This window comes from Heterodontus francisci, chromosome 5, assembly GCF_036365525.1.
Source record: "Heterodontus francisci isolate sHetFra1 chromosome 5, sHetFra1.hap1, whole genome shotgun sequence".
In the NCBI taxonomy this organism is placed as follows: domain Eukaryota; kingdom Metazoa; phylum Chordata; class Chondrichthyes; order Heterodontiformes; family Heterodontidae; genus Heterodontus; species Heterodontus francisci.
The window spans coordinates 125,059,722-125,181,617 of record NC_090375.1 but is presented as its reverse complement, the minus strand read 5'-3'; the positions used below and the strand labels follow the sequence as shown (position 1 = coordinate 125,181,617).

The 121,896-nt window shown below is 45.0% G+C and overlaps 1 protein-coding gene across 1 annotated transcript; it reads right to left on the bottom strand.

The window, feature by feature from the left end:
* Window positions 1–24,662: 24,662 nt before the first annotated feature.
* Window positions 24,663–89,105, bottom strand: LOC137369611 (peptidase inhibitor 15-like). Its single transcript, XM_068030932.1, has 5 exons — window positions 88,836–89,105; window positions 39,343–39,461; window positions 26,224–26,356; window positions 26,007–26,122; window positions 24,663–24,798 (listed from the first exon to the last, which is right to left on the bottom strand). Exons 1-5 carry the CDS (start codon window positions 89,103–89,105, stop codon window positions 24,663–24,665), a joined length of 774 nt encoding a protein of 257 aa, XP_067887033.1.
* Between the last annotated feature and the right edge of the window lie 32,791 nt (window positions 89,106–121,896).

Genomic DNA, 121,896 nt, shown 5'->3' with positions numbered 1-121,896 from the left:
TCACTTTCCGTATTCCATTTGTATCAATTTAATTGGCCCTTTCATTCTGCTTGTCAGTTGTGACAAAATGGTTTTAATTCCAGACAGTCCAGTAGAGGTGGCAGCCAATGGTTTTGTGTCCAGAAACAGCCATTCTCCATTGAGCATACTTTCACATTTACTTGAAGCAGCTGGTGAACTCTGTCATTTATTGTTACAGTCCAGAGCTCTTGCTGGAATTTTGAAAATGTGCTCTCAAAACTTTAAAAATCTAAACAACTTCTTTAGGATTTAATGCAGTTAATACTGTCAGCAGTACCCATCATTTATGTTGAGATTTTAATGTTTTGGAAAGAAATTTAAGAAGGTAGCAAAACCAGAAACTGAAGTTGTATCATCATCAGGATTATATCATGGTGTTTATAAAAATGGGCAAGTGCCAAGAAGACTGCATTGTCATGTATATTAAAATAAATGTCAGTACATTATTTGTTTAAAAGTGTTAGCCATGCTTTAACATGGCTAATATTTAACAGTATGATAAAAATTGACCTGATTTGTACTATTTAATAACAGTTCCAGTTCTTGCTTGTTCATGGGGAGGCGGTGGCATAGTGGTAATGACACTGGACTAGTAGTCTGGTGGCCTAGCCTAATGCCCTGGGGACAGGGGTTCAAATCCCACCATGGCAGGTGGGGGAGTTTAAGTTCACTTAATTAAAATCTGGAATTGTTAAAGCTAGTCTCAGTAATGGGGCCATGAAACTATCATTGGTTGTTGTAAAAACCCATTTGGTTAACTCATGCCCTATAGGGAAGGAAATCAGCCTCCCTTACCTGGTCTGGCCGACATGTGACTCCAGATCCACAGCAATGTGGTTGACTCTTAACTGCCCTCTGAAATCGTCCAGCAAGCCACTCAGTTATCATGGGCAACAAATGCTGGCCTTGCCAGTGATGCCCACATCCCATGAAAGAATAAAAGAAATGCAAATCTTTGAAGATTACATTATGAACTTAGGAATGCTAAACCTTTTTTACACATTATTATACAAATATACTATTGACCTAAGTATTATACAAGGTTCAGCCTTCTTGCTGCCTTTGTTCTGTATTGAAATTCTCCTAGGAAATTTCAATTCATTGCATCATAGCTTCCTCAATTTCTGAACTTGTTGCATTAACTACAGTGAAGTAGCATGCCAAGAGATAAAGGAGGTCATTGTGTGATTATACCATGTTACCTTTGATAAGCTCAGTCTTCATTCAGTTGGTTGTAGATCTCATTGTCAGTACAAGTACTTCCTACGTGACCAACATTTCTCACCACGCATTAAGATCTCTCCCTTAAAAGGCCTGGATTTTGCTGTACTAATAACGGTGAAGCTATCAGTGCTTGGCTTTATTATAGGGTAAATCTAATAGCAAATTCTAGCATCTAAACATGCACAGTTAAATGTGGAAATCCAGAAGTTGCTGTCAGAGATACCCTGCTCCTCCACAGGGTACGTGGTTCCAGTTCTTGCTGATAAACTCGGCACTGAAATCACTGTAATGGTGTAAACTAGCCTCACAGTAAAGATCGAGGAAGAGGTTAGAACTGCTACATGGAGTAAGTGAGTTTTTAATGGTATAAAAAGTGATCATTACTGCCAAACAATTTCTATAGTCCTACAAAATTAATTTTATAAGTGTGGAGTCTCATTAATGTTGCAGATTAATTTTTTATAGTTTTTCTCTTTTACTTTTCTCCCTTAATCTCATCTATCTGTACAATAATTTTAATGTAATTTATGTTTCCCATCTTAACTTCTTGGTTTGTAGTCTGCATGCCGCAGTGAGGATACTACAATATGATTGGTTGAAGAGCCTTGCTGTTACTTGCTGTGCTCACAGGCAACACGGGTCCCCTGTAGAAGGCCCCTCCCTGGATCAGACACCCAATTAGCGGAAATTCCCACATGAAGTAAATGGTGAAAGATCTTGAAAGGTCTGTTACAGGCTACCTGTTATTCAGTAATCTCTATGTTGCAAGTACAGTGTTACGAATGACCTTCCATTTTCAGGGTTTCTATAGGCCTGAAGTTCTACTCAAAGAATCATAGAATCACAGAATGATACCACATTCGTGCCTGTCCTGGTTCTTCGAAAGAACTATCTGATTAGTCCCACTTCCCTGCTCTTTACCTGCAGGCATGCAGATTTTTCTCCTTCAAGTATTTATCAAACACCCTTTTGAAAGTTATCACTATCCTTTCAGGCAGTGCATTCAAGACAAGAGCAACTTGCTGTAAATATTTTTTTCTCATATCACATCTGGTTCTTTTGCCAATTATCATAAATGTCATGAAACATTTTTTTTTCTATTCTTTCCTGGGATGTGAGCATCACTGGCAAGGCCAGCATTTATTGCCCATCCCTAATTGCCCTTGAGAAGGTGGTGGTGAGCTGCCTTCTTGAACCACTGCAGTCCATTTGGGGTAAGTACACCCACAGTGCTGTTAGGAAGGGAGTTCCAGGATTTTGACCCAGCGACAGTGAAGGAACAGCAATATAGTTCCAAGTCAGGATGGTGTGCGGCTTGGAGGGGAACTTGCAGGTGGTGGTGTTCCCATGCAACTGCTGCCCTTCTCCTTCTTGTTGGTAGAGGTCGCGGGTTTGGAAGGTGCTGTCGAAGGAGCCTTGGTGCGTTGCTGCAGTGCATTTTGTATCTGGTACACACTGCTGCCACTGTGCATCGGTGGTGGAGGGAGTGAATGTGTGTCGGTGGGGTGCCAATAAAGCGGGCTGCTTTGTCCTGGATGGTGTCGAACTTCTTGAGTGTTGTTGGAGCTGCATCCATCCAGGCAAGTGGAGAGTATTCCATCACATTCCTGACTTGGGCCTTGTAGATGGTGGACAGGCTTTGGGGAGTCAGGAGGTGAGTTACTCGCCGCAGGATTCCGAGCCTCTGACCTGTTCTTGTAGCCACAGTATTTATACGGCTACTCCGGTTCAGTTTCTGGTCAGTGGTAGCCCCCAGGATGTTGATAGTGGGGTATTCAGTGATCATAATGTCATTGAATGTCAAGGGGAGATGGTTAGATTCTCTCTTATTGGACATGGTCATTGCCTGGCACTTGTGTGGCGCGAATGTTACTTGTCACTTATCAGCCCAAGCCTGGATATTGTCCAGGTCTTGCTGCATTTCTACATGGACTGCTTTAGTATCTGAGGAGTCACGAATGGTGCTGAATATTGTGCAATCATCAGTGAACATCCCTACTTCTGACCTTATGATTGAAGGAAGGTCATTGATGAAGCAGCTGAAGATGGTTGGGCCTAGGACACTGAGGAACTACTGCAGTGATGTTCTAGAGCTGAGATAATTGACCTCCAACAATCACAACCATCTTCCTTTGTGCTAGGTCCGACTCCAACCAGCGGAGAATTTTCCCCCGATTCGCATTGTCTCCAGTTTTGCTTGGGCTCCTTGATGCCATACTCGGTCAAATGCTGCCTTGATGTCAAGGGCAGTCACTCTCACCTCACCTCTTGAGTTCAGCTCTTTTGTCCATGTTTGAACCAAAGGTGTAATGAGGGCAGGAGCTGAGTGGATCTGGCAGAACCCAAACAGAGCATGACTGAGCAGGTTATTGCTAAGTAAGCGCCGCTTGATAGCACTGTTGATGACACCTTCCATCACTTTACTGATGATTGAGAGTAGACTGAGCTTGAAGAATGGCTGCCGTCACTGCAGGGCATACAGCAGCATGAGTATTTCCTGAAGCGCATGTTCCAGGAGATGGTCATCTCGTAGGCATATAGAGTTAAGGAGAATTGTAAGTGTGTGGCTGGTCAGCAGGATAGGCAGAGGCAAGTAGTGCAGGAATCCTCCTGGAGTGTAACACTCTCAAACCGATTTTCAGTGCTGAATATTGGTGAGGGTGATGAAGCTCAGGGAAACTACAGTTTAGAACATCCACTGCACTGTGGGACAAATAACTATGTAAGTGTGCATAGCAAAGTGTAGAAATGCAGTACTTATAGTGGATTACATAGTCAGGTGTTTTTGAAACCACTGACATCAGTATTGAATAATATGTTGCCTCCCTGGTACCAGGGTAACAAACATCACTGGATGGGTTTTGTGGAGGAAAAGGGAACATCTAGAAGTCATGGTCCATGTTAGAACTAATGGCATTGGGAGGAAAAGGTTTGTCTTCCAACAGAGTTTCAGGAGCTAGGGAGGAAGTTAAAGAAAAGATCTCAAAGGTAATAATCTCAGGATTATTCCCAATGTCACATGCTACTGAGTATAGGAGCAGTAAAATATGACAGGTTAATGCATGGCTGGAGAAATGATGTAGGAGGGAGGGCTTCAGATTCCTGGGGCATTGGGACCAGTTCTGGGTCAGGAGGGAACTGTACAAGATAGACACGTAGCAGCTCAATAGGGTAGGAATAGGAGGGATCAGATGGGGGAAATGTGAGGCAGACTAAGGTGGGTTTGGAGTGCATGTGTGTAAATGCATGGAGCATGGTAAATAAGGTTGGTGAGCTGCAGGCACAAGTAGCCACATGGGATGATGACATAGAGGCATTAACAGAGGCCTGGCTCAAACAAGGAGAGGAATGGGCAATTAATATTCCTGACCGCAATATATTCAGGAAAGAAAGTGATGGATAAAAGGAGAAGAGTTGGCAGTATTGATCCAACATACTGTTCAGCAGTAGAAAGGGATAATGTACTTGAGGATTCAAAGACAGAATCTATTTCGGTTAGAATTAAGGAACGATAGAGGAACTATTATGATGCTGGGTGTACACCATAGGCTACCAAATTGTGAGAAGGAGATAGAGGAACAAAGTTGAAGGCAAATTGCTGAAATTTAGGAAGGGCAACAAATGCTGGCCTTTCCAGCAACGCTCACATTCCATGAAAGAATAAAAATTGCCCTCCCACCTTGTGAACGGATGAAGTCCACTCTCCATTTCAGCCGCCAATAGTAAAATCCGCAAGGGACATCACAACATCAGATTTCCTGTCTGACGTCTTCCATCCCTATTCCATGCCCCCTACCACCCCCTCTCCCCCTGCCCCCACATCTGTTCCTGTCTCAGACAGCCCCTCAAAATTCACGGAATTATACCTTACAGACAATGTCCCAGACACTGCCATCACCAACCCCGGGTATGTTTTGTCCCACCGGCAGGACAGACCCACCAGAGATGGTGGCACAGTGGTATACGATAGGGAGGGAGTTGTCCTGGGAGTCTTCAACATCTCTTTTCTCAGCAACAGTCTCCGACCCTGACTTATTCTACATGGATTCCAAGTGAAATTCCACCTTTCATGTTTCAGACCCACCCATAATTATAGATATCTCCAAGATATTCAGCATTCTTCAAACCACTTCTCCTGCCACAGCCTAAGGTCCATGCTATGTGCCACCACATGCACGCTCGAGACCTCTCACTGCAGCAGCACTGATTCACTCTATCTCAAAGCTGTCCTGGTCCACATTTCCATTTTATCCTTTGCCTCATCCAGCAGTCAACAGGAGTCAAGGATCGCAAGCTTCAACAACTCTTGGATATCATTGCCCATCCATATCCTTCTTCCTCTTCACTTTCCTCTGACCACATCCTTTCTTCCAATTTCACTTCCTGCCATGTTTTCACTATCTCCTCTGGCCTTCCCCATTCTGACCCTGAGTGATTAGTCCTGAGAAAAGGTCTCAGCTTCATCCCCACATAGCAGACCCTTTCTCCTATCTTCAGAATTCTTGTTCCACCTGGCCTTCTAGTGTTTGATAAGGTATCTAGCAAAATTCGCTTTCACAGCCACATCTCTTTCCTCAGCAATTGTCTCCAACTCCAACTTATTCCATCATCACTTTGGTCATTTAATCTCTCCTGCCTTCCATTCTATCACAGACATTCTCTTTTGTCTTTCTCACACACCCCCCAAACCTTTTCTCTGCTTCTGTACTTGCTTAAAATCTCTTACATTGGTAACATTTTCTGATGAAAGGTCATCGACCTGAAACGCGAACTCTGTTTTTCTTTCTCCACAGCTGCTGCCAGACCTACTGAGTATTTCCAGCATTGTCTATTTTTAAGTTCAGAGGGAGATGGATTGGAGTGAGTCAGGGGAGCAGAGAAATTGAGATGGCTGATGTCACACTGTTAGTTCTCGATGAAAAGAACTAGGACTGAATTTTCAGCTCGAGGCACAGGCAAGTCTGGAATCAGGCATGTTGGAAAATGATGTCGCTGAGGCGGCATGCTGGTTTTCAGATGCGTTCTCGTCTCCCTGCAATTTTGGTGGAGGCATCTTTTCGGCAGTCGTAACAACCCGCCTGAAAGTGACAGGCCATCAGTTGAGGCAGTTAACGAGCCACTTGAGAGCTCAGTGCCGGATTGTATGAGATTTTAAAGGCATTGCACGTGAAACTCGTTGGGTCAGCAGCACGTCCAAGAAGACGAGGCAGCTGCACAGTGGCATCCATCAGAGAAGTGGGAGCCATTCCTGACGCTGCATAAATGACATTTTTTGGGCATTTATCCCCCCACCCACACCCAAACCTGCCCCACCTTAGCAGTTAAAATTCTGACCTTACTCAGGAATAAACGCACCTAGATACACTAGATTCATAAGAATGTATAAATCCTTCAATCTTTGCTATTTCCACTCCTCAAATAGGTAACGTTTATTTATTTCAAATGTTATGCTAACTAAATTCCTGGTTGTAGCTATATCACCATCTGTGGTCCCTTGAAACGAGCAATAAAGTGCAGAGCCCACTATGCGTTTTGTGATGTTAATATGATTCTGTTCTTAGACTCTTGTAAGAATACTTCTATTAAGGCTGAGCCAGTTTCTGTAAATGTATATTTTTATGATTTAAACTCAGCCAATAATGGCAAAGAAAAATATACTACAGCTTCAGTGTTTCCCTATTTTATTTCAATGACCTATTGATTTGTTAGTACAAAAGTAAAATGCTACAGATGCTGGGAATCTGAAATAAAAATTAGAATGCTGGAAATACTGTGGAGAGAGAAACTAGTTCTGACAATAGATCAGCAACATGAAACAGAATCTTACCACCTTAGGTCCTGCCACATTGATGGGACCATTTCCGGGTCGGGAACCCAACTCCGATTTTCATGCCTTGTGGTTCCTCTTTCCTAGAGCAAACCAATTAGCAGCCCACCTCCGGGTTCCTCAACCAATCAGGGAGGGTGGATGGGATGGTGCGGCTATTGCAGGATCTCTATTCAAAGGGATCCTAGCAGAAATTAAAATGGCAGCAGTGTTTGGAGGAAAACATCCAGTGTGAGGGAGGAAAGAGTACGTGCATGGATGCAAGACATGGAAAGGATGCTTTCCGGCTCACGCAGTTGTCGCTGGAGGTGATGATTCAGGCAGTAAGGGCACAGAGAGAAATCCTCTTCCCTGAGGAAGGCAGGAGGAGGACAGCCAACCTCACCAAGCAGATGTGGTTTGACATTGCTGAGGCTGTCAGCAGCTGGCATATGGGCCAGACTTTAATGACCCCTCACAGGAATGGGCTCGTGGCGGGTGGGGAGGGCCTTAAAATTGAGTGGGAGGCGGGGGGGTGGGGGGTTGCTGTTCCCGACTCCTTCCTCCCGCCACTGCAATTTTACGAGGGGCGGCGGTGGCGAGAAATGGCCCACCCTCCCCAGGCCAATCAAGGCACTTAAGTGGCCAATTAACTGCCACTTAAGGGCCTTCTCCCGCCACTGCTGGTATTTTACCAACGGGGGGCAGGCGGTTCAGGCCCCCTGAACACCGTCATGTAAAATCTGGAGGCCTCCTTGCAGGCTGGGGGGGGCCCTCATGATCGGGCACCTTGTGTCCCACGGAGGGCTGCCCTCAAAGCCCCAATCACCCCCACTTAAAGAAAGTTCCCGATCCCCCGAACTGACACCCCCTTGCTGGGGCCCGACCAATTGTTCCCGGCAACGTCCCAAAAACTTACCTGTCTTCCAGGGCTGTCGTCCCTCTTTCAGCTGTGGCTGGGTTGCAGTCCCAGCAGTGCCACTGCTCCCAGTGGAGCTGCTGGGACTGAGAGCTGCCGGCCCACTGATTGTCCAGCAGCTCCATTAGGCGGGTCACCCTGCCTCAGAGAGATGGAAGTCCCACCCAAAGCCAATTAAGGGCTGGGGGAGCAAAAAATCCCAGTCTGGCTCCCCAGGCCCGGCAGAGGCAGGCTCGCCCCCGACTTTTTGGCCGGTGGGTGGGGCCTCCCGCCTAATGTAAAATTCGGGCCATGGTGCCGAGGGTCTGGATTCAGTGCCAGAAAGGGTTTAATCACCTCATGGGGTCCAGCAAGGTGAGTGTACCAGAACTCTCATCTGGCAGCCATCACTCTCTCATTTCCCTAGCAATCTCCTTCACACCTTGCTGACACATATATTCCTTTCTCTCCAGCTTCCTCCTCAAATCTCCATCTCAACAGCTCACACACACCCAGTCGCAACCTATTGCCCTCTCGGTACCATTCCTTGCAATCACCCTCCTCAAATGTCTCCCTTCCATCCTCAGCAATCACTTAACCCCTCACACTCCTATCAGGCTTTTTTCATTGCAGGATAACAGAGCTCAAAACTCCAGGGAGAGGCAGAGAACTGGGGGTGGATCTGCAACCATGGCCGCCCTGACCACGATGGAGGAAGAGGTCCAGGAGATTGGCAGGTTGGCACCAGTACAGGCTGTTGGAGATGGAAAGATGGAGGTGGCCCAGAGATCTGGTGACATCATTACCTATCACACTGTCATTTGGCACTTAACTGTCACTCATTGAATCGAAATCACCAATGCATTAATTGTCAATACTAACTTGGAACCCTATTTCACCTATGTTCAACACTAACTCATATCTTTCATCTCCCTCAGGTCCATTGCAGGAGCTGGCGCAGGAAATGAGGGAGGAGCCCATGGAGGCCTCAGAGGAGGACCAGCATGCTGAGGATGCACTGTCATGACTCCTGCACACCCTCCACCAGTGCAGATACCCTCAGTGGGTCCAGCCTCACAGATAGATAGGGTAGCACATGGTGAGCAGTACTTGATATGTGAGCAGGAGCAGGTGCTGGAGACAGGGATGGGAGTGGAGAGTCCCAATCGAAGAGCGCAGGAAACATCAAGTTCTGCTCAGTTGGACACAGATGTTGAGCCTTGGGGGTCATCCACTAAATGGGTGCTTGTGGAGCAGCAAAGAGAAAATAGAGGAGTCCATCTCTACCATGAGTGACATGATGTCTCAGCCTTTTGCTCTGATGATCATCTCCATAGAAAGAGTGGCCAACCTTATAGAGAGTCATACACGGCAGGTTACCAAGTGAATGCTGGCCCGCCCATGGCCTGCACATTATGACGGCGACTTTGCAAAACATCGATCAAAGAATCGCCTTGGTGGCTCAACGCCGCGCTCAACTGCGGCCAAGTTCTCTCGTGCTCTTGGGTAGCAGGGAATTGCAGGTGGGCCCCGAGAAGGAAGTTGGAGAAAGGACTGATGGAAGTGGGGACTCTTCTCAAGGCACTCCCACTTCTCATCCCTTGCCGTCAGCTCCCTGACAGAGCTGCACATGCTGCCTCCTTTCCCAGAGACTGAGTCTGCCCATGCACAGGTGCTGATGTGCCAGTTTCTGGTGGGACCCTCACGGGCTTCAAAACCCAGAGACTGTCCACCATGAGCATCCGATGTGTCAGAGCAAGGAATCAAGCAGCCTGCCTCTAGCTCTGCTGAAGCTACAGGGTAGAACCATGTAAAATTAAGACAAAACATATAAGGGAAAGGTCTTAGTTGCACTTGGATGCTCACTACATTGCCGGTGTGACATTGATGCTCTTTATTTGAATGAAGGAATGAGTTTTATGACCTACTTATTGTCCTGGCGACTACGTTGTTGGATCCCCCAATGACCCTGGTCAGTTAAATGCCGGTGATTGACATGAGTCACCTTGATGAGGAGATAAGACTGTGAATTTGATGGGTGGATGTGTGTCTTTAGGGAGGAGGTTTGCTGGTGGTCATGGGGAGGGAGGGGGTGAGGTTTGCACAGGAGTCAAGATGGGAAGCTTTAAATGCTGCAAGCAGACTTCTTAAGTGAAATGTGCCTGGATGAGGGTGTTGCAGGCTTCTCGGGCAGGTGGTCTGCAGCTGCAGGCACCAATGGCACTTCAGGATGCTCCGCTTCCTCATCCTCCTCCTCCTCCAAGGATGCCGGGTGCTCTCCAATTTCCTCTGGCACCAGCCTCAGTCCTCTCTGCAGTGCCATGTTGTGCAGGGCACAGCAGACCACTACTATCCTGGAGTCCTTTGCTGGGATGTGTTGAAGGGCACCTCCTGATCGGTCAAGGCAGCAGAACCTGCTGGTCAATGGCAACCCCCAGGATGTTGATAGTGGGGAATTCAGAAATCATAATGCTGTTGAATGTCAAGGGGAGATGGATAGATTTTCTCTTGTTTGAGATGGTCATTGCCTTAAATGTTGCAAACACAAGGGCAGGGCTGGATTTTATGCAGCCGATGGGGGTCTCGAAGCTGGGACAGAAAGGCGAGGGAAACCCCACCTTGGATGTTTGAGGGGCCTGTGGCTGCATTTTATGATGCTCAGGCAGGTTATTGCCCAGTACTGGGGTCCCTGTCCCTTTAAGGTTGGGGATCCCACCACCAAGAGATGCCAAACAGAGGACTGGTAGCTCAACAGTCCCAGCAGTGTCACTGGGAGCGGTGTCCATTGCTGGAGCTGCACTAGGCCTGGTACCAGGAGCAGTGCTGGAGCCCCAGAGAGCAGGTAAGTGGGGATGGGCTTGCTGGGGCCAGTCAAGCTGCCTCAGCAAGGGGTTGGATGGGGGTGGTGCAGGGTGAGTTGCTGAGAGCAGGCTGTGGGTGTTGGCTCAGGGGCAGCCTTTGCTGCCATGGTCCCTCCGTGGGCCACAAATTGCCCAAGCAGGACGGGACCCCCCCCCCACCCCCCACCCATCCAACAGGGAGGCTACCTGGTAAAACCAAGCCTGCACCCAAGAGGGGAATTAAATTCCGATAACTGTGTGTGACTCGTCGCTGTTGGCAAATAGGTATTCCATGCTTTATAAGGCTCTTAATTTTAATCTACCACAATTGGCTTCCTGCCAGACCCACAGGTCCTTCCGCTGGACTCACAATTTGCTACAGGAAAAGTTGGCAGGATCATTTTGTGATCCCTAGTCGAAGTCCTTTTCCTGGACATCTTCAGTTCGTTCACCCTGAACAAGCCTCCAATGGGCTGGGAAAATTCTGCCCATTAACACAGTTTCTCTCTCCACAGATGCTGCCTGAGAATTTCCAGAATTCTCTAGTTTTATTATTGATTTGCTGGGTTGACTATTCGAAGTGCTCAAAATGTCCACCAGATGGCCATAAAGGCAAAGCAATTCAGACTCCAGAACCTTGACTGCCATGGAAGCATAGATTCGAAAATAACTCCATTAAGCAAAGGTTATTTAACTCTCTTAGTCATTGGTCATTATAAATAAAAAATAGACACAATTATATTTGTGATGATGCATTTATATAATCTATTATTAGTAACAGAATTTGAGTTTCACAAACAGGAATATTTGTAAGTGAAGGGTTTGAGTGTTGCTATCTTATACATTCTACTTTGTACATGAAAGGAGGTTCTCTATTCTATAAGCAACAATGATTGATTTTTAAAATATTTGCATATTTCTGTCATATATTTGAGCCTCAGTTGGATTGTGCTTCCTACATTTTTAATTTGTAACAACTAAAACTGGTTTCTCATACATTGTACAGAGATTGATGTATATTTTTTAAATAAATACAATATAAAGCGTTGTTTTGTAAACATAGTATCCAAACTGATTCAATATAGTGACTCAGAAGCTGCCTTTGAAGTTTGCTGCAGGAGAAGACACACTTCTGGTTGCTTTCTTCCACTGTGGTTCTGGCACAGCGTAACATAATCAGCAGTTAAGATCGCATTGAGTTCCAAATTACATCATCAGATCCCAATATTTAAATGTTAATGAGACCCCCACATTCTGATGAACCTTGCAGTGAAAATGGCAGAAACAAAAATTCATCAGGAACACAGCAGGAAGCACTTGATCGCCATTTCACTGCCACACAGAAACTCAGCCAAAGACACAATAATACAGAGAATGCAGGCAGTGCAAGCACGACTGTCTCCAAGCGCCATATATGGTTGTTAGTTGCATGACTTAGTTCACTGGAATCTTTGGAATCTGTCACAGGTCTACCCCTAAGAATGTATGTAGTTCCTTTCCTTTGCTTTCCTCTTGCAATTGACAGCAGCCAGCCTGCTTCATTCCCATAAATGGCTGACTTACACACTCAAAGTTTATTTTTATTTCTTTTTCAAAAATTATTTTGTAAATTTTTGGATTCACCAAGATGAGTGAAGTCCCTCCTGGGGAATGGTACACACAGTTTTGGGAACCCATTGTCAGCGGGTGAGAGGCCAAGTCAGGAATAGCATGATTAGATATGAAGTGAGGATGTCTTTTTATAGTAATTTGAACCCGGTTGCACAGCAAGTTCACTTTGCAGTGATAACAACAATAACAACTACTTATATTTATATAGCACCTTCAATGTAATAAAATGTCCCAAGGTGCTTCACAGGAGCATCATAGAGCCACAGAAGGAGATATGAGGTCAGATGACAATAAGCTTAGTTAAAGCGGTAGATTTTAAGGAGTGTCTTAAAGGAGGAAAAGGAGGTAGAGAACAGGAGAAGTTTAGGGAGAAAATTCCAGAGCTTGGGGCCTAAGCAGCTGAAGGCATGGTGGAGAGATTAAAATCGGGGATGCTCAAGAGGCATTAATTAGATGAGCATAGATATTTCTGAGGGTTATTGGACTGGAGGAGATTACAGAGATAGGGAGGAGTGAAATCATGGAGGGATTTGAAAACAAGGATAAGAATTTTAAAATCAAAACGTCGCTTGACCAGGAGCCAATGTAGGTCAGTGAGCACAGGGTGAGTAAGGACACAGGCAGCAGAGTTTTGGATGACCTGAAGTTTACAGAGAGTAGAATGTGGGAGACCAGCCAGGAGTGTATTGGAATAGTCAAGTCTAGAGGTAACAAAGGTACGAATGAGGGTTTCAGTAGCAGGTGAGCTGAGGCAGAGACGAAGTTACAGAGGTGAAAATAGGTGATCTTAGTGATATCAAGAATATGTGGTCAGAAGCTCATCTCGGGGTCAAATATGGCACCAAGATTGTGAACAATCTGGTTTAATCTCAGACAGTTGCCAGGAAGAGGAATGGAGTCAGTAGCTAGGGACCAAAGACAATAGCTTCATTTAGGGGGATAGTGTCATTACCCCTCAGCCAGGTCTCCATTAAGGTCATGATGTCAATGCAATCAACAACAATAAGCTCATACAAGTAAAAGGACAATCCAGAAGGAGATGCATAGAGGGGTGGTGAGAGCTGATCTGCTGGCAGTGTCCATGGAGGCGTGAGTTGGACACTTCGCAAGATCTAGGCTGACACTTCAGTGCATCACATGCACAGTCAGAGGTGCGGTTTTGTGGATGAAATGTTAAGCTGTCTGTTTTCTCAAGTTGACATAAAAAATCCAATGGCACTATTTTGAAGAAGAGCAGGTGATTTTTCCCTGGTGTCCTGACCAACATTTATCCCTCAATCGATATCATATGAACAGATTATCTGGTTATTATCATATTGCGGTTTGCCAGATATCACTGTGCAAATATTAGCTGCTGCATTTCCTACTTTGCAACAGTGACTACACTTCAAAAATACTTCATTGGCTGCAAGGTAGTTCTGCGATCATGAAAAGTGCTATATTATTGCAAGTGTTTCTTCTCTCTTTCTAGATGAGCAGTGTAAAAATTCAGAAGAAATTTTGACTTTGGGTGATAATGTAAAATGGTGGTATCAATTCAGCCTCCTGTTCTACATCACTCCGGATTCAGAAGAAAATCGGGAGAGATGTAAAACAGGTAGATGAATCAATATCACCCTGTTTACATGATAGCCCAAAGTGAAAATTACCCCCTGCCAACTTCTCTCCCACCCCATGCTCACACCCTGAAGGAGGTCCTAACACACAGCTTGGACTTGACACTGCATGGAGTATTGTACACCTGGTTAAAGAAGTGCTCTCTTACACCTCCTGGAGAGTTGTTAAACCTACCTGAAGGTAGTTAAAAAGTTTAAACCATAAAGGTACTCCTGCCCACTATCTAAACTTTTCAATCTTAACCATTGGAAGAACAACTCAGCAAATGCATGTAACCACACATACATAGAGCTATATGCTGAGCAGCATTGCTGATCCAGCCTGGCAGTATACACATGGAACCTATACTGAGGCTGGCAGTTGCAGTATAAAAGCCCCATCAATCTTCCTTTTTATGCCCGAGGAGAATAGCTCAGCCTTAACTGCAGAATACTTCCTCTGTGAATTTTTTTCCATTTTCCACACTAGTCATCACATGGCTCTCTTTGTAATTGAAAAACAACTAGTGGCAAATTAAAGGTAGTTTGGAGCCATGGGCCTATGCCCACTAGGAACTGGATTAATGCTGTCAAAAAACATTTCACAAACGACATTTACCCCTAACAGAGGAGACATTGAGCCTATTAATCTAGCCTGGGTTGGAACCAAGGTTTTGAATTTGAGCCTTGCTGGATGTGACATGTTAATTGTAATTTGTGCAGGATGTCTTTTGAGTGAATTGGCTTCATCTGTTTGTTCCAGCAGACCATGTTGAGAGTGACACTGTCCAGATGTCTGTTGCATTTAATTTCCATTTACTGGGTACTAATTGTTTGAATGTCATGAAGCAATTTGAGCCTGGAATTTCCTGCTTTTAAGTTTATTGTATGGTTTTTGCCTAAGTTTACAGGCATGTGACAATAGTGTTGATGGGCCAGCTTAGCAATGTTGCTGAGCCGGCCCAATGCTGGTAGACTACAGTGTTTAGGCCATCAGTTAGAAAAGGACAAGAGTGGAAGAACATATTGCCAGGGAGAAGGTCAGAGGTGAATGAGGGTTAAAGTTAAGAGAGAAAAGACAGAAGTGCTTGCTCAAGTTCTAGCTATATTAAGAATTCAGCATTCTTGAAAAATGGCAAATAACATTCAACTTGTACCAGAAGTCCACCTATTCTTCTTTATATAACGGGTCCAAAAATCCATAGCCCTTCCAGTGCACTTCTGCCATAAGTTGAGCAGGAGTGCAGCAGTGGCCTGCAAATTAGGTTGGAACCTGTTTGCTGCGTATCTCTGCAGGGTTTTGTTCCAGGTGGAAACACCATCCATTCGAAATATAGTCCATTGACAAAGAGGATTCCCAAGTATCCTCGGTGCCACCTTTGGATCCACTGGAAGCTGCTGCTGAGCGAAATGATGAATACCCAACCCCAGTCAACAAGTTGGTCTTATACTGCGTTCCTGGCCTAAACCCCTGAAAAAAACTAGCACATGAGTGAGCAATCCCCACCCCCTTTGCAAAGGGGGTTGAAGTACCCCAAAATAAATGTCTTTGTGCTCATGGCACCAGCATATCAACATGCAACTACAAACACATCCCTGTACTGATGGATGTGCAAGATATACCCGCAGTGGCTTGGGTACACACTGGTTTCATGCAAAAGAGGGAACTTCCTCCTTTTGCGGGGATAGTGAGGGAGGTTCTCGGCAAGAGGTTACTAATTAAACTCCCGTGACACTGCACATGGGGAGTCAAGACCAGCTGTAGGAGGGTTCGATTGCAGAGTTTATATGGAGCAGGGTGTACAATATAATTCAGCCCACATTTTAAAGCCATATATTCTATCTTTATTTTTATATCTAATATTTTGCTTTTATCTTGCTATTTATATTTAAAAATCAAAACTTTGGACAATTTGGGAAGTAGGGTTGGCTGGAACATATGGGTTTCTTGCAGTACAGGATAAGGAGCTAGGAAATTCAAAACAGAGGTACTACAACACAACTCTGGAAGGAAACTGTGATTACAGCAGGGCAGGTTTCCATTATAAATGTGGATGTAGGCATTGAGATAGGAAGTGCTCACAAACATATTTGTATCAGTTGATCTCCCATGGCATTTCAAATAATTTCAGCAAATTTATGTTAAAAGCTACTAGTAGAAAGTTAGAAGCTAAAGTAAAATAGTCCTCAGTGCAACATGATGCATCCTGGGAAATTAGGCAAAATGCAAATGTTGTGACTACACCATTCAAATGTAACTCATAGAGTCACAAATTTGGGCACAAATATTGGGTGGAATTTTACCAGCCCTGTGGAGGCAGCTTCGGAAGTGGAGGTGTTGTGAAATTCAGAAAGTTGTGTGTGGGTCGGCTTTCCAACGTTGTCCTGCCTCCAGATGAGTTCCCCAGGGACAGGCTGCCATGGGAATGGGCAGTCCACTCCATGGAGCTGGGCAGCCAATTAGGCCAATTAAGGCCCCTCTGAGGAGCTGTTTTCAGAAGCCGCTGGAATTTTCCGGCGTTGAGACGGGCCTCCCACTGAAGTTGGAGCCTGGCAGCTATTAAAAGGTGGCATCCAGGCAGCAGGTCGGGGGCGGGTGGATGGAGAAGGGGGGTAGGGTTGCCTTTTGAGCGTCCTCTGAATCCCCCAGTCACTGAGATGCAAAAATGAAATGACCACAGCCACAGCTACGATCAATCCTGTGGAGGGGTTTCCCCCTCCACACAGCTGTGGGCCTTCTTTATTTTTAATTTTTTTACAGGCTTCCAAGAGCACCTCCATGTTGAAGTGCCCTCACGCTCGCCTTTCTGCCTCAGTAGTGCCCAACTCTCCCTGTGGGGTTGCCAACCGTCCAGAGCTACGGGTCCTCTCAGTGCACCTCCCGCCTCAGGAACCCACCCGCTGTCCTGAATTGGACAGCGAACAACCATGATGGCAGGCTCTTAATTGTCTCTCCCGTAAGATTGCGCTGGAGGGTGCACTGTAGAAACAATTGGTCCCGACGTCTGAAAATCTTTAAAGCTGAGAAGATTGAGAGATGCTGATCCCTTCAGGCAAAATCCTTAATGAAAGCATTACAAGGCACAGCATTCAATCAGTGGACAAATTAAATTATTAAAATATATAATTTCCTGAAATCTCAAATTAGAAATCTCAATTACTGAAAATTGCCTTACTGTACAGTCACAGGGTAAATTGGACAGCAAGTACTCGCATCCGCACATGTACGTTTAAAGGTGGAAATCAGGAAGTCGCTGTCAGAGATATTCTGCTACTCCAAAGGGTGTGCTCACTGACAGACTCAGCATTGAAATGACTGCAACAGTGTGAATTTGGGCATTTGTCCACTAGTTCCATACTGAAGATGGCAGAAAATGTTTGGGCTGGTGCATTCAAGAGTAACTGAGTTTTTCATAGAATCATAAAATGATGTAGTGGAGGAGGCCATTTGACCCTCATGCCTGTGCTGATTCTTTGAAGGAGCTATCCAATTAGTCTCACTCCCCTGTCCTTTCCCCATAGCCCTGCAAATGTTTTCCATTCAAGTATTTATTCAATTACATTTTGAAAGTTATTATTGAATCTTCTCCCACTACCCTTTCAGGCAGTGCATTCCAGATTGTAACAACTTGCTGTGTAATTTTTTTTCCCTCATGTCGCCTCTGGTTCCTCTGCCAATTAATCTTAGATCTGTGTCCTCTGGTTACCAATCCTTCTGTCACAGGAAGCAGTTTCTAATTTTTTCTATCAAAGACATTCACAATTTTGAACACCTCAATCAAACCTCCTCTTAACCTTCTCTGCTCTAAGGAGAACAATCCCAGCTTCGCCACTTTCCATGTAACTGGTCTTTTGTCACGGGTATCATTGTAATAAATCTCTTCTGCACGCTCTCCGGAGCCTTGATATCCACCTTAATGGTAGTATAAGTGATAATTACTGCAAAAAAACATATCCAGCCCTGAAAAATGAATTGTGTAAGTGTGGGGTCTCATTCCCGCAGAAGATAATTAGTGTTGGAGATTTAAAAAATATTTATACTGTTTTAACTTTTTCTGCCTCTTTTACCTCTCCCTTAATCCTATCTGTATTTCCCAATCTTTATTTCGCTTTCTGTACATGATTAATCTAATTGATATGTCCTGCTTAATAGTTCCTGGTTTAGACTCTGCGGATGGAATTTTCCAGTAATAGACCTGTTCGTAGTGGGGAGGCCGGCAGTGGGTCAGGAACCCATTTGTTTTATCAGCAGGCTTTGCTCAGCCACATCATTCGCATCCCGCTTCTGGGTTTCCTGACCAATCGTACAGTGTGGATCATGATGGTGTCAAAGGAGGGATCCCTATTTAAAGGAACCCCAGAGGTGTCAGAATGACTGCAGCCAACATTGCTTCTGAAGGAGAAGAAAGCACAAGGAAAACGTGGGAAGGCTGCCTCCCATTCTCTGACTATTCCTTAGAGGTCATGCTTGAGGCGGTGAGGAACAGAAGGGAAGTGTTGTTTCCCGCAGACAGGAGGAAAAGGCCACGCCCAAACCAAGCAGGTGCGGCTGGAGGTTGCTAAGGCGATGAGCAACAGGAGCGTGGGCCCTCACAGCCGGATGCAATACCGCAAGAGGTTTAATGACCTTATTAGGGCAGGAAAGCTGAGTGGCAAAACACTTTCAGTTGCCAAACTTCACACTCTAAGCTGAGTTTTATAATCCTGCTGCCGAAATCGGTGGTGGCCGAAAACAATGGCAGCCCGCTCATGCGGGCCGCAAGTCGCGGAGCCGCCACGATCCTAAGCAGGGCAGCTCATTTAAATAACTGGGGAGGGATGCCCCCCACTCCGCCCCCGATCACATAGAGGGTGCGCGCTATCCATCCCCGGCAATGGCATCAGCTGCCTGTGCGCAGGCACTGACGCAATTTTTAAAGGGCTTTGAGCCCTACCATTCAATTTAAATATTTAAAGATACAGTGAATGAAAAAAATTAAACACATTCATTTTGCCTCTTTCCCATCCCCCCTATAACCATAAAATTAATAACTTGTCCTCTCCCTCCCAAAACACTTACCTTGTCCACCTGACCTTACCCCGCCCCCACCAAAGTGCATACACTTTACACTATAACCCTTCCCACCATCCCCTAAACCAATGATGACACTTTGACCCTATTCCTGCACCCTCCACTCCCCCTGCACTGAGAAACTTACCTCCTCCCCCTCTCCCCACAAGTGCTCTGCCTAGTTTCCCCAGAGGGGGATCTGAAGGCACGAGAGTGCCGGCCAGTGGCAGGAAGATCACACCGAGACAGAAGGCGGCAGCGTAAGTCTGATTAATGCATTTATTTTAATTTATTTAAATATGCAAATGGCGGTAATGTTGCTAAGTGGCAGGGAGGCTGCCACGAGGCCTCGCCGCTGCCGGCAATATTCGGCCGGGCCCTCCCAGCATCGGGGTGCATGACGGCCCTCTCCCAGAGGCATTTTGTGGCCCCCCCCCCCCACCGCCACAAAACCCAACGCTGGTGGGGGGCGGTACGATCCAAAACGGGATCAAGACAGGGTCAGCCCTTGCCTTCCGGCCCGTTGTCGGGACCACCACCATCGGGGTAAAATCCAACCCAACGTCTCAGGTATTTGCGCTAATGGTCACCTCCATGGAAAGAGTGGTCACCTGCATAGAGACTCAGATGCAGCAGGCAACCGAGTGCATGCTTGCCCAAACCAAAGACCTGCATACACTGCCTATCACTTTAAATAGAATGGAGGAAAGCCTTGCCTTGGTTGCTCAACACCTCATTGAAATGCAGCCTAGAATGAATGGGACATGAAAGGAGAAAAGCAGAAGAGAAAAAAAAATCAGAAAAGAAAAAAAGAGAAAGAAGCAGAATAGTAGGGAGAGAAAGAGAGTGGCAAGGAGGTGACAGACCCAGGTAACAGAGAGGTGTAGGTTTTAACTTCCTTTGGCAGGCAGTAAACCGCTGGTAGCAGCTTAGGCACCTGCTCAACATTTTGCTCAATTTTCCTTTCCATTGGAGGCAATAGTGAGGATAATTCAGTGGCATATATAACAGTGGTCGATGTGCTACTTTACTGCTTACCAAGAAAGGTTATAATGTCCCCCAGATGTTCCAACTTACTGTTAGTAATGTCATGGGAGATCCACTAGTAATTTACAATAACTCTGATGGATCAGGTATGCTTTCAAAAATAATTGATAACTTTTGAGCTATGTAAGACACAGAATCGATCATTAAGGAGGTTACAGCTGGGCATTTAGAAAAACTCAAGGTAATTGGGAATAGTCAGCATGGATTTGTGAAAGGGAAATCAAGTTTAATCAATTTATTGGAGTTCTTTGAAGGAGTAACATACGCTGTAGATAAAGGGGAGCCCATTGACGTACTGTACTTGGATTTCCAGAAGGTATCTGACAAGGTGCCACATGAAAGGTTAATGCACAAAGTAGGAGCTCATGGTGTAGGGCGTAACATATTAGCATGGATAGAAGATTGGCTGGCTAGCAGAAAACAGAGACTATGCATAAATGGGTCCTTTTCTGATTGGCAGGATGTCACGAATGGAATCCCACAGGGGTCTGTGTTGGATCTTCAACTTTTCACAATTTATATCAATGACTAAGATGAGGGAGCGATGGCATGGTAGCTAAATTTGTAGATGACATAAAGATAAGTAATAAAATATGTTGTGAAGAGGACATAAGTAGGTTGCAGACCGAGATTAGTAGGTTGAGTGATTGGGCAAAAATCTGGCAGATGGAATATAATGTGGGAAAATGTGTAGTTGTTCACTTTGACTGAAAGAATAAAAAAGCAGAGTATTTCTTCAATGGAGTACGACTGCAGAATTCCGAGGTACAGAGGGATCTAGGTGTTCTAGTACATGAGTCACAAAAGGTTAGTTTGCAGGTGCAGAAGGTAATAAAGTAAGCTAATGGAATGCTATCCTTTATTATGAGAGAAATTGAAAATAAATGGAAGGATGTTATGCTTCAGTTATATTGGGCATTGGCTTGGCCATGTGAGCCGCATGGAAGATAGTAGGATCCCCAAGGACACATTGTACAGCGAGCTCGCCACTGGTATCAGACCCACTGGCCGTCCATGTCTCCGCTTTAAAGACGTCTGCAAATGCGACATGAAGTCCTGTGACATTGATCACAAGACGTGGGAGTCAGTTGCCAGCGATCGCCAGAGCTGGTGGGCAGCCATAAAGGCGGGGCTAAAGTGTGGCGAATCGAAGAGACTTAGCAGTTGGCAGGAAAAAAGACAGAAGCGCAAGGGGAGAGCCAACTGCGTAACAGCCCTGACAACCAATTTTATCTGCAGCACCTGTGGAAGAGTCTGTCACTCTAGTATTGGCCTTTATAGCCACTCCAGGCGCTGCTTCACAAACCACCTCCAGGCGCTTACCCATTGTCTTTCGAGACAAGGAGGCCAAAGAAGAAGAAGAAGAAGAAGATATTGGGCATTGGTGAGACCACATCCTGAACACTGTGTGCAGTTTTGGTCTCCTTATTCAAGGAAGGATGTGAATGCATTGGAGGTAGTTCAGAGGAGGTTTACTAGATTGATACCTGCAATGAGCAGGTTGTCTTATGAGGAAAGATTGGACAGACTGGGCTTATTTTCACTAGAGTTTAGAAGAGTGAGGGGAGACTTGATTGAAGTATATAAGATCCTGAAAGGTCTTGACAGGGTGAATGTGGAAAGGATGTTTACTGTTGTGGGTGAGTCCAGAACTAGGGGGCACTGTTTTAATATTAGGGGTTGCCCTTTTAGGACTGAGACGAGGATAAATTTTTTCTCTCATCAGAAGGTGGTGGAGGCGGGATCATTAAATATTTTTAAGGTGGAGGTAGATAGATTCTTGTTAGGGAAGGGAATCAAAGATTATCGGGGGTAGATGGGAATGTGGAATTCAAGACAGAAACAGATCAGCCATGATCTTATTAAATGGTGGAGCAAGCTTGATGGGCTGAATGGCCTACTTCTGCTCCTAATTCCTCTGGTCATAAATCTATAAACAGTTTTTCATAAACTTTTATTTCCCACTTATGGAAAACAGTTGACATACAAGATCATTGTTTGGATATTAAAATAATCAGCTTTTCCTTCGATATTAGTATATGGATTTCAAGATGGATGATGTGTATAGAGTGTTGCAGTTTAAGTATCAATCTTTCAAGAATATTTTAAATATAACACAATCAATATGTTTGGTACAGTACAATGTAATGTAAAGGAAACAGAATATATGCTTTTATTGCTTAGGAGAGAGTACCAGTTTTCCAGGTAGTTTACTTTGTTTTGGAATGAACTCAGCTCTGCCATTTCTGTTTACCTGTTTTCTTCATTAGAACTGGAATTACCCATCCAGCATCAAGAAACACTGGGATTGAGTTTCACCTTGCACCCAAATTGCACTAGTTTTGAAATGCTTTCTTTTTTCTCACATTTCTGCTCAAATTCATTTGCATATCAACAAACACAAAATCTGCCTTCAACCAGCACAATCAGACAGCGTTTTAAAACATGTTTTCTTTTAATTTTGCTTTTAAAAAAAGTCCTTAATATATTTAAGAATGGTAACTTGGTGCAGTTTCATTAATACAGCTGAAAATGGGCTTATCACAAAAAATAGGATTTTAATCAGTGACTAGTTCACAACCTGTACGCAACCTGCTTTTAAATAACTGAAAATGAGTTTAAAAAAATATACAGAACCATTTGCTGTCATGTTGGTTTACAGTAGTTAGTTTCTTAGTAAATTAGAAAAAAAAATCAAAAGCTTTTAAAATGTGCCTATTAGTCGCCTTGCGCCTAAAATAGCTTAATTTCTACAGCCCCCTTGAAGGTCCGCAAATGGGAGCAATTAGTGGAAACTCGCAATGGGGATTAATTCAGTCTGGAGGTTTGGTCTGTTTTGTGGGCGGGGCCAAATTCTAACGGAAAGTTAAAACCAGCGCAAAAGATCGGAGAAATTCAGGTTGCGCTGAACAAAATTTGCACTTAAAATTCTGCAATCGTTTGCACTGGATTCGCCGATTTCAGGCAAATTGCACTGAGAAAACCAACGGAACTGAGCGATATCTCCAGGTCACTATGTATATGTTGCATAAATGCAACCTGCATCAAACTTAGAACATGCATGCATGATCAGCCTTTGCCTGCTCAAGCGGTCATCATTTGTGATTTATTTCTCTGCATGTGTAATGCTCCTGCTACTGGGACAGTTAATAATCTTACACATGTTGCAAACCCGCTTTTTATTCTCCTCTGTTTTGTATTAATTATGATTAGGATTTCTAAAGTCCAAATTAAGCAGCCAAGAATGATAAGCACAAAGCAAGAATAACAAGTTATCATTCCAATGTGACTGACTTTTCCTCAGAGAAATGTCCCACAACATTTGCTGTAAAAAAGCGTCACCTTCCTCAAATACCATCACTGGGGTTTCATAGAAATTTTGATGATCATCTCTGTTTAGAGTGAACTGAGTGCATTTGTGCACTAGTGTGGCATTAAAGTTGTTACTATGTGAAAGTGCACATTGGCCTGTAAAGTGCCTTGGGATATTTTACTATATTAAAGATGCTATATAAATGCTTCAGTTGTTGCCATTTAGCAGGAAAATGGCATTAAGTCAAAATTGGCAAAACATTATAAATGGAATAAGCAATGAGGATCTCGTAAAAATAAAGATTTGGGACCTCAGAAGGAAAAGGGGCAACCATGCAGCCAGAGACAATGTTAAATGACAGTGAATGTAATCCTCTGTAAATGTTGTAGAAATGTAAATAAATGATTTTTGGCACAAGAGCCTGCTCATGTGCTACCTGAACTTACAGATGTGTTTGTATGTTTGAGCTGCCTGAACGTACAGATGTATTTGTATGTTTGAGCTGCCTAGAGCTACAGTTTATAAATTCCTATTGTTACAGGAAAATGTGTAACTGATCAAAATATTGATCATAGCGATCTCTAGCACCCTTATCGATTGTTCTTTTTTTCCCATATTTTAATACCTTAGATAAGTACCTTAAAAGTTATGCCTGACACAGAACAGTGTGTCTTATGGAATAGCAGGTTGTTTAAAATAAACTTTTTAGCACCATGAGAAGCTTTAATAACTAGACTGCCTCAGTTTTTCAGAGCAGAGATGATTAAATTATCATTTGCTATAATTACTGCTTTCTACAAGCACGCCCTTTAGCTTATCTAACTGACCCTCAATTTTTAACAGTAACCAAGGCACAAACCTATACATACCCATTATGGATAAATCAATGAATGGCTTATCAACTCGGTAATACTATATCATATCCATGCACAAAACTTGTGGTAAACTGCTTTCTATTCTCACCTGTAAATGAAAAGGTAGTGGCATGTGTATCGTGCTGTTTTTCTTTATAAATACAGTGCCTTGTGTTGATATAATACATTTTGCATTTCTATAAGAGCTAACTTGGTGAAAGTTAAAAGCAGTACAATGATAATATTAAATGTTTTGGAAGATGATATCTTTAAAACAAAACTTTGAGTGATAATAATGGGTATATTAATGAAAATATGCTCTGCAAAGTTTCTTCAGCTGACTAGTAACTCTGTAGAAGAATCCTAATGTGGCTCTGCTAGCATATTCCATAAACCTAACCAATCATTTGAACCAGTATAGGTAGTTTGAGGTTACTCGAGGGAAGCACTGATTGTTGCTGCAGGCTCCTCCGTAACTGGGTGGGCACGCTGAGCATGGCACTCCGACTTTATACGGCGCTTCCCCAATCCAGTTTCCCCTAAAGAAAACATGAAAATAAGCTATGAGGTTGTGGTAGTACTTTGACAATGAGGTTAAATAGAATACTTTAACAATATAATGCTGATTAAATTAAATACTTGTTTCTGGGATGGGGCTTTGCCTGTTCGAGGTGCACTTCAGTAAACAATAGTAGGGGCACCTATTGGGAATCCCACCCATGTTTTCTGATATTTACTTCAATTTCAAGGGGATATAGCAGAAACTCCACCCTGCAGCATGCCCTCCATTTCTCAATGGGAGCTCCTGGAGAGCAAATCTCTGTGCTTGGAGCATGCCTTTGTAAAGATAGCCCTTTAAGTGTTTTCATATATACACAGCAATGTATGTAATTCCACTGGTTGGTTAATAAAAATGTCAAGTTATAGCTAATTGTCAAATACATTTTGATATTGTTTATGTTGTTTTATTGACTTAAGTACATGATATGTAGGAGAGGATTTTAACTTTTGATGCACCGGGAGCAGTGGGAATCCGGGACCATGCGGGAAACCCAGAAGTCGGGGTTTCCCTGCTCATTGTGAAGTTTTAACACGTAGCGTCATTATAATATTTAAGTGCCAACCCGCTTCCTCGGGTTGGATGCCCGCCCCACCGTTCCGCCTTTATTAAAACTGGGCAGGTTGGAGGTGTGTTGGGGTCAGGATTCAGACCTTTAACCTCCCCCCACACGACCCAAACCCACTCATTATTTGGGGTAAAAATTCCCCCTGTAGAGTTTGTGTGTATGCGCTTTATTTAGAAAGCTCGGCTCGACAAACCATTCTCTCCAAATGAGAGGAGTGGCAGCTACTTGCATCAAAGTCTCTGCAACTGGTGATTGAGAGCTAAGGGACTGAACGCTAACATTTTGTACCTTAACCTTCACACCAATTATGCTGTAGCAGCAACATCTAACTGAGCTGAGATCATTCAAACAAACAAATAGGATAAGAAGTGAAAATACAGAGGGGTAATTTTTTTGCCTTCACCACCATGTAGTAGTCTGGCAGTACGAGCTTCCTGCCAGTTATAGAAAATTCCATTAATTTCTCCACCCACTCCATTGGGTGAAGGTGAAAACTTACCCCAGAATGCAGTTTGCTAGCTAATATCATATAAAAAATAAAATCGTGACTATCTACAGCTTTTATTTCCAGGCCAGATTAAGAAATAATGCAACTAATAGTAACAAATCTGTGCACCTACTTTGGAGCATAGTTGCATACGAGGTAAATAGCACGTCGCCATGTTGACCCCCAGACATGCATATTGTGGCAGGTATGGACTGCACAGCCTATTCGGTTGGATGTTGCCCAAACCATCTAAAGAATAACAAGCATTGTTTTCAGTTATTGTACAATATTGCTTAATAGAACCTTGTATTTAAAAAGTAAGTCAGAAGAAATATTATAAGGGTTTGTACCTGGGTGTAGTGTGTGCACACTGGTCCATAGCATTTCAGGGGACACCTGGGGTTACAGTCATGAGGATATGGAAAACTATAGCCCTTCACTTCATCATACCAAGGTTTTACCAGTTGTAGTATATTTCGATAACTACACAGAATGATAAACATTATCAAACTGTTAGAATCTGCTTCTAATGCAACAAAGTAGTAATTAAAGACCCATTTCCATTTATATAGCATCTTATTACATCCACTTATGCAGATCATACGGAATAAATCCCCTTGAAATCCTGTGCACGTTGCTATGTACAACAAAATTCCACAATCAGCAATGAGATGAATGAGTAGTTATATTTGTTTTGGTGGTATTGGTTGAAAGGGATTATTATGGTCAAGTGAGGAGGGGTCAAAGCGTGATGAAACATAGATGTAATAAATGGTCAGTCTTCAAGACTCACTAAAATTCCCTTTCAAGGGCAGAGTTAAAAATCCATAAATAATCCCTGTTACAATCGAATGTGAACCAGAAACACCAGGCTGGATTTTACATTAAATTAGAGATACAGCACTGAAACAGGCCCTTCGGCCCACCGAGTCTGTGCCGACCATCAACCACCCATTTATACTAATCCTACACTAATCCCATATTCCTACCAAACATCCCCACCTGTCCCTCTATTCCCCTACCACCTACCTATACTAGTGACAATTTATAATGGCCAATTTACCTATCAACCTGCAAGTCTTTTGGCTTGTGGGAGGAAACCGGAGCACCCGGAGAAAACCCACGCAGACACAGGGAGAACTTGCAAACTCCACACAGGCAGTACCCGGAATCGAACCCGGGTCCCTGGAGCTGTGAGGCTGCAGTGCTAAGCACTGCGCCACTGTGCCACCCACATTGGGCGGACAGGAGCCTGGGGATCCATTCCGCATCTTATGGGTCCCCGGGCTTTAATTGTTCCGAGGTGGGACTTCCACCCGCTTGATGGAGGAAGTCCCGCCTCATTGAGCTGCCGGCCAATCATCGGGGGAGCAGCTCTTAGTCCCAGCAATGCCATCGGGAGCTGTGGCCACTGCTGGGACTGCAGCCCAGTTGAGGACATGGAACCTACAGTGTAGGTAAGTTTGGTTTGCCTCGCCGGGGGTAATCGGTCATGCCCTGGCGAGGCAAGGGTGGTCGTTTGGGGGGAAGGGGGGGGGACATCTTGGGTCCTGGGGGTGGTTGGGGAAGTGAGGGCAGCTCTCAATCGAGGCACCCTGTGCCCGTTTTTCAGGGCCCACCCCTGGGGCACTGCGAGACTGCCAGCTTTCACTGGGTGGCCTATCCCGGCTCCAGGATGCCCACTTGCAACTAGTAAAATCCTCGTTGAGGCAGGTGAAGGCCTTTAAGTGGCTGTTTATTGGCAACTTAAGGGCCTTAATTGGCGCGGGGCGGGCAGCCCGTTTTTCACCGCTCCCCACCCTACGTAAAGTGGGGTGGAGGTGGGAGCAGATTGGGAAGGCTTCCCGGAACCTCTCGCGTCATTTTACGCCACCCCCACCCACCCCCACTGCCGCCACCATCTGGCTTGCTGGGGTGGCGTAAAATTCTGGCCACCTTTTATGTTACAAAAATCCTTTCCAAGGTCTTCCAAGGTCACTGCTACAATGGAATTAGAAGATGAAACACACTGAAACATCCTATGAGAGGTCAGTAGTGATAACTTTAAATTTAATTAGTTGATTGTGTTATGATATAGACTGACTAACTCAAAAGGATGATACAAGGTACCATAAAAAGAAAAGTACAAATGATAAATTACAAAATGAAACGGTAGTAAACCCAATTGCAAGCATTTTGTCCAGATAAAAGCTCACAACGTCAGGAGAAGGGATTTCCAGCAAATAAATTGTGGGGATGGTAGCTCATGATATTATCATACATGAATATCAAAAGCAGGAAAAACACACACAGAAAGGTAACACCTACATTCTAAAAGATGAGATGATAGATTAGAAACAGTATAAACATGAGAGTTTTGATTCAAAAAAACAGAAGCATTGAATTCCTCATCAATGCTTCTCAATCTATTGCTGACTGCATGACAAGAGAGTTCTGCTCTTAACCGAGAATGTTTTGTCTTGTTAAGCAGGAAGGCTTACTTGGGGAATTTAAGGTAAAAGTTTACTTTAAATTTTAATGGATATTCTAAGATATTTTGCTGTAACATTATCAAGGTTGAACTTTTGGATTCTATTTTGGAAATAAGATTATGTTTTACATCTCTTAGTAACCTTTGATATTGTAGTATACTTAGCCACTTAAAGTGTATTGCATGTTCTGTGTCTCCTTAAGTGGATAGATACTTATTGAAGAGAGTTTCCCAGACCCTTATAATATCTGGGATATTTATGATGTAGCTATAATTATTTTAAAAATAGGCTACCCAAAAGATAGTAATATTCTGTTAGTTTTTTTCTTTGAGGGATGACTAGTTCAGTTCTTCAGACCCAAATAAGTGTCTGTAAGAATCTGTATGGTTTGAACTTAATTAAAGGAGACTTATAGGGATGTATGCTTGATTTGTTTTAGTCCCTATAAGGGGTTAAAGTCATAAATCACTTCAGAAGGGCTTTCCTCTTTTTCCTCTCCATGTTTGATCACAGCAGGTTTAATTCTTTCTTAAAGTGGATGTACTGGCCAATTCAGTAGGTGTTTGATTACTTACTTGCTATAATCACAACAAGAAGCAATTGGACAGGTTTTCTTGAGTTAACAAAGAAAGAGGTTAGCTTTATTGTACCTAAACCGAACTAAGAAAATAATAAACACGCTCCCACTTTCACTCTCACACACACACTAGAGGTTTACATACACACAAATAGGTCACAGAGTGGGGAAAGGTAGATTGGTTGAGTTAGAGTCCATAAAACAAAAGGTATACAGTCTGTGAAGTTTGGTAATTCAGCTGGCTTCAATCAGAATTCAGTGGTCCTGAGGCTTTTAGTTTGAAGAGGTAGATGTTAGTTTGAAGAGGTTCTGTGAGTCTCTTGGAGATAGTGATGCAGATGATTTCCTCCAATGGGATTTCTGATTGTAGCCAGAGTATGCAAAGGTGGTCAGTCAACAAGCAGGATTTGAAAGCTTTCAAGCCAGAATGGAAAGAGAGAGAGAGAGAGAGGGAGACACCCACTTAGGGTCTGCTTATCTCAGTGTCCAGTTGCTGTTCCTATGCTGCAAAGAAAAACACCAGATTAAAAACCACAGATGGGGAGGGGCTTGTCACATAATTCTCAGTGATTCAAACATAGCAGTTAGCAGTATGTCTCTGCTTGCTGAGAGACCTTTAAACTTTCTGGGTCTTGGTTCTTGCTAGGGACTGAGCAGACATTTCATCTCTCTCCTCAGTCCTTTGCAATGTAGGATACAGCGTGGAAAACTAGATGATCATCTTAAGCTGAAAGGATGACTTTGCTGACAGCTTGTCTTTTAAAAAAAGTATGAATTCAGATCTCCAGCCAGTGGACCAAAGAAAATTATCATTCAAAAGAACATATTGGCATAACAGGCATGCTGATCAGGAATCCAAGATAACACTCTCTTCTTCTTCAAATCATTTCCTGAGATAATTAACATCCTATTGAGCTACCAGAACAGGCAGGCAGAGCTCTATTTAACATTTCACTATAAGTGCTGTACCTCTGATCATACAGTACTTACTATAAACACTGCAATGGAATGTCAGCTCAGATCCTTAAGTCAGACTTCAACCAACAATCTTCTGACTCAGGCACGAGGACAATCAATTGAACCAAGATGACAATTAGGAAATTATACTGCGGGTCCTTCATTATAAATATTCATTTCACCTAAGCCAGCCAACCCCAAGCCCTGCTTATTAATCATTCTGCCTGTGCCCATGCACATCAATTTGAAAGTAATTCCGAATGATTTTGCTTTTTTCCCCACTGAAAATCGAAGACATATTAAATGCGAATTATTAGTAATAAAAACAAAAAATGCTGGAAATACTCTGCTGGTCTGGCAGCAACTGTGGAGAGAAAATAAAGTTAATGTTTCAGGTCGCTGACCTTTCATCAGAATGAATTATTAATATACTGACAACCTTATGTTTTCTTTTGGACATATTTGCATGGTGCAGGCACAACGGTATATACAAATCTAAAGCAATAACAGATCCCATAGCTGCTTCATATTTTCCCTTCCTTTGTGAAAGAAAATCACCTGTCACATCAGAGTGAACTGGTTACAGAGATGAAGACTGTATTGGTAATACAGAGGAAAAGAACTAGGCGCCATGGTGACACACTACATAGCATGCGAACATTTTTGGAGGGAAGTAATTTGCCACAATCTGCTTGTCCTGATACAGGACAAGACATGGGATTTAAATGTAACTTTTTTTCTACTCTAATGGCACTGTTTCCTACTGGCATACAGCTCCATGTGTGCCAGCCACCTGCTAGTACCTCACCCAGTCCAGTCGGATCCTGTTATAACATGGCATTCACATACACAGCAGCTATCACTGCACAGAGATCAGGGCCTGGATTTTCAATCGGTTTCAGGAACCCGATGCCCGGAACATTTCCAGGACCCAACCCTGACACTATTGTCATATGCAAAGGGCCTAATAGACCCGGGGGCAAGCTTGGCACCCAATTAGCAGCACTGGGAGCTGCCTGGAGGTGGGAGCTAAAAATGGAGGGTCCTTTGAAAAGGCAAGTGGCTGCCATGACAGAGCTTGCGTTCACTGAGATGGCACAGGAGGGTTTGCAGAGGGCCAGCTTTGGCAAGGGGAGGCGCCCACAGGCGGCCTCAATGCTCTCAGATGCCTCTCTTGAGGTGCTAACTGAGGCAGTTGCTGAGAGGCCAGAGATATTGGAGGGAATTTTGTGCTCTCCCCGCGGCGGGTTTGCAGGCAAAGAGAGCATAAAAATCGGGTGTTATGGTGGTTCCGCCACCATCCTGCCTCTGCCAAAATTTAGTCCAGAACGGGATGTCCTGTGAACAGCCTTCCCACCCCGCTGCCAATTGAGGCCCTTAACTGGGCAATTAACCCCCAATTAAGGGCCTCTTCCCTCCCCAGCCAGAATTAGCCATGCGGTGGGTGGTCCTGTCACCGCACGGGAAGCGAAGCACGGAAAATCGTGAGGGCTATTTCCTGGCTCCGGGTGGGGTCACTCATTAAAAGGGACTTAGTCCCTGAATGAGAGTCCCGGCATTGGGAAGGAAGGGGCCTGCTGAGAGTCACCCCCCTACCCTTGCTGCCGACCACTCCTCTCCCCCGTGACCCCCACCCCACAAGACGCCTCCCGCCCTGACCTACCTGTGGCCTGGGTCCAGCAATGCTCCTTGGCCTCCGGTAGGTGCACCCCCAGCAGCAGCCACTGTCTCCGCGGTGGCGCTGCAGCTGCCTGGCTTCTGATTGGCCAGCAGTTCTCCAAGGGCGGGACATCCGGCAACAGGGTCCCTGAACCTGTGGAAGGCCCGCCTCTGTGCATTTAAGTGCCTGATTGGCACTAGATATGGCAGGCCTTCTGGAGAAGGGGTGACGCGGGGATCATGGTGCCGCATTTTCTGCACGTCGAGATCCGGACACCAGAATAAATCCATCCAGAGAATCCAAAAGGGCCTGGATGGAGGTGACAAGAGATGCCAGCAGCCGGGTAGCAACCAGAAGGACATGGGTCCAGTGTAGAAAAAGATTCAATGATCTGATAAGTTCTGGAAAAGTGAGTGGCAAGTGATACCCAGGTGACAGAGCTCTAAGTCTGTATTGTTATGACTGAGGTGGGAGGAGTGCACTGTTTATTCTAGTCCCACTTCTCCACAGGTCACAACATATATTTATATTTTCCCGCTTACTGATACGATCAATCACACACTCTATCTTTTGCAGAATAAAACACACCAACCAGGTTTCTTTAATAAACAACAAAATTATCAGTTTATTATAAAACAAGCCTTAACCAGTAATGAAGCAAAGCATAAACACACAGATTGAAGTATAACAGTTCCCTTTTCAACTTAGCAAATGGAGAAGTCCTGGGGAAAATTGATGTACAGAGAGATTTGGGTGTTCAGGTCCATTGTTCCTTGAAGGTGGCAACGCAGGTCAATAGAGTGGTCAAGAAGGCATACGGCAGGCTTTCCTTCATCGGACGAGGTATTGAGTATAAGAGTTGGCAGGTCATGTTACAGTTGTATAAGACTTTGGTTCAGCCACATTTGGAATACTGCGTGCAGTTCTGGTCGCCACATTACCAAAAGGATGTAGATGCTTTGGAGAGGGTGCAGAGGAGGTTCACCAGGATGTTGCCTGGTATGGAGGGCGCTAGCTATGAAGAGAGGTTGAGTAGATTAGGATTATTTTCATTAGAAAGAGGGAGGTTGAGGGGGGACCTGATTGAGGTGTACAAAATCATGAGAGGTATAGACAGGGTGGATAGCAAGAAGCTTTTTCCCAGAGTGGGGGATTCAATTACTAGGGGTCACGAGTTCAAAGTGAGAGGGGAAAAGTTTAGGGGGGATATGCGTGGAAAGTTCTTTACGCAGAGGGTGGTGGGTGCCTGGAACGCGTTGCCAGCGGAGGTGGTAGACGCGGGCACGATAGCGTCTTTTAAGATGTATCTAGACAGATACATGAATGGGCAGGAAGCAAAGAAATACAGACCCTTAGAAAATAGGCGACAGGTTTAGATAGAGGATCTGGATTGGCGCAAGCTTGGAGGGCCGAAGGGCCTGTTCCTGTGCTGTAATTTTCTTTGTTCTTTTGTTTTAGCCCCTCACAACTCACACTTACAAACACATATGTATCAGTTAACCGAACAAAAAAAAGGGATTTTTGTTTAGAGCTCTATTACATACAAAAAAATATTTGGACTAAATACTTGCTCATTCTTGAAGAAACAGCAGATGAGATAGGTTGTGTTCCAAAACTGGCATGCAGTCTGGCTTCTGAATACACATAGACAGGTCACTGGGATCTTTTCGAACAGTTCTTTTCAGGCAGCATTGAGAATTAATTTAGCAGGCTTTTCTTCAAAGAATGGAGACAAGATGAGTTGACACAGTGGACTTCTCAGGGTCTTTTAGAGGGGTGCTGGAAAGCTGAGATGGGTTGTGGTCTTCTCTCCTTCCTTGGGAATTCTCTTCTCTCCTTGGAAGTTCTGTCCTTCTTCTGGAGGCTTTTTAAAGAGATGGAACAGCTGAGCTGAACTGGCCTTCAGTTTTATTTTTTAAAACTCTAACCCTTTTAAACAGCTCATTGCCAACTCCAAACAACTCAAAAGTGCAACTGGAAACAGAAAGTGTACCTTCTGACCTGTCACTTCTCTGTATACATCTTCCCCAGTTGCCAGGGTTTCTGTTCTATTTTTAACTTGAGTCATGTGACAACCAGTAAATGTTGTTGCCAAACATGTACTTTCAGTGTCCGCTTGATGACCCTCTTGGAAAAAACTGGTCCAACATTTCTTCAGTTTGACTATGAGCAGACTGAGTGCCCTTAGTTCTTCCCAACATTATCAGATCAATTGTCCAGTTGCATCAGTGGGAATCAGCCGCCCTCACATATGGGTGCAATTGAAAAGTGGGCATGACTGAGGAACAGGACAGCTCTTGTCAATGTCACGTTGTAATAGGAGAGGGAGGCCAGGCCACTCAAACATCATTGTGTCCTCGTCCTGCAGGAAAAGAGAGCTCACAACAGTTGTGAGATGTCTCATATGGATAACGGTGTTGCGGACCTGCACAATCTGACAGCGATGGAGGAGGCCGTGTTGGACATTGCAAGGGCACCATAACGTCAGGCCGTGGCGATGGCGAGATGGGAAGCCGTGAAGAGCATGGTCATTTGATAGCTCTATCTTCAGGTGAAGGGCATGGAGGAAACTCCTGCCCAATGCACACTGTGACTCTTTAACCGCTGTCATCTATGGGGTTCGTTGTGCTGAGGTACCTGCTGAGTAGCCGAAGTTCTCATCACCACCTTCTTGTGTTTCCCATTGGGCCAGTAGCGGAGCGAGAGCAGTGTGTTCCAGCCCAGTCATTGCCGACCTCCTCGGTGGGCAGAGATGTTCCAGAGTCTGCACCGTCACATCATCCCTCTGGACCATCCACCAGTGCAGACACACTCACCTTGGTTGGGCCTCAATCAAGGTCAGAATGGGGAGCACTGGGTGAGCAGCACATCACGAGTGAGCAGCAGGAGGAGAGAGAGGAAAAGTCAGCTGTGGGCAGTCCCCTTCGTAGAATGGAGAACAGACAAAGCCATGCTTTGCTGGGCAAAGATGCTGGGCCTCCGGTGCCAAACAGAAGGAGGGTTTTTCTGGAACCTCTGAAGCAGAGGGGTTCCCGAATGTCAGAGATCCCTGAGGCATTGTGGAGCCATGGGCAGGCAATGGAGGAATCAATGCAGCACATATGCACCATTATGACTCAGGGATTTGAGTGCACGAGCTCCTTCATTCTTCGAGAGCCATATGCAGCACCACACTGAGTGGATGCAAGAACAGTGTGCTGATATGCACAGGAAGAGTGAGACTCTCAGTGGCATTGACTGTTCAGTGTCGCTAATGATGCAGAGATGTGTGGAGTGGATCCCAGCTGTATTCTAGCCAACGGCATCCAGCCTGCAAGAGCGCCTTGAAAGAGCTGAGGCAGTCGAGGAAGCTGATGAGGGAACCACCCTTCAGGGGCCACCCTCGCCTCCATGGCCCCTCCAACTGAGGCATCATCCATGCTGCAAGGTCCTGTGACAGAGGCGGCCCCTGCAATGATGCAAGCACAGCAGCCTGTGGAGAAGTCCCCACTTGCACCTCCATGATGAGGACAGAAGCCAGGGAGATTGCAGCCACCTGCAGAGTCAGGGGAGCAGGCTGCCTCCAGCTCATCCTCAGCCATAGGGGGAGCACCCGATAGAAATGGACGTGAACACAAGATACCACATGGTTAGCTGCACTTTTTGGGTCATCTGGGTGAAGTTTTCTCAATGTGTTTGGTCATCTATTTCTCCTTTAATAATAATAGTAATTGCTTATGATCTTGATCAGACTTGTGTGTTCATCATGCTTGATGTCAAAAGTGCAATGCAGGGGTGAAGGTAGGAGGGGGGCCTGGGTCTGGTGTGACTCCATGATCTGTGATGTGGGAGAATGTTGGTGGTTGAAACCCTATTATCAATGTTTTTGGGTAGCAATGGGATTCCTAAGATGTGTGTACTTGCTGGATAATCTCTTTCTCTGATGGAAGTTGAGTTACAGCATCATCTGTCATAAGGGTTGAGAGGCACTCAAGTGAAACGTTATTGAATCAGCATCCCCCTTGCGGCCAAGCCAGCCTGCCAATCACCATGTGGCCTGGGATCGCCTTGGTGGTCTTCTTACCATGTCTGGACACCAGGCTCCTCTGCAGCGACCCCTTTCATCCTTCTCTTCCTCTTCTTCTTCCTCATCCTCCAAGGAAGAGTGTCATTCCAGGTCCTCTTGTTCATCCAGCTCTAGTCCTCTTTGTATAACCATGTTGTGTAGCGCGACCACAATATGAAACCCTCTGGCAGGCTCGTACTGGTGAGCACCACCTGACCAGTCAAGGAAATGGAAGCACATCTTCAAGATGCCAATGGTCTGTTCAATGCAGGTTCATGTTAGTAGATGGCCCTTGTTTTAGCACCTCTCTGCATTCATGTCTGGGTACCTGGCAGGTATCAGGAGTTATCTCTTCAGGAGAGAAGAAGTGCAGCACCTGGGACTCTTGCAGGATGAAGCAATCATGGCAGCTGCCTGGGAACTAAGCGCAGACCTAAAAGATTTGCTTCCCACCTACATCCGTGACTCTTCTGACGCCCTACGTCATTTTGACAATTTTCAGTTTCCTGGTCCCAACCGCCTCCTCTTCACTATGGACGTCCAATCGCTCGACACCTCCATCCCCCACCAGGATGGTTTGAGGGCTCTCCACTTCTTCCTGGAACAGAGGCCCAACCAGTCCCCATCCACCACCACCTTCCTCCGCCTGGCTGAACTTGTTCTCACATTGAAAAACTTCTCCTTCAACTCCACGACCTTCTTTCAAGTAAAAGGTGTCACTATGGGTACCCGCATGGGTCCTAGTTATGCCTGTCATTTTGTGGGATATGTCGAGCATTCTTTGTTCCAGTCCTACTCAGGCCCCCTCCCCCAACTCTTTTTCCAGTACATTGATGACTGTATCGGTGCCGTTTCCTGCTCCCGCCCCGAACTGGAAAACTTTATCAACTTTGCTTCCAATTTCCACCCTTCTCTCACCTTTACATGGTCCATCTCTGACACTTCCCTTCCCTTCCTCGACTTCTCTGTCTCCATCTCTGGGGATAGGTTGTCTACTAATATCCATTATAAGCCCACTGACTCCCACAGCTATCTCGACTACACTTCTTCACACCCTACCTCCTGTAAGGACTCCATTCCATTCTCCCAGTTTCTCCGTCTCCGATGCATCTGCTCTGATGATGCTACCTTCCATGACGGTGCTTCTGATATGACCTTTTTCCTCAACCGAGGATTTCCCCCCACTGTGGTTGACAGGGCCCTCAACCGTGTCCGACCCATTCCCCGCACCTCTACCCTCACCCCTTCCCCTCCCTCCCAGAACCGTGACAGGGTTCCCCTTGTCCTCACTTTTCACCCCACCAGCCTCCATATCCAAAGGATCATCCTCCGCCATTTCCGCCACCTCCAGCGTGATGCCACTACCAGTCGCATCTTCCCCTCACTTCCCCTGTCAGCATTTTGAAGGGATCATTCCCTCCGCGACACCCTGGTCCACTCCTCCATTACCCCCACCACCTCATCCCCGTCCCATGGCACCTTTCCCTGCAATCGCAGGAGGTGTAATACCTGCCCATTTACCTCCTCTCTCCTCACTATCCCAGGCCCCAAACGCTCCTTTCAGGTGAAGCAGCGATTTACTTGTAGTTCTTTCAAATTAGTATGCTGTATTAGCTGCTCACAATGTGGTCTCCTCTACATTGGGGAGACCAAGCGCAGACTGGGTGAGCGCTTTGCGGAACATCTCCTCTCAGTCCGCAAGCAGGACCCCGAGCTTCCGGTTGCTTGCCATTTCAACACTCCCCCCTGCTCTCATGCTCACATCTCTGTCCTGGGATTGCTGCAGTGTTCCAGTGAACATCAACGCAAGCTCGAGGAACAGCATCTCATTTACCGATTAGGCACACTACAGCCTGCCGGACTGAACACTGAGTTCAATAATTTCAGAGCATGACAGCCCCCCATTTTACTTTCATTTTTAGTTATTTTTTTCTTCCTTTTTTTTTTAACATTCTTTTTACATTTTTTACAATCTTTTTTTTTGCATTTATTTCATTTCATCTTTGTTTGTTCAGTTTGCTTACCCACTGTTTTTTTTCAGGTTTGCACTTGCTGCTGTTCAATATTCAGTGTATTTACACCTAATCTGTACTAATGCTTTGTCTTTCAACACACCATTAACATATTGTTTGCCTTTGCTCCGTGACCTTTTGGTCAGCTATGTGGCCTGGTCCAATCTAGACCTCCTTTGTTATCTCTTGCCCCACCCCCACCTCACTTGCTTATAACTTGTGACTTTTCTAATATTTGTCAGTTCCGATGAAGGGTCACTGACCTGAAACGTTAACTCTGCTTCTCTTTCCACAGATGCTGCCAGACCTGCTGAGTGATTCCAGCATTTCTTGTTTTTATTATAAAAGATTTGCTTCCTGCAGTCACAGACCAGCGGGACATTCAATGAATGGAAGCCTTGTCTGTTGGAGGAATCTGGCTGGCTGGTCTGACGGTGCCTTGATGGCTACGTGGGTGCAATCGATGACCCCCTGGATCTGAGGGAATCCATCGATGCTGGCAAAGGCCAATGCCCTCTGTGCCTGCTCTGGCTCATCTATCTCAAAATGGATTTAGCCCCTTCCCTCTGGAATATGGCATCCATGACCTGCTTGATAGTGTGATGAGCTGCTGACTGAGATGCCACTCAGGTTCGCAGCTGATCCTTGGAATGACCTGGAAGCATAAAACTTCAGGGCGACAATGACCTTGACAGCTGCAGATAAGGAACTGTTGTGGGGCCGTGACGCCTCAGTCATCATGGATCAGAGCACAAAAGTCTAAGACCAGCTGCCTGAATAGGCACAGCCTCCTACGGCACTGGAGCTCTGTCCTTTGCAGGTACCTGACTCTTAGGTGGTTGACCCAATGTCTTGGGTAGCGCCTTCTTCCCCATGCAGCCCTTCACTGTGCTCCTCTGGCCTCCTCCTGTCCAGCAGTATGCATCTGCTGAAGCTCCTCCTTGCTACCCTGTCAATGTCAGAGTTTGCTGTTCCCATGTTAACTCCCTCAGTTGGTGCTCATTCGCTCACCAGGACTTCCTCCACCAACCTTTGCTGCCCATGTGATGCCAGCAGCCTCACATCCCTCTCAGGAGTCCTGCCACTCACTATTCAAGAATGCAAGCCTCACAGTACCAGCAATGGCAACTCTGCATGCTACTGATTGACCAGCAGAACACTATTCTCCGCTTCTCAAGTCTGTTGACGAGTACATCCATTAGCCTTCATTGCTCCCCACCGTATTCACGACAGCTGCACCCTGATGTGTCCCAGACACTGCGTGTTCTCCCTGCCTCCTGATTGAAAATTTAAAACTGCTTCTCTGAGGCCTGTTAATGAGCTCATTAACGAGCTCAACGACCACTTAATTGGAGGCGTGCGGGTTCCCAGCTCCCCCACTTCCGCCCTCCCTTGAAAGTTGCGTTGCGTTATGGAGACAATGGGATCCAGTGATGACCTCTGGGGATGTGATTTTGAAATCGCTCCTGCACCTGCTCCCGACCCCAGCAGCATTTGAAAATCCAAGCCCAGGACCCACAGCCCCGGTTGTTTCTTCCCGTCTCTCATCCCGAGGGCCTGAGCTCAATTGTGGAGTCCCTACTGGCTGAGATCAACAAATGCAGCACAGAATGGAAATGGGAATCAAGGAACTTCCTGGTCTATATGGCGCAGGATATAGGAGGGAGTTAAATGAACTTGCAAACAAAAAGGAAAAAAACATTCAGTTCACATTTCAAGAAAAACAACTTAAAAAGCAAACATTCACCGTCCAGAACGAACTGATAGATTTTGTCCAAGAAATCTCAGTAAATATGATGGTCCATGGTCCCAGATACACATAGCAGCCCAAGACTCAGCGGACCTTGCTAGATTTTCATCCCAGACCTATATTAACACAAAAAGAAATAATTCACTTCACATTATGAACCTATAAATTAAGATGAATGCCATGCATTTTCTATCAACTGCACATGATATGCAGTTCCCTTCTGATTAAATTGTTTTTATATTTAATATTTAATTTTCGGTCCTAATCTCCAGTGAAGAATTGTGTTCATTATATGCAAGAATAACTTTCATAATTTTGAAAAACATCTCATAAAGTCATAGAGTTATACAGCACAGAAACAGGCCCTTCAGCCCATCGTACATAATTTTACATAATGATAGATTTCTGCTGGTTGCTGTGTTTTGGTGATGAAAGAAGGTGGGGGAACAATTCGTTTAGGCCAATTTTTGGGCCTGGGGAATCAGGATGCACGATCACCTTGCTCCTGGTCCAACTGAGGCGACAGCATGTAAATTTTGTGCTGCCTCCTCATCTAAATGATTTCAATGTGCAGCCCAGTATATGGAAAAGAGGAGAAATGCAATGTTTGCGCAGTGGGCCAGAAGGCCCTCAAGGCAAACCCTGAGAAGGGAATGGGGCTAGGTAGTCAGAGAGGTCAAATCCTGGTATCTGGCCCTGAGGATCTGGCTGCAGTATCGGAAGAAGTTCAATGACCTCACATGAGTGGTCAAGGTCAGTGACTGCATATTCACATGAAATCTCCACCACCAACCTCTCATGCTTTTCAATGCACCAAACCCCCAACACTCACCCATCAACGATAGCTAACAAGTAGCACAAACTCCAGTTCAGCAGAGTCCTGCTTCGACAGAGTGCTTAAGTCAAGAATTTGGTGGGTGTGGGAATTTGGCACAGTGAGGGAAGAGGTGCTGTTCTAGTCTTTTACAGAACAAGGAGTGGTCTGAGAAAGGGAGGGGGACATAGAGAGACCTGAAGTCCAGAGGTAACTTTTTTTTATCCTTTCCTGGGATGTGAGCCTCGCTGGCAAGTCCAGCATTTGTTGCCCATCCCTAATTGCCCTTGGCAACTGAATGGCTTGCTAGACCATTTCAGAGAGCATTTAAGAGTCAACCACATTGCTGTGGGTCTGGAGTCACATGTAAGCCAGACCAGGTAAGTAATGACGGCAGATTTCCTTCCCGAAAGGACATTAGTGAACCAGATGGGTTTTTACAACAATCAATGAGAGTTTCATGGCACCATTGCTGAGACTAGCTTTCAATTCCAGATTTTTTAAATAAATTGATTGAATTTAAATTCCACTGTGGGATTCGAACCCATTTCCCCAGGACATTAGCCTGAACCTCTGGATTACTAGTTGAGTGACATTATCACTATGCCACCATCTCCACGAATTAGGTATGCAGGTAGGTGATTGATTGGTAAATTTTAAGGTTTATTTTATTTTCTCTAAACTGGGGCAGTAGTTTGAACTGGTACCAGGGAGAGATAAGTACTGTATTAAATTTATAGCTTAACTAGTTAAATAACATAATATAACTACAAATTATCACTGAGTGATATTTCTAAACTTGAAACCCTGTTTAGGTAAACAAAATACAATAAGAATGGCAGGGCAGGTTATGGGTTGCAGCTGTAGCATGTGGATGCTGATGGACATGAGTGCGATCCAGCAACCACATCTGCAGTAACTGTCTGCACCTCGAGGAAATTAGGTTCAGAGTTGATGAGCTGGAGTCCACGATTCAGACACTACGATGCATCAGGGAGGGAGAAAGTTACCTAGGCACTTTGTTCCAGGAGGCAGTCACACCTCTTAGGTAAGGCACTTCAGATTTGATCTGTAGTTAGGGACAGGAGGGTGTCACCTTGAGTGAAGCAGATATGGGGATCCAGAAGGTAGCAATGAACTTGCCCAACAAGTTCCAGATGCTTGCAGCCCATGTGGATGAGAGTAGGAACTGCAGGGAAGATAAGCAAACTGACTACAGCACTGTGATACAGGGAGCCATTCAAGTGGGGAGAGTAAAACGGAATGTAGTAGCAGTAGTAGGGAACAGTATAGTTAGGGGGATAGATGCTGTTCTCTTCAGCCAAGAGGGTGAGTCCTGAAGGCTGTGTTGCCTGCCAGGGTTAAGGACATCTCCTCAGGGCTGGAGAGAAACTTGAAGTGGGAGGGGAAGGGTCCAGTTTTTATGGTTCACATAGGTACCAACGACATAGGTAGGACTAAGAAAGAGGTTCTGCTAACTAAGTATGAGCGGCGAGCAGCTGAATTAAAAGGCAGAACCACAAAGGTACTAATCTCTGGATTACTACCTGAGCCACAAGCAAATTGGCACAGGGTAAATAAGATTGAGGTGGGAGAAATGGGTTTTGATTCATGGGGCACTTGCACCAGTACTGAGGGAAGCAGAAGCTGTGACATTGGGACCTGCTTCAATTGAACCGTGCTGGGACCAGTATATTGAGGGTGAATCATATAGCAAGGGCTGTAGAGAGGGCTTCAAACTAAATAGTGTGGGGGAGGATTCATGTGAGGGGAGATTTAGAAAGTTAACAAGAAAGGACAAGGCAATAGTGCAGGGTAGTGATACAGGTAATGATAACTGGAGTGTAACAGGAAGGACAGAGCGAACAAACATAAGAGTGCACCAGCAAATAGTGTCAGACTACAGAAAAATAGTAAAAAGACAGAATCAAATGTTCTTTATTTGAATGCATGCAGCATTTGTAACAAAATGGATAAATTGATAACACAAATAGAAATAAATGGGTATGGTTTGATAGCCATTACAGAGATGTAGTTGCAAGGTGACCAAGGCTGAGAACTGAATATTCAAGGGCATTTGACATTGCTGAAGGATAGGAAGAGAGGAAAAGGAGGTGAGTAGCTCTCTTAATAAAGGATGAGATCAGCACAGTAGTGAGAAATGAGATTGGCTCAGAAGATCAAGATGTAGAATCGGTTTGGGTAGAGAAAAGAAATAGCAAAGGAAAGAAATCACAGGTGGGAGTAGTTTAAAGGCCACCTAACAGTAGTCACCACTGTAGGACAGAGTATAAATCAAGAAATAATAGTGGCTTGTAAGAAAGCTACTGCAATATTGTGGGCGATTTAAATCTTCATATCAATTGGACAAATCAAATTGGCAAAGGTTGTCTTAAAGATGAGTTCTTACAGTGTATTAGGGACAGTTTCTTAGAACAATACTTTTTGGAACCAACCAGGGAACAGGTTATTTTAGACCTGGTAATATGTAATGAGACAGGATTAATTAATGATCTCATAGTAAAGAATGCAATAGGCAAGAGTGATCATAACATGATAGAATTTCACAGGCAGTTTGATGGTGAGAAACTTGGGTCTGAAACTAATGTCTAAAACTTAAATAAAGGTAGTTACAAAGGTATGAAGACAGAGTTGGCTACAGTGGACTGGGAAAAAAGGTTAAAAGGTAATATGGTAGATAAGTAGTGGCAGACATTTAAGAAGATATTTCATAACTCTCAACAAAGATACATACCATTGAGAAAGAAATAGTCTATGAGAAGGATACACCATCTGTGGCTAACTAAGGAAGTTAATTATGGTATCAAATTGAAAGAAAAGATGTACAATGCTGCAAAGACTTGTAGTAGGCCAGAAGATTGGAAAAATTTTAGAAACCAGCAAAGGATGACTAAAAAAATGAAGTGGGAGGAATTAGAATTATTTTTTTTATCAGTAGTTCATGGGATGTGAGCATCGCTGGTTAGGCCAGCATTTATTGCCCATCCCTAAGTGCCCTTGAGAAGGTGGTGGTGAGCTGCCTTCTTGAGACTAAATGAGCAAGAAATATAAAATCAGACAATAAGCGCTTCTACAAGTATATAAAAAGGAAGACAGCAGTTAAAGTAAAGGTTGGCCCCTTAGAGGATGAGACTGGGGAATTAATAAAGGGAAAAAAGAAATGGGAGAGACTGAACAAGTATTTTGTATCTGTCCTCACAGAAAAAGACACAAAAAAAGTCCCAAGAAAAGGAAAAAATCAAGGGGTGAAAGAGAGGGAGGAACTTAAACTAATCACTACCACTAGAGAAAATGTACCAGGAAAACTGATGGGACTAAAGGCTGACAAGTCCCCTGGACATGATGGCCTGCATCCTAGGGTCTTAAAAGAAGTGGCTGCAGAGATAGTGGATGCATTGGTTTTAATCTTCCAAGAATCCTTAGATTTTGGAAAGATCCCAGTGTATTGGAAAACTGCAAATATAACAGCTCTATTCAAGAAAGGGGAGGTGGGCTGGGGGGTGGGGGAGACAAAAAGCAGTAATCTATTGGTCAATTAGCTGAACATCTGTCCTTGGGAAAATGCTGGAATCCATGATTAACTAACAGGGCACTTCGAAAATCATAATACAATCAAGCAGAGTCAACATGGTTTGGGGCGGTACAGTGGCGCAGTGGTTAGCACCGCAGCCTCACAGCTCCAGGGACCCAGGTTCGAATCTGGGTACTGCCTGTGTGGAGTTTGCAAGTTCTCCCTGTGACTGCATGGGATGTGGGGGACGCTGGCCAGGCCAGCATTTACTGCCCATCCCTAATTGCCCTTGAGAAGATGGTAGTGAGCTGCCTTCTTGAACCGCTGCAGTCCATTTAGGGTATCCACAGTGCTGTTTGGAAGGGAGTTCCAGGAATTTGACCCAGCGACAGTGAAGGAACGGCGATATAGTTCCAAGTCAGGATGGTGTGTGACTTGGAGGGGAACTTGCAGGTGGTGGTGTTCCCATGTATTTGCTGCCCTTGTCCTTCCAGTTGGTAGAGGTCGCGGGTTTGGAAGCTGCTGTCTGAGAAGCCTTGGTGCATTGCTGCAGTGCATCTTGTAGATGGTACACACTTCTGCCACTGTGCATCGGTGGTGGAGGGAGTGAATGTTTGTAGATGGGGTGCCAATCAAGCGGGCTGCTTTGTCCTGGATGGTGTCGAGCTTCTTGAGTGTTGTTGGAGCTGCACCCACCCAGGCAAGTGGAGAGTATTCCATCACACTCCTGGCTTGTGCCTTGGAGATGGTGGACAGGCTTTGGGGAGTCAGGAGGTGAGCTACTCGCCTCAGGATTCCTAGCCTCTGACCTGCTCTTATAGCCACGGTATTTATATGGCTATTCCAGTTCAGTTTCTGGTCAATGGTAGCCCCTAGGATGTTGATAGCGGGGGATTCAGCGATGGTAATGCCATTGAATGTCAAGGGGAGATGGTTAGATTTTCTCTTGTTGGAGATGGTCATTGCCTGGCACTTGTGTGGCGCGAATGTTACTTGCCACTGATCAGCCCAAGCCTGGATATTGTCCAGGTCTTGCTGCATTTCTACACGGACTGCTTCAGTATCTGAGGAGTCACAAATGGTGCTGAACATTGTGCAATCATCAGCGAACATCCCCACTTCTGACCTTATGATTGAAGGACGGTCATTGATGAAGCAGCTGAAGTTGGTTGGGCCTAGGACACTACCCTGAGGAACTCCTGCAGTGATGTACTGGAGCTCAGATGATTTACCTCCAACAACCACAACTATCTTCCTTTACGCTAAGTATGACTTCAGCCAGCGGAGGGTTTTCCCCCTGATTCCCATTGACCTCAGTTTTGCTAGTGCCCCTTGATGCCATACTCGGTCAAATGCTGCCTTGCTGTCAAGGGCAGTCACTCTCACCTCACCTCTGGATTTCTGCTCTTGTCCATGTTTGAACAAAGGCTGTAATGAGGTCAGGAGCTGATTGGCCCTGGCGGAACCCAAACTGAGCGTCACTGAGCAGGTTATTGCTAAGCAAGTGCCGCTTGATGGCACTGTTGATGACACCTTCCATCACTTTACTGATGATTGAGAGTCGGCTGAAGGGGCGGTAATTGGCCGGGTTGGACGTGTCCTGTTTTTTGTGTACAGGACATACCTGGGCAATTTTCCACATTGCAGGGTAGATGCCAGTGTTGGAGCTGTACTGGAACAGCTTAGCTAGGGGTGCGGCAAGTTCTGGAGCACAGGTCTTCAGTACTGTTGCCGGAATATTGTCAGGGCCCATAGCTTTTGCAGTATCTAGTGCCTTCAGTCTTTTCTTGATATCATGTGGAGTGAATCGAATTGGCTGAAGTCTGGCATCTGTGATGCTGGGGACTTCAGGAGGAGGCTGAGATGGATCATCAACTCGGCACTTCTGGCTGAAGATTGTTGCAAATGCATCAGCCTTATCTTTCGCACTGATGTGCTGGGCTCCCCCATCATTGAGGATGGGGATATTTGTGGAACCACCTCACCAGTTAGTTGTTTAATTGTCCACCACCATTCACGGCTGGATGTGGCAGGACTGCAGAGCTTAGATCTGATCCGTTGGTTATGGGATCGTTTAAGCAGTTTGGCACGCAGATAGTCCTGTGTTGTAGCTTCACCAGGTTGACACCTCATTTTGAGGTATGCCTGGTGCTGCTCCTGGCATGCCCTCCTGCACTCTTCATTGAACCAGGGTTGGTCTCCTGGCTTGATGGTAATGGTAGAGTGGGGGATATGCCGGGCCATGAGGTTACAGATTGTGGTTGAGTACAATTCTGCTGCTGCTGATGGCCCACAGCGCCTGGATGCCCAGTTTTGCATTGCTAGATCTGTTTGAAATCTATCCCATTTAGCACGGTGATAGTGCCACACAACACGATTGACGGTATCCTCAATGTGAAGGCGGGGCTTAGTCTCCACAAGGACTGTGCGGTGGTCACTCCTACCAATACAGTCATGGACAGAAGCATCTGCAGCAGGCAGATTGGTCAGGACGAGGTCAAGTATGTTTTTCCCTCGTGTTGGTTCCCCCACCACCTGCCGCAGACCCAGTCTAGCAGCTATGTCCTTTAGGACTCGGCCAGCTCGGTCAGTAGTGGTGCTACCAAGCCACGCTTGGTGATGGACATTGAAGTCCCCCACCCAGAGTACATTTTGTGCCCTTGCCACCCTCAGTGCTTCCTCCAAATGATGTTCAACATGGTGGAGTACTGAGTCATCAGCTGAGAGAGGGCGGTAGGTGGTAATCAGTAGGAGGTTACCTTGCCCATGTTTGACCTGATGCCATGAGGCTTCATGGGGTCTGGAGTTGATGTTGAGGACTCCCAGGGCAACTCCCTCCCTACTGTATACCACTGTGCCGCCACCTCTGGTGGGTCTGTCCTGCCGGTGGGACAGGACATACCCAGGGATGGTGATGGCAGTGTCTGGGACATTGTCTGTAAGGTATGATTCCGTGAGTATGACTATGTCAGGCTGTTGCTTGACTCGTCTGTGGGACAGCTCTCCCTACTTTGGCACAAGCCCCCAGATGTTAGTAAGGAGGACTTTGCAGGGTTGACAGGGCTGTGTTTGCCGTTGTCGTTTATGGTGCCTCGGTCGATGCTGGGTGGTCCGTCCGGTTTCATTCCTTTTTATTGACTTCGTAGCAGTTAGGTAAAACTGATTGGCTTGCTAGGCCATTTAAGAGGGCATGTAAGAGTCAACCACATTGCTGTGGGTCTGGAGTCACATGTAGGCCAGACCAGGTAATGATAGCAGTTTTCCTTCCCTAAAGGACATTCGTGAACCAGATGGGTTTTTAACAACAATCGACAATGGTTTCATGGCCATCATTAGACTAGCTTTTATATCCAGATTTATTAATTAAATTCAAATTCCACCTTCTGCTGTGGTGGGATTCGAACCCATATCCCCAGAGAAATACTTTGAGTTCCTGGGTTACTAGTCCAGTGATAATACCACTACGCCACCGTCTACATTCAATAAGGTGCCACATAAAAGGTTACTACACAAGATAAGAGCTCATCGTGTTGGGAGTAATATATTAGATTGGATAGAGGATTGGCTAACTAACATGAAACAAAGGGTGGGGATAAATGGGCCATTTTCAGGTTGGCAAACTGTAACCAGTGGAGTGCCACGGGGGTCAGTGCTGCAGCCTCAACTATTTACGATCTGTATTAATGACTTGGATGTAGGGACCAAGTGTATTGTAAGCAAATTTGCTAACGATGCAAAGATAGGTGGGAAAGCAAGTTGTGAGGCAGACACAAAGAGTTTGCAAAGGGATATCGATAGGTTAAGTGAGTGGGCAAAAATCAAATAGAATATAATGTGGCAGATGGAATATAATGTGGAAAACTGTGAGGTTGTTCACTTTGGTGGGAGGAATACAAAAACAGAATATTATTTAAATGGAGAGAGACTGCAGAAATCTGTAGCACAGAGGGATCTGGGTTCCTCGTACATGAATCACAAAAAGTTAGCATGCAGGTAAGCAAGTAATTAGGAAGGCAAATAGAATAATGGCCTTTATTGCAAGGTGGATGGAGTAAAAAAGTGTGGAAGCCTTGCTACAACTGCACAGGACATTGGTGAAATCACACCTGGAGTACTGCATACAGTTTTAGTCCTCTTATTTAAGGATGGATATATTTGCGTTGGAGGCAGTTCAGAGAAGGTTCACTGGGTTGATTCCTGGGATGAAGGGGCTGTCTTATGAGGAAAGGTTGAACAGGTTGGGCCTATACTCATTGGAATTTAGAAGATTAAGAGGTGATCTGATTGAAACATATGAGATTTTGAGGGGGCTTGACAGGGCAGATGCTGAGAGGATGTTTCCCCTCATGCGGGAATCTAGAACTAGGGGCACAGTTTCAAAATAAGGGGTCTGCCTTTTAAGACAGAGATGAGGAGGAACTTCTTCTCTCAGAGGCTCGTTAATCTTTTGAATTCTCTACCCCAAAGAGCAGTGGAGGCTGGGTCATTGAATATATATTCACGGTTGAGCTAGACAGATTTTTGATCTACAAGGAAGTCAAGGGTAATTGGGGGCAGGCAGGAAAGTAGAGTTAAGGCTACAATCAGATTAGCCATGATCTTATTGAATGGCAGAGCAGGCTCGAGGGGCCAAATGGCCTGCACCTGCTCCTATTTCTTATATTCTTATGTTCACTCAGGACTCAAGCCTAACATTCTCCACTTCATTTTCACACACATACCAATGCTACCAGCCTCATACCCACCTTTCGCTGCTTCCACATACCTCCAATTATTCAGCTATAGCAGGCACATCACCCAAACACATTGCAATGCACTCACTGACATTGTTCTTCTATCTTGCAGGAGAAGATGGCCCATAGCAGGAGGGAGTTGAGCAGAACCAGAGGGGGGCAGGCATATCTGTAATATCTGAGCCTTCTGGAGGAGAAAGTGCTTTGCATCATGGAGCCAGCTGTGACAGACGACCGGGGTCACCAAGAACATTGTGGATTATGGTATGTTCCTGCCTTAAGCCCCTTCTCAAATCCTGCCACACCCTCATCCTGCTATTTAGCATAAAGTGCAAGCTGCAGATGGTGTGACCATGAATCTCTTGCTTTCCACTCCACCCTCTTCCCTCACCCCTACCCTTCCCATCTGCATTTATGTATTCAAATACCCAGGATTTGCTGCCTGGCCAGTCAGTGCAGCCTCATGAGGAAGGGTGAGAGCAACACTAGACCTCTGATGAAGAAGCACCATCACTTGATCTGGTACTCTCAGCTACCTGCTCAGATACTGTCACTGCACAAAGGTTAGAGGGTAGTATAGACTATAGAGTCAGGATCATCATGTGGTGAGTCACCAGGCATGAGTGGACTGCAGCCAGGTCACAGGAAAGGATAGTGTGTCTGCCATCTCACTGGAGGATGAGGTCGCAAATGGGTTCTGTTGCAGTGGACTCAGATGAGGACTGCGTTGGGGTGGCGTACAGGAGAACACTGATGGTCATGCGCACTGAGATGCTGGGTGCATTGGCAGGTCTGCTAGACTGTCACTGTCAAGGAGCATAGAGGAGTCTGGTTCCAACTTTGCACAGGGCACAGCACAAGAGCTTGGAGCCTATCCTTTCCAGAAAGTGGAAGCCAATGCCATGAATTCACTTGTGGACCCAGCCATGATGCAGCATCTGCTGACCAATGTTTTAACATCCATTTCAGCACAGGCAGAAACCACCCAACGTCCCAGTGCTGCAGTGGAAGCTCAGACCCTGCCATACAGGCTCAGACTGCTGCTATCATGGCTGTGGATATCAGTGCTCAAAGGGGCTTGCAGACTGTCACAGCAGTCCAGCAATCTGTCCAGCAGCAGATTACTTGGATTTCTGAGGCACTGGCCAGAAGAATGACAGAGGCTCCGTCGTGCATATATCTGCTGTCGTCACTCAGGGTGACAGGATTCTTGCACCCACCACTCCGCCATTGCCTTTGCTGTCACCTTTCAGGCAGCCAGCCCAGACTTCTGCTGCCCATGTTGAGGTGGTGCAGTCCAAGGCCCTCTAGGCCCAGAGTTGCTTGAGGTCATCCTGCAAGGCCATCTGCAGTCTCCCCCAGTGAAAGTCAGCAGCCTTCCACCAGCCTTGCTGCAGCCACTGGGGTAGCAGTGTATAAGCAATGGGCCGGGCAAAGGCACAAAGAAGACAGGCACTAAGGGAATGCACAAGGGTGAATAGTTTAGTACGTATTATTGGAAGTTTTGTTGAATGAAGTTGTTATGGAAAGGTTTTTTTATTGGTGGCTTTTGTTTTAGGATTTTGACCAAGAGGACACTGTAATGGTATGTAGCAAATGGATGCAAGGTGGGATATTGTGGAGAACTGTGAACTTGGGATGACATCTCTGGGAAACTGAAGTCTGAATATGGACAGTCTGGCTGAAGCAAAGGGGTCCCAGATGCCTCCTCCCATCCTCCTCCTGCTCTACCTCCCTCTGTGCACTGCTTCCCCTCTCTGCTGCCTGTGCTTCATTTTCAAATCATGCTGCAGCCCAAGAGGGACTGTAACAATAGCCCTTATTATTGAAACAGCCTTTCTCCTGGCAGGCCAACCAACTCCTCTGATCTCCTTGTCAAGATCCAGGACCACTCCCTTGAAAATCCAAAACCTTTGCAAAACTCCTCCAAATAAATCAGCACAGTACTTCCACTAACTTTGCACCAGCAAAAGTAAGTCAAAAGCACCTCATCTGGAATTTGGATGGTTGCCCCTTTAAATAATGCTAGTGGTGTCGTATAATGTAATATAGGGTTGTTACTGGGCAGAGAGACCTTTTGAGAGAGGTGGCTGCCAAGGTATGGGAAGTGATCAACATATTCCAAAGTCTCTCCTTCAACATATATGGGAAGTGGAATATTTGGGTGACCAGGTGTGGGTTGATATATGAGTTTTGTTTTGGCAACATTCAAGGACAGGCCGAGTCTCAGGCAAGGTGGCCGAAGAGAAGGAAAGAAAAGGAAACAAATCCTGCACTCCAGATCCCACTACCTCATGGACGTCTAGCCCCAAGTGCCCAAAGACCTGCGGGTAGAGAATCAGACTGTTCAATCACCTGAAGACCCATGGCAGAAACTAGTGACCTTGAGTAGACATCATCCTCGAATCAAGGGACAGCCAACGACGACTGGGCAGAATAGGTAAATAGACAGTGTACATCATCACAGAAGGTAGTGTAATGTAATCTGTACAGAACCTCATGGAGAGTGTAAGTGGAAGCCTTAGAAGCAAGACATGTGTAAATAACCTTCTCTTACCCTGTCAGACTTTTAGATATGCTGCACTAAGCCTTATTAGTTGTCAGAATATTACATGATGGCAATGGTAAACTGAAGAGAAGATGGAAAAATCTTTGCCCTTACTTGAGAACTTTGAAAAAGTAGCTGGACTGAACCAAGCCGAGGCGTGGCCAAAATGGGTCCTGAGGTTTGCAAGGTATCGTACTGCATTGGGTCTCACGCAGAAGCCAGGAAAGCAGCAGATCAGTACGCTATTGTATGCAATGGGGGAGTATGCAGACTGGCATCCTCATTACACAAAGCATAGACAAGGAGAAGGCTACTTATGAAGAAGTCATTAAGGCACTCCAGACTTACTTTAATGTAAGGAAAAATGTCATTGTGGAGTACGCCAAATTTAATAAACATACACAACAGCAAAGGGAGGGTATTGATTCATTTATCAATGATTTATATAAACTCGCTGAGGAATGCGAATACGGCAGCTTACGGGACGAGACAGGATTGCAGACGGTGTAGTAGATGATGTCCTTTTGGATCGTCTACAGTCGAGGGATGATCTCACATTAACAGAAGTGATTCAGTTGAGCAGGCAAGCAGAGGTTAGAAAGTTTAACCAATTCGTTGTTCAAGGGGACAGGGAGAGTCCGATCTCAAGAGTCGCAGGCTCCATTGAATATATAAAAAAAACAAAAGGGACAAATGGCAGTAAAAGACAGAAAAGAGGGGTAAAATCATCTAGAGGCAGCAGTAACGAATTACAATAGGTCTGACCAAGTGAGGCACCGGCGGGAAAACCACCCAGCCTGGGAAGTGGAGTGTTTCTTATGCAAAAAGAGGAGACACTTTCAGTCAGTGTGTCACAGTAAAAAAAAATCAGTGCTGCAAATAATTAAAGGGAAATCCAGAGAGAATAAAAAAGTAAATGAAATACAAGATGTACAAAGTGTTGAAATACCATTTTTAGGGGAAATCCACAGAACAAGTGAGAATTGCTAGACAGGCAAAAGATTAATTTTAATTTGGACACTGGAGCAGCAGTATCAGTACGATCAGACAGAACCGTGGCTGAAAAAGAAAACTCTCAAACCAACAGGTAAAACATTATATGGGCCTGGAGACTTCGAGTTGTAGGTAATAGGAGAGTTGAAAACAGTATTGAGTTACCGGGGAAAAGAAATTCCTGAGACCTTATATGTTCACTCCTAAGCACAAAGGCTTGCATAGGCCTACAACTAATATGTAGAGTAGAAGAGCTTAAATGTACAGAAGAGCAGCCAAGAGATTTCAGGGCTGAATTTCCAAAATTATTCAGAGGATTGGGGAAGTTAAAAATGGCAAGCCACATCACTCTGAGAAAGCAGAGCCAGTGTGTTTGTTCACATTTAGGAATGTTTCACATCCACTCCTAGAGAAAGTTAAAAAGGAAATTGAATTAATGACAAAACCTGTAACAAAACCTACAGGATGGTGCTCAGGTATGGTTCCAGTGAAGAAACCTAATGGGTCCATTCGAATTTGTGTTGCCCTCATACAACTGAATAAGGTAATGGAAAGAGAAATACATCCAATTTCATCAGTAGATGAGAGTTTGGCAAAGCTAGGGAAGAGTTCAATTTTCACCAACTTGGACGGTAACAGTGGATTTTGGCAATTGCCATTAGATGAGGAATCTAAACTCTTGACAACATTTATAAAACCATTTGGAAGATTTGGGCTGAATTTTACAGATCCCCTCAACGTCGGGGGTCGTGGGGGGGTGGGTGCGGAAAATGCCTCCGACAGAGGCCTGCCAAGGGCCTCCACACCGGGAAGGCCCGGCCTGATATTGCCGGCAGCAGCGAGGCCTCGTGGTGGCCCCTCCATTAAAATAAATGGATTAATCAGACCTGCACCTCCACCTTCCATCCCGCTGCGATATTGGTGCCAGGTGCATTCCTGCGCCTTCGGAACCCCATCCGGGGCGGAACACTGGCAGGGGAGCAGGTCTCTACAAACTAAGTCTTTTGGTTAATCATTTCCTATGGCTGGAAATTCCCTGCCTCTTAGGCGATTCAATTAGCCAACCTCCAAATGCTTTTCGGGGCTCTGACTGGGGCAAATCTCTTATGCAAGGAAGAGTAACTTCATTGGTGTAGGGGATGTGTTAATTGTGTGATTATATGCAGGTGAAGGGAGTTAATTCGTAGCAGAGAATGGTTGCCTCAAGCTGAAGGTTGGAAAATAAGACATTTCTTTTGGATAGAAAACTAAAGTCTCAAAGGCCATTGTGAAAAAAAAATGGCAGAAAGCCCAGTGCAAATCATCAGGGTATGATGACCCTCCGGTGTCTGAGGAGTCTGAACCAGTAGAAGAATGAAGTGGATATGTGGACATGGGTTACATTTCTACCAAAAAGGAAACAAGGTTTGGCCTTGGTGTTGTCACTTCCTACCAAAGTAAAATCAGAACTAAAGTGTTTTCTGAACTGGATTCTCATCAGTTGGATACTGATGAAGGTTTGGATCTTCTGTTAGAATTCTTGGATGAAATTTACATGAAAGATGACCTACTGAATGCGTATGAGGCATGGTCAGACTTGGATAGATTTCGGACAACAGATAGTTATTCAGTGGAAGAGTTAAAGACTGGAAGAATGAGGATGAAAGCACCTTTGGCAGGTCTGAATATTACAGTGGAAGACAGGATTGGGACAGCAATCAAAGGCAAATGAATCCCAGGAATGCCCAAGGAACAGTTGATAGGTGCTTCAGATGTGACTCAAAGTATCACTATGCAATGAACTGCCCTAAGCGGAGGGGCAGAGTCTTCAAAATAACACATGACGCAGAAAATTCTGAGGCAGAAGAGGAAGATACTGATGGATCTGAACGAATTGTACTAGTCACAAGAAGTCCTGTGATGAATCTGTTGGTTGCGATTCGTTCAACTGTACAATACTGGATAGTGCGTGTAAGTCGACAGTTTGTGGAACTGATTGGTTACAGTGTTATCTGGATTCACTCAGTAGTGAGGATCGATGCAAGGTTAAGGAATATAAAAGTACTTCCAGCTTTAGGTTTGGTGATGACAACACGTTGAAGTCACTGAAGAGAGTAGTAATCCCATGTAAAATAGTTGGGGTAAGCCACTTTATCAGTACTGATGTAGTCTCCAGTGAGATACCTTTATTCTTGAGTAAGCCCTCAATGAAAAAGGCACAGATGAAACTTGATATGGAGCATGATAATTGTTCTTGTGAAGTCAGTGAATTTGCAATTTACCGAATCAGGGCATTATTGTATCCCCTTAACAAAACCTGATATTTCTAGTCAGAGTGTTAGAGAAGTGTTGATGGTATCAGCTGTTACGAATCAGAGAGATAAAAGGCAAATATTCTTAAAGTTACGCAGGCAATTTTCTCATCCTTCTTATCAGAGATTAAAAACCCTACAAAAAGATGAAGGTGTGTGATTGATGAAGAGTATATAGGGATAATATAAGAGATTAGTGAAAAGTGTGAAATTTGTAAAAGGTATCAGAGGACACCATCACATCCTATTGTCAGCCTTCCATTGGCACATGACTTTAACGAGGTAGTTGCCATTGATTTAAAGGTATGGAACAAAGACAAGAATATTTTCATTCTACACTTTATAGACATAGCAACTAGATTTAGTCTTTCTACAATAATAAATAGCAAGGACAAAAGGGTGATTATAGACAAAATTATGGAGAAATGGATCGGGACTTGGTTTGCAAATTGCAAGTTGACAACTGCCCTGGCATGGGCGGTTCACGCGAAGAATTCACTTCAGATGGTTGGAGGATATAATCCCTATCAATTGGTCTATGGGCGGAATCCCAAATTGCCTTCTGTATTGTGCGACAGTCCTCCTGCTCTAGAAGGTACTACAGTAATGTTACCAAGCATGGAAATCAAACTGTTAAGGTTCATTCTTCATGATTACTTGGGGTTGATTACAAAATCTCAGAATCTGAGCAGCTGATAGGGGGAATAGAGGCACCTTGTACCTCAAATACTCATGTGTTTTGCGATGAAGATCCGAAGGCACAGGTAGATCAAGAGTTGGATAGTAACATGATGCTCAGGTAAGAGCCATCGCATCCAAAGGCCAATTGCCTCGAGTAGGTACTCGGGTGACGTATATTCCAGAGGGATCTGATAAGTGGAGGGATGCAACAATTGTTGGGTGTGCAGGAAAATCTATAGGTAAGTTTAAATATTGGTTAAATGTTCAAAATGATGGCCAAGAAGCCACAGCCAGGGACTAGCAGAATGGAGTGACAGTGGAGGGTAAGAGAGCACAGTGCAAATTTTGATAGTGGGTCAGGAAGTGACTCCTGCGCAAGGAAGCCATCATGTACTGGAAAAAGATCCTCCAATAAAGTGCGAGGGAGATCTTCTAGCAGTAGTTCTGAAAGGCATCAAAGTGCTAATAGAGGCCATAGTATGAACAGATTCCACAATGAGACGAAGGCTAAAGAGCAGTCTCAGAATAGAACAAGAAGCAGAAGTCCTCATGATCGTGAAATTTTAGTGGCTGCCAATAAACTTGAGGATAAACTAATAAGAGAAGCAAATGATAAGGAATTAGAGAGTTGGAGAGAGTTTGGAGTCTATTCTGAGGTACCAGATAGGGGATATCTGGCTTTGTCAAATAGATGGATTTGTATTGAAAAAGTCCTTCCCGATAGAACTGATGAGGCTAAAGCATGGTTAGTTGCGAGGGGTTTTGAAGAGCGATTGGGGGGTGCTGATGTTAGAGTGGACTCTCCCACAGCTGGGAAAGTAATCGTGAAAATCCTTTTGGCCACATATTCATGGGAATGTCGATCCATTGACATAAAAGCTGCATTTCTGCAAGGTGATACTTTTCAGAGAGAAGAAACCACCTAAAGATGCAGCAAATACAGAAGGAGAATTATGGAAACTGAACAAATGTGTCTAAGGCCTTACTGATGCTTCCAGGGTGTGGTATTTCTCAGTGAGATCTGTTTTGTTGAAAATTGGTTGTGTTCAACTAAAAGCAGATCCTGTGATGTTTTATTGGTATCATAAAGGAAAGCTTTCAGGCATCTTCATGATGCACGTTGATGATTTCTTATGGGATGGTACTGCAGACTTTGAGAAATATGTTATTGATAAGATTAAGGCAGAATTTAAGATTAGGAGTTAGGTTTGTGGGGCCTTTAAATATATTGGTTTAGATATTAAGCAGAATAAGTCTGGAATAAATTTGAATCAACAATCCTATTTAGGGATTGTTACTCCCATCCTGGTTAATTGTGTTAGGTCATCACAGAAAGATGATGATCTATCTAAAACAGAGATTGAGCAATTGCGAAGCCTGGTGGGTCAATTAAACTGTTTGTGCTCTCAGACTAGGCCTGATGTCAGTTTTGATGTGCTGGAATTAAGCATGATGGTGAAATATCCAAAAGTTGAGAAGTTTTAAGGGCAAATAAAATATTGAAAAAACTAAATCTGGAGAAATGTGTACTGAAGTTGCCATCCTGGGGTAACCCAAAGAACATGAAGCTAATAATTTTTAGTGATGCTTCACATGGTAATTTTGCTGATGGGTATTCGAGTGCAGCTGACTTAATAATATTTCAGATGGGTGATAATGGGAAATGTTGTTCCTTTAGCTTGTGAGGCTAAGAAAATAAAACAGGTTGTTAAAATCACTTTAGCAGTGGAAACACTGGCCGGAATTTTACAGTGGGCGGACGGGAGCCGGACTCCGACGTAAATGTTGGTGGCGAACCCACTTCCGCCCAGCCTGGGGATCCGTCCCATATTTTATGGATCCCCAGGCTTTAATTAGCCCGAGGCGGGACTTCCACCCACTTGAGGGAGGAGGTCCTGCCTCAGTGAGCTGCCGGCCAATCAGTGGGCACGCACCACTTAGTCTCAGCAGCACCACTGGGAGCGGTGACCTCTGCTGGTACTGCAGCCCAGCCGACCAAGGAGGATACCAAGGAGCCAGGACTGAAGGTAAGTTTGGGTTGCCTCACCAGAGGAATCGGTCGTGCCCTGGTGAGGCTAGGGTGATCGTTTGGAAGGGGGGGGGGCATCTTGGAATCCCGGGGTTGGGTTGGGAGGTGGGGGCGGCCTTCAATCAGGCACCCTGTGCCTGATTGCCATGCTCTCCCCCAACCCCCAGGGTGCGGAAAGGCCGGCAGCTATAGCTGGGCAGCCTTTCACGTCCCCGGCGCACCCACTTACCATGGGTAAAATACCCGTGGAGGCGGGCGAGGGTCCTTAAGTGGCCATTAAGTGGCCACTTAAGGGTCTTGATTGGCCTTGGGCGGACGGGCCGTTTCCCACCCCCTTGCCCCCCACCCCGCCCCGCCAGACCTCCGTAAATTTGGTCCGAGGTGGAATTGGGGTGGGTAGGCCTCCCGGAGCCTGCCGCTCAATTTTACACCGCCCCCATGCCACCATCCAACCCGCTGGGGCGGCGTAAAACTCCGGCCACTGGGTCTTGGGGAGGCAGTGGACATGAGGCTCTATTTGTCAAATATTTTGGGTGAAATTCTGAACAAGGGGCATCCTGAAAATAGGATACCCATTCCATATTTTGTGGATAATTGTTCTTTATGGGACAATGTACACTCTACAAAAAGTGCGAGTTGGAAAAGACTGCCTTGCTGGATTGAAATAAATGCTGGAGAGAAAGGAAATCTCCAAACCTAAATGGGTAGATGCAAGTCATCAGCTATCCGATTGTTTCACAAAGAGAAATGCTAGTACAAAGAGATTATTGGAGGTGCTGGATAAGGGGCGGAACACAATGTAAAAACTTTGTGCCCAATATGGAATTTAATTTTGATTTATTTTGAAATATTCTTTGAGCATGTTAATACTTTGTGCATAATATGGAATTTATTTTGAAATGTTGGTTAAGCATGTTAATCTAAGTTGTATTGTAAACATAGAACATAGAACATAGAACATACAGCACAGAACAGGCCCTTCGGCCCACAATGTTGTGCCGATCCTTTGTCCTCTGTCAAGGACAATTTAATCTATACCCCATCATTCTCCTTTATCCATATACCTATCCAAAAGCCTTTTGAAAGTCCCTAAAGTTTCTGACTCAACAACTTCCCCGGGCAAGGCATTCCATGCCTCGACCACTCTCTGGGTAAAGAACCTTCCCCTGACATCCCCCTTATATCTCCCACCCTTCACCTTAAATTTATGACCCCTTGTAACGCTTTGCTCCACCCGGGGAAAAAGTTTCTGACTGTCTACCCTATCTATTCCCCTGATCATCTTATAAACCTCTATCATGTCACCCCTCATCCTTCTCCTTTCTAATGAGAAGAGGCCTAGAATGTTCAGCCTTTCCTCGTAAGACTTATTCTCCATTCCAGGCAACATCCTGGTAAATCTCCTCTGCACCCTCTCCAAGGCTTCCACATCCTTCCTAAAATGAGGCGACCAGAACTGCACACAGTACTCCAAATGAGGCCTTACCAAGGTCCTGTACAGCTGCATCATCACCTCACGGCTCTTAAATTCAATCCCTCTGCTAATGAACGCTAACACCCCATATGCCTTCTTCACAGCCCTATCCACTTGAGTTGCAACTTTCAATGATCTATGCACATAGACCCCAAGGTCTCTCTGCTCCTCCACATGCCCAAGAACCCTACCGTTAACCCAGTATTTTGCATTCATGTTTGTCCTTCCAAAATGGACGACCTCACACTTTTCAGGGTTAAACTCCATCTGCCACTTTTCAGCCCAGCACTGCAACCTATCCAAGTCCCTTTGCAGACGACAATAGCCCTCCTCGGTATCCACAACTCCACCAACCTTTGTATCATCTGCAAATTTACTGACCCACCCTTCGACTTCCTCATCCAAGTCGTTAATAAAAATCACAAACAGGAGAGGACCTGTTTGGTTAACAGAAGGGAATCTGTTAATTGTGTGATTATTTGCAGGTGAAGGGAGTTAATTAGGTTTTTGTTGAGCACTTAAAAGCAGACACTCACTGGGACTGGGAGAGGGATTTGAGTGATGAGCTACATGTTTGTAATCCTTTTACTTTGCACAATAAATGTGAAACTGAGTAAGTGTAGGCTCCAGCCTTATCCTTCCATAACAAGCTTTCTGGAGTTTAACAAGATGGTGGGAAGGGTTAAAGTGTAAAGTTTATGAACTTTGGTGGGGGAAGGTCAGGTGCACAATTTTTGGTGGGGGGGAGAAGAGCGGGCAGGCCACCACTGTATTCACTCACTGCCGATTACAGCAGCGAGACTATACGTTTCAGCCCTCTCTTTTAATAGATTACCATTCAGAATTACATCAGCACCGGAGATCTTTCAAAGGACAATGTTGAGGATCCTGGAAGGATTAGATGGGATCATTTGCCGTATGGACGATGTATTAATCCATGGAACCAATCAAAAGGAGCACAATACAAGAGTGAGAACAGTACTACAGAGATTGGAAGAAGTAGGTCCAACATTGAATGAGAATGTGTTTTTTCACAGCCAGTGGTCAGATTTCTTGGACATATAATTGATGGTTCGGTATTAGCGCAGATCCACAAATGACTAAAGTGATAAAAGATTTGTCAGAGCCTAAAAACATGACAGAGCTTCAAAGGTTTATGGGAATGGTGAATCAAGTCAGAAAATTTCTGCTGAATTTAGCCATAATCAATGAACTATTATGACAGTTGAAAAATGACAATGTTTGGTGTTGGAGAGAAACCCAACAAGAATCCTTTGAGAAAATCAAGAACATGCAAGTATCATCAGAAGTGTTATAGCACATTATAACCTGGAGCTATTCACCATCATAGCTGCAGATGCATCATCAATGGGATTGGGAGCAGTTTTATTTCAAGTGCAGAGAGATGGGAGACGCATATCTGTACATTTTGCTTCTAGTTCATTAACAAAAACAGAGCAGAGATACAGTCACAGAAAAGGAAGCGTTGGCAGCAACTTGGGCATGTGAAAAATTTTCAGATTATGTTCTGGGACTTCAATTCAAAATCAAAACACATCATAAACAGTTGGTTATTCTATTAAACACAAAGGAGCTTATGAAATTACCTCCAAAAGTGCAGAGATTTAAATTGAGATTGATGAGATTTGACATGAAAACTGAATATGTTCCAGGGAAACAGCAGATCCTAGCAGATGCTTTATCACATATTTCAACAGCAGGACCAGAAGAAGGAGGTATTTTGCTCCTCGAAGAAGTAGAAGTTTTTGCTTTGATGACAACAACAACTTTACCTTCTACAACTCAGAAACTGAATGAGATCAGGAATGCGCAAAAAACAAAGTATGTGCGAAAATCGGGAAATATTGCTTGAATGATGGCCAGGGTACATGCTACGTAACTCTGTTCTAAGGCAGTATAATGAACAGAGGGGTCATCTAAGCATTGTTGATGATTTATTGATTTATAATCAGAGATTAGTTATCCCCAGAGTATTGAGATTAAAGATCTTGGAGAGATTACACCCAGGACATTTGGGAATTACCAAGTGCAGAGCCAGGGCAAGATAATAATCGACTACTATTTGGAACATTTTACTTCAATGCTCAAAAAGATCCATTCCTAGAGAGGGAGAGACAGAGGGAGAGGGGGACAGAGAGACGGGGGGCAGGATTGGAAGTGTGACTAATTTTTAAAAATTGTTTCACAAAGCTGTGCCTTTAAAAATGGAAGGGCCTGAAGCCCTTTAAAAAATGGCGCAGTGGCGCCGGATGTTGTTGTCTGGGATGGAGTGCCCACCCCCGATGACATCATCGAGAGAGCGGGGAACACTAAGTGCGGAGTGGGGAATACAGAGGTGGAGAGAGAGAGAGTGGGGGAGATACAGAGAGAGGGTGGGTGGAGAGGGACAGAGAGAGGGGGGAGAAGGAGATGGAGAGGTGGGGAGAAGGAGACAGAGAGACAGACAGACGGGGTGGGGGTTGATGAGAGAGAGAGAGAGAGCGAGACAGAGAGGGGAGGGGGGAGAGAGTCAGTCATTTACTTACGACACAGAAGGCGGCCATTCTGTCCATCGATCTCTGTATCTCCCCCACTCTCTCTCTCTCCACCTCTGTGTTCCCCACTCCGCACTTAGTGTTCCCCGCTCTCTCTGCCCCCCGTCTCTCTGTCCCCCTCTCCCTCTGTCTCTCCCTCTCTCTCTCACAGTTACAGAGCGCAGAACACTCAGCAGATGGTTTTAAAAATGCTGCACTGTCAGTTTCACTGCTGACATCTGCTGCTATTGGGAACAGTCAGAACCTGCTGGAAAAGCCCGAGTCTGTCGTGAAATGGCTGTTCCTGATAGCAGTGAAACTGACAGCACGATGTTTTTAAAAAGGTCACTCTGTAAGAAGACGACAATGGGAAATTTCTCATCTTCAGTCACTGTGAGGATACGGAACGGCCCCGGGAACAGTTTACATCTGCGGCTGGATGGTAACGTTTGGCGGGCCGAATCCTGGCCCTTGGGCCGTATGTTGGACAACCCTGTTTTAAGGAGTGTGTTGAAGAACGATAGAAAGGAAGAGAGGTGGAGAGGTTTAGGAAAGGAATTCCAGGGCTTAAAGTAACTGAAGGCATGGCCGCCAGTGGTGGAATGATTATAATCAGGGATGCTTAAAAGGGCGGCACAGTGGCGCAGTGGTTAGCACGCAGCCTCACAGCTCCAGCGACCCGGGTTCAATTCTGGGTACTGCCTGTGCGGAGTTTGCAAGTTCTCCCTGTGTCTGCGTGGGTTTCCTCCGGGTGCTCCGGTTTCCTCCCACATGCCAAAGACTTGCAGGTTGATAGGTAAATTGGCCATTATAAATTGCCCCTAGTATAGGTAGGTGGTAGGGAAATATAGGGACAGGTGGGGATGTGGTAGGAATATGGGATTAGTGTAGGATTAGTATAAATGGGTGGTTGATGGTCGGCACAGACTCGGTGGGCCGAAGGGCCTGTTTCAGTGCTGTATCTCTAAAACTAAAACTAAAACCAGAATGGGAAGAGCACAGATATCGCAAAGAGTTGTCGGGCTGGAGATTACAGAGCCAGGGAGGGGAAAAACCATACAGGGATTTGAAAACAAGGGTGAGAATTTAAAAATTGAAGCACTGTTTAACTGGGAGCCAATGTAGGTATAGATTAAGAAGAGCATTGCAGTGCTGGAGAAAAAGGTTGTCCCAGAGGGGTCGAGGACAGAATCAATTTGACTAGAGCTAAGGAACAAAAAAGGTGCCGTTACATTGCTCAGTGTTGTCTATAGGCCCCCAGCTAGTGGGAAGCACGTGGAGGAACAAATTTGCAAGCAAATTCCAGAAAGGTGCAAAAATTATAGGGTAGTTATAATGGGGGGCTTTAATTATCCAAACATAATAGTAGTGTAAAGGGCAGTGAGGGGCAAGAGTTCCTAGAGTGTGTTCAGCAAAATTTTCTACAGCAGTATGTTGCTAGTCCAACGAGTAAGGAGGCACTGCTAGACCTGGTTCTTGAGAATGAAGTGGGCCAAGTGGATCAAGTATCAGTAGGACAGCATTTAGGGGATAGTGATCATTGTATCATAAGGTTTAGGCTGACTTTGGAAAAAAGGACAAAGAGCAATCCAGGGTAAGAATAATTAACTGGGGGAAGGCTAACTTTAATGGGGTAAGAATGGAGCTGGGGCGAATAAATTGGAGTCAAAAGCTAGCAGGAAAACCGGTCGATGAACAATGGGCTACCTTCAAAGAAGAAATAGTTCGTGCACAGTCAAGGTATGTTCCCTTGAAGGGGAAAAGCAGGGCAAACAAATCCAGAGCTCCCTGGATGACAAAAGAGGTACAGATTAAGATAAAGAAGAAAAAGTGTGCTTATGACAGGTAGAAAATACTAATGAGAACCAAGCTAAATACAGAAGGTCCAGAGGGGAAGTGAAAAAGCAAATAAGAGAAGCAAAGAGAGAGCAGGAAAAGAGACTGGCAGCTAGCATTAAAGGAAATCCCAAAGTTTTCTACGGGTGGTAAAAGGACAGTGGAGCCAATCAGGGATCAGGAAGGGAATTTACACATGGAGGCAGAAGGCATAGCTGAGGTATTCAATGAATACTTTGCATCTGTCTTCACCAAGGAAAAAGATGCAACCCAGGCAATGTTTAAAGAGGAGGTAAGTCTGAGACTAGAGGGGTTTAAAATTGATAAAGAAGATGTATTAGATAGGCTGTCAGTACTTAGAGTGGATAAAGTACCAGGACCGGATGAGATGCATCCAAGGATACTGAGGGAAGTGAGGGTGGAAATCGCAGAGGCACTGGCCATAATTTTTCAGTCTTCCTTAGACTAGGGGGTGGTGCTAGAGGACTGGAGAATTGCAAACATTACATCCTTGTTCAAAAAAAGGTGTAAAGATAAGCCCAGCAACCACAGGCCAGTCAGTTTAACGTCGGTGGTGGAAAGACTTGTAGAAAAAATAATTTGGGACAAAATCAATAGTCACATGGACAAATGCGAGTTAATTAAGGAAAGCCAGCATGGATTTCTTAAGGGAAAATCATGTTTAACTAACTTGCTGGAGTTTTTTGAGGAGGTTAACAGAGGGAATTGATGAGGGCAATGCTGTTGATGTGGTGTACATGGACTTTCAAAAGGCATTTGATACAATGCCACACAACAGACTTGTGAGCAAAGTTATAGCTCATGGAATAAAAGGGATGGTAGCAACATGGATACAAAATTGGCTGAGTGACAGAAAACAAAGAGTAATGGTTAATGGATGTTTTTCGGGCTGGAGGAAGGTTTGTAGTGGAGTTCTCTAGGAATCAGTGTTGGAGCCCTTGCTTTTCCTGATATTTATTAATGATCTAGACCTTGGTGTACAGGGAACAATTTCAAATTTTGTAGATGATATGAAATTTGGAAGCATTATGAACTGTGAGGAGGATAGTGTAGAATATCAAAAGGACATAGACAAGTTGGTGGAATGGGCAGAACAGGTGGCAGATGAAGTTCAATGCAGAGAAATGTGAAATGATTCATTTTGGTAGGAAGAACATGGAGAAACAATATCGAATAAAGGGTACAATTCTAAAGAGGGTGCAAGAGCAGAGGGACCTGGGTGTATGTGTTCATAAATCATTGAAGGTGGCAGGACAGGTTGAGAGAGCGGTTAAGAAAGCATACAGTATCATGGTCTTTATTAATAGGGGCGAACAGTACAAGAGCAAGGAAGTTATGTTGAACTTGTATCAGATACTAGTTCATCCTCAGCTGGAATATTGCATCCACTTGAGGAAAGACGTGAGGGCATTGGAGAGAGTGCAGAAAAGATTCACGAGAATAGTTTCAGTTATGAAGATAGATTGGAGAAGTTAGGGCTGTTTTCCTTGGAGAAAAGAAGGCTGAGAGGTGATTTGATAGAGGTATTCAAAATCATGAGGGGTCTGGACGGTGTAGATAGAGAGAAACTGTTCCCACTCATGAAAGGATTGAGAATGAGAGGGCACAGATTTAAAGTATTTGGTAAGAGAAACAAAAGTGACATGAGGAAAAACTTTTTCACGCAGCAAATGGTTAAGGTCTGGAATGCGCTGCCTGAAAATGTGGTGGAGGCAGGTTCAATTGAAGCATTCAACAGGAAGTTAGACAGTTATATGAAAAGGAAGAATGTGCAGGGTTACGGGGAGAAGGCAGGGAAATAGAACTGAGGGAGTTGCGGATGCGATGGGCTGAATGGCCTCCTTCTGAACTGTGACGATTCTGTGATTCTGTGATAGGTCAGCGAGCAGAGAGATGGTGGGTGAATGAAACTTGGTGAGAGTTAGGACATGGGCAGCAGATCTTTGGAATGATCTCATACGGAGGACTGAAGATGGAAGGGGACCAGGAATGCATTGGAATAGTCAAGTAACAAATGCATGGATGAGGCACACATATACAAGTTTTAGACTATCACCCTCGAGTGAAGTGCAGAAATTGAAAATACAGAACCAACTGAAGAGTTATAAAAATTGACCTTTCCTTTAAAAAAACGTGGACAATATGCTGAAAAATGCCTGCCGAAGGTCAAAAGACCTGGCCTTGTGTATTCAAATTGTCTTACTGTCTGTTAAGAATGAAAGGATACATTCCAAGCCAGGAGGTGTCAATTACAACCCTCCTGAACCCATCAAGAGACATTTTTGAATTGAATGGGTTCTTCTGAAACAAAGAAGGTGTGATGTAGCCACATCATGGTCCATTGTTGGTCACCACAGGGAGGGAACTCAGTGTCTCCCATCAGTGGCAACATGTGAGAGACTTTGACCTTAAAAAGTAGCTCTCTGGAGAGCGAGGGAGAGAATCAGAACAAACATCATGAAAGCCTGTTCAGCCAAGAGCTGAGAAACCCAGTAAAAGCCAAAGAAGGATCCCTGCTATGAATTCAACACTTCAACTTGCTACAGCAGGGAACTGAAAGTGATCACCATCTCCAGACTGACATCTCAACCACCAGAAAAAATCTACAAACAACCAAGGCTTGCAACTTTAAAAGAGAAATTGACCTCCTAGAAGATTTAACAGGATTACCGCGAAGCATCAAATAATATGATTACTTTTATTCACTGAATTGTCCTTTGTGCTTTTCAATGCATTTATTGTCTCAAAAGCTTGGTCTTGATAATTTTGCCCGGAGCTCTGATTTTGTCACCTGAATCAAAAGTCAGAGCCCATGGAATGAACTTATTTTACCAGGGTGCATCAGTACTTTTCAGGCAGATTGAATGATGGGATATTTTGCTTCAGCTCCTGTAATATTTTTCAGTATTTATTTTCAAAATTATTTGAAGTGAAATCGGAGGAAGAATTTTAAAAGCTTGCTTTTAGGCCAAGTTTATCGTGTTTTGAAATAGTGAATATTTGCACGCTGTGAACGAGAAAAAAATGATAGTCTGCTGATTAAATGGCTGCTTTTGTTTTGTGTTTTAGAAACCTCAGAATGTGTATTAAGCTGAGAGAGCTAGGCTGTCTCTCTTTCAAAAATGTGTTAAGTTTCCCAAAAAAAGAGCCAAATTTGAAGACAACAGAAAGTCTCTAATTATTTCACTTGTATTTTGTTGGCTGAAAATGTAAATCTATTTGTGGCAGAGATTCTAATTGCTAATACCATAAGTGATAAGGACTGGGAAGTACACAAAGAGAGAGGGAGAGTGTTGGTAAAACGTGTTTCCTCTTTAATTTAGAACAAGTAAGCTGAAATTTTGAAGGGACACATGCTTGAGAAAACTGTATTGGAGCGAAAAATTGAGGTTGGGACAACCTCACAACATCTAGTCTTGGGGGGAGTGATTGGAGTTGGAGGAATAGATGGAGGGTTAAGGGTGAGATAAGTGACAGTGGAGCAAATAGAATGAAAGAAACAGGGATTGCGCAGCTAGTTGATAGGGGAAGAGTTTGGGTAGTGATGGGAGTGATAGTTTGCTTGGATGGGGAGAATCTAGATGGAAATTAAGGATGGAAATATGATGGAAACAAGGATGAAGAAAAGCATGACTGACAAGCGCAGGGAATGGGAAGGAGTCACAAGCAGCCACATTTTTCCCTCAGTGTCCTGACCAACATGCAGCTTGCAGCCAGTGGTATATTCATTTCCCACTGCATCTTGTCATCTACCACCCAAAAGGAAACAAGAAAACAAGAGATGTAAAAGAAAACAAAGAAGTATGGAAAAAGAAAATTAATGAAAAAGTAAAGTGAACAGAGACAGACAGAAGCAGGAGAGACAGAGGGCTGAATTTTATTGACCCCCCAACTTTGGGAATCGTGGCAGGGGGGTCCAGAAAATCCTTCCGGAGAGGCCCGCCATGGGCTTTGACGCCGGGAAGGCCTTGCCCCATTTTACCAGCGGTGGTGACTTAGCTTGCAGGAGTGAATTTTTCAGGGCAGGATGGCGGAGGGGTTGAGCCGCAAATACAAATGCGACTGGCTGAGGGGATGGGGGAAGGGGTTGAAGGCCAAAGTACAGAAAGCTCGGGGGGGAAAGGTCGGGGTCGAGAATTTTCGTTATTTGGGTGAACATGAAAAATAATGAAGTAATTATTCATTTGGAGGAGTGTGGGCTTGGGGATTGGAAGTGTGACTAATTTTTTAAAATTGTTTCACAAAGCTGTGCCTTTAAAAATGGAAGGGCCTGAAGCCCTTTAAAAAATGGCGCAGTGGCGCCAGATGTTGTTGTCTGGGATGGAGTGCCCACCCCCGATGATGTCATCGGGGGTGGGCGTTCTTCCCCTTCCATGTTAATGAGCCGCTGCACGAAATATTGCGGCGGCTGTGCAGCACATGTCTCGCACGTGTGCCGCGCACATTTTGAAGCTCACCACTGAGAACGGCGACAAGCTGTAAAAATTCAGTCCAGAAAGTCAAGTAAGAAAGAGGTGATATTGCCAAACTCATCATCTGCAGTATCAAAGGAGACCCACGAATCGACAAACAAATTACACTTGTTACGACCTGATGAGAAAGGTGTCTAGGGTTCCCTTTCAGCCTTCACCTGGTCTTACCCTAACAGGGTTTAATTTTAAACACACTGCGTTTTTAGCTCCCCTTTGGTGAATCCTTGTTCACTAATTTCCAATTATAAGGCAAAGAAACCAGCACAAACAGGTTTTCTTAGGTTTAAAGAAGAAACGTTGAAATTTATTAAACTTGAACTTAAACTCTAATTCGGTTGATGCCGATGAATACACGACGTACCCAAGCTAGCATGCATATCTGATACACACATGCAAATAGACTCAGAAAGGAACAAAAGAAAAATAAAGTGGAAAAGTTTGAGGCAATCACTGAAGTGTTTTTGTTACGGTTCTTCTAGCTCACTGTCGAGTCCTTGATTGTAGGTAGATCTTGCTTTACGTTGGGGCCCAGTATTCTTCTTAAACCTTATTCGCTGTAGGAAACTTTTCTCTCTTTGGATTCATGTGTCTTCAGTGGATTCAGAGGCTTGTGAGAAAGAGATGGGAGCAGACAGGAGAGATCTTCTCAGTCCAAGAGCAAACAGACACTCTGAGTTCTAACTGTTGGTACAATTCTGTAAAACCCAGGTTGCCAAGCAGGTTAGTCATGTGACTAACTGGTCTGACCACGCCTTGGATTGTATCACCTTAGAAGTCTCTGGAATGCTCCTCTTACATACAATATCTGGTGATCAAGGTCCATTGTGGGTTGAATGTGTCAGGGAATGGTCCTTTGTCCTTCCAATCACCATCCGTTAATATGCAAATGTCTTTTTCAGCCACGGCTGATCTGTTTAACAAGTCCATTCTTCACTCCAGTAACAGTTTAAAATCAATGTTCACGACAAAATTAAGGTACCTCATTCTTGGAAGGTGGGGGCCTAGCATTACACACTCTATATCTGAGATTCTACAATTTTATTTACAAAAAAGTATATTTTAAGAGCAATCCAAATGGAGCTCTTCTTCACATTGTTTAAGCTGCCTCTAAGAAGATTATTTTTCTCCTCTATTCCAACACTCCTTTCCCCTGTGTGCATTAGGTGTAGCGAATTTGTAAACATGCCCTTTATAAATCTCTATTTCCCTAATGATTCTTAACTCTCTATAAATCACAGGTCAATCCAAAAATGATACGCTGTGAATTTCCTCAGGTCATATATATACAATTCCTCGAGGGCTTGACAGGGTAGATGCTGAGAGGTTGTTTCCCCTGGCTGGAAAGTCTAGAACTAGGGGTCATAAGGGGTCAGCCATTTAGGACTGAGATAAGGAGAAATTTCATCACTCAGAGAGTTGTGAATCTTTGGAATTTTCTACCCCAGAGAGCTGTGAATGCTGAATCATTGAGTGCATTCAAGACAAATATCGATAGATTTTTAAACACTAAGGAAATCAAGGGATTTAGGGTTAGGGCAGGAAAGTGGAATTGAGGTAGAAGATCAGCCATGATTCATATTGAATGGCAGAGCAGGCTCCTATTTCTTATGTTCTTGTATTCTTCTCCTATTCTGCTACCTTACAACTTCACTTTTGTTCTTCATCTTGGTTTCCCAATTAAAAAAACTTGACCGAAAAATTCCATCTCCTTAGACAGAAGAAAAAGCAATACTGAAACTTTTAGCAGATATTCATATAAGCTAGAACTGAAAAACCGTTATCTATGTTTCCCTGCATTACAGCAGTGATTACATTTCAAAAGTACTTCATTGGTTGTGAAATGCTTTGGGACATTCTGAGGTTGTGAAAGGAGCTATATAAATACAAATTCTTTATTTCTAATGACGTATGCATCTAAACTGCCCAAGTTTTTCAGCATTTCTATACAAAATAATTCTTGCCGAAATTTACAATGACAGAACAAGCTAACCCTAACTGGTTATTGTATTAGATCAGTGCCATTTGGAACGTAGATAAATTATATGATAGATATAGTAACTTCAAAGTGACAGGCAGCAAGATTTCACTTAGTTGGAATGTGTAAAGACTGCAATGTCACAATTGCATTACAATGAAAAGCTATTAGCAACCTCTCCACAGCAATTACTGGCAATCTAAGACTAGTTTCTAGAGCGCACTGCCATGCAGGCCCCCGCCTACCAAGAATGAGGCACATTAATTTCACCACATGGACATTAAATTTCAAATTGTTGCTGGGGAGAAGAGAAGGCCTGTGACAAGGGGTTGCCAGGCGCCTGGCTGGAAAGACATTTCTGCATATTAACAGACAGTGTTGGAAAAAAGCAGCTATCCCCTGCTCCAATACAATCCACAAACAGATCTGGTCAAACCAGTTAGTCACATGACCAACCTGCTTTTTTTTTTCTGAATTGTAGAGTTTTGAACAGAAAGCTGTTTGATCCGGGATTGAAAAGACCTCTCCTGGCTCGCTCGCCACAGCCTTTCCTGTCTGCTCCCATCTATTTCTCATGGAACTCCAAAACCCACTGAAGACACATGAGCCCCAAGAGAGAAAAGTCTCCTACAGTGAACAAGGTTTAAGAAGAATATTGGGCCCCAATGAAAAGCAAGATCTACCTACAATCAAGGACTCTACAGTGAGCTTGAAGAACCGTAACAACAACTCCTCAGATATTGCCTCAAACTTTTCCACTTTATTTTTCTTCTGCTCTTTTCTGTCTCTATTTGCATGTGTGTATTGCGTATTCATGCTAGCGTGGGCATGTGTATTTGTAGGCATCAATCGAATTAGAGTTTAAGTTTAAATTAAATAAATTTCAATGTTTCTTCTTTAAACCTAAGAAAGCCTGTTTGTGCTGGTTTCTTTGCCTTATAATTGTAAAGCGGTGGACAAGGATTCACCAAAGGGGAGCTATTTAAAAATAAAACACTGTTACAGTAAGACCAGGTGAAGGCTGAAAGGGAACCCTAGACCTCTTTCTCACCTGGTCGTAACAACACCAATACACATCACAAAAATGCTCAGAATTCAGCACAATTGTCATTCAATCGGCAATCGCACACAGAGAGGACATGAGGATGGTTGGTGCAGAAAATGTTATAATATTGCTATGGTAGGGGTAATATTCTCAAACCCAGATCAAGGTACAATGCAGTGAGAGCACTACTGTACATTTCTGTCAGTGCGCTGCTGGATCTGAGATTATTTCATGTTGACTGGCTGACCAGCGTTGACATTTATCAACTTCATGAGGACAAAAGTAGCGTAAAGAAAATAAAGCATTGCTCAGAACTAGTATTCTGATGAAGGGTCCTGCTCAAAAAATTAACCAGTCTCTTCCTCCTTGGACATTGAGCAACCTCACTGTACATTTTATTTCCTACAACAGACAAGTTTCCATCCACCCCACGCATCCCAAAATGGTGAGCACTTAAACAGAGCCTACCACCAGCAAGTTTTATAAACTAGGCTGTTGCTGGAATTTATGGCAGGGTTAGCCCCCTTCTTAGCAGTTGGGTGTGAATTGCCAACTTTATTCCACTTGGGATTTTCCACATGCTTGAGTTCAGCAGCTTATCTAACATTGAGAAAATCTTGGTTCAATTAGATCTTGTCCTTACCCAATGTCCATACTTTTCCACTTTGTACCAGAGGTCACTGGATAGCAATCAGGAGTAGGAATCATAACAGATATTCTTCTTCCCAACTCACAGTCAATTGTAATGCAGCAATTTTTTTCCCTTCAATTTTACCCCTCTTCCTCTCAAAGTATTGACTTGTGCTGGGGTTCAGATCCATGACAGATTACTCTTCACATGAAAGTATTGTCAGAGTGTTGTCAGGCCATTCATCCATGTGTGAGCAGTATACCTAAGCAAAAAGTTACTTTCACCCAATATTCACATGAGTACTTTGCAGCAGGAGTCATGGTAGCAGTAACCCTGGCTTTCCTTCTCTAATGTAGTGTGATGAAGCAGGTTCTGGACTACCACTGCTCTGACTGAAATTAGCTAAATAAGCTCAGAGCCTGTACAACTTAATACCACAGTAGATCTTATTCTAGGAAATGTAATAGTGCACATGTAGTGTATTTGAGCTGGAGACCACTTAGGTAATAGTGATCATAATATAATTAGGTTTAACACAGTTACAAAAAAGGACAAAAACAATCAAAAATGAAAAGAGAGCTAATTTCAGCAATTTGGAAAGGGATCCAGCACCAGTGGATTGGAAACAAAAATTGGCCACGATAACAGTAAACAAGCAATGGCAAGTTTTCAAGGCCAAAATAGTTTGGATACAAACATAGTATATTTCCATAAGGAGGAAAGGTAAGGCATTCAAAGCTAGAGCACCCTGGATGACAAAGGACATAGAGGCTAAAAAATTTTTTAAAAGTTTTATTAAATGGAGAGAAGTATGCAATGAGGTCTATGGAGGATTAGAAGATTGTGGCCAGCACTTCTGCAATTTCTACCCTTCTTTCCTTCAGAACCTAGGATGAATTCCATCTGTTTTAAGCACTGCCAGCCTTCCTTGTAGCTCTTTATTTTTTATCACATCGAGTATCCCAGCAACTTCCTTGTTTACGATAGCTTTGGCAAAGTCCTTTTCATTGGTAAATATTGATGAAACTTATCATTTAGTACCTCAACCATGCCTTCTGCCTCCAGTAATAGATCTCCACTTTGGTCCTGAATTAGTCCCACCAGTCCTCTGACCTTTCTATGTTAATATGTCTATAGAAGATCTTTAGAGATCTGGAACACACTACTTGAAATGGTGGTAGAAACAGATTCCATAGGAACTTTTAAATAAAAAGTTGGGACATGCACTTGAAGAGGACTAATTTGCAGGGCTTTAGGGGAAAAAGCTGTGGACCAAATTAGGCATCTCTTTCAAAGATCTGGTTTGCATATGATTGGTCAAATGGCCTCTCTCTGTGCAGTAAGATTCTCTGATTCTAGGCAATACACTTTCCAACATAACCACTGGGGAAACTAGCATTTTCTTTCTTACTGGACCAGACTTGAATCATCTGAATTGAGGCAAAGGAAATGAGCATCCAAAGCCAGGATTCATCCCCACTAGGGGACACGAGTTCAAAGTGAAAGGGGAAAAGTTTAGGGGGGATATGCGTGGAAAGTTCTTTATGCAGAGGGTGGTGGGTGCCTGGAACGCGTTGCCAGCGGAGGTGGTAGATGCAGGCACGATAGCGTCTTTTAAGATGTATCTAGACAGATACATGAATGGGCAAGAAGTAAAGAGATACAGACCCTTAGAAAATAGGCGACAGGTTTAGATAGAGGATCTGGATCGGATAGGCTTGGAGGGCCGAAGGGCCTGTTCCTGTGCTGTGATTTTCTTTGTTCTTTGTTCATCCAAACACCATTCAATGGCAATGGAAAAGTCTGACATCCTACTCTGCTTCAGCTTCAACTTTATAGTGCCAGAGTGTGTAGCTAAAAAAAGATGATGGATGGAATCCAAAACAGGGTGTGTTATATCTATCTGCCAATGTAGATTTGGCCATAGAGTATTCCTATGAGTCATAAGAAAACCCTGGAAAGTTCACAACCATACCAGTAATTGTACACTTGGCCTCAAAGACTCTTGTCGGGCCATGGATTAGAAAGACATCATATTCCTGAAGATCTGTTCCTCGTCAGTAGGTCATCTGAGAGCCTGCATTTTCCACATGGACATGACAAAAATCTTGGATTTGGAAAAACTAATACCTTATCTCACAGTGCAGCTGTGGGGTCCTACGAAAATAGACGCTAGTTGTTGTCATAACCAAAGCAAGTGTTTCTTGTGTTACCAGCTGGAACATAGGTACCTGACCTTTAACTGCCATACCTCCAACTGGGCTCACCAAGTTATGAAAGCTCATTTGATGTACTAGAATTGTGTTGCTCATGCCGTTTTCAAAATTACATTTTGAATTTCCAAACATATCTATACTTTATGCTTGTTTAATGTTCAACTACACATCACTTGAGGTTTTGGCCTAACCGGGAAAGGTGGCCCGCATCCTGAAGTCCATTTTCTTGTAGTTGCCTTTCTTGGTCTACTGCCTGTGGTGTATACTGATGTATAAAGACATATTCACAAAGGAAATTCACAGAAAAAAACAGTTGCAGATACACAACTCACTTTGAATGCTCAACCTGAGTACTCAGCAAAATATGAGAACCTAGAACCACTTTTTTCTGCACTAGATATGCTCACGAACAACCCAAATTCACAAAATCTTTCATGCAGTCTTTGCTGCAAAATCCATTAAGGAACATACATTTGCTCCTGAAAACGCTTAGTAATTGGGAAAGTACTTCCACCATTTACCTGAAAAATTGGTGCAAAATAGTTCATATGCTGAAGTAGGCGATAGCCCAGCACTATGACACAGTGGTGCAGTGGTTAGCACCACAGCCTCACAGCTCCAGTGACCCAGGTTCAGTTCTGGGTACTGCCTATGTGGACTTTGCAAGTTCTTCCTGTGACAATGTGGGTTTCTGCTGGATGCTCTGGTTTCCTCCCACAGCCAAAGACTTGTAGGTTGATAGGTAAATTGCCCCTAGTGTAGGTAGGAGAATGGTGGGGATGTGATGAGGATTAATGTAGAATTAGTATAAATGGGTGGTTGTTGGTCAGCACAGACTCAGTGGGCCGAAGGGCCTGTTTCAGTGCTGTATCTCTCTATGACTACATACCTCCATCCCATTTCCTATTACTTGTCCAACTAAACAACATTACAATTACAAAGGTAATGGAAACTGCATGAGAGTGAATTTCTGCAGGGGTTCATCTTCTATTTTAACTTCAGTGGAGAGTCACAAAAACCCCAGAAAATCCCCCAACCTGCATCCTCCCCCCCAACCAGGAAATTCAACCCCTTTGTTTCTATATTTATTGCACTTATTGTTTTAGGATCTGTCTCTGTCACAACACCTTCAAACGGTTATCTTTCTCTCCTTCTCCCACAGCAAAAGGCTCTATCACTCTAGCGTCCCTCAACAAGGTATCTCTCTCTGTCCTTGAACAGGTTCTGTGTCTATCCCCATCTCCCCATCTCATCCAGTCTAGTCCCTTCCCTCTTTCCCAACCATTGAACAGGGCCACCCCACTAATTGTAAAACCATCCAACATGGTTTCTCTCAACATCTCCCCTTTGCGGCAAGCCTTTCTCTGTCTTTCATGGATGTGAGGGGGAATGTCTTCTGCCCCTTTCTCACAACAAGGTCTTTTCTGCCTCTATGCCTACTCAGCACAATCTCTCCTCCAACGAGTGTCTCCTCCCTCATGCCACACACCCACCTCCTGCCCAATTCTAGCTCAACAAGATCTTCCATCATCCCCTCGCCAGGTTCTCCTTCTTCAGCATCAAAGCCTGCTTTTGTCTCTCCACCCCCCTTCAAAAAGCTATCTCTTCTTCTCTCTGTCAACAAGATGTCTTGAGCTCTCCCTCTCCATCCCCCTTAACAGATTCTCTCTCCTCTTTTACCATTTGTCAACATCGTTTTCTTTTTTATCACACACAGCAGGGCCGTTTTCCTCTCTCTAATCTCTCAACAAAAGAAAACACATGTTCTGTTAAGCCTGAAACTCATATTTTAGCCATTAAGTAATTTAAGTATAAAGAGTTATCTGAGCTCTTTCACCAAGTTATTTTCTAAAGCATCATTAAACGTCACATTCTAAATCTGGCAGCAAATATTTGTAATGGAATTGAATCCTAAATACACCAATCTTCTTTTTAAAGGCTCTAGTTATATTTTAAGGAATAATCCTGAAAATTAACTAAGTTGGAACCATGCTAATTTTAAAAAAAAATGTGTCCCTGGAATTTTTTTAAACGCGTTTTTATTTTCTTGATTAGATCAGACTTGGGTGTCGGCCACACAGCTGCTTTGCAGACAACAGCCGTGGGTAGGTCAAATCAGGTCATGTTGGTCACAGAGGGGTAAAGAAGTTGAGGTTAGGGTCTAGGCAGCCAGGAGCAGACTGAATGGTTGCAGTCAGGAAGGTGCTGAGACACAGGTCAGATAACCTTGGGTTGGACAGAGTGAAAAGGCAGAAGTGGAAACAGAGCATGCTGGTGCTCTCTGTGTGGGCTATTTTTTTAAAGGCAAGTGCAAGTGGGTAGCTGTATAATGAATCTGAGGTTTGTGAAGAGGCTGCTGCTGAGGAAGCAAGGCATGGCAATGATTGTGATACCTGGAGTAGGTGCTCAGTGTCATTGTCTTATGATTTTTTTCTTCCTGTAATTCTTCACACCAAAGAAATGAGGAGGAAGAATGGAATTTCTGAGAAGAAAAGAAGCAGTTATTTCATGGGTAATCTTCAGACTTCATACTTCCACTGGGAAATCTTGCTCTCCATTACTGGAAGATGTAAATTTAGAACTATAGAACTGTAGAAGTTTACAGTAGTGAAGGAAGCCAATTGGCGCATTGTGTCAGTGCCAGCTCCCCTTTCATCACATTAAACCTTGCCCTTTTCCAGTCTAGCACACTTGACATTTCATTATCTTCTTTTCTTACATTGACTGTAACTATGTTGACCCTTATTAGTTTTCCTGGTTTTCTTACTTAATTTTTTTGATATTCCTTCCTCATTCTCATAGCTTTTTCTTGCTCCTCTTATAATATTGTCTCACTCCTTGGGCTAGATTTTGTTCTCCCCCAGGCGACGGGTTCCATGATGGGGGTGGGGGGGGCCTGAAGATTGCTCCGGATGAGGCCTGCCACTGACCTCGACATCAGGAGGGCCCAGCCTGATCCTCCCAGCGGCCATGAGGCTCCGTGGTGCCCCCTCCACTGCCACTGGGTGATGGGACCACAATTTAAATATTCAAATTAATAAAATTCTTAAATTTAAATAGACTTACCTGCAATCTTGAGGGCTCGCCGCGATCTTTAGCGTGGCGGCCGGCACTCCCACGCCTTCAGATCTGCGTCCAAGGAAACGCAGCACCACACTGGCGGGAAGGGGGAGGAGATAAGTTTGTCAGTTGTGGGGGCGGGGGGGTGGGGGGGAGCGGGGTCAAATGTATGTAATGGGTGTAGATGATGGCGGGAAGGGTTGAACCTTAAACTTTGTGCAGTTTTTGGGGGGGATGGTCAGGTGTAAAAGGTAATTGTTTTGGGGGCAAGGGCAAATATTTAATGTAATTGTTATTGGGGAGGTGGGAAAGGAATGTTAGAAATTTATTTATTTAATTTTAGAGGTAGGACTTTAAAAATTTGAATTGGGTGGCATTAAAAATGACACCAGCATCTGCGCACAGGCAGCTGACACCATTGCTGGGGACGGACAGCCCGCTTCCTCCATGAGATGGGCGGACAGGCTGCCCCAGCTAGTTAAATGAGCCATCGCTTTTGAGATTGTGGTGGCTTTTTGGCGTAAGGCCCGCACGGATGAGCCATCATTTTTTGAGCTCGCCGCCGAGATTGGTGGCAGGCTCTTAAAATCCAGCCCTTTATTTTAACAGCCTTCTACTTCTATTCCAAAAACTCTATTTTTCCTGCTCTCTCTCGCTCTCTCTCCACACTCTTTCTCAAACCTAAACTCTCTCCATTCTCTGTCATATCAATGTTAAATCCTTACTTCTCTATTTTCCATCTCCATAAGGACATTGGTGCCATTTCTGTTCAGGTGAAGAAATGTCCTTTCAGTATAGCCTTTCCCTTTTTCACAATTGATCCAATGCCCCAACACAATGAATGTCTCCTGCCTCAGCCCGGCAACCACACACGCTGGTCTTCCTAAGCTTCATCCCCATAACCTGTCCAGTGCATGGCACAGGAAGCAAGTTGGAGTTTACCACCCTTGATCTAGCACCTAACTCTTTAAACTCCATCTACAATATCTCACTTTATCATTTTGTTGGCATTATCACGGAGAGTACATTACAGAAACTCCTCCACCTCTCTAATATTGCAGAGTGTGGCCAATTGCTGTTTGAGCACAGAATTCTCTTCTGCAGAGAATCAATTTTCCTGCACTCAGTGCAAATGTGCTGCATGGCCCAGAATTTGGATCACAGCCATTGCTCAGCATAATAAGGTTGCCGGTAGAACCACAGCAAATTGGCCTGCTGGCCTCATTAGCATTGTACCACTGAGGTAAGGGCACCACTCATGGCCCCCAGAAACAGCTTGCCTGTCACAGATGACAGCAAGGTCATCCAGCTTGGAGGTCAGTCAAGGGCCTCAGGACAAGACAGGGGGAGCAAGCAGTGGTCTGCAATGACTCATAATTTTAAGGTGGAGCTGGGAGGACCACTCCTGCACCTCTTGGCTCCATAATTTCGTGTGACCCCTTTAAGGGCCATTGGTTCAGCTGCCGAGCACCTGAAGAAACAGACCACATCATGCACAGTGCATGCTGCAGTCATTCAGTTCAATTTGCAAAAGGACCCGAACAGCAACAACATAACTTACATTTATACAGCACCTTTAACATCATAAAATGTCCCCAGACACTTCACAGGAGCATTATAAAACAAAATATGACATCAAGCCACAAAAGGCAATATTAGGTCAGATGACCAAACGGTAGATTTCAAGGAGTGTTTTAAAGGAGGAAAGCAAAGACGAGAGGCGGAGAGATTTCAGCAGGGAATTCCAGAGCTTCAGGCCTAGGCAACTAAGAGGGCAGAATTAGAGGAGCACAAATCTCTCGGAGGGTTGTGGGGCTGGAGGAGATTACAGAGACAGGGAGGGATGAGGCTATGGAGGGATTAGAAAACAAACATGAGAACTTTAAAATCAAGACGTTGCTTGACTGGGAGCTAATGTAGTTCAGCAAGCAGAGGGTTCATAGGTGAACAAGTTTTGGTGCGAGTTGGAACAAAATTTTGGATGGCTTCAAGATTACGGAGGGTAGAATGTGGGAGACCAGCCAAGATTGCATTGGAATAGTCAAATCTAGAGGTAACAAAGGAATGAATGAGGGTTTCAGCAGCAATGAACTGAGGCAGGAGTGAAGTTGGATGTTATGGAGTTGGAAATAGGCAGTCCTAGTGATGGCACAAATATATATGACCCCAAGGTTGCAAACAGACTGGTTTAGTCTCAAACAGTTGCTAAGGAGAAGGATGGAGTTGTTAGCTAGGGAGCTAGGTTTGGAGCGGGCACCAAATACAATGGCTTCAATCTTCCGAATATTTAATTGGAGGAAATTTCTGCTCATCCAGTACTGGATGTCAGTTAATCAGTCTGATAAATTTAGCAACAGTGGAGGAGATTCCAAGATGGCTCCTGGGCTGGAAGCTCCCTAGGAAGCTCCCTTGCTGTTCAACTCTATCCATGGCCATCTGCTCCCATCCCTAACGTTTTCTCCCCCAATCTGCCCTCTTAAACTGTTTAAATTCCCCTGGCTCTTTAAATCAGTTCATTTTAGCCCTATCTAAAAGTTAACAGTTAGTTTAGTGTATGTTACCTGGGCCCACTGCCCTCCCCCAGCCACACCTGCTCTTTGTTTTCTCAATGAAATTGATCCGGATGAAACTGACGTGAACAGCTGCCGATACTTTAATCTCCGATCCTGCTGTCTTCACAGTCCAGAGTGTCTGCAGCCACGGCATGCGGTAAGTCCATTGAGGTGAAGAAGGAGCTGCGGGACCCGAGAGAAGTCCTGTGAAAAGGTGCCCCGAACACCCAAAACATCCACGAACGGCCCCCCCGGCCGCAACTTCAAAGCGCCCGCGGGAGATGGCTCGGAGAGCATCTGCAGCGCACTGTCGGCAATGCTGCATGCCTTTATTTAAACCACTGCAAAGAAAAACCCTTAGCAAATGTAATCACTTCTAAGTCTGCCAAATGATGCTTCACCTCCCGAAGGACGTGGATGAGCTTTCCGGACGTCGATGGTGGGCACTGAGGAAATGGCTTATTACCTGCACCAGATTCCACCCCCCCCTCCCCCCCCCCCCTTTACCCCCCTTCCACCCCCCCCCCCCACCCCCGTCCCCTTCCCTGCTCCACCCTCTCAGCTCACCCCCTCACAACCCCGTCCCAGCCCGCCCCCCCCCTCGCACCATCTTCACCCCGCACCCCCTTCCCCTGCACCCCCCTCCCACCCCCTCCCTCTACCCCTCCCCTTGCATCCCCTCCTCCCACCGGCACCATCCTACACCTGTGTAGGGGCCCCAACAACCCCACTGCCTTGTGGGCGTCTCGGGAGAGACCAAGGCTAAGGGAGTAAACCCTAACAGAAAATCCGGAGCGGAACCCCGTAGGCGGTCATGTGTCACCTTTGGCATGTTTCCGGCAGTTCCTGCAGCCATACTGGTGCCAAACGTCGTGTCCTGCATTCCTTTGGACCCCACCAGAAAGGCCGTGAGGGGGGTTTTGACGACTGGGCAACTCTCAACCTCCATAAATTTGCCCAGGCATGCGCCATGGAGAGGTCACTCCATAGTTGCCTCACAGCGACTGAAACAACACGGAAGGCAGCAGTTACGGGTTATAAGTCCAGATAAATTGGCGTAGAAACTGGGCGCCACGGGTTGCCTTTGTCGGTGGGAGAGGTCATTGCACCTCACTGGATAGCTACCGCCCGCCTCAAACCGGGCAGCCCCCGGTCAATAAGGTTCTGTCCCGCCACAGTCTGCCTGCTTCAATGGGTGCTTGGAGCTCAGGGTCATTGCCCAAAAGGTGGACTGATACACCGCACCAAACAACATGAAAAAAGGAAAGAAGGTACCAGCCCTTCGCTTTGCAAGCTGGAACGTCAGAACTATGTGTCCTGGCCTGTCGGAAGACCTTACACAAATCAACGATTCTCGGAAGACCGCCATCATTAACAACGAGCTCAGTAGACTCAATGTGGACATTGCAGCACTTCAGGAGACTCGCCTCCCCGCGAGTGGCTCTCTAGCAGAGCAAGACTACACCTTCTTCTGGCAGGGCAGGGATCCTGAAGAACCAAGACAGCATGGAGTGGGCTTCGCCATCAGAAACTCCTTGCTCAGCATGATAGAGCCTCCCTCAAATGGCTCGGAACGCATACTGTCCATCCGACTGCTCACCACCTCTGGTCCAGTACACCTACTCAGCATCTATGCTCCAACACTCTGTTCCGCACCTGAAGCTAAAGACCAGTTCTATGAACAACTCCATAACATCATTAGCAGCATCCCCAACACCGAACACCTATTCCTGCTGGGGGACTTTAATGCCAGGGTTGGGGCCGACCATGACTCATGGCCCTCCTGCCTTGGGCGCTATGGCGTTGGAAGGATGAATGAGAACGGGCAGAGACTGCTTGAGTTGTGTACCTATCATAACCTCTGCATCACCAACTCGTTCTTTCACACTAAACCCTGTCACCAGGTTTCATGGAGGCACCCAAGATCACGTCGTTGGCACCAGCTAGACCTCATTGTCACAAGGCGAGCCGCCTTAAACAGTGTTCAAATCACACGCAGCTTCCACAGTGCGGACTGCGACACCGACCACTCCCTGGTGTGCAGCAAGGTTAGACTCAGACCAAAGAAGTTGCATCATTCCAAGCAGAAGGGCCACCCGCGCATCAACACGAGCAGAATTTCTCACCCACAGCTGTTACAAAAATTTCTAAATTCACTTGTAACAGCCCTTCAAAACACTCCCACAGGGGATGCTGAGACCAAGTGGGCCCACATCAGAGACGCCATCTATGAGTCAGCTTTGACCACCTACGGCAAAAGTGCGAAGAGAAATGCAGACTGGTTTCAATCTCATAATGAAGAGCTGGAACCTGTCATAGCCGCTAAGCGCATTGCACTTTTGAACTACAAGAAAGCCCCCAGCGATTTAACATCCGCAGCACTTAAAGCAGCCAGAAGTACTGCACAAAGAACAGCTAGGCGTTGCGCAAACGACTACTGGCAACACCTATGCAGTCATATTCAGCTGGCCTCAGACACCGGAAACATCAGAGGAATGTATGATGGCATGAAGAGAGCTCTTGGGCCAACCATCAAGAAGATCACCCCCCTCAAATCTAAATCGGGGGACATAATCACTGACCAACGCAAACAGATGGACCGCTGGGTTGAGCACTACCTAGAACTGTACTCCAGGGAGAATGCTGTCACTGAGACTGCCCTCAATGCAGCCCAGCCTCTACCAGTCATGGATGAGCTGGACATACAGCCAACCAAATCGGAACTCAGTGATGCCATTGATTCCCTAGCCAGCGGAAAAGCCCCTGGGAAGGACAGCATTACCCCTGAAATAATCAAGAGTGCCAAGCCTGCTATACTCTCAGCACTACATGAACTGCTATGCCTGTGCTGGGACGAGGGAGCAGTACCCCAGGACATGCGCGATGCCAACATCATCACCCTCTATAAAAACAAAGGTGACCGCGGTGACTGCAACAACTACCGTGGAATCTCCCTGCTCAGCATAGTGGGGAAAGTCTTTGCTCGAGTCGCTCTGAACAGGCTCCAGAAGCTGGCCGAGCGCGTCTACCCTGAGGCACAGTGTGGCTTTCGTGCAGAGAGATCGACTATTGACATGCTGTTCTCCCTTCGTCAGATACAGGAGAAATGCCGTGAACAACAGATGCCCCTCTACATTGCTTTCATTGATCTCACCAAAGCCTTTGACCTCGTCAGCAGACGTGGTCTCTTCAGACTACTAGAAAAGATCGGATGTCCACCAAAGCTACTAAGTATCATCACCTCATTCCATGACAATATGAAAGGCACAATTCAACATGGTGGCTCCTCATCAGAGCCCTTTCCTATCCTGAGTGGTGTGAAACAGGGCTGTGTTCTCGCACCCACACTTTTTGGGATTTTCTTCTCCCTGCTGCTTTCACATGCGTTCAAATCCTCTGAAGAAGGAATTTTCCTCCACACAAGATCAGGAGGCAGGTTGTTCAACCTTGCCCGTCTAAGAGCGAAGTCCAAAGTACGGAAAGTCCTCATCAGAGAACTCCTCTTTGCTGACGATGCTGCTTTAACATCTCACACTGAAGAATGCCTGCAGAGTCTCATCGACAGGTTTGCGTCTGCCTGCAATGAATTTGGCCTAACCATCAGCCTCAAGAAAACGAACATCATGGGGCAGGATGTCAGAAATGCTCCATCCATCAATATTGGCGACCACGCTCTGGAAGTGGTTCAAGAGTTCACCTACCTAGGCTCAACTATCACCAGTAACCTGTCTCTAGATGCAGAAATCAACAAGCGCATGGGTAAGGCTTCCACTGCTATGTTCAGACTGGCCAAGAGAGTGTGGGAAAATGGCGCACTGACACGGAACACAAAAGTCCGAGTGTATCAGGCCTGTGTCCTCAGTACCTTGCTCTACGGCAGCGAGGCCTGGACAACGTATGCCAGCCAAGAGCGACGTCTCAATTCATTCCATCTTCGCTGCCTTCGGAGAATACTTGGCATCAGGTGGCAGGACTATATCTCCAACACAGAAGTCCTTGAAGCGGCCAACATCCCCAGCTTATACACACTACTGAGTCAGCGGCGCTTGAGATGGCTTGGCCATGTGAGCCGCATGGAAGATGGCAGGATCCCCAAAGACACATTGTACAGCGAGCTCGCCACTGGTATCAGACCCACCGGCCGTCCATGTCTCCGTTATAAAGACGTCTGCAAACGCGACATGAAATCGTGTGACATTGATCACAAGTCGTGGGAGTCAGTTGCCAGCATTCGCCAGAGCTGGCGGGCAGCCATAAAGACAGGGCTAAATTGTGGCGAGTCGAAGAGACTTAGTAGTTGGCAGGAAAAAAGACAGAGGCGCAAGGGGAGAGCCAACTGTGCAACAGCCCCAACAAACAAATTTCTCTGCAGCACCTGTGGAAGAGCCTGTCACTCCAGAATTGGCCTTTATAGCCACTCCAGGCGCTGCTTCACAAACCACTGACCACCTCCAGGCGCGTATCCATTGTCTCTCGAGATAAGGAGGCCCAAAAGGAAGGAGGAGTCGAGCGAGGTTGTGGTGAGGTAGTGCTGTGTGTCATGAGTATACATGTGAAAATTAGCGCTGTGCTTTCGGATGATCTCGCTGAGGAACAGCATGTGGATCAGAAATAGGAGAGGTCCAAGGATAGATGCTCGGGGGATAACAGAGGCACCAGTGTGGGAGCAGGAAGAGAAGCCATTGCAAGTGGTACTCAGGCTATGATTTGAGAGATAGGAATGGAACCAGGCAAGAGCAGTCCCACCCAGCTGGACGAGAGTGGAGAGGCGTTGGAGAAGGATGGTGTGGTCAACCATGTCAAAGGCTGCAGATAGGGTCAAGAAGGGTGAAAGGGGAGAGTTTACCTTTGTCAGAGTCACATAGGATGTCATTGTGACTTTGATAAGAGCTGTTTCGGTATTGTGACAGGGCAGAAACCTGATTGGAGGGATTCAAACATGGAAATCTGGGACAGACGGGCACAGATTTGAGAGGCAGCAACATGTTCAAGGACTTTAGAGAGGAAAAAGAGGTTGGAGATGGGATGGTAGTATGGAAGGATGGTGGGGTCAAGGATTTTTTTTGAGGAGATGGGGACACCACGTGAAGAGAGAGAATTGTTAACAATCTCGGCTAGCAGGGGAACCATGAGGGGAAGCTGAAACAAGGGTTAGGGGTCTAAATTACACAGCAATGGACCTAATTTCAGGCATGTGTCACAGATATATGCTGAGCAGCCATAACCAATATTGCAGGTACAGTACCTCCAGCACTGAATTGACCACATACATGCTGCCCGCTGCAAAACAAGCATAGCACCATCAATTGCTAGGCTTGTGTTCCATGATTTTAACATTTTGGCAAAGAATTCACAGATACCAATTTTAATCTCCCAAATCATCCAAATTTCAATATACACATTACTGCACAAACCCATGCAGACATTATGTAAACACTCAGAATGCAGGCAGACATTGTTATGCTGTGGTTATAAAAAGAAATCCCCTTTATAACCATTAAAGTTAACAGCAATCTTGGTTTAGATGGACAACCAATGACCACCACCCCCCCAAACTTTTGTGACAACTTTCACAATTAAATCAGTAATTAGCATATATAGGGCAGTGTTTATTGATATTGAGAACTAGCTATTTGAATCCCTATAATTCAACAGTTATTGCCTTCTTGCGTCTGATGTTTTGTCCTTTCTGTTTCTCTCCCTGTTTCTGTGACCTTTTCTACTCAGTCACCTCTAAAGTCTGTTTTTGCTACCCTGTGTAAACATTCAAATCTCTGCTAGAAATGGTTATAAATGATGCTGGTGAAAGGCTGACATCCTTTTTACCATCCGTTTGTTGGTGGTCTGTAATTTTCTAAAGCTGCAAACCAGCTGCTGTTGAATGGTCATCATCAGCAATGTCATGGTGCTTAGAAACCTTCAAGCATTTCAATCAAAACCAAACAATGTGCATTTCACAGTTACTACTTTCAGGGCTCATTGTACATAGCATTTCCAATTGGCCTGTTTTCAACTGACATGGGCATTAAAGATTATTATTTGCAGACTATAGGCTGATATCACCTTTGATATTTCTCTGTAGATTATTTTAACCTGCTAATTTTAAGTGAGTCAACATCTCAATTAAAATAGTGCACAGAGGAATGTCGATAAACATTCATTCACCAATATCATCAACAGTCATTTCTAATTTTTTATCACTACCTATGGAGAGAACAAGTCTGCTCCAACAAGTAAACTTTAAAAGTCCAGTGCTCCATGTAGTTTATCAAAAGCAAAAGAAATTATACAATTTGTATCCTCTTTGAGAATAGACCTGTTCTGTACACATTTAAGCAGTCGAATTGCATTGCTTTCTGAAACTACATATAAGAAAAACTCAGCATGATAAATATCTATACCTTTGGAAATCACACTAGCCCTGCTGATATCGAGATATGAAATAGAAAGTGTTCCATCCCCCACCTCGATCTACATAAAAAATTGTACAAAAATTAAACACCTACTTATACTGAAGAAACACATTTACGTTGACAGTACTAGAATGTAAAAGTAATGCACTGGACTAACTCCAAGGAATTTGGCTGATCCAAAGACACTTATCCCACTGTGTTAATTTCAGACTCTTAAAATAACTGAGGGAAGGCGGGAAAAAGCAAGAGAGATGGTTAAACAGAAACAAAGACACAGATACAATCGCCCTGAACTTCCTCCCTATCTTCAGCACTTAGGCTTTTATTTTGCTAAAAAAAAGTTTGAGGAAACTCACATTTAGTGCATTATGCCACTTAATGTGCCATTAACCTGCCAGGCTCAAGTCTCCACAATCGATTTTGGTAGCTATAACAATCTGCCTGCACAAAGCCTGTGGGATTCATTTGCATAGAAGCACCATTCACCTCATGGCGTTCTGCCCAGGAATGTCCTGCTTTTACACCATTCCTAGAACCTGTTAGTTAACCCCAGTCACCTGATCTAGCTGCAAGTGAAGAGTTTGACAGCTTTGAAGAGTGCCCAAACTTTGCTTTCTGATTTCTGGCTTCACAGATTTTTTTTCAAACTTTTGATCACTGAAACCCCCCCTCCCCTATGCGCCCCCCCACCTCTGCCACACACAGACACACGGACTGTGATACAGTCTTACACCACCAAGGCACCCCACATACTTAGAGTGACTTTGGAGAAGGTATGACATATTCCATGGCTATATAACTGTATGCCATCCTTCGTGGTGGAAGAACAGCAATGCGTGGAAATGAGGACAATAAAGCAACAAGACAGAAGACTTTGGTGCTGAACTACATCCCTCCAGGCATCAATGCTGATAATCCTGGATGACTTGCTGTCTGACACACCTAGTCTGTCCCTCCTGTCTTCCACCTCTTCCAAGAGAGTTTACAGGTCTTCCTGTGAAATAAAAATCACAGCTCTTTAGGGAGATGATGCCCTGTTGGGATATCCTATGGGCACTGCTGGTCTTGGTTATAGAAACATAGGAATATAGGAACAGGCGTAGGTTATTTAGCCCCTTGAGCCTGTTCCAGCATTAAATGAGATTATAGCTGATCTGTGAACTAACTCCAAAGGCAGGTGTCTTTGCCCCATGTCCCTTAATACCTTTGGAAAACAAAAATCTATCAATCTCATTTAAAATTTGCAACTGATCTAGCCTCAATTGCCAATTGTGGAAGAGAGTTCCAAACTTCTACCATCCTTTGTGTACAGAAGAGTCTCCTAATTTCTCTCCTGAAAGGTCAGGCTCTAGTTTTTAGACTGGCACTAGGCAATTCAGATGAGGGTGGCAGATGCTGTAAATGAATGAAATGCAAAGAGGCAAAGGAACAATCACTGCAGCCACCCCTTCCTATCTTCAAGTCTTTACAGAAACTCTGCCATTTCTATGCTCAAGTTTCCTGGGGCCTAAACTGCTCACTATACTTTTAGGATGTAATATTTCCAAACTTGCGCCACTTTGTATGCAAATGAACATGCAAAAAGAGCATTGAAAAATAACTTATCCAGGAAACTTGCATGCAACCCCCTCTTTTGCTAAACGGTGTAACTTTCTGGTGCAACAACAATGCAACAAACTTCAAGAAAATTCAGGGCACTTGAAAATGGGAAAAATACGGGGGAGGCAATATTGTTGAATCCATGTCTGCTGAGAGAATAGATGGTTCAATAGATTAGGATACTATTCTTTCACCTCCAGAATCTGGATTTGACTCCAGTACCAAGTGATTGGATAAAATCCTGATCTCTGACAGCTGTGAGAGTTTTATGTGAAATGGGTTCAGGAAGCTTCAATTCAGTACCAATAGGTGGCAACAACACAAAACTTCCCACAATTGAGCAATCTCTTTTCAAGAGGCCACAAAGATGATAAGTGTAGTTATTGGAAAAATCATGCTTGTTCAATGGGAGGCTACCAGCTTGCAGAACTGTCTGATTTTGAAGTGCAAGAGTGCTTAATTCAGTTTAGTTGATACATCAAAAGCCCAAGATGCTTCAGTTATAGGTCTGTCCCCTTATACCAACTGGCTCAGAAATTCCTCCTCTTCAGCAATGTCATCAGTGTTCACTCTTGCAGCTAAAAAAAGGTATTGTTAAAGTTGATTATTTTCTTTCAATGAAATGTTGGGCTCTAAGTGAGGAAGGTTCCTGTTGGAATATAGACCATTTTCCGTTTCAGCACTCAGTGTGAATTTCAAGCATTTGTTGGCTAGGCATCGAAAAGACAGAACCGAGTAAAACTCCCTCCTCTCCATCTTGGAAATGTATCAGGAAAGTACCTCCACTGGAGTGGAATTGAACAATTCCAACACAAACTCTTTTTAATGGCCTTTCTGATCTATTGTAAATTTGCTGCCAATGTAGGCTGGATTTGAAGCACTTTTGTTCAATCTGCATTGAGTTGAGACTATTGAAACCCATTTTTACATAGGATTCCTACACACAAGAGAGAGAGGAGAGTTTTGTCTCTAGGCTGGATCTGAAGACAAATCCCAGAGATGAAAGGAAAGTGTGACAACCTCTCATTCGCCTATTCCTAATTTGTTTTATTTGGTTGATTTTAAAGTGACACCATTTTCATGAAACTGTTGGAAACACCATTTTTGTTTGGAAGTATTATGAGCCAAAGGAACCATCTATCATTTTGCATCTATCATGATGCAAGAGTAAGTGACAAGATGATGTACTTTAACATGATTTACCTTACCATGTGTGCTTGAAAAGAAATATAAAGCAACTTTTCATTAGTTGGTGCCCCTTTCAAATAGATAATTATAATGAAGATATATTGTTTGTAGGACAAACAAAGATGAGCATCGCCCACTGATATTGAATAAAACATGAATAAACATCTACTAATCTCAAAATTGCCCACATTTGTTAATGACAAGGAGGTGACTAATGGTAATACAAAGGTTTTAGTGTTTGAGTTGGTTGTTTATATATTCCAACACTTTCATATTGTTTTGATCAGTAGAGCTTACATTCCACAAGGTGATACAAAATGTTTTGGTCTGTCACTGCTGGAGACAAGCTGATAAAATACTAGAATAAATTTTCAAGAAAAGCATCTCCTGCATCCCTTATCCCATAAAATGACCAAGTTAGTGTAGGTGGCCTCAGAACATTCGACTTGAAAAGCCCTTCTGTAGAAATATTGTTTCTTTTTCCAAATAATATTTTATTTGCATTCATACTTTTCCCCTTTTACAGAATTCACCAAAGGGAACTGAATTCTTAGACCAATCAATTTGAGCATTAGCAGTAATCCATTTTCTGTATTGCAATGAATCTTTAGCACCGCTTTTTTGACTTATTCCTTGGAATTTTAAATAAACCGCTGAGAAGTAAGAATTCTGCAATTTCTGCGTGTTCTACGTTTTAGTGTGTCTCTCCAGCAGAGGGTGTGAAGCTACTGTGAACTTGAGAAATGTGTTAGTTACCGTCTCCCTTGACTAAAGCCCGCCTATTTACTGATTGGTGGACATGCGTTCCAGTGGAGCGGCAGCATAACGTTCAGAAATTGGACAATGAACTCACCATGTATTCCATATTTGCAGCAGGTGGGTTGACTTGACCTCGAACCTTATTGTGGTAATCGAGAATAACCGACATGTCAGTCTGGGAGATATATCGCCTCCGTCTGGCTTTCGGGACATTCCCAGGTCCCAGATATTTTGTCCAAGACGACTCTTTCTCGCTGAAGTTCGATGAAAGGAGAGTGCCGGTGACATTTGCTGAAACAAATGCACTTGTTCCATGCAGAGCGCACAGTAACCTGATCAGACTCAGTATGGAGCAGAGCCTCATGATGCCCGGTTGAAGTTTGAAAAGCGGTGCACTGCAAACCAGATGTTACACTGAATAAAGAACAATGTGTACAGGTAGTTTAAAATTCAGATGCAACTTCCAATCTTGTACAATCTTGTAATTCAATGGGAGAAGGGGGTGCTGGGGGATGAACCCGCATCCTTTATTAGTAAATACATTATCTATCTTTCCATTATTATCCTTCAAAAGCAAATACATGGAAACATTCAGATAATCACTTAGCATTTTTTTTAATAATTCGTTTTCTCCTTGCTAGTCAGTGCATATTTTGATCAACACCACTGCTCCTCGAATCCCTTATTTTGATTTAAGATATATATTTAGTGTAATGATAAATTTAGCTCACCTCCTGCATGCAGTCACTGGCAAATGTAAGTCGAATCCTTCCAAATTTCAAAGTCTGTCTGGTAGGAATCTTTAAAAGTATTTTCCTCAGGCGATCGGAGTGAGGTAAGACTGGCGGTATTATGGGATGTGGCGGGGAAGGAACCCTCGCAGAGGGATTTCTGCTGCTCTCTGGTTACTGTTCTTGGGCTTTTATATTCGGTAAAACGTTTCAGGAAGGCAAACTCATTCTCCTTGATGATGGTGTCTCTTTAACTCTTCACAGCCCCTGAATCAGTACATTATCATCTGGAAACCCAATGCCTTCGTTGTTGCTCTTTTCACTGTTGCCAGATTCTCATCATGAGCTTTTCCAAACCACATATGTGTGTAATTTGGAGAGCTGGCGGGGAGGAGGACACGGTACTCCAAGTCAGTACAAAGTGTCCACCGTGTGTCATTTTCTGGTTTCCTCATTTTTTCAGAGATTACAGACATACTGAACAATATTTTAAACACAGATAATTTGAAAATTGCCCAGACTATTTATTGTTTACAATTTTGAGTGAGGGCAATTCAGCAGAAGTCTTATAGAAGATCTAAACGTGCTCAAAACGTATTCGTACTCATTAAAATTTAGTTTAATTAAAATATTAGGAAATTAAATATGTTTGGCACAGTTCCTCTCGAGAATGACGGTGAAATCCGATTTCCAAAGTTTGGGTTTAACTCATTGATTAGTTACATGAAAGAAGTCCATCTGTTTCGGCACCTGGCTGTTTTCAAAAGTTAGAGGGAATAGCTTTGTCATGCTGGGCCCCCACCTGCCAAGAATGAGGCATATTAATTTTGCCATATGGATATTAAATTTCAAATTGTTGCTGGGAAAAGGAAAAGGCCTGTTACAAGGGCTGCCAGACTTGAATAGAAAACATTTGCATACTGTGCTTGTGTCGACAAAGGACAAATTCCCTGACACATTCAACCCACAATAGATGTTGATCACGGGACAGTGATGGGTGGAGAAGCGCACTCCAAGACCTGCTGGAGTGATGCAATCCACAAGGGCCAGGACTAGTTGGACCAGCTGGTCACATGACTAACTGGCTGTTCCAGGGTTTTTTGAAATAGCCACAGAGAGTTTGAGGAAAAAGACTGTTTGCTCCTGGACAGAGAAGATCTCTCCTGTCTGCTCCCATCTCTTTCTCACAAGCCTCTGAATCCACTAAAGACACATGAACCCCAAGAGAGAAAGGTCCTGCAGTGTACAAGGTTTATGAAGAATACTGGGTCCCAATGAAAAGCAAGATCTACCTCCAACCAAGGACTCTACAGTGAGCTTGATGAAACATAACAAAAATTCTTCAGATATTGCCTCAAACTTTTCCACTTTACTTTTCTTCTGCTCTTTTCTGTCTCTATTTGCATGTGTATATCGTGTATGCATGCTAGCGTGGGCGCATCGTGTCTCTGTAGGCGTCAACCAAATTACAGTTTAAGTTCAAGTTTAATAAATTTCAACCTTTTTTCTTTAAACCTAAGAAAACCTGTTTGGCTAGTTTCTTTGCCTTATAATTGGAAGTTAGTAAACAAGCATTCACCAAGGGGGAGTTAAAAATAGTGTTTTTAAAATAAAACCCTGTTACGGCAAGACCGGGTGAAGGCTGACAGGGACCCCTGGACACCTTTCTCACCTGGTCATAAAAGTCTGATAGAATGATGTCTCTCCTTGAATATTTTTGAATGGTATGTTGCGGAAGGCCAAGAGATGCCAAATTCAAACCATGTTGCCAAACGGAGCATAAAGTTCTTATCCTTCTTTAGAATAACAATTTAAACAATGCAGGATATAAAATAATTCTGCAGTGAGGTCCCACACACCCCTTTATGTCACATATGTTGTGGGATGTAAAATAACACTCCAGCAACAATACCAGGAGCAAAGAATAACAAACTTTTCTGATGAAAGGTCACCGACTCTGCTTCTCTCTCCACGGATGCTGCCAGACCTGCTGAGTATTTCCAGCACTTTCTGTTTTTTATTTTCAATGCGTGTCTACATTTTACATTTGTTTGAAGCTTTGGTGGGAGGCAACCAGATCTTGTTCCAGGTGAAAGCCAACACCTGACAGTGTTACGCACACAGGATGCACTCAGTACGTTGCAGTACTCGGGAAACAGACAAAGAAACAGAGTTTGCAGCTTTCCGATTTAAGAAGTGTGCTCGGTCTGTAACTGCCAGTTCACTACACAGTTTAGAAGTTTTGATTTTTGCCAAAGGACGATAGCTTCAAGCGGCTCATATTTCATGCTGCAAGTCAGAGAAAGTGCAGCAAAGTGACGCATGAACCGCAGTTGAGAAACCAAGTTCTTTTTACGCAGAATATGTTCCAGATATTTATGTTCACACTCGCTGCGTAAAGACAACAAAGGAATGAAATCATACCGTTTTACAACGCAGAAGGCCACTTGACCCATTATTCCTATGCAATCCAATTAGTCCCACCCCGTCCATCTTTCCCATAGCCTTGGGTAGGATAGAACAAGTTTCGTCAACCTGCACATTCTCCAAATCCAAGCCCCGATTTTGCGGTGCACAACTGTAATGGCACTGAACCGGTCCAAATAAACCGTTGAACTTCTTCCTTTTTGTATTGTTTGAAATTTTGGAACCTTTCCCGATTAATACTTTTCCAAATCAAGATTTTTCTTGTCTCCTAATTCGCCATTTCAGTAAAAGTGATTAAAGAATACTTTAGACAGTCGATAGAGATCAGAACGTGGGTTATTGATCACTTCCTAAAACATTAGTGTTTAAATTTTGAGAGATTGAAATGTGAGGGAATCAGATTTGTGTCCTTAAGATGTCACAGCCAATGTACTTTTGAAGTGTCATCACTGTTGTGATGTAGGGAAAAGCAACAGCTAATTTATGCACAGTAAGATCCCACAAACATCAGTGAGATAAATGATCAGATAATCTGGCCTAGAAATTTGATTGCGCACAGGTGTAATACAGTCACTTGTGCAATGTGAGCTGGTCTAGTCTGTATGGGAAGTGAGCCACACACCATTGCCAGAATTCTCCCAGTTGTGTGGAGGGGCTTTGGAGGCAGGGAGCCAGGAAATTCAAAAATGAAGGTATTGAGTCAGCTTTCTTCCCACCTCCAGGAGCTTTTCCTGGAGACAGGCACCAGCAGAATTGGCAACATGCCCAGCAGCAGGTAACTAGTTTAGAGAGTTGATGAGGTAATTAGGCTACATTTTTATGCACCATTCCAATTTTCCTGAGGGTTACTTAGACCCCTGCAGGGCGGAATTTAGTGAGCCTGCTGCAGGTCCCGACGGTGGACCAGGAAATAGGCTTCCATCCCATTTATCACATGGGTGGCTGTGCCACTGCGATCACACGGCATGTGGGCATTTTGAATAATGGAGGCATGGAGCCCCCAATCATGTGGTGGGGTGGGAAGTGAGAGGCCAAATATGGCATCAGATGACTCTGAAGCAGGTGCTGGCATCCTATTTAAAGCCCTGCCAGTCCTGCTTTCATTGCATTCACTTGCTGCTAGCTGCTCAAAACTGAGAACTGTTTTGCATTGACTCTGGACTGCCCCCGCCCCAACCCCCACCAAAGTGGACCTCGCAGGATGACAGAGACAAGATACAGGGTGGCCCCACAATTCAGTAATGCCTCGCTCAAGATTCTCCTCCAGGCTGCAAGGGAAAGGTGGGAGGTCCTCTTCCCCAGCGATGGCAAGTAAAAGTTCTCCCGCCTGACAAAGCAAGCCTGGATGGAGATCGTTGAGGAGGACAGCAGCCATGAGGTCACACCCTGGAACTGGGTACAGTGTCACAAGAGGGTCAATGACATCTGGCATTCTGCCAAGCTGAGTGCTTCACATCTGTCTCTTTTTTAGTGATTGCAAGTGGCTATGCAGAGGAAGCAGGACATGGGGAGGGAGGCACTACAAGGGCGATGACAGAGGGGGTTAGGCATCAGCTCATCCTGACAGATGCATGGCTTCTTTTACAAAAGACCACCTTCTTTTACAATTCACCCCATTAATTCTCCTGAGAGCAAACGGGAGCTTGAGCTATATGTGATACCCCAGTAGGGGACGAGGGCTGCCACTAGCAGAATTGTCACCTAGGTCTCTCTGTGAAGTATGACTATCTCCCTCTTTCCACTTGTAGGCCAAGAGGGACCATAGCAGGAGGGAGACAGCCCGGAATAACAGAAGCATCCCAGATCTTCAGCTTCTTTCCACAGCAGAGGAAGAGGCCTTGGAATTGGCAGGGACCCGGGGCGGCTGCTGCATCTCACATGGAGAGACTAGAGTCTCTGCACAAGAGAGTGAGGATTGTCTTCCATCGATATACAGTTCACTTCTGGAGACCCACATCATGTATGGTTGGTATGCCGAGATCTGCACAGCCTAACCCACACATGTTTATGTTCTTTCATGCAGGTTAGCGCCCGCAGGAGACTCCAGCAGAAGGGGAGCAGCCGTCAGCCTCTGAGGATGAGGGGCACTCAGAGGAAGCACCGTCCCATGACAGTCCTGCACCTTCCACCAGCGCAGATACTTTCACCTCGGTGGGATTCCGCTCAGCTGTAGAATCAGGGTCATAAGCTGGTGAGAGAATCGCACACATGCCCAAGCAGCTGGCTGAGGCTGGGACAGCCGAGGCCTCTGACAATTGAGGACTGTGGGTTGCCAAGCCCATGCTGAGCCCCTGGCTGATGAGGAGCCTCTGGTATCAACAACATAGGTCATGCTGAAGTTGCAGAGAGAGGTAAGGCGACATCTGGCGGAGCTGCCAGTGGCAATGTGCAGCCAAAGGTGGATGATGGAGGAATCCATCCATGCCATGAGTGCTGCCATGCCCCAGGCGTGTGAGTGCATGGCTTCCTCCATCGAGATATTGATAACCTTCATGGAGAGCCAGATCCCACAAATGCACACAAACCTGAACACCATCGCATTGGCCATGAACTCAACACAGCAGGGGCAAGGTGAGAGAAGGACCAGGCGCCTGGAGTCTTCTCCAGCTCCTTATCCTTCTCTGGTGAGCAGGGAGGTTCAAGTGAGGCTTCAAAGTGAGGAGGAGAGGCTGGCCTCCACAGCTGGGGTCTCTCCTCAGGGCGCTCCGAATGTGGGAAGAGGCTGCTCAGCCCGTCCGCCAGTGATCCCAGCTCCAACAGCCGTGATGCCTGAGGAGAGTCCTGCACCAGTGGCTGGAAACAAACAGGCAGCTGGGGCCCTCCAGGCCTCAGGTAGCTAGAGAACAGACACCAAAGAACAAGGAGCAGCCTGATCAGCAGCCTGCTTCCAGCCCAGCTGCCAGTGCTGGCTTCACACCATGTAGAAGCACGCATAGATGTATAAACAAAATCACCTAGAGACACTTGGGGGTTCACAGGTGTTTGATATCTGACACGTGATGCTTCATATAAAGTTCTTTTGGTCAAGCCAATAACGTTGATTGTATAAAAGTGATTATTCTATCATGCATTAATAGTGAGCTCCTGACTTTACTCTTCCCCCTTTGTGGAATGCCAATGTAGGCACAGCCCTCATTTAAATATGATCTCTCATGGGCACTAGTGTGTTTAAGCTGGAGCCATGGCAATTGTTATACCTCTCCTCCACTCTATTGCGAGGGTTCCTCTTGGTGTGAGTAGCCATGTCTTCAATGGGTAGCCCTTGTCCCTGAAAATTCATCCCTGAAGTCAAGCAGGGGGCCTGAAATGTTGTGGCACCTGGGACTGTTGAAGTATGTAAGTGTCATGGCTGCTTCCCAGGAAGCGGTCGCACCCACAAGAAATACTTTCGGTGGTTGCAAACCAGTTGTATGTTGATTGAATGGAAGGCCTTCCTGTTGAAGAAGACAGCTGGCTGGTCCATTGGAGCCTTGATGGCCACATGCATGCAATCTATCACACTTTGCACCAGGAAAATCCAGCAATGGACGTGAATCCAATGGACCTCTCTGCATGACTGTCAGGGTCAGTCCAGTATCGCACATAATCACTGTCCCTCTTGAACAGGGCATTGGTCACCTCCTTGATTCAACGGTGGGCTGCTGCCTTGGAGACCCACACATGTTCCCGGTGGATCCCTGGAAAGGGCCAGATGCGGAAAAGTTTAGTTCCACTGTAACCTTCAGGACCACTGGCATAGGGTGACCCCTGAATCCCATAGGTCGCAATTTGTCTTGCAGAAGAGTGCTTAAGTCGGTGACGGCCTCCCCGGAGAGCCGTAGTCTTCGCTGACAATGCCGCTTAGACATTTGGAGGTAGCTGAGTCATGTCCAGTACACTCTCTGGCACAGGTGGGTCCTTCTTGCATGCTGGGCTGCTGCCCTCATCGTGGAGCTTTACAGGCAGGCGCAGCTGCCTCTTGGACCTCCTTCCGTCAGTGGTGCCGAATCAAGCCACGGGCGTCCAAAAAGGCAAGGTATATGAGAGCCATTCAGGGTGACCTGTGGGCCTACAGACTGCTGTCGATGAAGAGCTGAGCCTGCCCTGGCAACTGAGCTGTTGCTACTTCTCCCTGCAGAATCTCTGATGGCCCTCAATCCCCACACTTGCTGATGGCCAACCTTCTCAGTTAGCAGTATGGACAACCATACATCTCAGCCAATAGTTTGATCACCAGATTTTTTCTTTGGCCTCCTTATCTCGAGAGACAATGGGTAAGCGCCTGGAGGTGGTCAGTGGTGTGTGGAGCAGTGCCTGGAGTGGCTATAAAGGCAAATTCTAGAGTGACAGGCTCTTCCACAGGTGCTGCAGAAAGATTTGTTTGTCGGGGCTGTTACACAGTTGGCTCTCCCCTTGCGCTTCTGTCTTTTTTCCTGCCAACTGCTAAGTCTCTTCGACTCGCCACACTTTAGCCCCGCCTTTATGGCTGCCCGCCAGCTCTGGCGAACGCTGGCAACTGACTCCCGTGACTTGTGATCAACGTCACAGGCCTTCATGTCTTTAAAGCGGAGACATGGATGGCCGGTGGGTCTGATACCAGTGGCGAGCTTGCTGTACAATGTGTCTTCGGGGATCCTGCCATCTTCCATGCAGCTCACATGGCCAAGCCATCTCAAGCGCCACTGACTCAGTAGTGTGTAAAGCTGGAGATGTTGGCCGCCTCGAGGACTTCTGTGTTGGAGATACGGTCCTGCCACCTGATGCCAAGTATTCTCCGGAGGCAGCGAAGATGGAATGAATTGAGACATCGCTCTTGGCTGACATACATTGTCCAGGCCTCGCTGCCATAGAGCAAGGTACTGAGGACACAGGCATGATACACTCGGACTTTTGTGTTCTGTGTCAGTGCGCCATTTTCCCACACTCTCTTGGCCAGTCTGGACATAACAGTGGAAGCCTTTCCCATGCGCTTATTGATTTCTGCATCTAGAGACAGGTTACTGGTGATAGTTGAGCCTAGGTAGGTGAACTCTTGAACCACTTCCAGAGCGTGGTCGCCAATATTGATGGATGGAGCATTTCTGACGTCCTGTCCCATGATGTTCGTTTTCTTGAGGCTGATGGTTAGGCCAAATTCGTTGCAGGCAGCCGCAAACCTGTCGATGAGACTTTGCAGGCACTCTTCAGTGTGAGATGTTAAAGCAGCATCGTCAGCAAAGAGGAGTTCCCTGATGAGGACTTTCCGTACTTTGGACCTCGCTCTTAGACGGGCAAGGTTGAACAACCTGTAACCTGATCTTGTGTGGAGGAAAATTCCTTCTTCTGAAGACTTGAACTTACAGCCACCTAAACCCAAGAACCCCTCTTGTAGAGCCCCCGAGACCCTGATCCCATTTGCAGAACTCCTGAGACCCCGACCTCCCCTGTTGCGGAGTGTACAGCACTCCTATCTGAAAATGGTCTCCTCACTCCCCTCTTCTCCTATGCATTGCTGGACATGGCTGCCTCCCCATTGCAGCACTGTAGCTTTGCCTCAGTCTTGCCAGCTTTTACTGGTCGTGAACCCAAAGGCATGTGAGTGCCGCCCACTGTCCACTTACTTCCAAGCCTCTCCCAATGAATCACGACAAATTAAATGCAAATGTATTGAAACTAACTGCTCAGCAATTTAAAATACATTACTGTCGTGTCGGCGTGGCAATTCCGACTTGGTGCGTTCCCATCGTTGACTAAATCCGAAAACAAAGTCATGACGCTGGATTGCCGAGCAGATGTTTCCGCCGCGATTCTCCATACCCCCATGCCACCATTCCTGCTTTAAACTACCGCACAAACCTCTTCCTGCGGTGTGCATGACTCACCAGCTCACAGGAGGCAAGTGCACAGTGGGAGGACCCAGCAGCTCCAGCTTTTCTTGAGATCAGTGAATAATTGGAATAAATTGGGAACTAATCTCTCATATAATATGGTTACGTTGAGAGACTCAGCATTTCCCGGCCTCATCTTGCTCACCGCTTTCTCTTTGCAATTCTCCCTCTTGCGCATGCTTGCTGCACTCCCACTGCAATGAAGGCTGCCAACCCCCCACGTCACATACTGGCTCCTGATTGGCCTGTCCACCTTCTCAGCCCACCGCTGTCCCTAATTGGACTGGATTTTAAAAGTCCAATGGGGAGTAAGCGCACACACGATTTAAAGATCCTGGTCTCAGAGGTCGGCACTGGGTCCCGAAACCTCCAAAACACAAAGCAAATTTTAAAGGGATGCGGGGAGGGAGGGACTGGGAAGTGGGAGCACCTCCAATTATTTGCCTGTTGAGATTATTGAGGCGCTCATTTAAAGGCTTGTCAAGAGCAGTTTATGAGTTTCAATAGAAGGGTGATAGGGAAAATGCCAAGTCTGGAACACAGCAGGGTGTACAAGTCGTGAACAATGCGAAGGGCCATTAGGGCTATTGGAAGGGGTGATTAACGTACTGCAGAAATCCAAAATAAAGTTCAGCTGCTCCAAAAGTGCCACAGAGTAGCCACTGCTGGAGCTGAAAGACTTGCATTTGTCAGTGGTGAGCGGTAGGAATCTGGAGAGGGGCATGAGGCTCCTGGCATCACTTGGGCAGATGGGGTTGGCAGGGGATGATCTGGTGAACAAACGTATGCCATCTGAGAGAGATCAGATGGGAACAGGCTATGCTAACATCGGACAGAGCAGCAAGGATGAGCATCAGCAGGAGGAGGCCAGAGTAGCATGGGTGGGGGTGGGGTGCTGCAAGGGGATGAAAGCATCACCCAAGACATTGGATGTACCGCCCAAGAGTCAGCTCCCTGCAAATGACAGAACACCAGTGCCAATTAGGAGACTGTGACTATCCAGGCAGATGGTCTTGGACATTTGTGCTCTGATCCACAATGACATGAGGCCTCGTGGCCCTTTACCTGTAACTGTCAAGGTCACTGTTGCCCTGAATTTCTATGCAGCCGGGTCGTTCCAGGGATCAGCTGCGGATGTTAGCGGCATCTCACAATCAGCAGCTCATCATGCCATTAGGCAAGTCCTGGATGCACTATTCAGGAGGGCAGGGACAAATTAAATTTGACACAAATAGGCCAGTGCAGGCACAGAGGACCTTGGGCTTTGCTGCCACTGATAGATTCTGTTACGATCAGGTGAGGAGGGGTTGAAGGGCTACCCGTTTTTCTCTCTCCTTGTTTGACCACAACAGGTACCTCAGTGGCACCACTATCTGGTGAACCACTGCCCACTCTTCGTCCACAGGTCTGCGAGGAGTCTTAATTTCCTCATCAGTACCTGATCCTGTAAATAGCAGCACTCTGGAACTCCTTCTCCTTCTGCTTCAGTTTGGGCAGTCTGTGGTAACCTCTTTAACCCTGGGAAGACCTGTTTAACACATCCTTTGGGACCTCAAACTTCCTGAGGAAGATTTCAGATAACCAGACATCAGGGTCATCCATGTGCAGTGCCAGTTCAGCCTCCACTGATGGAGATTGTTTGGCCATGGACTGGGTCACCACACAGAGAAAATGCTGGGAATTTTCTCCTGTCACTGCTCTGTCTCCCTGACCTCTTTCAGTCCCTCTATAACCACTGGGGAAGCTACCACCGTCACCCCTGCCAGATCATTACCCAGGAGCAGGTCGAACCTGTCCACAGGTAAACTAGAGACAATCCCCACGGTTACCGGTCCTGAAACAAGGTCGCACTCCAGGTGCATCTGGTATAAAGGTATGGGCATATACCTTCCTCCGATACAATTTACTAATAGTCTAACATTCAATGCACTCTCCGGGGGAAAAGTCATGCCTTTTCCCAGCAGAAGGCACTGGGTGGTCCCTGCATCCCTAGGTATGACTATGGGCTTACTCGCCTCACTCGAGGGGTATGGGGTCACTTTTCCTTTGGTCACAAAAACCTCACAGCTCCAGCAACCTGGGTTCGGTTCTGGGTACTGCCTGTGCGGAATTTGCAAGTTCTCCCTGTGACTGCGTGGGTTTCCACCGGGTGCTCCGGTTTCCTCCCACAGCCAAAGACTTGCAGGTTGATATGTAAATTGGCCATTGTAAATTGTCCCTAGTGTAGGTAGGTGGTAGGAGAATTGAAGGAAGATGGGGATGTGGTAAGAAATATGGGCTTAATGTGGGATTAGTATAAATGGGTGGTTGATGGCCAGCACAGACTCGGTGGGCCGAAGGGCCTGTTTCAGTGCTGTATCTCTCTATGACTCCTGCCCTCACACAGTGGTATGTTTACTGGGTCTTACTGCCGCAGTTAAAGCCACAGCCTGCTCTGCTGTGCTTTCCATCAGGGCCCCTTTTCCTGCACTGGTCTGGTGTTCCCTGATTAATCCTATGGCTTTTCCCTGTAACTTCCAGCAGTCAGCTCATAGGTGACCCACCTTGTTAGAAGAGGAACACAGGCTTTCAGGCATCCTGTTTTCAGCACCTTCCTTTTTGGCCTGTGGAGGGCCCCCCGTGTTTCCAGCTTTCCCTTCTCACCCATGGTTGTTCAGACTCCTATCATCCTCCCACCTTCTATCCTTTTCAGGTTTTTGGAAGTGACTAGAGAAGGGTTTCCCTTGGGGCAAGGGCTTCTGGACAAGCATATATTCATCAGCCAGGATTGCTGCCTGCCTGGCTCTTGGAACCCTTCGCTCCTCCACGTGGGTTTTAATGGAAAGGGGAAGTGAAATTTTGAACTCCTTAAGAAGGATCACCTCTCTGAGGTTTTCATAGGTGGGCTCTATTTTAAGCACCGTATCCATTGGTCAAAACAAGTTGCCTAACTCTTTCAAACTTGATGTAAGTTTCTTCAGGCTGCTTTTGGAGGGTTTGGAATTTTTGGTAGTACACCATCGGTACCAGCTCATATGTGCTCAGGATAGCATTTTTGGTCATCTCATAGTCTGATGAAGTCTCATGAGACAATAGGGAATAACCCTCATGGGCTTTTCCAGTTAATTGGCTTTGCAGTATCAGGGACCAGCCCTCTTCTGGCCACTGCAACTGTTTTGCAAGCTTTTCAAAAGAGTTGAAAAACACTTCCACATTCCTCTCATTGAACTTTGGTGTCAATTGGGAGAACTTTAAGAGCTCAGCACCCAGTCCTGAGCTTGGGGTAGCTTCCTCACTACTGATGCCTTCACTGTATACATTGGGCCTTCCCCTAGTCAGCTTGAGCTGCCTTTACTCTCTTTCCTCCTTCTCCTTCTATTTCCCTTTCCTGAAACTCTCCTCCTTCTCCCTCTGGAGTTCTAACTCTAGTCTCCACTGTTCTAGCTGTATCTTAGCTAATGTTATTGTTTCAAATTCTAAGCCTGTCTCTGGTTTTTCAGTTTACATTTTTAAATGGTTGGCCACAAGCTTTAGGATTTTGGGTTTTCCAGCTTTCGGATGGATATGAATCTCTAAATGCCAAGCTACATTCCTTAACTCTTCAACAGATAGGGTTTTTAACCTGGCCCAAGTTACTTCACTCTGTTTTAGGAAGGTACTGGCCTCAAATGTGGATATTTAAGGACACCAGCAATGAAATCTACAAGAAAACCTGAATTGAAGTTTTTAAATTTTTGCTAGGGTTCAATTTGGTTTCCCGCTTTCAATTTCTCATTCGTCTTCGGGTTGATCATGGACAAAAGCCCCCAAATTTCTGTTATGGTCAGGTGAGGAGGAGTCGAAGGGCTTCTGTCTTTTCCCTCTCCTTGTTTGACTGTAACAGGTTTAATTCTTATTACAAGTGAATGTATTTGCCAATTCAGTGAGTGTTTCACTATTTACTTGCTATGATCATAAAAGAACCAACCAGACAGGCTTCTTTGAGTTTAACAAATAGGTTACAGAGTGGAGAAGGATAGATTGGTGGATTAGAGGTCGGAGCAATAAAAAGAGGTTTATAGGCTGTGGAGTTTGGTGAATTGATTGGCTTCCAGATGAACACGGTGGTCCTGAAGCTTCCAGCTTGTGGATGTGACCAGCAGATTCAGTGATCCTCCTGGAAAACAGCGATGCGGCTGAGTTCCTTCAGGGGCTCTCTGTCTGCCGCACTGATGTTTAGGTGATAATGACCATCAGGCAGGGTTCGAAATTTGCCAGGTGGACTGGGGAGAGAGGGTGGGGGGATCCCCCACTTGGGTCTCTTCCGACCAGTGTCAGTTGCTTGTCTCCTGCAGAGAGAAAAAAGCCAGTGTAAAACATATAGATGGTGGTCCTGTCACATGATGGCTCAATGTTTATTTCCCTTGTCTAGGATTTCCCTCCTCTCCATTCTCCATCAGGTTCCCATTGTTCAAGTGATTGCCTTTGAGTGGTCCATGTCCACCAGTTTAATGTCCCAGGATTGTCTTGTTAATGGAGACTGGCCAGGTGAGGCACTCCAAACTTCTCAAGTCATTGTTCTGGAGGGAACTAACCAGACAATTCGACAGCCTCTCAATGCAGTGGAATGCAAAGGATTTTGATGGAAATTTTCGTGGCCATTTTAGCTGCCAGCAGTCACCTTTTGCCTGTTCCTTTTTCCTTTAAAAAATTTAATTCAGGTTTCCAGACGATGGATTAAAAAAAATTATTGTTTGGCATAGCACTTGTTCATGACAATTCCCTCAGGTTGAGGAGATCATAGATTGCACTCATGTAGCCATGACGGCACCAACAAGCCAGCCAGTCATATTCCTGAACAGAAAGAGCTACCATTCATTGACTGTCCAGCTGGTCTGTAACCACAGGAAGTGAATCTTGCAGGTCTGTGCCCGATTCCCAGGCAGCTGTCATGATTCCTGTATCTTGCGAGAGTCCCAGGTGCTACACCTCTTCAGGTAACGTGGGTGGTTGCTGGGAGATATGGGTTGTCTCCTATAGAGATGGCTTCTGGCGCCCGTCCAAAACCCAGACACTGATGGAGAGAGGTGCTACAACCAGAGCCATTTCTTAACAGGGGCCTGCATTGAAAAGACCATTGGCCACGTGAAGATGCACTTTTGTTGCTTTGACTGGTCGGGTGATGCTCTTCAGTACGAGCCAGCCAGAGTGTCCCATATTGTAGCTGCCTTCTGCGCCCTGCACAACATGACAAACAAAGATGCTTGGAGCTGGAATGAAGTGGAAGGCCTGGCACTTCACTCCACTTCGGAGCAGGACTGGGAGGAGGAAGAGGAGGAAGAAGGTCTCACTCAAGAGGTGGCCAGGCGACCAGGCAGCGCAGGACACCTGGCAATACCGTCCCAGGCTTCAGGGTGAATGGCAGGCTGGCACACCACTATGGTCTCGCTGATTCAGCAGTGTTTCACCTAATTGCCCCGGAGCCCTTGTGGTTGATGACTTCAAAACTCACCTTCCAGCATTGAGAGCTATCATACCGCTATGACCCATAACTGCGAGGTCCCATTGCCAGCCATGAACTTAGAGAATGAGGGTTCCTCTGCCAACATTATCCAACACCACAAGGCTTGGGCACATAACATTCTGAGGGCCCCACGTCTCCCCCACCTACCACACAATGCTGCATCCCCCTTCTTAGATGAAACATCAGTAACACAAATATTAGATTGATAACATAAAAAAGTAATATTATGATGATGATAAAAAGGCAAAAAATATGAAGCATAGTCCCCAATTGACACATTACATGAAATTAAAGGCTTTTTCTTTCTCTACCACTTTTACGTGGTTCTCCCCCTGTGGCAGAGGATGAGGTGGAGGCAGCATGCTCCCTAGTCTCTGCCTCTGGCTGAGATGCCCATGGTTTCCATCCTCATCTTGGAGGTGCATGTGGGGGCTCTTACACAGGCTGCGGTGCCTGCATCATAGCAGGGGCTGCTTTTGTCACAGGGTCTTAGCACACAGACGGCTACTGAGTTGGACGGGGCAAGGAGCGGAAGGGGGACGCCAGTATCCCCTGAGTGGTGGCCACTTCAACTGCCGTTTCGACCATCTCAGCCCTGTCCCGGTGCCCTTGGATGTTGGATGAGGCCACCAACTGGGATGCAGCTGGCATCCACTCCAAGCATCAGCACCACTGAGTGGTCAATACTACCGAGAGTTTCAGTCTTTCTGTGCATATCAGCATGCTGTTCCTACATCCACTCAAAGTGGTGCTGCATATGGCTCTGATGGAGGTTGCCCAATCTCTCACTGGAGGAGCTTTTTTTTATTAATTCATGGGATGTGGGCGTCACTGGCTATGCCAGCATTTATTGCCCATCCCTAATTGCCCTTGAGAAGGTGGTGGTGAGCTGCCTTCTTGAACTGCTGCAGTCCATGTGAGGTAGGTATACCCACAGTGCTGTTGGGAAGGGAGTTCCAGGATTTTGACCCAGTGACAGTGAAGGAACGGCGATATAGTGTGACTTGGAGGGGAACTTGCAGGTGGTGATGTTCCCATGCATCTGCTGCTCTTGCCCTTCAAGGTGGTAGAGGTCGCAGGTTTGGAAGGTGCTGTCTAAGGAGCCTTGGTGCATTACTGCAGTGCATCTTGTAGATAGTACACACTGCTGCCACTGTGCATCGTTGGTGGAGGGAGTGAATGTTTGTGGATGGTGTGCCAATCAAGCGGGCTGCTTTGTTCTGGATGGTGTCGAGCTTCTTGAGTGTTGTTGGAGCTGCACCCATCCAGGCAAGTGAAGAGTATTCCATCACACTCTTGACGTGCCTTGTAGATGGTGGACAGGCTTTGGGGAGTCAGGAGGTGGGTTACTCGCCTCAGGATTCCTAGCCTCTGACCTTCTCTTGTAGCCACGGTATTTAGATGACTACTCCAGTTCAGTTTCTGGACAATGGTAGCCCCTAGGATGTTTATAGTGAAAGTGATAGTTTATGTGATTGAATCCCTGGGTCATGACGGAGTACAAGCGTTGCATGGACTTCTCCATTGCCTGTCCATGATTCCTTAGGGAACTCCAACAAACAGGAGTCTATTTGCCTCTGGTTCTCAAGGAAGACCCTCTTTGTTTGTGACACCCAAGGCCCTGCATATTTGTTCAGCAAAGCATTCCTGTGTCTGTCCTTCATCTCCTAAGGGGAACTGCTCACAGCTGACTCTGCGTCATGCTCCTCCTCCTACTCACTCTTGATGTGAGGTTGACCTAATGCCTCCTGTTCTATGCCACTCTGGGGCCCAACTGAGGTGAATGTGTTGGCACTGGTGGGAGGTGTCATGGTAGAATGTGACGGTGCTGGTTCCATGGAGTCTCCCCCTGCTGAGGATGGCGATGCTGACTGGGCAGGTGCACTCAGCTCCCGCTCTGCAACTGGACCTGTGGGAAACACAAGAAAATGGAAATGAGGTCTTGTCCTACTCAACAAGTGCCCCAGCATTGCTCAGTGAGACACAGGCTACCTGTCTGAAATAAAAGATTTTATCAAGGCATTTGATTTATGGAGATTAAGTATGTGAAACTGCATTTTGATTCAATTATGTAGGAACGTTAAGAATATTTTCAGGCTCAAATTCTATGATTACATGTACATTTACATGGAATCTGTAAAGTAGCAGCCTTGATAGTTATTGAATTGTCATTTAATCATGAATAGTATGTCTTCTGTTTGAAATTGTTACAAAAATACTTTCTAACAGTGACCTGTGTGTTTGTGAGAAGTCAGAGCCATGGGATCTGCCACATCCACCAAAACATGTCTCGGAGACCTCGATTTAGCATTTCATCAAAAGGTTTTGTGTGTTTTTTGTCACACTGAAGGTGTTGCACACCTGACATCACACAGCATTTTCGAGCTAACTTCTGCTTTTGCACTCAGATCATGGAGCCTTTCCTGCCGGGAGTACTTGTCAGAAATTCAGGCATGTGTTGTGCAAATTAATAGTTGGGACATTTCTGATATGCATGTCTGGCAATTGCTAGGATCACAAAGCAGAAAATTACCTCCTTTGTTCCAGATGCAAAACAGTCTTTGAAAAGAGAGAGAAAAAAAACAGCCATTCGATCTGCATAGTTAGCTTACCAAACAACAACTGAAATCTGATTGACCTTTACGAGGCAATGGAGAATAAACAGGCAAGTGGGACGAATCAGATAGCTCTGACAAAGAGCTGGCACAGGCACAATAGGTCGAATGACTTCCTTCTCTGCTGTAATGTTCTATGATTCTATAAAGGAATATTCTTTTGGGCCTCCTTATCTCGAGAGACAATGGATACGCGCCTGGAGGTGGTCAGTGGTTTGTGAAGCAGCGCCTGGAGTGGCTATAAAGGCCAATTCTGGAGTGACAGGCTCTTCCACAGGTGCTGCAGAGAAATTTGTTTGTTGGGGCTGTTGCACAGTTGGCTCTCCCCTTGCGCCTCTGTCTTTTTTCCTGCCAACTACTAAGTCTCTTTGACTCGCCACAATTTAGCCCTGTCTTTATGGCTGCCCGCCAGCTCTGGCGAATGCTGGCAACTGACTCCCACGACTTGTGATCAATGTCACACGATTTCATGTCGCGTTTGCAGACGTCTTTATAACGGAGACATGGACGGCCGGTGGGTCTGATACCAGTGGCGAGCTCGCTGTACAATGTGTCTTTGGGGATCCTGCCATCTTCCATGCGGCTCACATGGCCAAGCCATCTCAAGCGCCGCTGACTCAGTAGTGTGTATAAGCTGGGGATGTTGGCCGCTTCAAGGACTTCTGTGTTGGAGATATAGTCCTGCCACCTGATGCCAAGTATTCTCCGAAGGCAGCGAAGATGGAATGAATTGAGACGTCGCTCTTGGCTGGCATACGTTGTCCAGGCCTCGCTGCCGTAGAGCAAGGTACTGAGGACACAGGCCTGATACACTCGGACTTTTGTGTTCCGTGTCAGTGCGCCATTTTCCCACACTCTCTTGGCCAGTCTGAACATAGCAGTGGAAGCCTTACCCATGCGCTTGTTGATTTCTGCATCTAGAGACAGGTTACTGGTGATAGTTGAGCCTAGGTAGGTGAACTCTTGAACCACTTGAACCACTTGAACCACAAAGGAATATACCCTTAAAATTAAAGCTAGGCCTTTCAGGGGTGATGTCCTGAAGTACTCCCTCACATAAAGGTTAGTGGAAATCCCTCCCCTAAAAATTGTTGAATCTAGCCCACTTGAAAAATTAAAAACTGAGATTGATAGATTGTTGGGAGAGAAATAGAGTTAACGTTTCAGGTCTGTGACCTTTCATCAGAACCTTTTAAGTTACAGAACTGAAAAGTTAACTCTGTAGCTCTCTCCACAGATACTGCCAGACCTGCTGAGTATTCCCAGCACTTTTTATTTTTATTTCAGATTTCCAGCATCCACAGTATTTTGCTTTTATTTGATAGATTGCTGTTAGGCAAGGGTATTAAGTGTTACAGAACCAAAACAGGTAGATGAAGTTAAGATACAGATCAGCCATAATCTAATTTAACTGGCATTGGCTCGAGGTGCTGAATGGACGAATCCTGTTCAAAGAACAGTACAGCACAGGAACAGGCCATTCGGCCCTCCAAGCCTACGCCGATCTTGATGCCTGTCTAAACTAAAACCTCCTGCACTTCCGGGGTCTGTATCCCTCTATTCCCATCCTATTCATGTATTTGTCAAGATGCCTCCTAAACGTAGCTATCGTACCTGCTTCCACCACCTCCCCCGGCAACAAGTTCCAGGCACTCACCACATTCAGTGTAAAGAACTTGCCTTGCACATCCGCTCTAAAATCTGCCCCTCGCACCTTAAACCTATGTCCCCTAGTAACTGACTCTTTCACCCTGGGAAAAAGCTTCTGACTATCCACTCTGTCCATGCCACTCATAACTTTGTAAACCTCTATCATGTCGCAACGGTCCCAGCACTGATCCCTGCAGAACACCACTAGTCAGTCACAGTCCTCCATTCAGAAAAGCACCCTTCCACTGCTACCCTCTGTCTTCTATGACCGAGCCAGTTCTGGATCCATCTTGCCAGCTCACCTCTGATCCCGTGTGACTTCACCTTTTGTACCAGTCTGCCATGAGGGACCTTGTCAAAGGCTTTACTGAAGTCCATGTAGACAACATCCACTACCCTTCCTTCATCAATTTTCTTCGTCACTTCCTCAAAAAACTCGATCAAGTTAGTGAGACACGACCTACCCTTCACAAAACCATGCTGCCTCTCGCTAATAAGTCCATTTGTTTCCAAATGGGAGTAAATCCTGTCCCAAAGAATCCTCTCCAATAATTTCCCTACCACTGATGTAAGGCTCACCGGCCTATAATTTCCTGGATTATCCTTGCTACCCTTCTTAAACAAAGGAACAACATTGGCTATTCTCCAGTCCTCTGGGACCTCACCTGTAGCCAATGAGGATACAAAGATTTCTGTCAAGACCCAGCAATTTCCTCCCTTGCCTCCCTCAGTATTCTGGGGTAGATCCCATCAGGCCCTGGGGTCTTATCTATCTTAATGCTTTGCAAGACGCCTAACACCTCCTCCTTTTTGATAACGACATGACCCAGACTATCTACACTCCCTTCCCTAGACTCATCATCCACCAAGTCCTTCTGTTTGGTGAATACTGATGCAAAGTACTCATTTAGTACCTCGCCCATTTCGTCTGGCTCCACGCATAGATTCCCTCCTCTGTCCTGGAGTGGACCAACCCTTTCCCTGGCTACCCTCTTGCTCTTTATATACGTATAAAAAGCCTTGGGATTCTCCTTAATCCTGTTTGCCAATGACTTTTCATGAACCTTTTTAGCCCTCCTGACTCCTTGCTTAAGTTCCTTCCTACTTTCTTTATATTCCTCACGGACTTTATCTGTTCCCAGCCTTCTAGCCCTTATGAATGCTTCCTTTTTCTTTTTGACTCAGCTCACAATATCCCTCGTTATCCAAGGTTCCCGAAACTTGCCAAACTTATCCTTCTTCCTCACAGGAACATGCCGGTCCTGGATTCTAATCAACTGACATTGAAGGACTCCCACATGTCAGATGTTGATTTCCCCTCAAACAGCCGCCCCCAATCTAAATTCTTCAGTTCTTGCCTAATATTGTTATAATTAACCTTCCCCCAAATTTAGCATGTTCACCCGAGGACTACTCTTATCCTTATCCACAGGTACCTTAAAACTTACGGAATTATGGTCACTGTTCCCGAAATGCTCCCCTACTGAGACTTCGACCACCTGGCCGGGCTCATTCCCATCCAAGCCCCGAGCACTAAGTGAGTCCCAGTCAATACAGGGGAAGTTAAAATCACCCACCACTGCAACTCTGTTGCTTTTACATCTTTCCAAATTCTGTCTACATATCTGCTCCTCGACCTCCCACTGGCTATTGGGAAGCCTGTAGAAAACCCCCAACACCGTGACTGCACCCTTCCTATTCCTGAGCTCCACCCATATTGCCTCGCTGCATGATCCCTCCGAGGTGCCTTCCCGCAGTACAGTTGTGATATTCTCCTTAACCAGTAATACAACTCCCCCACCCCTTTTACATCCCCCTCTATCCCGCCTGAAGCTTCTAAATCCCGGAACATTTAGCTGCCAATCCTGTCTTTCCCTCAACCAAGTCTCTGTAAGAGCAACAACATCATAGTTCCAAGTACTAATCCAAGCTCTAAGTTCATCTGCCTTGCCTGTTATACTTCTCGCATTGAAACAAATGCTCTTCAGACCACCAGTTCTGCTGTGCTCAGCAACATCTCCCTGCCTGCTCTTCCTCTTAGTCTTACTGGCCTTATTTACTCGTTCCCCCTCATTTATTTCACCTGCTGACCTACTGCTCTGGTTCCCACCCCCCGCCACACTAGTTTAAACCCTCCCGTGTGACGCTAGCAAACCTCGCAGCCAGGATATTTGTGCCCCTCTAGTTTAGATGCAACCCGTCCTTCTTGTACAGGTCCCACCTGTCCCGGAAGAGATCCCAATGATCCAGATATCTGAAACCCTCCCTCCTACACCAGCTGTTCAGCCACCTGTTTAGCTGCACTATCTTCCTATTTCTAGCCTCACTGGCACATGGCACAGGGAGTAATCCCGAGATTACAACCCTAGAGGTACTGTTTTTTAACTTTTGACTTAACTCCCTGAACTCCCACTGCAGGACCTCGTCTCCCTTCCAGCCTAGGTCATTGGTACCGATGTGGCTGTTCACCCTCCCCCTTCAGAATGCTCCCTGTCAGGTCAGAGACATCCTTGACCCTGGCACCAGGGAGGCAACATACCATCCTGGAGTCTCTTTCATGTCCACAGAAGCGCCTATCTGTGCCCCTGACTATAGAGTCCCCTATAACTATTGCTCTTCTGCGCTTTGCCCCTCCCTGCTGAACAACAGAGCCAGCCATGGTGCCACTGCTCTGGCTGCTGTTGTTATTTTCCCCTGATGGGCCATCCCCCCCCAACAGTATCCAAAACGGTATACTTGTTAGAGAGGGGGACAGCCACAGGGGATTCCTGCACTGACTGCCTGCCCCATCTCGCGGTCACCCATCTATCTGCCTGCACCTTGGGTGTAACCTCTAAAACTCCTGTCTATGACACTTTCTGCCACCTGCATGCTCCTAAGTGCATCCAGTTGCCTCTCCAACCGATCCATGCGGTCTGTGAGGAGCTGCAACTGGGTACACTTCCTGCAGATGTAGTCGTCCGGAATGCTGGAAGCATCACAGACCTCCCACATCTCACAGGTGAAGCACTTTACCCCTCTAACTGACATTTCTAGCACTAATTAATAAATGAATTTAAAATAAATACTTAAATACTTAGTAATTCCTTACTAAATTAAGTTACAAATAACTATATGGTCCCTAGCGCTAAATTTCTACTATAAATATTAAATGCTAAATACAGTAATCTCTTCCCTCCGGTTTAGTTACTCCTCTACTTATTAATTAATTAGTTAATTAGGGTTTTAATCAATTTTAATCAATGTTTCATTTTCAAATTCAGTGCAGATTCGCTAACAACCAATCAGGTCACAGCTTTCCTGTGACATCACTTTATCGGGTTTTTTTTTTGTTTTATTTTCAGTTTTTTTTCCACCCGAGGTAACTTACCGCTCCAGAACTCCGCCCTCCGAGTCTTCCCCCTGGATGTAGGCCGCGGATCCCCGAGGTAAGGTTTTTATACTTACCGGTCCGGAACTCTGTCCTCCGGGTCTTCTCCCTGGATGTCGGCCGTGAATCCCCGAGGTAAGGTTTTTATACTTACTGGTCCAGAACTCAGCCCTCTGAGTCTTCTCCCTGGATGTAGGCCGCGAATCCCCGATATAAGGTTTTTATTCTTACTGGTCCGGAACTCCGCCCTCCGAGTCTTCTCCCTGGATGTTCCTCTGTTCCTGTGACCTAAGCTTCTATTTTTTTAATAAAAGTTAAACTTTGTGGACATAAAAGGATTGCGTTCTACCTCAGCAGCAGAATAATACATTCTGCATTGCCCTCAATCATGCCTGTGTTACCTCTAGACTTCACTATTCGAATGCACTCCTGGCCGGTCACCCAAATTCTACTTTCCATAAACATAAAGAGATCTAAAACTCTGATGTACGTGTCTTAAATCACACCAAGTTCTGTTCACCTATCACCCCTGTGCTGGCTATGGCAGTATTGGTAAGAGTGACCACCGCACAGTCCTTGTGGAGATGACGTCCCATCTTTAGTTTGAGGACACCCTCCATTGTGTGGTACTACCACTGTGCTAAATAAGACAGACTCAGAACAGATCTAGCAATTCAAAACTGGGCATCCATGAGGCGGTGTGGACCATCAGCAGCAGTAGAATTGTATTCAACCACAATCTGTAACCTCATGGCCTGGCATATCCCTCACTCTATCATTGCCATCAAGTCAGGGAACCAACTCTGGTTCAATGAGGAGAGTAGGAGAGCATGCCAGGAGCAGCACCAGGCATACCTCAAAATGAGGTGCCAATCTGGTGATGCTAACAAACAGGACTACTTGTATGCTAAAAAGTGGAAGCAGCATGCCCTAGACAGAGCTAGGCAATCCAACAACCAATAGACCAGATCAAATATCTGCAGTCCTGTCACATTCAATTGTGAATGGTGGAGGACAGTTTAACAACTAATAGGAGTGGGAGGCTCCACAAATATCCCCATCCTCAATGATAGGGGAACCCATCACATCAGTGCAAAATACAAGGCTGAAGCATTTGTAACCTTCTTCAGCCAGAAGTGCTGAGTGGATGATGTAACTTGGCCTCTTCCTGAGGTCCCCAGCTACACAGATGCCAGTATTCAGCCAATACGATTCATTCCACGTGATATCAAGAAACAGCTGAAGGCACTGCATACAGCAAAGGTTATGGGCCCTGACCACATCCTGACTGTAGTTCTGAAGACTTGTGCTCCAGAACTAGTCATGACCTTAGCCAAGTTGTTCCAGTGCAGCTATAACAATGGTATCTACCAGACAGTGTAGAAAATTGCCCAGGTATGTCCTGTCCACTAAAAGCAGGAGAAATCCAATCCAGCCAATTACTGCCCTATAAGTCTACTCTCACTTAACTGCAAAGTAATGGAAGGTGTCATCGACTGTGCTATCAAGTGGTACTCAGCAATAATCTGCTCTCCAGTGCTCAGGTCACTTGGCTCCAGACCTCATTACAGCCTTGGTCCAAACATGGACAAGAGATCTGAATTCCAGAGATGAAGTAACAGTGACTGCCCTTGACCAAGTATGGCATCAAGGAGCCCTTGAAAAATTGAAGTCAATGGGAATCGGGGAAAGCTCTCCACTGGTTGGAATTGTACCTAGCACAAAGGAAGATGGTTGTATTTGTTGGAGGCCAAACATCTCAGCTCCAGGACATCGCTGCAACAGTTCCTCAGGGTAGTATCCTAGGCCCAATTATCTTCAGCTGCTAAATCAATGACCTTCCTTCAATCATAAGGTCAGAAGTGGGAATGTTCACTGATGATTGAACAGTGCTCAGTACCATTGAGAACTCCTCAGATACTGAAGCAGTCTGTGTCCACATGCAGCAAGACCTGGATAACATTCAGACTTGGGCTGATAAGTGGCAAGTAACATTTGTGCCACACAAGTGCCAGGCAATGACCATCTCCAACAAGAGAGAATTTAACTATTTCTCTTTGACATTCAATGGCATTACTATCGATGAACCCCCCCACCATCAACGTTGTACTATTGAATGGAAACTTAATTGGACCAGCCATATAGATACTGTGGCTGCAATAACAGGTCAGAGACTGGGAATTATACGGCGAGTAACTCACCTCCTGACTGCCCAAAGTCTGCCCACCATCTACAAGGCACAAGTCAGGAGTGTGATGAAATACACTCCACTTGCCTGGATAGGTGCAGCTCCAACAACACTTAAGAAGCTTGACACCATCCAGGACAAAGCTGCTTGTTTGATCAGCACCCCATCCACCACCTTAAACATTCGCCCCCTTCACCACCCGGCGCACAATGGCAGCAGTGTGTACCATATGCAAGATGCACTACAGCAACTCACAAAGACTCCTTCAACAGCATCTTCCAAACCTGCGACCTCTATCACTGAGAAGAACAAGGGCAACGGATGCATGGGAACACCACCACCACCTGCAGGTTCCCTTCAAAGTCACACACAACCCTGACTTGGAACTATATTGCCATTCCTTCATTGCCTCTGGCTCAAAATCCTGGACCTCCCTCCCTAACAGCGCTATGGATGTACCTACATCGCACGGACTGCAGCAGCTCAAGTAAGCAGCTCACCACCACCTTCTCAAGGGCAATTAGGGGTCGGCAATAAATGTTGGTCGTGACAGCGACATCCACATCCCAAGAACCTATAAAAAAAATCCTGAGATATCTGCGCTCATCTAGTTCGGGTTTCTTGGGCATCCCCAATTTTAATCGTTACACCATTGGTGGCCATGCAGTCAGCTGCCTAGGCCCTAAGCTCTAGAATTCCTTCCCTCCAGCTCTCCACCTCTCTTTCCTCCTTGAAAACACTCCTTAAAATCTACCTCTTTGACCAAGCTTTTGGTCATCTGATCTAATATCTCCTTACGTGACTTGGTAATATATTTTGTTTTATAATGCTCCTGTGAAGTGCCTTGGAATGTTTTATTATGTTAAAGAAACTATATAAATATAAGTTGTTGTATAAGTTTCTTGTCCTTACAACATAGTGTAGCATTGACCTACAATGACCAACTCTACCGGGGATGCATATATAGAGTCTGTTTTACGCATTTGGAGAATTAAGAAGCTTATTATGGTTCAGCAGCTGTCTATATTTCTACATTTTAATATTAAACATCGGAACAGTTATTTTTGGAAAGAATAGCTAATGATTACTATAAATCTCATGAGAAAGGAAAATTAGGAAATCTGTTTGTTGCTGTGACCTTTTACACTACTCTTTCAGCCTGGAGCTCGGTGACCAGTGGTGTTCCACAAGGATCTGTTCTGGGACCTCTGCTCTTTGTGATTCTTATAAACGACATGGATGAGGAAGTGGAAGGCTGGGTTAGCAAGTTTGCCGATGACACGAAGGTTGCTGGAGTTGTGGATAGTGTGGAAGGCTGTTGTAGGTTGCAACGGGACATTGACAGGATGCAGAGCTGGGCTGAGAAGTGGCAGATGGAGTTCAACCTGGAAAAGTGTGAAGTGATTCATTTTGGAAGGTCGAATTTGAATGCGGAATACAGGCTTAAAGACAGGATTCTTGGTAGTGTGGAGGAACAGAGGGATCTTGGGGTCCATGTCCATAGATCGCTCAATGTTGCCACCCAAGTTGATAGGGTTGTTAAGAAGGCGTATGGTGTGTTGGCTTTCATTAACAGGGGGATTGAGTTTAAGAGCCGCGAGGTTATGCTGCAGCTCTATAAGGCCCTGGTTCGACCACACTTGGAATATTGTGTTCAGTTCTGGTCGCCAAATTATAGGAAGGATGTGGAAGCTTTAGAGAGGGTGCAGAGGAGATTTACCAGGATGCTGCCTGGACTGGAGGGCATGTCCTACGAAGAAAGATTGAGGGAGCTGGGGCTTTTCTCATTGGAGCGAAGAAGGATGAGAGGTGACTTGATAGAGGGGTACAAGATGATGAGAGGCATAGATAGAGTGGATAGTCAGAGACTTTTTCCCAGGGTGGAAAGGGCTATCACCAGGGGGCATAATTTTAAGGTGATTGGAGGAAGGTTTCGGGGAGATGTCAGAGGTAGGTTCTTTACACAGAGAGTGGTGGGTGTGTGGAATGCGCTGCCAGCGGTAGTAGTAGAAGCAGATACATTAGGGGCATTTAAGCGACTCTTGGATAGGTACATGGATGATAGTAGAATGAAGGGTAGGTAGTTAGTTTGATCTTAGAGTAGGTTAAAGGTTCGGCACAACATCGTGGGCCGAAGGGCCTGTACTGTGCTGTACTGTTCTATGTTCTATGTTCTATGTTTACTTCTGTTATCTAGATTACAATCAATCCACCATAGTGAGATGAAACTCTCCTCTCTGGCAGCCCTATGTTTCTCAAGTGAAATAAGTTTGGACAGTCTCAAGTTCAACTGTGTTTATAATGGCCATGAGTCCACAACACAACATTTCCCATAAATGTGGCAGTGAGAAGCAATCTGCCTCAAAGGTTAAAAGAATGACTAACGTGAGAAATGAAAATATCACATTGGTGAAGGATGTTGTTCTTTTGAAGTACACAAGTGCACTTTCAAGAAGCAGATGATGAATAGTATTCAGGAATGGGATTCCTGGTTGACCTGCCCTTTCCTTAGCACAGAGTCACTGAGTCTAATTGTGGTGTCCTACCATTGCCACCCGAGATCAGCCAGCCCAGTCCAGAATAAAGATCGAACTAATGGCTTTCCTGGGCATTATAGTTCAATCCAACACCACACTGAGCATTTATCCACTTCACCAGATATTTTAGTTTTAGCCAATTTACCAATGAATCAGTATTTTTTTTTTTAATTTAGAGATACAGCACTGAAATAGGCCCTTCGGCCCACCGAGTCTGTGCCGACCAACAACCACCCATTTATACTAACCCTACACTAACCCCATATTTTAGAGTTTCATTAATTAGCAAATCGCTCATGGCATTGTTCACTGTGAGTCAACAGAATCACTGTTTTAAAACAACCAGAATGTATATGCCATGAAAAGAATAACATCAGGACCACTGGTTTGCAATAACTAAATAGGTCAAATTAGATTTTTACTAAATTCTGTGATTTTCAATGGCAATTTAGGGATTGAATTCCAGGCAGCAGATTTTAACTTTCACTCATGGATTAGGAACATAGGAAAAGGAATAGGCCATTTACCCCCTCAAGCCTGTTCCATCATTCAATGAGATCATGGCTGATCTGTCGGCTGTTGGATGTTTGGTTGGTATGCTGCCTCCTTAATATACTTAGTTAGTCTAGCTTAGAGAGATTCCTTAGTCTTGGGTACTTAGAACATTAACCTTTATGACATTATAACTATGTACAGCTTCACACTGGTCTGAGTGACACCTCTGAAGCCACGCTGCATCTCGCTTCAAGTCTCTCTCACATGTGATCTCTTACATCATCATGGTAGGAGGTATTCTTTACACTTTCTCAACATTAACCATTTCAGTCCCTTATACTAAATCTCCACCCAAGTCTTTATCCAAATATATATATTTTATACTGACACATATTTATTTTTACATACTACCCCATTTCCCCCCAAGTCTCTGACATCACAAATTCAATCTGATGGGAGGCTTCACAACTCTCCCTGATTGTGTTCTTGTCAGACTCGGAAGATCAGTAGTCTTTCTCTGAACTCTTGTTTCTTGACTTGGATGGACTTCATTGAGGTTTGTAATATCCGGTGCTTTCTGAATTTCAGGTTCAACATCTGGTTCGTACAAATGTATGACTGATTGACGTCTTTGATGAATAGGAATAAGATTCCTCCTGTTTCTTCTTATAGTACCCTCTGAAGTATGTACTAAATAAGATCGCTGTTGATTCTCAGCTCTCTGGACGATTACTCCTTCTCTGCTTTGGTCTCATACCATACCTCTTATCCTTCTGTCAACTTTGGTAGGTTTCTGGCATAGTATTTCCTGTTATAATTATAGGAATGTTGCTTTCTGTAAGACTTTTCTCTGTCTTGAACTCTCTGATAATCCTGGACTTGTAACCCTGGAAGTAGTTTTTTGGGTAGGATTGGAAGTTGTGTTCTAAGCTTCCTTCCCATCAGCAGTTCTGATGGTGTTAGTCTGCACAGAAATGGAGTAGTTCTGCAGTTCATGAGTGCCGGTGCCGTTTGAAAGTCTTGATTTTTTTTCTTTAACAGTGCTTTGATGGTTCTGATTCCTTGCTCAGCTTCTCCATTTGATTGTGGATATCTAGGGGAATTTGTAAGATGTACCGATCCACAGTTTTCCGCCAAGTGCGTGAAGCAGTTGTTTGCAAATTGTGGTCCATTATCGGACACTATCTGGTCAGGAATACAAAGTGCTGCAAAAGTTTCTTGCAACACTTGATGACTGCTTCAGTTGTCGTTGTGTACAAACGTTTGACCTCAATCCAACTTGAAAAATAGTCAATGAAAATCAGGTAGGATTTCCATTAAATATGGATAGATCCATCGTCAGATGGTCCCAAGGTCTAGTTGGGAATTGGGTCAGGATAAGGGGTTCCCTCTGATCCTGTCTGTGCACTGCACATAAATGGCAATTTGAAATCATTTCTTCTATATCTTTCGATATTCCCAGCCACCACACGGACACCTGGGCCCGTGCTCTACATTTAGTTATGCCCATATGACCCCGGTGTATATTCTTCAAGATGTCCACCCGGAGCGACTCTGGAATCACCAGTCTCTTGTCATATACCAGCAAATCATCCACTATCGTAAAGTGTTTTGTGTGTTCAACAAGGTTTTCATCCTCTTACCACTGGGATGCTGCTGCGGCCAGCCTTGCTTACAATATTGGCAGAGATAGATCCATTCTTCATCTTGAATCTGAGCATGACGAATTTCTTGGAGCTTTTTTGAACTTGTCAGCCATTGTGATGCAGTGAACTGAGAATATGGCTCGATTTAATTAATAAAGTTAACATCCTGTTATGTAGGATGGTCAACAGTAGCTCTGGACAATGCATCTGTTGTCATTTGTTGCTTTCCCTTTGTACACCATTTTGTACATGAACCTCATTAACCTCAACTAGAATCTCTGGATTCGAAGAGGCATCCTAGCGAGTTCCCTTTCATCAAATAAGTAAACTAGGGTTTGTGGTCTGTCTCAATGACAACCTTTAAGCTGATAATATCTGAAAACTTCTCACAAGCAATCGTGACTGCGAGAGCTTCTTTCTGTATTATGGTGTGCCTCATCTCAGTGTCAGACAATGCTCGTGGCGCATTATAAACCGATCTTCTACTTCCATCTGGTGTTCTTGAAAAAAGACTTCCCCTATCCCTTTCGATAAGGTGTCTGCTGCAATTGTGGTTAGAAATGAAGGGTTATAATGCACTAAGATATCCGGCAAAATCAACATCTCCTTGATCCTTTGAAATGCTTGTTCCTGATGTACATTCCAGCACCATGCTTGAGTTTTCCGTAATAGTTGTCGTAAAGTTTCAGTAACTTGTGCTAGATTGGATAAAAATTTTGCCAACTGATTGACCATGCCGGGGAATCATTAAAGATCTTGGACAGAAGTAGGAAGTGGGAATTCACTAATAGCTCTTTTCTTTAGCAGGTCTGCCATTTTGCCGTTGCTACTGACAATGTATCCTAAAAAAAACGAATAGACTTTTTGAAAACTTACACTTCTCATTAATTTTTAGACGTCTTGCAGACGATTCAAAACTGTTCTAACCCTCAGGTTATGTTCTTCAATGGACTCACTGTGAACTAAGATGTCGTCCATATGGCATATTATACCTTTAAGGCCCTGTAGCGTGTTCAACATAGTTCTTTGGAATATTTCCAATGCTGATGTTGTGCTGAACGGTAGATGATAAAAATCAAATCATCTAAATGGAGTAATGAATTAGGGATCCACCCTAACTAATCTTCCAATAACCTTGACTTCTTATCCAGTGGAACTTGCCAAAAGCCACTACTCGTGTCAAGCTTCATGAAGACAGTACCTTTGGATAGCTTTGCCAAGCTTCCGCCCACTGAGGACATCGGATGAACTTCTCTTGTCACAGCCTTATTAAGCTGAGTTAAGTCCACACAATTGCGAAGATCACCGTAAGGCTTCGGAACTGGAACCATTCCCAAACACCACTCTGTAGGTTCAGTGACAGGAGAAATGACTGCCATCCTGGTTATGTCTTCTAGTTGATGTTGGACTTGTTTTATTAGTAGGTGTGGTATCTTCCTAGGCATGAAAAGACATAATGGTTTAGCATCTTTTTGAAAAGTAATACTATATTCAGTCTTTAGTCTCCCTCGACCAGTAAACAATTTCGGGAAGTCTTTTTGGAAGTGACTACTGGATTCTTGTTTCTTAACTTCTTCCTGATTCCTTAGTATTTCCTTAGAACGTACAGTGTTTCCAATAACTGTTTTCCCTTGTACTGGAGTGTTACCTGGACCTTTCCTTAACTTCCAGTTCAACCCCTCCTGGGACATGTAACTGAGTTTCTGTTAGTTGCAAGTAATGCATTGATAACCAATGTCTTTGGCTGATAAGACTGTTACACTTGCTCCAGTGTCCAGTTTAAAATTAGTGATATGTCTGTTGACATATATATTTGCAGACCAAAATGCCTGTTTAGAATCATTGATCTCACTGAGGAAGTTTTTTGATTTCTGTCCTGATGGAGGTTATTTAACTTTGTTAACAGCTCTATGCTTGAATTATTTTTCTTTCGAAATTGTGGGAGTAGAGATTTTACTTTGGCACATTTTGTCAAAATGCCCTATTTTCTTACAATGGAAGCATTCTGCTTTGTTTGCAGGACACTGTTCCCACCTGTGGGTCTTTTTGGCCCCACAGCACTGGCAGGGTTTTATAGGGTCTTGCGCTTCCACCCCACACCCCTCCCCCACCCCACACCCAGGTTACCTTCTTTTCTGGGGTACTTCTTTTACATCCCTTTAATTAAAGAACTCTATGGTGGCACGAGGTTTCCTTTCAGGATTGCTCTGTCGTTCTTCCGGACCTCTGCTTGTCTCACCAGCTGAATTGCTTTGCCCAGGTGAGGTCTTCTTTAATCTGCAATAAATCTGATAGGGATTCATCAGACATTCCTACTACAATGTAGTTGCTTATTAATTTTGCTTTAAGATCTCCATATTCACATCCTTCAGCTCATCTGTAAAGGTCATTAATAAAAGTATTAACTGTTTCACCTGGTTTCTGGTCCCTTCTGTTAAATCTTGCCCTTTGTAGAATCTTATTGCTCAGCAGGTTGAAGTAACCATCAAAGGCTTTTAAAACTTCATCAAATTTAGTCATAGAGAAATACAGCACCGAAACAGGCCCATCGAGTCCACACTGACCATCAACCACCCATTTATACTAATCCTACATTAATCCCAATTTCCCTTTCACATCCCCACCTTCTCTCAATTCTCCTACTACCTACCTACACTAGGAGCAATTTTTTTTAACAATGGCCAATTTACCTATCAACCCACAAGTCTTTGGCATAGTGGGAGGAATCCAGAGCACCCAGAAGAAACCCACACGGTCACAGGGAGAACTTGCAAACTCCACACAGGCAGTACCCAGAACCAAACCTGCGTTGCTGGATCTGTGAGGCTGCAGTGCTAACCGCTGCACCACTGTGCTGCCCAATTTGGCTGATGTCTCATTAATGCCTTGTCTTACAATAACATTGGCTGCTATTGCCCCAATGAAATACAGCAATGTGTTAATTTGCTCTGCTTCAGACAGGCTGTCTAATTTGGAAGCAATTCTGTATCAAAAATCTTTTTTGCCAGAGTGACCAATTTTGGGTTTGATTTGGTCCTTCCATGTGTCCAAACCTCTCTGGAATTGTGAATTTAAGATCCATAGCTTCAATTTGTTTTACTTTCACTTTTAAGTTTTTCCCTTCAATATCTGAAGTTTCCTGCACTTTTCAACCTTGTGCTGACTCCCGCTATGGCCACTGTTTCTCCCTGTAAAATCTCGCCGCTAGACTTTGGATTTATTTCCTCCTTGTTTTACATACCATTTTGTAGTGTTACTGCTATGCTCCTTTAACTTTTTTTAGAGTATCAAGTATTTGCAGCCTTGTTTCTTTTTCGCTCCAGTCGGCACATGTAATAGCACCGACTTCGGATCCACCCTCGCTAAGGACTTTCTATTTTCTTGGTGCTGCCTGCCGCTCGGAACAAATTTTTATCCTCTTTTAGGGTTGCTCATCAGATCTCTGATCACTGCTTGGTTCTCTGACTCGAAGCCTGCGATCGCTGGTCTGAATTTCTACAAGCCGATTCCCTGACTCTCCGTGCCTCCTTCATCCACAGAGCAGCTCTGGAGCTTTTCGACAGCTCTTCAAATTCTGCAGTTTTGGCACTTTTTTCAGATCAGCCTTCTTCAAAGTATTTCTTCCCATTCTTCCTCTGCGTGTTGCATGGTAAGAACCACCGTTTTCACAATCTCACCGCCGATCACCATGTTGTATGTTTGATCGGTATGCTGCCACCTTAATATACTTAGTTAGTTTAGCTTAGAGAGATTCATTAGTCTTGAGTACTTAGAAAATTCATCTTTATTATATTATAACTATGTACACCTTCACACTGGTCTCTGCGACTCCTCTGAAGCCACGTTGTATCTCTCTTCAAGTCTCTCTCGCAAATGATCTCTTACATCATCATAATAGGAGGTATTTTTTACACTTTCTCAACATTAACCCTTTCAGACCCTTATACTACGTAGTCTAACTTCATATACCCAGCTTTGCCCCATATCCTTTAATGCCTTTGGTTAACAAAAAGCTATCAATCTCAGATTGAAAATTAACAATTGACCTAGTATCAATTGCATTTGCAGAGGAGAGTTACAAACTTCTACCACCCTTTTTTGTGTAGAAGTGTAACCTAATTTTACTCCTGAAAGTTTGACTTTATGTTTTAGGCTACACCCCAGTCCT

Coding starts and splice junctions, on each gene's coding strand:
- LOC137369611 (XM_068030932.1), bottom strand. CDS start 89,105: ATGAGGCTCTGCTCCATACTGAGTCTGATCAGGTTACTGTGCGCTCTG. Junction 39,462..88,835: donor CTGCAAATATGGAATACATG/GTGAGTTCATTG, acceptor GTGTTAATATAG/GTCTGGGATGAAAATCTAGC. Junction 26,123..26,223: donor TGTGCACACACTACACCCAG/GTACAAACCCTT, acceptor GTTATTCTTTAG/ATGGTTTGGGCAACATCCAA.